At 60.3% G+C, this 127,287-nt stretch overlaps 2 protein-coding genes across 4 annotated transcripts; both read left to right on the forward strand.

Moving 5' to 3' along the window:
• Positions 1–1,994: 1,994 nt before the first annotated feature.
• On the forward strand, positions 1,995–31,193 carry SALL3 (spalt like transcription factor 3). The gene is made up of 4 exons (XM_054164373.1): positions 1,995–2,282; positions 24,103–27,078; positions 27,295–27,635; positions 30,646–31,193. The coding sequence occupies exons 1-4, from the start codon at positions 2,204–2,206 to the stop codon at positions 31,075–31,077; spliced, it is 3,828 nt and encodes a 1,275-aa protein (XP_054020348.1). The 5' UTR covers positions 1,995–2,203; the 3' UTR covers positions 31,078–31,193.
• Positions 31,194–41,847: 10,654 nt separating this feature from the next.
• On the forward strand, positions 41,848–110,567 carry ATP9B (ATPase phospholipid transporting 9B (putative)). Of its 3 annotated transcripts, XM_054164163.1 has the most exons (30): positions 41,848–41,951; positions 44,422–44,595; positions 45,863–46,013; positions 46,746–46,859; positions 49,042–49,150; positions 50,038–50,096; positions 52,055–52,106; positions 61,866–61,960; positions 62,526–62,606; positions 63,423–63,498; positions 65,269–65,345; positions 71,910–72,070; positions 72,802–72,944; positions 75,330–75,442; positions 79,936–80,175; positions 87,403–87,564; positions 88,698–88,790; positions 95,287–95,370; positions 96,309–96,479; positions 97,211–97,309; positions 98,413–98,502; positions 100,102–100,246; positions 101,888–101,952; positions 102,572–102,727; positions 102,911–102,975; positions 104,841–104,949; positions 105,080–105,137; positions 105,701–105,904; positions 108,550–108,582; positions 110,408–110,567. In XM_054164163.1, exons 1-30 carry the CDS (start codon positions 41,857–41,859, stop codon positions 110,542–110,544), a joined length of 3,411 nt encoding a protein of 1,136 aa, XP_054020138.1. In that variant the 5' UTR covers positions 41,848–41,856; the 3' UTR covers positions 110,545–110,567. The 3 variants fall into 3 exon arrangements, with proteins under 3 accessions (XP_054020138.1, XP_054020139.1, XP_054020140.1); XM_054164164.1 differs by lacking the exon at positions 108,550–108,582; XM_054164165.1 differs by lacking the exons at positions 108,550–108,582; positions 110,408–110,567 and having other exon boundaries at positions 102,572–102,683; positions 105,701–105,812.
• The last annotated feature ends 16,720 nt before the right edge of the window (positions 110,568–127,287 follow it).

The following is a 127,287-nucleotide window of genomic DNA, read 5'->3' on the forward strand; positions in this document are numbered from 1 at the left end:
GGCCGAGGTCTTCTCCTCGTGTGCCTGCGCCTTCCAGGAGGGGAGAACAAAAAGTCAGCTGGGAAGGGGAGACGGAGAAAGAGCAGCGGAAAAGGGAGACAGGATGGAGGAAGAGCTGAAGACAAGCGTGTGAAGATCAAGGGGGGTGAAGAGCGGAGCCACACAGGCAGAGCGCAGCGAAGAGAAAAGGGATAAGGGGGGGAAAAAAAGGCGGGGGGGAGGAAAGCATCCACACGAAAAAGTTTCTCTTCCTCCTGGGAAGGAATTACTCACACGCACGGAGAGAGCAGATGCCTCGCTGAGAGAGACTTCTGGGGAGAAAAAGAGACGCCAGGAGTGAAGAGGAGGCAGGGTGATGTGAAGGAAAGAAGATATAAAGAAAAGAAGGGAAGGAGGGGGAAAAAAAAAAGGAGGAAATAAAAGGAAAGGGGAGGAAAAAAAAAAAGAGAGAGAGGAAAAAAAAAATTTAAAAGAAGGAAAAACAAACCGAGGAGAAAAGAAAGGAAAATTAAAAGAAGAAAAGAGAAAGGGAAAGGGAAGGGAAGGGGGAAAAAAACAAAGAAAAAAAAAAAGAAGAAAAAGAGAAGAAATAAAACAGAGGAGGAAAAAAGGAAGAAGAGAAAGAAAAAAGAAGGAAAAGAGGAAGGACAAAATAAAGAAGGACAAAATAAAGAAGGACAAAATAAAGGAAGAATCAAAGGAATAAGAAAAAAGGAAGACAAGAGAGGGTAAATGGATGAAAAATAAAGGAGAAAATAAAAGAAAGGAACAAAACAAAAAATAAAGGAAAGGGAGGGGGGGAGAAAGGAAGGCAGAAGAGCCCCCAGAAGGGCAGAGAAGCCAGGCAAGAGGAGCGGGAGCAAGCGGAGCAAATGCAGCGGAGAGGAGGGGAGGGAGGGGACAGGCAGCCGGACAGCCAGGCGAAGATGGTGACCTCCCCCAACAAGTGACCCTTGCACATATGTTGTGTAAAGTGTGTGCAGAAACAGAGCCCTCCTGCGCTCCGCGGCTCCGTGCCGCCGCCGCCGCCGCTGCTGTTGCTGCTGTCGCCGCCGCCGGTGCCTCCTGCCACCACCGCCGCCGCCGCCACCGCCACCGCCGGTCCCGGGGAGCCGCACGGCGCTTTGCCGGAGCGCAGCGGCTAATTGCGGAGCCCTCGGCCGTCAATTTCCATATGCAGCCCGGAGCCCGTCGGAGCCCCGCTGGAGCCCCGCCAATCCGCGCCGGCCCCCGGCACCATTAATCGCCATGCATTATTCACCGGCGTAATTACCGAGCCCCATGCGCGCAGCCGCCCCAGCGCCGCCGCGCAGTCCCCGCCGCGCCGCGCACACCCCGCCCGGCTGAGCCCCCGCTCGCTCCCGCGCTCCCTCCCCGCTCGCTTGGCTGCTTAGCCTGCCTGCTTTTTTTTTCCCTTCTCCCTCTTTTGCCTTTTTTCCCCTTCCCCCCCCCCCCGGCCTTTTTTTTTCCTTGTTGCCCCTTTTTTGCCTTCTTCCCCCCCCGGTCATTTTTTAGCCTTCTTTTCCCTTTTTCACCTCTTTTTTTTTGCCTTTGCTTTTTCTCCCTTTTCTGCCTTCCCCTCTTTTTTTTTTTCTCCCCTTTTTTTTTCCAGCCCCCCCCCTTTTTTTATTATTTTGCTCTCTCCACTCATTTTCCTTTTGATTTTCTTTTTGCCTTTTTTCCTTCCCCCCTCTCTCTTTATTTTCTTTCATTTTTCCCCCTTTTTTTGCCTCTTCCCTTTTTTTTCCCCCTATTTTTGGGGGGGTCTATTCCTGTCCCCTCCTTTTTTTTTTTTTGCTACCCCCCCTTTTTCTTTCCCCTCCTTTTTTATATTTTTTTTCTGTTCCCCCTTTTTTTCTTTTTCCACTTTTTTCTTCCCCCTATTTTTTTTGCCTTTCCTCCCCTTTTGTGCTTTATTTCCCCCCCGCTCCCATTTTTTTCTTTTTCGTCTCCTTTTTTTTTCATTACCCCCCCCATTACTATTATCTGTTACCTTTCTTCTCCTCCTTTCCTTGCTTTTGCTTTCTGCAACTCGACTTTTATTTGCAAACAGTTATTTCCATCCACACACCCCCACCCCGCTCCTCCACCTCCCCTCCTTCCCTCCCAATTCCCCCCCACTCCTCCCCCCCCCCCATTTCCACCTCCACGTCGCTGATGCCTGGGCAAGCAGCAGGCTCAGGACGGCTCAGTTAGCAGCAGCATGTCTCGGCGGAAGCAAGCCAAGCCCCAGCATCTCAAATCGGACCAGGAGCTGCAAGCCGAGGTAGTTTCCGAGCACGGTAAGAGCCTCCCCGGAGCTTCTCCTCTCTTGCTTCCTCCCTCCTTTTGTCAGCCGGCTTTGGGATGGATGGAGATGTTGGGAGGCTTTTGGTGCTGATGGTGACCGTGGGAGCGGAGTTACCCTGCGCCGGGATAAACTGGAGGAGAATGGGAACTGGAGCAGCTGGGGAAACGCAGAAGTTCGCAGTTTAGCCAAGTTTCTGCAGCCCACCCCCCCTCGCTGAGCTCGGACCATCCCCTCCCAGCAGCTTCCTCCCCAAGAGCTTTTTCTCGCCGGTGGGGCTCGGTCCTTCCCTGCCCGGGAACCCAGCGCTGCCGCCGCCGCCGCCTCCTCCTCTCTTTCCTCTCCGCTCCTCTCCTTCTGCCTGTGTTTTCGGGTGTCCTTTTCCCCGCATCCCTCACCGGCAGCAGCCGGGCCCGGGCTGCCCTGCTCGGTGCTGGGAGCCGCAGGGGCTCCCGCGGGGCTGGAGCGTAGCCCTGCTGCGGTGGCTTCCAGGGATTTCCTCCCCCCGCCCTGCTCCAGCACCCCAGGCTGCCCCACGCAAGCCGTCTCTGGGCAGCTCCCCCTGGGCTTTGGGCTGCTCCAGCCGCTCCCCCTCTCCAGTTTGCCCCCGCTTTGGGGAGGGAAAATAATTCCATCATTTCAATCTTTTTTTACTCGCCTTCCGCCTGCGCGGCTGCGAGGATGATGGTGCGGGGTGGTAGGTGACACCGAGCGTGCCACCGCCACCAGCCCCTGGCGCGACTGGAAGGGGGATTTGCTTCTTGCCCAGCCGCCATTCTCGCCCCCTTCCCCGCGCAACTTTGCCGTTCTGCATCGGGGGCTGCTAGCGAACAAGTGTCTCGCAAGTGGGGAGCTGTGGCTTGGGAGCTTGGCTCCCACTCTGCTGGAATTGCTTTCTTTTTTTCTTTTTTTTTTTTTTTTTTTTTTTTTTGAGAAGCCAGCTGCAGTTTTTTCCCTTTTTTCCCCCTTTTTTTTCCCTTTTTGTTTTTTTTTTCCCCTTTTCCATTTTTTCACAACGTATTTCCCATTTCCTTGGCAGTCCCTGGCATTGCAGGGTGCAAAGCCGCGCCACAAACCCAGACTCAATTTTCTTAGGCTTTTCAAGTTGAGCTCTTCCACTCGAAAGTTGGTTTTTGTTTGGTTGGGGGTTTTTTTGTTCCCCCCCCCTCCCCTTTTCCCCCTTTTCCCGGAGCCCTTCAGCACCGCTCGCTGAAACCTCAGCCGCGCTTGCTGCAAGCTCACCACCACTCGCTCAGTGCCTTGCCTAACCCAAGTGGGAGCCCCAATGTTTTCTGCTTGCCTTGTAGGCCCCTCGTAGGTCCACTCTGTCATCCACCCCCCGCCCTGCTCCTCTCCTTTCAGAGGAGGAAAAAAGCCAGAAAAGTCATTCTCCTGCTCCCCAACTCTAATGACTTTCCAGTTGCGTCTGTGGGGAGAGCAAAGCAGCCAAGCTGAAGCCCGGGGAGGAATTTTTTTTGAGGGGGGTGGGGGGCTATTGTATCTGAACTTTACAGCCCTGAAGCTTAAAGGCAGCGTGAACCCACTTCATCAGGTCAAAACATCTGTCAGGCCGGCGAATCGTTAGAGCCTCCTGCTCCTTCCCGAGGTCTTTCGGTCGGTTTTTACTTTGGGGGGGGAGCTAGGGAGCGAGTCCCAGGCTGTCCAGGGCTGCTGCTGGGGCTGCCGGCCCAGGAAAAGGCCACTTAGGCGTTGGGAGAAAGAGGCAGCCAGGGACAAGCTTCCTTCTGTCACAGCGTAGCAGCGAGGCAGCACAGCCCCAAAACCTTGCTGGTTTCTGTGGCTTTTTTTTGTCCCTTCAGAAGCAGTGTGGAACACAGATGAATCCGGGCAAAGCTGGGGGGGGGAGGTTGGTTGTTTTAATGGCAATTAGCATTTTATGATGTCAAGGAGGTTGGCTGAGCTCAGTCTCTGCTGGGGTGGGGTCCGAGCTGGAAGAATTTCTCCCTAGAATTAACAAACTTTTAGTTCATCTGAAGCCATCTCGGTGCAGAAAGAGGAAGGAGGAAAAACCCCAACCCAAACCTCCTTGAAATCAGCAGATGCAATTGAGTTATTTTCTGGTGCTGGGGGGGTGGGGGTGGTGTCCTTAGGTCTTCAGGACTGAAGCATCGGAAAGTTTGGGAGGCTCTGGAATCCGTTTTAGCACCGGGAGAGAAGTGAATTCCTTCAGGAAGCAGTGGTGGGAAGGGGATGAGGAGAGGCAGGCGGCGGAGAATGGGTGTTGTAATGACAATTAATATTTTAATGAGAATTAGCATTTCGGTGACAGTCAGCGGTTGAGGGAGAATTGGTGCTTTTAGCCAGGTCAGAAATAAACCTCTCCTGAGCCCAGGTTCTGCCGGGGTGGGCTCCTGGGTTCAAGAATTTCGTCGCTGGGAAGGATGAACTTTGAGCTGATTTGGAGCCCGTTCAGCACAGGAGGAGAAGAAATTCCTTCAGAACCAGAACCTTCAGTGTGAAAAATACCTTAGGAGAGGCAAGCAGAGGGGAAGGGAGCATTTGTCTGAGCGGGAATTGAGCACTGAGTGGGAACCGAGCATTTCTTTTAGTGGGAATTCAGGATTTCAGTGGGCGTTAATATCTGTTTTAGTGGGAATTCAGGATCTATTTTGATGGGAATTCAGGATTTTAGTGGGAATTCATTATTCCACTGGGCATTAATATCTATTTTACTGGGAATTCAGGATCTATTTTAGTGGGAATTCAGGATTTAAGCAGGAATTCAGGATTTTAGTGGGCATTAATATCTCTTTTACTGGGAATTCAGGATCTCTTTTACTGGGAATTCAGGATTTTAGTGGGCATTCATATCTATTTTAGTGGGCATTTAGGATCTGTTTTAATGGGAATTCAGGATTTGAGTGGGAGTTCAGTCTTTATTTTAGTGGGAGTTTAGTCTTTATTTTAGTGGGAGTTTAGTCTTTATTTTAGTGGGAGTTTAGTCTTTATTTTTAGTGGGAATTTAGCAATTTTTAACGAGAATTGCTCCACTTTTATGATGCCAACAACATTTCCTGAGCCCAGCTGCTGCCGGGGTGGGGGTCCCCAGCTCGAAGGATTCCTCACCCAGCCCTCATAAACTTCTTCTTTTTTTTTCTTTCCCCCACTCTCTCTTTTTTTTTCCCCCTCCTCATTTGAGGCCATCTCAGTACAAGAATAAAACCCAAATCCCAGCTCCTTCCTCGCACCACTCCTGGCGAGTTCATAAACTGGGGAGAGAAGGGAGGGAGGGAGCGAGGAGGAGGAGGAGGAGGAGGGGGGAGAGGGGGGAAAAAAATTCCTAAATTGTTGAAGTAGGTTTTTTGTTTTGTTGTTTTTGGGGGGTTGGTTTTTTTCCCCCTCCCTGTGAATCTTATCTCCGTAGCCATGTCAGCCGAGATTAGAACAAGAGATATGCTAAAAAGAAACGCTTGCATATGGTGGATAGATTAAGGACAAAGAATCTTTTTGTCATGGAAATGGTTTTGGGGTTGGGGGTTTTGGGGGGGGTGGGGGGGGTTTTTGGGTGTTTTTTTTCGGTTTGAGAGTTTTGTTGGGGTTGGCTTTTTTTTTCCACCCCCCTTATTTTTTTTAGCGGAGGGGGGGGTCGGGGATGGAGGGGAAGGGAAGGGAGGTTTTGTTTTGTTTACTTCGCCACCTAGAATTTCTCACACTTGGTTTGTTTTGTATCGCCCTCAATGACTACACGGATCAAATGAATGGATTTATTCCTCGCCGAACGAGGGGGACAGCCTTGCCGTCAAAAGGACTACATTGCATCCCCGCCAGGGATTTTAAAAGCGTTATTCTTGCGGCCCCCTGAATGGCACAAAATCGCCTTTCACAGCGGCCCCCAAACGCAACAATGTCAATACTTTCCCCCTTTTTTTCCGCCCCCCCTCCTTTCCCCCTCAAGCTTTTAAAGAAGGCTGTTCCCCCCCTCCTCCCCCCCCTCAAAAAACCCCACAACCGCTGTGATTTTAATTTTGGGGTTTAGTATTATTATTATTTACCTTCCCCCCCCCCTTTATTTTTCCCAACCATATTTTAAGGAAGAGAAAGCCAAACCCTGCCTGGTGCTGCTGCTGGGCAGTAACGAGCTGGAGCAAGGTGCTGCGGGCTTTGCACTTGGGGGGGGGGCTAGCAGGCAGGGAGTTAAGGGGTGGGGGGGGCTGTGTCTCCAGAGCACACAAGCCTCATGCACATCCTCTCCACCTTGGATTTGGGTTGCCCTAATTCTCCTCGGCTTGCCCTAGAGCTGTGGCATTTGATTTATTCCCTTTTTTTGTTTCTTTCTTCCCCTCCCTCCCACACCCCCACACCCCACACCCCCCCCGTGCTGAAATGGCTTCAGAGGAACGAAAAGTTTGGAATTGTGGTGAGAAATCCTTCAGCCTAGGATCCCCCCTCACCCCTCCCCCGGCAGAAAGAGGGCTTCTTGGCATCACAACCCCCCAATTCTCATTAAAATGCTCATTCTCCTCTCCTCTCCTCGCCTCCATCAATGCAATTTTTGTTTTCCACTGTTTCTGCAGGAATTTCCTTTTCCCCTCGGCTGCAGCGGCTCCAAATCATTTACAAGTTTATCATTCCAGTGATAATAAATCCCTAAACCCTGGGAGCCCACCCCAGCAGAGACTGGGCTCGGCAAACCTTGTTGACATCACAAAATGCTCCTTCTCATTACAATACTAATTAATTCTCCTCTGCTTGCCTCTATTAAGGTATTCTGTTCTTTTTTTTCCCCACTGGTTTCTGAAGGAATTTCCTTTCTCTCTCTCCAGAGCTGGCTCCAAATCATTTTACAAATCTATCATTCCAGGGATAAATTCTTAAACCTAGGAGCCCACCAGGGCTGGGCTGGAGAAAACCTTATTGGCAGCATGAAATGCTAATTCTCCTCACCACCCCAATTAATGGGTTTTTTTAGTAGTATTATCATCATTATTTTACATTTCAATTTCGATTTCTTGAGCCCAGTTTCTGCTGCAGTGGGCTCCTAGGTCTAAGAATCTCTCTCTGGTTGCCAGCGATTATAAACTTTAAGGTGCTCTGAAATCCACCTCAGCACAGAAAATGAAGAAGAAATCCCTTCAGAAACAGGGTAAAATAATAATAATCACAAAGAAATTAATTAACCTATTAACCGAGGCAAGCAGAGGAGAATTAATATTGCAGCTTTTGAGGTCCAGATCTAAGGAGCTCCTCACCTCTCCTGAATGAAAATCCTCCTCCGCTCAGCCCTGCCCGCGCCTCCGCGCTGGTCCCAGCTGCGGGCAGCACAGGGCCCCAGCTCCTCAGCTCATTTTGCAACCCGCCCCCCCCCAAATCAGTTTGCAGAGTGCAAGAGGATTTGGGCTCTTGTGGAAGGCAAAGTGCCTGGGCAGTGTGGCTTGGGAGGCGTTTGGCTCTGGGGGCTTGCAGGGTGTGGAGCTCTGGGGGCTTGGGAGGTGTTTGGCTCTGGGGGCTGGGGAGTTGTGTGGCTGCGATGTGCTGGGTGCAGCCTTCGGAGTGATTTGGCATCATCCAAGGTGCGAAGCTGTTGTCAGCCCAAGGTGAAGCAAGTGGAGCTCGTAATTTAATTAATGAGGTCGTGTTTAATATCAGGTTTTATGAGACTGAGCATTTAAACAAGGGAAGGGTCCCGTAAATATCATCCTGGGGCGTTCACGGCGGCAAGGGGGGAGGTAGAGTGGAAGGGAGACATCAGGCCGGGCTCGGAGTGAACTGGAGCCAGCAGAACGCCGGTGCTAAGCTTGCCACAGAAGTTTTGGAAGCAGAATTATCAGAATAAATGATTTTTAGAGGCAGTTTGTGCTGCAGAGTGGCAGAGATGCAGCCAAGTGTGCAGGGCAAGCGTGGCGGCGGCGGTGGTGGTGAGAAACTGTTTGGAAAGCAGAAGATGATTAGCAAGGTCATCCGCTCCAGATTTGCACTGGGAATGGTTTGGAGATTATTTGTAGGTGAAAAAAAAGCGGGGTGGGGGGGGGAAGGCATTTTACAGGATAACTCAGGAGTGTGAAGAGGCAGCGATGGGTGCCAGGAATGACTGCAGAGCAAAAGAGTGAACAAAAGGTTCCTCTTCAAAAGAAGAAAATCCAAAGCACCGCTTCGAGGTGGCTAAAGGAGGAGATGTGCTGGGAACTGATTTTCCTGCAGCAGCAGCAGCAGCAGGATGAGTGCCTGCAGCACCAAATCCTCTCAGTTTCTCAGGGCAGTGCTTTTTTAAAGGGCTGGAATTCCATGTCTGAGCCACTCCAGCAGATGAGAAACGGAGCGGAATTCCAGGCACCGGGGCACATGCTCCTGTGAATCCGGATATGAAAACCACCGTGGCTGCGGGGTTTGGTTATCTGCAAAGCCAGGGAATCGTGGAAGAGGGCTCTCAGAGCCTGGCTGCTGCTGAGGGGCTGCTGAGAATTGCTGCTTTTGGACTTTTCTGACGCCGAGCGGGCGGCAAAGATGCATCAGGGTTGAGGCGGAGGTGGGAAGGATACCTTGGAAGTGAGCCCTGCCGCGGTCGTTTCCTCACCTGCCTGGTTCTGCAATCATTTCATTGGGGGGAAATATTAGACCTGGCCCTCCTCCCTCTCCCCACTTCTCAATACCTAAACTTCGTAGAGCTTTCCTTTTCCCCCACCCCCCCATACTGGGAAAAGAGAGTTTTGAGCAGCTGGTGCCTGCAGCAAACAATCCTGGAGCGTGTGGGATGCAGCAGGCAGCTTCCTGTCTTCACCCTACCTGCAGCACTAAAATCACAGCAGCTTTTGGAGGCTAGCTGCAAAAAGAATGAATGCATAGAGACTATTGCCCACGTTGCTTACACCCCCAGCCTGTACAACTTGGCAGCTGGTAGGGAAGATAAAACTGGGGCTGGTTTTGGTGTTTGTTGTTGTTTTTTCCCCCCACCATGTTCAGGGTGAAGAGGACTTCATGAATTTATTTATTTATTTAGTGGAAGGGAAAAGGGCAAATAAATATTGCCAGAAATTGTCCTGTCGGGCCGAAACAGGGGTGGAAACTTTCGTGTCAACAGTGATGCTGACAAGGGGCAGAGACAAAACATTCAAAGCAGCCAAGGCTGTGTTTAAAAACAGTTCGGTGGAGGAGATTGACCTCTGAGGAAGGTCCCTCCCGACCCGACCCAATCCGTTTGGGACTCTGCTAGGGAAGAATGTTTGGGCTAAGGAGGGAGCTCCAACCATCAGCCACTGTGCTGAGGAAAACAGGCAAAACTGGGTCAGACTTCGACCTGCTGGTGCTGATCTCGAAGCCTTTCCCTCTCCTGCAGTAGGGATTGAAGCTCTTTTTGGGTGGTGGGGGTTTATTTGGGGGGTGGGGGGATGGTGCGGAGGAAATGTTGGGTGGTGTTGGTTTAAAGTGTTTGCACCTAAAGCAGCTGAGATGCGTGCAGGTAGCTGTAGAAGATTCCCTCTTGCCAAGGGGAAGAGGAGCAGACAAAAGGCATTGAAAAATAATACTGCTAATGATTAGAAGGAGGTGGCATCACAAATAAACAACTGGAAAAGAGTAAAAGCACTAAATGGCTACAGATTTCCAGTGCCATTTCTGAAAATCAATTGAGTCCTGGGAAGATTTTTCTGGCTGCTTTTCCCCTCCCTTTGATTTGTTGAGTGCTAAGCAGCTCTGATGAGTGTCCCTCAGTCAGGCACTTCTGCTTGGGAGCAAACCAGGTCCGGCCTGGCCTCTGGAGGGTCAGATCCTGACACATTTCCCCCCCCAAAACCACGCAGGAGATAAATCCTTTTGTTAGTGTTTCAGCTGTAAAAGGAGAGGAATTTGCTAGATGGACATCTGATGGGCTTCAAAGAAGCAAATCTACCTTTGCAGCAGTGGAAAAAATAATCATTCAATTGCACATGTTTGGTGTAAAAGGCCAAAATTTCCTCTCCTCTACCCCTTGGCAAATTTCCCACTTGAAATATTCATCGTCATAATTTTTAAAGGGGGATCTGGGGCAAAATCGACAGGTTTCTGATGCTCCTGCTTCACTTGCAGTGCTGCTGGGCACGGAGTGCATTGCGTCTTGCCACGGCAAATTGCCCTTCGGAAGTGGTTGAAAGATGCCAGGAAACCATCACGGAAAACTCTTTGTTTCCTTTTTTTTTAACCTTTGAGGGTTTTGGTTTTTTTTTTTTTCATTGAGTTGAAAAAGGACAAAACAGTGGAGTCAAGAGCAGAGCCTTTATTTCCTTGCTGTAGTTAGGGCAGGGAGTGTTGGAGTGGATGAGCTCCCGAGGCGCCTTCCAACCTAAGCCAGGCTATGATACGCGCAGTGAGGACGCTTAGAACCACGCTGACTGGGGGCTAAGCTAAGTCTTTAGGAACAGCCCTTCTGAAACTCTTCTCTCCAACCTTTATCGCTGGTTTCCTCCCCCAGCCATGCACCTTTCACTGCTTCTCCCCCCACACCCAAATCTGCACCCTGTTGCTGGCTGAAATAGCATCCCAGGATGTTAGGGGTTGGAAGGGACCTCCGGAGATCACCGATTCCAAACCCAATCCCCCGCCCCCGGCCAGAGCAGGACCATAGAACCCAGCGCAGGGCGCACAGGACTGCATCCAGATGGGGCTTGAGAAAGTCTCCAGAGGAGACTCCACAACCTCTCCGAGCAGCTCTCTGTGACCCCCCCACAAACATCCAAGCTTTCGACGGTGCAGAGCGCCAGAGGCACACCAGAATATTTGGAGAGGCTGCTGACCTTCCGGCTGGCCAAGAGGTGGCCACGAAGCATGGGGTGCAGGTGGCTGGAAGCTGCTGCGGGAGCTGAGCTGAGGAGAGGAGGTGGTGGAGTTGCTGAGTTGCGAGCACAGCTTCGGCGGGGCCTGTCCCTGAGGGTGGGTAGTTAGAAGTGCTTTGACAAGGCTTGCTGATTTAACCTTTGCCTGCTTTGCCCTGCCAGGGGTGGCCACTAGATGTCAAGCTCATAATACAATTAGGAGCTGTGTGCGGTTGACCTTGGCAGCAGGGCTTACCCCCACTGGCGTGCGCGGTGTTAACACTGGAGCCGGGTGTTAAACCGGGAGATCCCCTCCCAGTTGGCTCCAGGGCTGCTCCGGGGGCTTATCGAATGCCCATCTCGTTCAGCGCAAGTGTTTACAGTTCTTAAAGGGGGGGGAACCCGTAAAGCAGAAAGGTTTCGCTTTGTGAAGCTCCGCATCTTGAGCTGCTTAATTAACCCTGCGGGTGCCGCGGTAATTTTAGTTTCGTTTAATCAACGCCCGACTTGCTTGTTTGTGTGTTGCAGGAGGTGCCTCCTCCCGGCGCTGTTTGTTTTATCGTTTCGTGGTTGTAGTAACCGTGCCCGGAGCTGGGGAAGGCCGGGAGCTAACGAATTCGTTCAGCTCTCTCCGTGCTTTGCTGCATTCGCGAGGGAAGGGGACGGGGAGCGGAGCAGGGCGAGCGGCGCGGCCGGCACCAAAGCGTCGCTCTGGCACCAAGCACCCTGCCCGTGAGTAGTTTTTCACTCAAAGGAGTAGCCTCATGGAGTGCAGCGGCCACAAGTCCGGCTCTGGAGATTCTTAGGAGGTGCGGGATTGGGGCCTCCCCCTTCGGCTCCTCTTCCTGCGAGCCTCCAAAGGCGAAACGCCAGCGCTGCTGCCGCGGTGGTTCAGAGGGTGGCCGGCTCCGTTCTGCAGGGTGGTGGAGTTTGAGACCCAGTTTAAGGAGGCACTCTGCAAAGCTGGGAGGCTCTGAGGAATTCAGTGTCCTGCTGCTTGCTTCTGCTTTGTTTTGTTAATTATTTTATTTATTGTCGAGTATGGGGGGTTGATTGATTGATTCCCCCCCCTCCTCCCCCGATCTCTTCTTCGTATCAGTCTTGACCTCAGTTGGTTTTAGCATTCCAAAGAAGCCTTGGTGCATTTCAAACCACCTTCTTTTCTGACCAACGCAGAACCACAGAGTGCTAGGGGCTGGAAGGGACCTCGAAGGCTCATCCAGTCCAACCCCCCTCTGCCAGAGCAGGGTCACGCCGAGCAGATCACACGGGAACCCACCCAGGCGGGTTTTCAATCTCTCCCGAGGAGGAGACTCCACACCCGCCCAGGGCACAGCCTGCTCCTTGCTGCACGTCAAATAAACTTCTTCTTTTTTCCCTTTTTTCCCCCTTCCAAACATCAGCACAGATTTTTTATATTTTATTATTTTTTTACGGGACCCCAAACCCAAACAAACGCCGCGGCCAAGCCCTCCTCTGCCTCCCGAGAGCATCACACAGGGCCCTCATTTAACACCGAACAATTCCCAACCGTTCCGCGACCTTTGCATCTGCTCCGCATCTGCCCGCGGGCAGAAAAGGGCCAGTGTCTGAGACCTCGAAGGGGATTTTTCTCCCCCCCGCTCCCCACGGCGCAGATGAGGAACCGCCAACGTTTGGCAGCAGAAGGCGGTGGGTGCCTGCCTGGTGCCACAGGTGGCTGCCGCTTAAACAAATCCTGGAGGCTGGAGGAGGCTCCTGCGCAGCTCCCCAGCCGGGAAGCCAGGGCGAGCGCTGGGGGTTTGCGCATAGCAAGAGTGCCCTCCGCTGTCGGAATCCGCGCAGGCAGCCTCTGCAGGCTCGGGGAGAGGGAGAGGGGAAAAAAAAAGCACAGAACATTTTTTTTTCCCCCCTTTCCTATCGAGTCTGGAATTTCTTCTACATTGTTAAACACAGTAGGGGTCTCTATTTGTCTCCTCCTGTTTCACAGCTTGGGCTCAGTATGCGATAATTCATCTTTCTTTATGGGATTCCGAGCTATCATAAAGAGTTAAAAAGAATTAATTTGCAAGAAAATAGACGTGGCCCTCACAATTTAAGAAGAAGAAGAAGGAGGGAGGGGGGGGAAGGAAAAAAAAAAATCCCCGACACAAAAAAAACAACAAAACAACTTTCTTTAAAAGCTCCATCAGTTGTAAGAGACGATAAAGCCACGGCCAAAGTAATACTGTTCTGCTGCAGGATCAATACCTTGTTACAAGGCAACTGTAGCCGCATGAATATCATTGGGAAAACTAATTGAGGGGAGGGGAGGCTTTAAAAGAGATTTTTCCTCTTTTCTTTTCTTTTCTTTTCTTTTCTTTTCTTTTCTTTTCTTTTCTTTTCTTTTCTTTTCTTTTCTTTTCTTTTATTTTATTTTATTTTCTTTTCTTTTCTTTTCTTTTCTTTTTTCTTTTCTCTTCTCTTCCTTTCTCTTCTCTTCCTTTCTCTTCTCTTCCTTTCTCTTCTCTTCCTTTCTCTTCTCTTCCTTTCTCTTCCTTTCTCTTCCTTCTCTTCCTTCTCCTCTCCTCTCTTCTCCTCTCTTCTCCTCTCTTCTCCTCTCTTCTCCTCTCTTCTCCTCTCTTCTCCTCTCTTCTCCTCTCTTCTCCTCTCTTCTCCTCTCTTCTCCTCTCTTCTCCTCTCTTCTCCTCTCTTCTCCTCTCTTCTCCTCTCTTCTCTTCTTTCTTTTTTTTTTTTGTTGTTGTGTTTTGTTTGTTTTATTCCTTTCCCCCCTCAAGCATAATTTAAATACAAGAAGTTTGTGCGTCCTGATGATCGGGGAGGTGAAGAATTGTCCTTGTGTGGGCGTGCTGCAGAATATTGCTTGTTTAAATACACAGAAAATGCTGCGAGCTGCACTTTGGAATGATTATTGGATTTGCATGTGAGAGCACTTCCCACATCTGCTCCCTACTTAGCAGGCATTTTATCTTCGGCTGATGGTGACAAACACAGGTTGGGGATGGTTAGGATCTGGGGGGGTAGCTTTTGGGTTGGTTGTTGGTTTGGGGGTTGGGTTTGGGTTTTGTTTTTTTACCCTGAAACTTCTTCTCAGTTTATTTTGCTTCTCAGTGAAAGATCAGGAAGGGGAGGGGTGGGGTTGGATTTCTTCCTCAAATTCCTACGTTTAGAAAAGATCCTCTCAGATAGAGAAAATATCATCTCAGATTTGGAGGGAGGAAGGATTCTGTCGGAGGGAGGGAGGAAGGATCCTCTTGGAGGGAGGAAGGATCCTCTTGGAGGGAGGAAGGATCCTCTCAGATGTGGAGGGAGGAAGGATCCTCTCAGATGTGGAGGGAGGAAGGATCCTCTCAGATGTGGAGGGAGGAAAGATCCTCTCAGATGTGGAGGGAGGAAGGATCCTCTCAGATGTGGAGGGAGGAAAGATCCTCTCAGATGTGGTGGGAGGAAGGATCCTCTCAGATGGAGGGAGGATCCTCTCAGATATGTAGGAAAGATCCTCTCAGATGAAGTGAGGAAAGATTCTCTCAGAGGAAGCAAAGAAAAACCCTCTCAGATGGAGGAAGGAAGGAAGGATCCCCTCAGGTGTGGGAAGGAAAGAGCCTCTCAGATGGAGGGAGGAAGGATCCTCTCAGCTGTGGAGGCAGGAAGGATCCTCTCAGATATAGAAAATAGTCTCAATTAGAGAAATTATCACCTCAATTAGAGAAAATATTGCCTCACTTCTCCGTGCCGAGCAGGATAATTACTCGGCATTCCTGCACTTCGGGGTGGTTTAATTTGTATTGTTCCACTTAGCCTATGAAAAAAAGAAGAGCAAACCCCAAAGCCTTCAGAAAACCTTCTTCCCCCGGCGTTTGCCGGCGTGCTGCAGGTGCTGCTGGCGTCTGGGTGCTCAGGAAGGAATCAGCAGCTTGAAATAGGTGGAGGGCTGGGAAGTGTTCATTTTTCTTGCCTGATTTTATCTGCAGAGAGCACAGTTTGGGGATTTTACGGCGGAGAGTAAGAGACAGCAGCGAAATAAAGGATCGTCAGGGAACATTCGATTGCAGAACCCTCGTTTGATAGCAGTGAGAAAGGTGGTTTTGGGGGGCCGTTTTTGTGTGCAGAGTGAGAAGGGGTTGGAGCTGGGGCAAAACCAAAAGGTCCTGGAGCACGGTGGGGGTCATCGGGGGCTTCTTCCGGACCAAGGAAGGGGGGAGTCAGATAAGCATTGAGCGCCTTCAGGCCGGAGCTGGCTAGGATGGGCTGATTCGCTTCAGCCCCCTCACACGGGAGGACGTGGTGGCATTTTGGAAGCCTCCATTCGTTTGTGTGTTCCCTTGCACACCATGCAAAAGGCTTTTCCCATCCCAGTCAGCAGAAAGATTCCTGCTCTGGGAGCAGAATTCAGAGCCGGCAAAGCCAACTTTGCAAGCCCAGCGCTCACGGAGGCAGAGGATGTGCCGGGTTCTTTTTCCCTTTGCTCGGCAGTGCACCTTTCCTATGCTGCCTGAAGGACTCGGGGCACCCTTGCAACCCTCTTCCCTCCCTCTGGAACCAGGGAGGAAGCAGGGCAGCACCATCCCCCTTACAGCTTGGCTCCGGTGGCGATGGTGGCCGAGCAAAGCCTTCCTGTGGCCAGCCCTGGTGCCCCCCGCAGTGAGTCAGCAGAGCCCAGGAGCAGCTTCAGCCATCCCCATCCCCAAGTGACTTTCTCCAAAGAGCTTCATTTGGATTTCCGTGGGCTGCTCTCTGGGGCCAGGGCCCAGGGGGCTAATTCTGGGGCCAGAACTCGGCGGTGCAAAGCGACAGCAGCGCCCCGCAGGAGCCACCGGGGGTCCAGCGAGGTGGAACCTGCCGAGGAGCTCACCCCCGGGTCCCGTTTGGAGAGCTGTTCCCTGCCCTTTCCTCCCCCCCCACCTGTTTTCATAGGGTGAGCTTCCTGTGCTATAATTCATCTTGCATCCCCCCCGCCCCCAGCAGCTTCAGATTAGTTCGTTAGCTGTTAGACTACTAATGAGAAAGAGAAAATAACTGCGAGGTTATTAGTGGCTGAGATCCTGAGCGCTGGACAAAACTCCCTTTCAACACCTTTTGTGCAGCCCAAGAAGTGCAAAACCCACCCACCCCCACCCCCCCCAAACCCCTTCAGCCCATGTCTAGAAGATTAAGCAAGGGCTGGATTAATTCCACCCCTTCCTCAAAGTCCTGCAGGCTTTCAGGTTGGGTTTTTGGTTTGGTGGTGGTTGGGGTTTCTCTTTCTGTTTTTTTGGCTGCACCACATCCTGACTGTAATAATCAAAATGATTTGTTTGTCTGGAGGAAGTAAAACGAAACAAAAATGAAAGGAGCAAATACTTCACCCCCAGAACGCAACAGCCAGGAGAAAGATTAAACTCTTCGGTGCTTAATGGGTTTAATCACTTGGTGATAGATCAGGCAGGGGAGGAGAGCTGTGAAAGAGAGACAAAATGCAGGTTTCCCCCTGCAAAATGAGTGCTGTCCTAAAGCGCAAATCATCATCATCATCATCATCATTGGAGTTCAGCTTAATATTTGAGGGCTGTTCTGGCAACAGCCTGGATGGATGAGCAAACGCTGCTGCCGCTGTCGCCGGCGGAGCTCCAGCGAGCAGCCCCAAACGGGGAAGCATTTGCCGGGGAGCTTTTATGCCCTGCTGAAATCAATACAGCAGCAATAAATGCAGGCCCTTGGTTGGTGGTTGTTTTAGGTGGGTTTTTTCCTCTATTAATAAATAGTTTCCTATCAAGCAGTGCTGCTGGAAAGGGGGTGGTTAAAAGCCTTATTCGCAAGGAAACAGCGCAGGGAGGGGTGGGACGAGCGGGGCAGCGGCCGTCCAGCCAGTGCATGCCCCCCGGGTGTGCACAGGAAGCACTGCACAGACGTGAAACGGGCATTAAGAGAGGGGTTGAAGTGATCAGAATGTCTATCAAAGATGTATTTTAATATAAAATACATACCTCAATACAGGAAATATCTTTTAAATTACCTATTGATGTATATTAATATGTCTGTGTGTCTGTGTGTCTGTGTGTCTGTGTGTATCTAACTGCTATCAATGGTTATTCTCAGCCTTGCAACCTGCTCTGGTGTGAGGTGTCCCTGCCCATGGCAGGGGGGTTGGAACTGGATGATCCTTGAGGTCCCTTCCAACCCTGACAGTTCTGTGAACCTTGAGGCCCTTTCCAGCCCTAACAATTCTATGATCCTATGATCCTCAAGGTCCCTTCCAGCCCTAACAATTCTATGATCCTCGAGGTGCTTTCCAACCCTAACAATTCTTTCAACCCCATCCATTTCAGTGCTGTTTCTAACAGGAGTAGAAGGCTACTCCAGCAAGCAGAAGGTGTTGGATGGGAGCTCTGTGAAGCATCTTGGCAGCCTGAGAGTGTGTGTGTGCCCCGTGCAGGCACCGTGCTGTCGTCCCTGGCCCAGTGGCATTTCGCTTGGGTGCCATCTGTGTCACCTGCTTGCAGAGCAGTGTGGGGAAGGGAAGCTTGGAGAGGGATTTAACTGAATTCCCTAAGAGATGACTGCAAAACCCTGGTTGAGATCTGTATTGTTATTATTTTCCATGGCTACTTTGAAGATGAATTGGGGGGGGACACAACCTCCCCCCACCCCCCAAATTACTTCAGTCCTTGAAGACTCTGAGAGGATGAGGGAGGGGATTCTCCCCCTCTAGTCCACTCTGCTGAGACCACAGCTGCAGCTCTGGGTCCAGTTCTGGAGCCTCTGTGCCAGGAAGGATCTGGAGGGGCTGGAAGGTGTCCAGAGAAGGGCCATGAGGAGGAGCAGAGGGCTGGAGCTGCTCTGCTGTGAGGACAGACTGAGGGAGTTGGGGTTGTGCAGGCTGGAGAGGAGAAGGCTCCCAGGAGACCTCATTGTGGCCTTCCAGGATCTGAAGGGGGCTCCAAGAAAGCTGGGAAGGGACATCTGAGGGTGACAGGGAGGGATAGAAGCAGGGGGGCTGGATCCATGCTGGAGGAGGGGAGGGTTAGATTAGACCTTAGGCAGAAGTTGTTGCCCATGAGGGTGGTGAGAGCCTGGCACAGGCTGCCCAGGGAGGTGGTGGAAGCCTCCTGCCTGGAGGTGTTTGCAGCCAGGCTGGAGGTGGCTGTGAGCAACCTGCTGCGGTGTGAGGTGTCCCTGCCCATGGCAGGGGGTGGGGGGAAGTGGCTGAGCCGTGAGGTCCCTCCCAGCCCTGACAATTCCATGATTCCATGAGAAGGATATTCTCTCCTTGGTCCTTTCAAAAAGTGTCCTGATGGTGGTGAAGGCTCAGGAGCAACACCTCCGCTGCTCGTATCCCCACTTGTGCTTCCTCACGAGGGATCTTCCAGCTGCAAACTGCTGCTGCTGCTGCTTTGGTGTATGAATTAGAGGAGCAGGCTGCTTGCTCTCTGGAAATGCTGAGCAGGTTCATGTTGATACTTCCTGGCAGTGGGCGTCAGCAGGTTGGGTTTCTGCTGGGAGCTTATGCATTATACATCTCGGTTTTGACATCCATGGATCATGAGGCTGTCTCCTCGTGCAGAACATAATACCTGTTTTGATTGTAAACGCTCACATTTGGGCTGGGTGATGGCTGTAGAGTGTCTGAAATCATTAGCTGGCTGCTGGTTCAGCTCCTCTCCATTCCAGAGCAGAGGGCAAACTGCCTTGGGGATGGCTGCGCAGCGCCCGGGGCCCTCGCTGGCTGTTTGGTGCGGGGCTTGCCTGAGAGAAAGCTCTCCTGAAAGGCAAGGGGAAAGTGACAACAGAGGTGAAAAAAAGGGGGGAAAGGAAAGAAAGAAAGAAAGAAAAGAAAAGAAAATACAGGTAAAAAAAAATAAAACAGAGGTTAAAAAAGAAAGATAAAATGTGAGAAAGAGATCAAATAGAGGTTTAAAAAAGAGTAAGGTGGAGGAAGAGAGGTAGGAAAGGTGGAGGAGAGGTAGGAAAGGTGGGAGAGGAGCCACAGCCTGCAGCTGCTTCGGGACTCCTCGTCTGCAGGCTTGTGTCAGTAGTCACAGAGGTAGTAGCCACAGTAAGAAGAAGAAGAGTAGTAAGAAGAGCAAGAATTATAATCAGAAGAGTAAGAATACTAAGAGTGAGGATAATATTAAGGCAACTCCTGGCCAGTTGTCCAAGGTTTGGCAGTAAGGAGTGGAAAACTCTCCCCCGTGAAAGCCCTCGGAGGTAGCGGCGCTGCCTCCGAGCCGGCAGCTTGGGAGCGAGGAGGAGCGGAGGATCCGTCCCCCCCAGCTATCAAAATGCAAAGCTGGACCGTAAACAAAGACCTGTTGGAGTCGTCTGAGATGGGGAAGGCTCTGCAGAGAGCAGCCGTGGGTGTTCTGCTGGCCTGGGCTCTGCGCGGTTTGCCTTTGCGGAGGCTGAGGCAGGACGCTGGGGATGGGTCGGAAGCCGCTGGTTTTAGGGGGCTTTGCGGGGGAGTTTCTGGAGGTGCACTTCAGGATACCTGCACCCAGCAGACTCTCTCTGTTCTCTCCTCCGCTGGGTTTTTTTCCCCTACCACGATGTGATAGTTAAGTTTCTGCAGGAGCGTTTGCAGTAAGGATTAGTCCGGGGCTGTCTCGCAGCAGCTGTCGGTTATCGATCCCAGCCCGAGCAGTGCAGCAGCTTCAGCTCTCTCCGCAGAAACCTTAAATAATATTTGACTCTCTGCAATTGCATTTTGTTGTCTTCCCCCCTCCCAGCAGCACAAAAAGGGGGGACGAAAAGGGAAAAGAACCCTCCAGCAGTACTTGAAGAAGAGTTTTCCTCAGAGCTAGTCAAGAGCAGTGGAATTTTATGCTGATATTCAAAATAGCAACCGAAAATAGTCTAATTCAGTGAGAATTTCTCAACCAGCAATGTCCACTTGTAGTGGGGAAGCAGCTGGGTAGATAAATGCACCCACAAGCAGAGGTTAAAATGTAGGGCAGAATCGGGGAAGGGGCAGGCTGGGGAAGGAGCAGGGCTGGGGAAGGAGCAGGTTGGGGAAGGAGCAGGTTGGGGAAGGAGCAGGTTGGGGAAGGAGCAGGGTTGGGGAAGGAGCAGGTTTGGGGAAGGAGCAGGTTGGGGAAGGAGCAGGGCTGGGGAAGGAGCAGGGTTGGGGAAGGAGCAGGGCTGGGGAAGGAGCAGGTTTGGGGAAGGGACAGGTTGGGGAAGGAGCAGGTTTGGGGAAGGAGCAGGTTTGGGGAAGGAGCAGGGTTGGGGAAGGGACAGCTCGGGGAAGGAGCAGGTTGGAGAAGGAGCAGGGTTGGGGAAGGGACAGGTTGGGGAAGGAGCAGGGTTGGGGAAGGGACAGGCTGAGGAAGGAGCAGGGTTGGGGAAGGGACAGGTTTTGGGAAGGGACAGCTTGGGGAAGGAGCAGGTTGGGGAAGGAGCAGGTTGGGGAAGGAGCAGGTTGGGGAAGGAGCAGGTTGGAGAAGGAGCAGGGTTGGGGAAGGGACAGGCTGAGGAAGGAGCAGGTTTTGGGAAGGGACAGCTTGGGGAAGGAGCAGGTTGGGGAAGGGACAGGTTTTGGAAAGGGACAGCTTTTGGGAGGTTCATATTTGTGGGGGGGAAGGGGCAGGGAAATGATGAGTTTGAGATGCTGTAGAAAGCTGAGAAACAGCATTCAGGGGTGCAGGTTTCTCACCTTGTATCAGGCAAGACTCCCTGCTGAAATCTGGAGGGAGTTTGAGCTGGGCGAAGGCTGGAGGAGCTGACATCTCATTTTGTCCCAAGTGATTTTATAGTTAATGCTCTGTAAAAACCTCTGGGTTGGGAGTGAGCAGAACCACATCAAGCCTACACTTTTATGGTGTACCAGGAAATCATTTTGTCCCTTTTGGTTTTTTAGTGTAACTCTTTCTGCTGTAATGCTGAGTGCTGACTTTCTTGTCAGCCTTTAATGCTCTGTTCTGAATTTCTTGTCAGCCCCTGATGCTAAGGTCTGAGTTTCAACTCAGCCTTCAATGCTAAGGTCTGAGTTTCTTTGCCCATCTCCTGTTTCAGGCATTTATTGCTGGCTCTGTTCATGGCTTTGCTCATCCCCGAAATAGGACAATCCTGCCCCATCCAAGGCAGCAGAAGCTGTGCCATTCCTTTCAGCAGGGAGAGGCTGGGATGCTGTATTTGCTCCCTGTGCCTATCTTCAACACAAATCAGCTCTGTCTTTGCTTCCAGCTACGCTCAACCTCATTACACACACAGGCTGCACTCCCTGCTCTGAGTGGGTATTTAGACTACCAAACATTCTAAGATCAAGGCAGAATTTAGTAGAGCCTCATGAATTGCCACCTGTTTAATTTTCACTGGTAGCTGTGCTTTGGTGGGTTTGATTTGGGGTTTTGTGTTTTGGTTTGGGTTTTTCAATGTGGAATTATAGTGATTAAAAAAAAGAAGAGGAATTATTTTGGGATCCAGGATAAAAACAAGAGGGAAAGGCCTCAAGCTACGACTGGGTAGGTTTGGACTGGAAAATAGGTCCAGTGGTCAAGGATTGGACCAGGGAGGTGGTGGAGTCCCCAAGCCTGGCTGTGTTTGAAGGTGGTTTGGCTGTGGTGCTTGGGGCTGCGGTTTAGGGCTGAGCCTTGCAGAGCAGGGCTCTGGGTTGGCCTTGGGTGATCCTGAGGGTCTGCTCCAGCCTGAGTGTTGATGCTGTGAAATAAGAGTGGAGCTGGAGGGGGTTGCAGAAAAAGGAGGTGGGGGGAAACACCCTTTTTTTGTTGTTTGGTTTTGCTTTGTGCTTGGATTCAGAAAGCACAGCTCTCTTCTGAGAGAGAAACAGGACCTGGCTGCTCGAGGGAAACCTTAGCAGAGGGCCCTGGCCGAGCATTCTTCCCCGGCACAAAAGAGAAACAAACTCCTGGAGCTCTTCAGCAGAAGCTCTCTCGGTACCCAGAACGATAAATTATTGATCTAATGAGAAGCCTGGGAGCTGCTTTTTTCTCACGTCCTCCAATGGATCTTCTACCCCAGGCCTGATTTACAGCTGTCATTCCTCCCCTCCTGCTCATCTGATCCCTTTTCTCTTTGCCGCTCGCTCTCTGGGGCTGACGAAAAGCAGCTCTGGGCCAGGGCGGCCAACGGAAGCTGAGTAATTGCCTACCAAAAAAAACCCCAAACCAACACCACCACCACCACAAACAAACAAAAAAGCCCCTACAGCCCTGACAAATGTTGGGCTGTGTCGATCTGGGTCTTTTTTCCCCTCCCTGAGCAGCCCTCTCTCCCCCTCTCTCCCTCCCTATTTGATCAGGTGCGCATTAGGATTCCGCCGGTTCCAGGCGCTGCTGGTTGGGAGGGAGCGAGCGCGAGGCAGAGGAAGTAGCTGCCTACACCACTAATTAAACATGTGTAACCAATTAGTGGGGCTTTCCACCAGGGCACAAGCATGTAATTTGCTGAGCTTTTCTATCAGGAGAGATGGAAATAGGTACAAAAGGGGAAAGGGGGGGCGGGGGAAAAAGGAAAACCAGGGTGCTTGACTCCCCACGTCCTGGTGTTAAACAGGTCAGAGGAAATGAACTTTAAAGAGCTCATTTCTGGCTGGGTCATAAATCTCTCTTTTTCCTTTTGGGGGGGGGAGAGGTGGGGGAAATCAATTGAGCTCTAGTGGCTGACAGCAGTAGCACAGCAGCTAATGGCAGGGGGGCTGCTATAGATTCGTGGAAGGGTTTGGGTTGGAAGGGGCCTCGGAGATCGTAGCATCAGAGAATGGGTTGGGTTGGAAGGGACCTTGAAAATCATAGAATGGATTTGGAGGGGACCTTCAAGATCACAGAATGGGATGGGTTGGAAGGGACCTTGAAAATCATAGAATGGATTTGGAGGGGACCTTCAAGATCATGGAAACACAGAATGGTTTGGCTTGGAAGCGACCTTCAAGATCACCTAGTTCCAACCCCCTCCTCCCCCCATGGACAGGGACATCTGAGTGAGCAAGTGATACTGTGTGAATAATGTGAATGCCATGGTGAGGATGTAGAGCACCCAGTTTAGGTGCTGCAGGATGCTCCCTTTCAGCAGCACTTCCAAGCACAGTAGAAGAGAGATGTGCTGCTAATTTCTGTGCCTGCCTTTGGGATGGGAAGACTTAGAATCACAGGTTAGGTTGGGTTGGGTTGGGTTGGAAGGGACCTTGAAGCCCATCCAGTTCCAGCCCCCTGCCATGGGCAGGGACCCCTCCCACCAGCCCAGGTTGCTGAAGGTCTCATCCAGCCTGGCCTTGAACACCTCCAGGGAGGAGGCAGCCACAGCCTCCCTGGGCAGCCTGTGCCAGCGTCTCCCCACCCTCACTGCCAAGAATTTCTTCCTCCTCAGGAGTCCAAACCTCCTCCCTCCCAGCTGAGAGCCGCTGTCCCTCATCCTAGCACCACAAGCCCTTGTCACAGGGGTCAAACTGCTGGAAGTGCTTCCCACCTCCCCTTCCCTTTTCCTAAATGAATTCATTCCGCTGGAAATTCTTCAGTTAAACAAATGCTTATTGATTCCAAGGGCTGTCTGGAATTACATTAAAGCTCTGATGTCTCAACACTGTACAAAGACAATAAATCTCGGTGGCCCGGGACCCGTAGTGGAGTCGGAGCAAGCCCAGTTGTGCCCTGTCAGGCGCTGATTTGAGTTTGAAAGGTTACAGATTAGCTTAGCAATGTTAAGTGAACTGGCAAAGGCATCTCTAATTCTGCTGGAGACGAGGAAGCTCGATGGGTGTAAAGGGGAATCCTAATGAGCCCATCGGAAAAGCTTCGCTCCGTGCCCGGCGGCCGAGGTGCCGCCGATGGGTATGAAAGCATCGGGAATCGATGGCTCCTATGGAATTTCATTAGGGAGCGGTGTCCACGATTGATAGCGCCTCATAATTTGATGGATTTGTGCTGAGGAAATGATTAGCCAGGTGAGAAAGAGCCGGGGACCGGCAGCGTGCGTGCGGGACGGGGGGGCGGGGGGCAGGCTCCTCAGCAAGCGGCTGGAGCTGGGGGCGATTTGTACCCAATTAAATACAGACAAAAAGAATTGATTTGTACTGATGTGCCAAATTTTTAACCACGGAGCTGTCTTGCAAGTCCTTGGCTGATAACAATCCTTTGATTTTTTTCCACCCTTCCCCCCGCCCCCCAGCAGTCCCAGGAGAAGGAGCGGATGACGGCGACAGCGGCAACGAGAGCCGGAGCGGGAGCGAGGAGACCAACGTCTGCGAGAAATGCTGCGCCGAGTTCTTCAAGTGGACGGACTTCCTGGAGCACAAGAAGAGCTGCACCAAAAACCCCCTGGTGCTGATCGTCAGCGAGGATGAGGCGGCGCCGCCGCCCGCCGAGGAGTTCCCCGAGCCCTCGCCCGCCAGCTCCCCCAGCGAGCAGGCGGAGAGCGAAGCCGCCGAGGACGGCGCCCAGGCGGAGGCCAACGACGGCTCCGAGGTGAAGGCGGCGGAGAAGGAAGAAGAGCCGATGGAGGTAGAAACGCCCGCGGAGAAGGGTTTCCAGAATCAGGGCACCTCAACTACAGCTACTCCTCTACCTCAGCTCCCCGAGCCACCTCCCGTGACGAGCTACGCCATGCCAAACACCAACGTCACGCTGGAGACCCTGCTGAGCACCAAGGTGGCGGTGGCGCAGTTCTCGCAGACGGCCCGGAGCGCGGTCTCGGCCGGCGTGGGCGGCGGGGTGGCGGCGGTGGCCATCCCCATGATCCTGGAGCAGCTGATGGCCCTGCAGCAGCAGCAGATCCACCAGCTGCAGCTGATCGAGCAGATCCGCAGCCAAGTGGCGATGATGAACCGCCAGCCGCTGCGGGCCACCCTCAGCACGGTGATGGCCGCCCAGAGCGGGGCCGGGCAGGCGGCCAGCCAGCTGCAGGGCTTCGCCGCCAGCGCCGCCGTCCAGCTGACCGCCGTCATCCCCCCGGCCATGGTGGGGCAGGCCGTCAGCGCCCAGGCCGCCGCCTTCGACGGCTCCCAGCACCTCACCAGGTCCACGTCAGGAGCCAGCACCCCCAACGTCTCCGGCGGGGGCTCCTCCGCCCCGCCCGACCCCAGCCTCCCTTCCTCTTCCTCCTCCTCTGGCGCCGTCGTGTCCGTGACGCCCGCGGCCGCCTCCGGCGCCCCCAACGGTGCCGTGCAGCCCCAGAGCACCCCGACCCCGCCTTCGCTGGGGGCCCACGGGAGCCTGGCCTCGGTGTCCAGCCTGCCAAACCCACTTCTACCTCAGACCTCCTCCAACAGCAGCGTGATCTTCCCCAACCCGCTGGTGAGCATCGCCGCCACGGCCAACGCGCTGGACCCGCTCTCCGCCCTGATGAAGCACCGCAAGGGCAAGCCCCCCAACGTGTCGGTGTTCGAGCCCAAGGCCAGCTCCGAGGACCCCTTCTTCAAGCATAAGTGCAGGTTCTGTGCCAAGGTCTTCGGCAGCGACAGCGCCCTGCAGATCCACCTGCGCTCGCACACCGGGGAGCGGCCCTTCAAGTGCAACATCTGCGGGAACCGCTTCTCCACCAAGGGCAACCTGAAAGTCCACTTCCAGAGGCACAAAGAGAAGTACCCCCACATCCAGATGAACCCCTACCCCGTTCCGGAATACCTCGACAACGTGCCCACCTGCTCCGGCATCCCCTACGGGATGTCGCTGCCCCCCGAGAAGCCGGTCACCACCTGGCTGGACAGCAAACCCGTCCTGCCCACCGTCCCCACGTCCATCGGCCTCCAGCTGCCCCCCACCCTCCCCGGCGTGAACAGCTACGGAGACTCCCCCAGCATCACCCCCATGAGCAGGTCACCCCAGAGGCCTTCTCCCGCCTCCAGCGAATGCACTTCTCTCTCCCCCAGCCTCAACGCCTCCGAGCCGGGCGCGCCGGCCTCCGCCGAGTCCCCGCAGCCCGCCCAGGGCGGCTCCTCCTCTCTGCCCAAGGGGGAAGCTGTCACCCTGCCGGCGGCGGGCACGCGGCTGGGGGACCTGGGGCAGGCCTCCGCCGCCGCCTCCGCCTCCTCGGTCCCCGGGGCCGCCGCGGACAGCGGGGCGGCGCCGAGCCTGCCCACCCCTGTGCTTCCGGCGGCCCCCGACCAGTTCAAGGCCAAGTTCCCCTTCGGCGGCCTGCTAGACTCTATGCAAACCTCCGAGACCTCCAAGCTGCAGCAGCTGGTGGAGAACATCGACAAGAAGATGACGGACCCCAACCAGTGCGTCATCTGCCACCGCGTGCTGAGCTGCCAGAGCGCCCTCAAGATGCATTACCGGACGCACACCGGGGAGAGGCCCTTCAAGTGCAAGATCTGCGGCCGGGCCTTCACCACGAAAGGCAACCTCAAGACCCACTTCGGCGTCCACCGCGCCAAGCCGCCGCTGAGGGTCCAGCACTCCTGCCCCATCTGCCAGAAGAAGTTCACCAACGCCGTGGTCCTCCAGCAGCACATCCGGATGCACATGGGGGGCCAGATCCCCAACACGCCGCTGCCGGAGGGCTTCCAGGACGCCATGGACTCGGAGCTCTCCTACGACGAGAAGAACCTCGACGCCCTGAGCAACTTCGATGAGGACCTCGACGAGAACTCGATGGAGGAGGACCCGGAGCTGAAGGACGCGGCCAGCCCCTCCAAGCCCCTCATATCCTACTCCGGGTCCTGCCCTTCCTCGCCGCCGTCCGTGATCTCCAGCATCGCCGCCCTGGAGAACCAGATGAAGATGATCGACTCCGTCATGAACTGCCAGCAGCTGGCCGGCTTGAAAGCCATGGAGAACGGCTCGGGGGAGAGCGACCACCTGAGCAACGACTCCTCGTCGGCCGTGGGCGACCTGGAGAGCCAGAGCGCGGGCAGCCCTGCCATGTCCGAGTCCTCTTCCTCCATGCAAGCTTTGTCTCCCGTCCACAGCAACAGCGAGAGCTTCAGATCCAAGTCCCCGGGGCTCGGCACCCAGGAGGAGCCGCCGGAGATCCAGCTCAAGACGGAGAAGCCGGACAGCCCCCCGCCCGCCAGCGAAAACGGAGGCGCCTTGGACCTGACCTCCGCCACCGCCACCGCCGCCACCCCCATCCTCGGCACCCCCGGCAGGCCGGCGATCAAAGAGGAGGCTCCCTTTAGCCTGCTGTTCCTGAGCAGAGAGCGTGGTAAGTGTCCGAGTCCCGTGTGTAGTGTCTGTGGCAAGCCTTTTGCTTGCAAGAGTGCCTTGGAAATCCACCACCGCAGCCACACCAAGGAGCGGCCGTTTGTCTGCGGGCTCTGCGGCCGGGGCTGCTCCACCCTGGGTAATTTAAAGCAGCACTTACTGACCCACGGATTGCGGGAGCTGCCTTCTCAGTTCTCTGAACCCGACTTTGCTCTAGGTCCCAGCCAAAGCACTCCTAGCCTGGTCACCAGCACCGCACCCACCACCATCAAAGTGGAAGTGAACGGCCACGGCAAGCCCATCTCTTTGGGCGAGGTCGCCTCGCTCCCAGCCGGAATCCAGGTTCCCGCTGCGCCACAGACAGTGATGAGCCCGGGGATCGCCCCCATGCTGGCGCCCCCCCCTCGCCGGACCCCCAAGCAGCACAACTGTCAGTCGTGTGGGAAGACCTTCTCCTCAGCCAGCGCGCTGCAGATACACGAGCGCACCCACACCGGTGAAAAACCCTTTGGTTGCACAATCTGTGGTAGAGCTTTTACCACAAAGGGGAACCTGAAGGTAAGAGGCCACCTGGCACTGCCAAGGCTTGGAAGCTGTGGGGGTGGAGAGAAACAAACAAGCAAGCAAGCAAAAAAGGCTTGAGGCACCTGGAATCGTAGGATCACAGAACCACAGAACTGCCAGGGCTGGAAGGGGCCTCAAGGATCATCCAGCTCCAACCCCCCTGCCATGGGCAGGGACACCTCACACCGGAGCAGGTTGCTCACAGCCACATCCAGCCTGGCCTTAAACACCTCCCTGGGCAGCCTGTGCCAGTCTCTCACCACCCTCATGGGGAAGAGCTTCCTCCTAACATCCAATCTCAATCTACCCATTCCTAGTTTTGCTCCATTAAAAACTGAGGAGAAAAAATGACCATTTAGGCTTGGAAGCGATCTCTAAGGTTGTGGAGTCCAACCATCAGCCCAGCACCACCATGGCCATCAAACCATGGCCACAGGTTTCTTGGACACCTCCTGGGATGGGGACTCCACCACCCCCACCCCCCTGGGCAGCCTGTGCCAGTCCCTGACCGCTCTGGCAGCGCAGAAATTGTTCCTCATCTCCAGCCTAACCCTCCCCTGGCACCACCTCAGGCCACTGCCTCTTGTCCTATCGCCAGAGACTAGAGGGAAGAGACCGACCCCCAGCTGGCTCCAGCCTCCCCTCAGGGAGCTGCAGAGAACAATGAGGTCTCCCTCAGCCTCCTCTTCTCCATGCTGAGCACCCCCAGCTCCCTCAGCTGCTCCTAAGCCCAGCCCTGTTCTCCAGACCCTTCCCCAGCTTGGTTGCCCTTCTCTGGACCTGCTCCAGCTCCTCAGTGTCCTTCTGGGAGTGAGGGCTCCAAAACTGAGCCCGGGACTCAAGGTGTGGCCTCACCAGTGCCTGGTACAGGAGGACAATCCCTGCCCTGGTCCTGCTGGCCCAACCATTCCTGACCTAGGCCAGGATGCTGGTGGCCTCCTGGCCACCTGGGCACACGCTGCTGGCTGATGTTCAGCCCTGCTTGAACTCAGCAGGTTGTAGCTCTGAGCAGTTGTCCCAAAGGAGAAAGGAGCTCCGGGGCGGCGTGTGCTGTGCAGCGGTGGCTGTGCTGCTTCCACCAGGCTGAGCATCATGATGGTTGGACTTGGGGATCTTAGAGCTCTTTCCCAGCTGGAAACAGTTCCCTGATTCCAGGATCCAAGTGGCTGTGCAGTGCTGAGAGCTTCAGAACCGTTTCTGGGCGCAGGCTCTCCCGCCAGGTGTGGTGCCCCCCACACGGCCAGCTGGGGGCAGGTCCTGCCAGGGCTCATGGCCCATCAGTGCCAAACAGCCTCACTCTAAAGCATGAGGGCACAGCTCCTTCAGCCTCTTGGATGCCTCTCCTGCAGCCATTGCAGGGCAGAAAGCTGCTTCCCACTGATTCCCAGCCAGCTGCCACAGGACTGATGCTCCTTGGGCCCCCAGGCCCCAGCTAAGCCACCGGGACACAGCCTGGGGAATGCATTTTCAGATCCCCTTTTTTGGGGGGGGAGATTTCTAGCACAACAAATGCTGAATAAATGATGGAAAATAAAGAACTGATGCCCCTGGCCTCAGAGGAGGTCTTATGGAAGGAGGCAAGAGGCAAAAAGCTGGAAGAGGGCAGATTGAGACTGGGGATTAGGAGGAAATCCCTGGCAGTGAGGGTGGGGAGACACTGGAACAGGTTTGCCTGGGGAGGCTGTGGATGTCCCCTCCCTGGAGGTGTTCAAGGCCACCAAGAAGCCTCATCCCTGGAGGTGTTTAAGGCCAGGCTGGATGTGGCTGTGAGCAACCTGCTGTAGTGTGAGGTGTCCCTGCCCATGGCAGGGGGGTTGGAGCTGGATGATCCTTGAGGCCCCTTCCAGCCCTGACAACTCTGTGACTCTATGATTCTAAGGTGGATGAGGCCTTGAGCAGCCTGGGCTGGTGGGAGGTGTCCCTGCCCCGGCAGGGGGGTTGGGACTGGATGATCCTTGAGGTCCCTTCCAGCCCAACCCATTCTGTGAAACAGTGCAGGAGGGCAGGAAAAAAAAAGCAATCCCCAGCCCTCCCCTCGTGCAAGTAAGGCCCTTGGTCATCTTCAGCATGTGAGAACTTCCATCTTGCCTACGGCATGGTCTGAGCTGAGAGGAGACCTCCCCGAGGTGCTGCATTGATGCTTTCAGTGAGAAGAGAGAAATGCAGCTTGGAGAAGTGCTGTGGAGCTGAGTGTGGCTGGGCCTTGGGAGAGTGCTGGCCACAGAGTGGATCTGTGTTTGGTGTGAACAAAAAGGCAACTTTGCAGATCCCAGGGTGTCAGGGGCTGGAAGGGACCTCTGGAGATCCTCCAGTGCCAGCCCCCAGCCAGAGCAGGAGCACAGAGCCCAGCACAGGGCACACAGAACACATCCAGGCAGGGCTGCAAAGGCTCCAGACAAGGAGACTCCACAACCTCTCTGGGCAGCCTGCTCCAGGCCTCTGGCAGCCTCCCAGGGCAGAAGTTCCTCCTCCTGCTGAGCTGCAACCTCCTGGGCTGCAGTTTCCATCCAGTGCCTCTTGTCCTATCCCAGGGTGCAGCTGAGCAGAGCCTGGCCCTGTCCCTTCCTTCCTGCCCCCCAGCCCTCAGCTATTGATAGACATTGATCAGATCCCTCTCAGCCTTCTCCTCTGCAGACTGAACACCCCCAGGGCTCTCAGCCTCTCCTCCCCAGGCAGTGCTGCAGTCCCTTCAGCATCTTTGTAGCCCTCCCTTGGACTTTCTGCAGCAGATCCCTGTCCCTCCTGAGCTGGGCAGCCCAGAACTGGATGCACTATTCCAGGTGGGCCCCCCCCCTCCCCCCTTCCCCTCCTCTTGCCCCCCACCTCTGAGATATTTCTAAGCATGTATTAACTCCTCCTCTCAGCCTCTTCCTCTCCGGAGCGTTCAAAGCCACTCTGCGTGCCGCGGCGTCTCGGGTCGGCCGCTCCCCCCAGATCCTGCTAACCCAGGGCTGCTTCTTGTGTCTCCCTCCCCTCCCCCCTTCGCTTGTTGCTCCCCCTCCAGGTTCACATGGGGACCCACATGTGGAATAACGCCCCTGCCCGCCGGGGCCGCCGCCTCTCGGTGGAGAACCCGATGGCCCTGCTGGGCGGCGACGCCCTCAAGTTCTCCGAGATGTTCCAGAAGGACCTGGCGGCGCGGGCCATGAACGTGGACCCCAGCTTCTGGAACCAGTACGCCGCGGCCATCACCAACGGCCTGGCCATGAAGAACAACGAGATCTCTGTCATACAGAACGGGGGCATCCCCCAGCTGCCCGGCAGCCTGGCCGGCGGCGCCATCCCCGCCCTGGGCAGCCTGGCCGGCGGCATGGACAAAGCTCGCACCGGCGGCAGCCCTCCCCTCGTCAGCCTGGACAAAGGCAGCCCCGAGACGGGAGCCAGCCGCCCCTTCACCAGGTTCATCGAGGACAACAAGGAGATTGGCATCAATTAAACACCTCCACACCACCCCCCACCCACCCACCACCACCCCACCAGTGACTGTGGGACCTCTCCTCCACATGGCGCTGGTCCTGTTCCGAGTCCAGCTGCCCAAGCTGGTCCTGTTCTGCATCCAGCATCCCAAGCTGGTCCTGATCTGCATCCAGCATCCCAAGCTGGTCCTGATCTGCATCCAGCATCCCAAGCTGGTCCTGTTCCACACCCAGCTGCCCAAGCTGGTCCTGTTCTGCATCCAGCATCTGAAGCTGGTCCTGTTCCGAGTCCAGCTACCCAAGCTGGTCCTGTTCCGCGTCCAGCATCCGAAGCTGGTCCTGTTCCGAGTCCAGCTGCCCAAGCTGGTCCTGTTCCACATCCAGCATCCCAAGCTGGTGCTGTTCCACGTCCAGCTGCCCAAGCTGGTCTTGTTCTGCGTCCAAGCTGGTCCTGTTCCGTGTCCAGCATCCCAAGCTGGTCCTGTTCTGTGTCCAGCATCCCAAGCTGGTGCTGTTCCACATCCAGCTGCCCAAGCTGGTCCTGTTCTGCATCCAGCATCTCAAGCTGGTCCTATTCAGAGTCCAGCTGCCCAAGCTGGTCCTGTTCCACATCCAAGCTGGTACTGTTCCGTGTCCAGCATCCCAAGCTGGTCCTGTTCTGCATCCAGCATCCCAAGCTGGTCCTGTTCTGCATCCAGCATCCCAAGCTGGTCCTGTTCCATGTCCAGCATCCCAAGCTGGTCCTGTTCCGTGTCCAGCATCCCAAGCTGGTCCTGTTCCGTGTCCAGCATCCGAAGCTGGTCCTGTTCCGTGTCCAGCATCCCAAGCTGGTCCTGTTCTGCATCCAGCATCCCAAGCTGGTCCTGTTCCATGTCCAGCATCCCAAGCTGGTCCTGTTCTGCATCCAGCATCCCAAGCTGGTCCTGTTCCGAGTCCAGCATCCCAAGCTGGTCCTGTTCCATGTCCAGCATCCCAAGCTGGTCCTGTTCTGCATCCAGCATCCCAAGCTGGTCCTGTTCCGTGTCCAGCATCCCAAGCTGGTCCTGTTCCGTGTCCAGCATCCCAAGCTGGTCCTGTTCTGCGTCCAGCTGCCCAAGCTGAGCGCTGGGTTTCCTGACCTGACCTGCTTTGGGGTTCCCCCCTTGGAAGCCTCACCCCAGCAGAAATCCATAACTCTCTTCGTGGCTGCTGAGCAACAGTTGTCTTGCAAGGTCTCTGCATGGTACTTCTTCCCCCCACCCCTCCCCCCAGCGAGGCCGACTCTTGCTGAGGACTTTCTGAAACCTTTTCATTTACCAGGGAACAAAACACAACAAAGAAAGGAACAAACGAAGGGACAGGAACAGACTAAGAAGTCTACGTCCACTTTGCTCCTGAGAGAACCTCACCTGAGGGGAAAACAAAAAGAACAGGGCTGGGGGCGGGAGGGGGAAGGGGGCCTCACCCTGGCGTCGTCAGACCACCACCACCACCTCCACCTCCACCTCCACCTCCACCACCACTCCTTTGCCGGTTTTCTTTCGTTTTGTTCCAGTTAGTTAGCAAGCTTGGGACCTGTCGGGTTTTAGGACTCTTTAATCTTAAAGAACTAAAGTGATTTTAGTGCCCCTCCCCCCGCCCCCCTCCCGGCTGTGTATGATGAGAGTATCCTTGTCTGTAGTATTTATAATGTTAAGATTATGCGGGTAACAGACAACACCCCGGCCCCCTCCCCCCCCCCCCGGACAAGCCGCCACAAGCACCCCGCGGAGGAAGCTTTTTGTACTGCAGAAACACGACCCGGAGCGAAGCGAAGCCGAGAGAGAAGCAAACCAGGGCACGCCTGGCGCTGACGGCGTTTTTGTATGGCTGATGAGCCGGGCTGGGGCTCCCAGCCTTGGCCTTTTTGTTCTCCTTCTTCTTTTCCAAGCGAATTTTGGTTTGAATCTCTCCAAGCAGGCAGAAGTGTGAAGTTTTCTTGGGGAAACAGAAATGATAGCATGCTCCTCATGTGCAAGTACCTGTCAGTAACAAACCTCTTGTCTTCTTTTTTCGCTCCCTTTATCTGCTTGGTTCTTACTTTAGTTCCTTTTTTCTGCCTTTTTTCCTCTTTTTCTGCCTTCCCCCCCCCCCTTTTCTTCCTTTTTCCTTTTTTTACTTCCTTTTTTCTTCCTTTTTTTCTTCTTGTTTTTCTTCCTGTTTCTTTTATCTTCCTTTTTCTCTTCCTTTCTCTCTTCCTTTCTTCCTTTCTCTCTTCCTTTCTTCCTTTCTCTCTTCCTTTCTTCCTTTCTCTCTTCCTTTTTCTCTTCCTTTCTTCCTTTCTCTCTTCCTTTTTCTCTTCCTTTCTCTCTTCCTTTCTTCCTTTCTCTCTTCCTTTCTTCCTTTCTCTCTTCCTTTCTCCTTTTCCTTTTTCTCTTCCTTTTTCCCTTCCTTTTTTCTTTCCCCTTTTCTCTTCCTTATTTTCCTTTTCCTCTTCCTTTTTTCTTTTCCTCTTCATTTTTTATTTTCCTTTTGCTCTTCCTCCTTTTTTTCCCCATCTTCCTTTTTCTTTTCTCAATTTTTTCTTTTCCTTTTTATCTTCCTTTTTTATTTTCCTTTTTCTCTTTTCCTTTTATCTTCATTTTTTCTTTTCCTTTTTTCTCTTTTGTACTTATTTTTCTTTTCTTTCTTCCTCCTTTTTTCCCCCCTTATTATTTTTTTGTCTTCTTCTTTTCCTCTTCTTCCTTTTTTCCCCCTTTTTATCTCTTCTTCTTTTTTCTCCTCTTCCTTTTTTCTCCTTTTCCTTTTTTATCGTATTTTTTCTTCCTTTTTTTCTCCTCTTCCTTTTTTTCTCCTCTTCCTTTTTTCTCCTCTTCCTTTTTTATCTTCTTTTTTTCTTCCTTTTTTCTCTTCTTCCTTTTTTCTCTTCTTCCTTTTTTCTCTTCTTCCTTTTTTCTCTTCTTCCTTTTTTCTCTTCTTCCTTTTTTCTCTTCTTTTTCTCTTCTTCCTTTTTTCCTCCTTTTTTTTTCTTCTTCTTTTTTTTTTTCTTCTTCTTCCTTTTTTTCTCTTCTTCCTTTTATTTCCCCCCCCCTTCCTTTTTTTTTCCCCCCCTAATTTTATTTTTTAAAACATAAAAAGTTTTATTTAAATATTTGTAGCTGCTATGTGGACAGTTGTTCTATTAAATATATATTAAAAAAAAAAGGTTAAAAAAAATTAAAATGGAATAAAATTTAAAAAAAAAAATCAATAAAACTAAAGAGAAACCTGCTGTAGTGTTGGACTTTAGCTGAATGGTTGGAAACTGAGTTGCAGGCACAAGCGGTAGGCACCGACCTGGAACTGTTCACAACGCTGTAAAGAAGTTGTGAGGAACTTACTCCATGTTATCAAGAGCTGTACAATAAAGAGGTAATGTTTGTATAAGCTGCTGGCAGGCTCTTCATTTGCATGGCACCACACAGCTGCCAGGGCTGGGAGGGACCTCAAGGCTCAGACAGTGCCAACCCCCTGCCATGGGCAGGGACACCTCACACCACAGCAGGTTGCTCACAGCCACCTCCAGCCTGGCTGCAAACACCTCCAGGCAGGAGGCTTCCAACACCTCCCTGGGCAGCCTGTGCCAGGCTCTCACCACCCTCATGGGCAACAACTTCTTCCTAACAGCCACTCTCAATCTCCCCACTTCTAGTTTTGCTCCATTCCCCCCAGTCCTATCCCTCCCTGACACCCTCCAAAGTCCCTCCCCAGCTTTCTTGGAGCCCCCTGCAGATCCTGGAAGGCCACAGGAAGGTCTCCTGGGAGGCTTCTCCTCTCCAGCCTGCACAACCCCAACTCCCTCAGTCTGTGCTCACAGCAGAGCAGCTCCAGCCCTCTGCTCCTCCTCCTGGCCCTGCTCTGGACACCTTCCAGCCCCTCCAGAGCCTTCCTGGCACAGAGGCTCCAGAACTGGCCCCAGAGCTGCAGCTGTGGTCTCAGCAGAGTGGAGCAGAGGGGCAGAATCCCCTCCCTGGCCCTGCTGGCCACACTTCTCTTGCTGCAGCCCAGGCTCTGCTTGGCTCTCTGGGCTGCAAGTGCTCCCTGCTGGCTCCTGTGGAGCTTCTCCTCCCCCAGCACCCCCAAGGCCTTTTCTCCAGGGCTGCTCTCCAGCCAGTCCCTGCCCAGCCTCTATCAGTGCCTGGCATTGCCCTGAGCCAGCTGCAGGACCTTGCCCTTGGTCTTATTGAACCTCCTGAGGTCGTCCTGGGCTCAGCTCTGCAGCCTGTCCAGGTCCCTCTGGATGGATCCTTCCCTCCAGCCTGTCTTACACCACAGTGCTGGTTGGGTCCTTGGAGTAGGGAGGGTTTGCTTCACATCTGAGCTATTTTTATCAGTAGTGCTTAGAATCATAGAATGGTCCAGGCTGGAAGGGATTTCCAAAGCTCATCCAGTCCAAGCCCTCTGCCCTCAGCAGGGACATCCCCAGCTGAATATCTCCAGGGATGGAGCCTCAAGCCCCTCCCTGGGCAACCTGCTGCAGGCTTCCAGCAGCCTCCTGGTGCAGAACTTGCTCCTCACATCCAATCTCAATCTGCTCTGCTCTACTTTGAAGCCATTGCCTCTTGTCCTGTCCCTGCAGGCCTTTGGGAACAATCCCTCTCCATCCTTCTTGTAGCTCCCCTCAGATCCTGGTAGGCTGCTCTGAGGTCTCCCTGGAGCCTTCTCCTCTCCAGGCTGCACAGCCCCAGCTCCCTCAGCCTGTGCTCACAGCAGAGCTGCTCCAACCCCCTGAGCATTGTCATGGCCTCCTCTGTATCCTCTCCATCAGCTCCAGGTCCTTCCTGTGCTGAGGGCTCCAGAGCTGCACACAGCCCTGCAGGTGAGGTCTCAGCAGAGCCAAGGGTCAGAATCTCCTCCCTGGCTCTCTGGCAGTGCTGCTTTGGATGCAGCCCAGGCTGCCCTTGGCCTCCTGTGCTGCAGTCTCACACTGCCTGCTCCTGGCCACCTCCACCTGCTTTGCCTCCTTCCCAGGTCTCTCTTGCCTTGAGCTGCCCAGAGCTGGACACAAGCCTGGAGGTGTGGGCTGGCCAGAGCTGAGTGCCAGGGGACAATCCCCTCCCTGCTGCTGCTGGCCACAGCATTGCTGAGCCCAGCCAGGAGGCCTTTGGCTCTCTTGGCCCCCTGGGCACACTGCTGGCTCCTCTTCAGCTGCTTGGCCATTGCAGCCCCCAGGTCCCTTGGTGCCAGCAGCTTTGCAGCCACACTGCCCCCAGCCTGGAGCCTTGCTGGGGGTTGTTGTGCCCCAAGGGCAGGACCTGGCACTTGGCCTTGGTGAAGCTCCTCCTGGCCATGGATCCAACCTCTCCAAGTCCCTCTGCAGAGCCTCTCTGCCCTCATTTAAAGACAATGAACCTGCCAGGCTTGAAGGCTGTCACTTAGTGCTGGGCCCAGGTGGGTGCTGTGCCCTCTGCTCTCATTCTCCTCAGGCTCCAGTGCTGGTGGAACCACCAGTGTGAGCCTTTGAGCCTCCACACTTTTATTCCCATCCCTTCCTCACTGTTTTCCTCTTGGAAGTTCAACTGCTGGGACTATCAAATTGGTCTCAAAGGCTGCTGCAAGTTGGCTTTAGGTTGGACACGAGGAAGAACTTCTCTCTGGTGCTGAGGTGCCCAAAACTGGACACAAGCCTCGAGGTGTGGCCTCCCCAGAGCTGAGCACCAGGGCACAATCACCTCCCTGCCCCTGCTGGACCTGGGGCTGGCTCCAAACCTGCAGAGTGAATATCCTTTGTGCAGCACCTCCAGGCGTGGGGGGGATGGACAGCTCTGAGCTGCACCCTCCAGCAGGATGGGGAAGCAGCAGCAGGAGCTGGGTGGAGGATTGGGCAGCCAGGGAGGTCTGATCAGGTGAGGCTGCAGAGGATGGGACAACAGCCAAAGATGTCACTGGGGGAGGAAGGACAACTTCTGCCCTCCTGGGAGGGAGCCAAGAGGCTCAGAGCCTCAGGTAGCTGCTGGCTCCTGCTGGAAACCAGCAGGGAACTCCACAGCTCCACTTGCTGCAGCGAGGAGAGAGCTGGAGGCAAGGCTGGAGGGGGAGACCACAGCTAGGGAGGAAGCTGGGCTGACAGATACCTGTATTGGTATGGGCAGGTAGGGATTGATACATAGATCTAGCCAGAGAGATCAATATCTGTATTGCTAACTAGGTACCCATAGCTAGAGAAGTATCTATATTGATATCAAGATACCTATGGCTAGAGAGGTATCAATATCTATATTGATATAAAGATACCTATGGCTAGAGAGGTATCAATATCTATATTGATATCTAGGTACCTATAGCTAGAGAGGTATCAATATCTATATTGATATCAAGATACCTATGGCTAGAGAGGTATCAATATCTATATTGATATCAAGATACCTATAGCTAGAGAGGTATCAATATCTATATTGATATCAAGATACCTATAGCTAGAGAGGTATCAATATCTATATTGATATCTAGGTACCTATAGCTAGAGAGGTATCAATATCTATATTGATATCAAGATACCTATGGCTAGAGAGGTATCAATATCTATATTGATATCAAGATACCTATAGCTAGAGAGGTATCAATATCTATATTGATATCAAGATACCTATGGCTAGAGAGGTATCAATATCTATATTGATATCAAGATACCTATGGCTAGATAGGTATCAATATCTATATTGATATCTAAGTACCTATAGCTAGAGAGGTATCAATATCTATATTGATATCAAGATACCTATGGCTAGAGAGGTATCAATATCTATATTGATATCTAGGTACCTATGGCTAGAGAGGTATCAATATCTATATTGATCTCTAGATATCTATAGCTAGAGAGGTATCAATATCTATATTGATAACAAGAGATCCATAGCTAGACAACAATCTAGAACTATATTGCCATCTAGATATCAATAGCTAGAGAGATATCCAGAGCTGTATTGATAATGATATCTATAGCTAGAGAGATGTTTAGAGCTGCACTGATATCTAGGTATCAATACCTAGAGAGCTATCTGGAGCTTTATTGATATCTATAGCTAGAGGGCTATCTGGAGCTCTATTGATACCTAGATATCTATAGCTAGAGAGCTATCTGGAGCTCTATTGATATCTATAGCTAGAAAGGTATCCAGAGCTGTATTGATAAGCAGATATCTATAGCTGGAGAGATACCCAGGGCTATATTGATAACAATACCAATAGCTAGAGAGAGATTTAGAGAAGAGTTCTGGCTCTGAAGAGCTTCTTCCCCAGCTCCAGCCCAGCCCAGGGGTTCAAGGGTCCAAGGGCTCAAGGGAGGCTCAAAGGGGATTCAGAGGAGATTCAAGGGGTGAAGGATTCAAGGACTCACTGAATGGGTTGGGCTGGGAGGGACCTCCAAGCTCATCCAGCCCCAGCCCCCTGCCATGGGCAGGGACCCCTCCCACCAGCCCAGGCTGCTCAGGGCCTCATCCAGCCTGGCCTCCAACACCCCCAGGGAGGAGGCAGCCACAGCCTCCTGGGCAGCCTGAGCCAGGAGCTCTCTGCCCAGGAAGTGACAGAATGTCTTTGGAGATTTAATCTCAGAAGCATAATGGCTGAGGCTGGAAGGGACCTTAGGAGATCTTCCACTCCCACCCCCTTGCCTCGGGCAGGGACGCCTCTCAGCTAGACTCAGCTGCCCAAACCCTCACCCAGCCTGGCCTGGAACACCTCTCCCTCTCCTCCTTCCTCTCCCTCTCCTCCTTCCTCTCCCTCTTTCCTTTCTCTCTTCTCCTTCCTCTCCCTCTCTCCTCCTTCCTCTCCCTCTCCTCCTCCCTTTCCCTCTCCTCCTTCCTCTCCCTCTCCTCCTCCCTTTCCCTCTCCTCCTTCCTCTCCCTCTCCTCCTCCCTTTCCCTCTCCTCCTTCCTCTCCCTCTCCTCCTCCCTTTCCCTCTCCTCCTTCCTCTCCCTCTCCTCCTTCCTTTCCCTCTCCTCCTTCCTCTCCCTCTCCTCCTTCCTCTCCCTCTCCTCCTTCCTCTCCCTCTCCTCTTTCCCTCTCCTCCTTCCTCTCCCTCTCCTCCTCCCTTTCCCTCTCCTCCTTCCTCTCCCTCTCCTCCTCCCTTTCCCTCTCCTCCTTCCTCTCCCTCTCCTCCTTCCTTTCCCTCTCCTCCTTCCTTTCCCTCTTCTCCTCCTCTTTCTTCCTCTCCTCCTCCTCCTCTCTCCCTCTCCTCCTGCTTTCTCCCTCTTCTCTCCTCCTCTCCCTCCTCTTTCTCCCTCTCCATCCCTTTTTTACCAGTCCTTCCTCTGACGTGCCAGCCTGGCCCCTGGCTGAGGTCGAAAGGCTTCAGCAGTCGAATCCTCCTCCCCTCCACCTGAATTCTTCCCCCCTCCACCTCTTCCTCTCCCCTGCTCTGCTTTGTGCTTGGTGTTCTTCATCCTGTGCCTCGATGCTCACTGATATCCTTCATCCCTGGGCTGCTCCAGATGAATTCCCAGGCTGGATGAAGATGGCATGGGGGGCAGGGGAGGCAGGGGGGAGGGAGGGGGTTTCTATTCTTTGCAGCAGCAAAAAGACTTCAATTCTTTTGACAGAAATCCAGGAAGCTTCCACCTGCGAGCGAGCGAATGAATGAATGAATGAGGGGAAGAGGACCCTGCCAGGATGCGATCGCTGTTATCAGCCTCCCCCGCCGCAACCCGATGCCGTCCCGAGCACCCTCAGGAATCCACCCGATAGCCCCAGGCCGAGCCGAGGCTCCGCAGCTTTGTGTGGGACGGAACAAAGCTCTGGCTGCTGGAGCCGCTCCGGGCTGCGCTCCGGGGCTGCCGTGCCCCCGGCTCGGCAGCAGCTCCTCTGCTTGCCAGGGGGAAGCGGCACCGCAGATGGCCCCAGATAGGCAGCAATGGTAATGGGGAAATGATCTGCTCCGGGCAGGGGGAGAACTGGGGGGCGGCTGAGTTCCCACGGGCAGGCAGCTGGGAGCGGGGGAAGCAGGGGGGTCCTAGAGATTCCCAGGGGATCAGGGATGTCCTACAGGCTCCTCTGGGATCAGGGGGTCCCACAGGCTCCATGGGGATCAGGGGTGTCCCACAGACTCCTCTGCAGCCTTCCTGCAGGATGCCCTCAGGCCCTGGCAGCAGCTCTGAGGTGCCCCTGGAGCCTTCTCCTCTGCAGGCTGCACAGCCCCAGCTCCCTCAGCCTGTGCTCCCAGCAGAGCTGCTGCAGCCCTGGCAGCAGCCTTGTGGCCTCCCCTGGGCTCTCTGCAGCAGCTCTGTGGCCTCCTCCTGATGCCCTTGAGCAGCTCTCAGAGCACTGCAGCCCGACCCTCACCCCAGCAGACACCTCCAGCCTGCTGTGGTGCCTCAGTACCAACCATTCCCCCTTGATCCTAAGGTGGAGAAAAGAGTTCTAAGGCACAGAGCATCCAAGGTGCAGCAGCATTTCAGTCTGAAAGGTCTGGGTCCTGGACTTGACGGTCCTAGAGGTGTTTCCCAACCTCAAGAAGCAACTTCCATCAGCAGTGGCCAGCAGGCAGAGGTTTCAGCAGGTCCTGTTGGGACAGGAGAAGGCTTTGATGGGTTTGAAGAAGGGGAATCACACAGAGCCCCAAAATGCCAGGGGGGAAGGGACCCCAAGGACCATCTGGCCCAACCTCTGTGGCTAACAGCGGGGTTGCAATGAGCTGGTCCAGCACCCTGGCTGAGTCCCCAGGGCAGGGGACACCACTGCTGCCCTCGGGGCAGGGGGCCAGTGTCTGACTCCTCTCATGGGGGACAGCCTCCTGCAGGAGCTCCATGGCAGCCTCCCCAAGAGCAGAGAGGAGGAGGAAATTGTTTTCTGCTGAGGGTGGTGAGACCCTGGCCCAGGCTGCCCAGGGAGGTGGTTGATGTCCCTCCCCTGGCCCCAGCTCACTTGGGGCTCTGGGCATCTTCCAGCTGCAGGATGCTGAAGGGACTGGAACATCTCTGCTAGGAAGAAAGGCTGAGCCCTGGGGCTGCTTAGTGTGGAAGAGAGAAAGCTGAGAGCAGACCTGAGCAATGTCTGCCAGCAGCTGAGGGGTGGGGGGCAGGAGGAAGCTGCCAGGCTCTGCTTGGTGGTGTCCAGCCAGAGGACAAGGGGCAAGGGACACCAACTGGAACCCAGGAGCTTCCACCTCAGCAGGAGAAACTTCTTTGGGGTGAGGCTGCTGGGGGCCTGGAGCAGGCTGCCCGGAGAGGTTGTGGAGTCTCCTTGTCTGGAGCCTTCCCAGCCCTGCCTGGATGTGTTCTGTGTGCCCTGTGCTGGGCTCTGTGCTGTGCTCCGGCAGGGGGCTGGCACAGGGGGCTGGCGCAGGGGGCTGGCACAGGGGGCTGGCACAGGGGGCTGGCACAGGGGGCTGGCACAGGGGGCTGGCCCTGGAGGCTCCCCGGGGTCGCTCTCAGCCCTGGCCTGGATGTGTTCTGTGTGCCCTGTGCTGGGCTCTGTGCTGTGCTCCGGCAGGGGGCTGGCAGAGGGGGCTGGCAGAGGGGGCTGGCAGAGGGGGCTGCCACTGGGGGCTGCCACTGGGGGCTCTCCGCGGTCGCTCCCCGCGCTGCCGCCACCGCCCCTCCCCCGGCCCCGCCCCCTCGCTCGGGCCGGGCCCCGCCCCCTCGCTCGGGCCGGGCCCCGCCCCCTCGCTCGGGCCGGGCCCCGCCCCCTCGCTCGGGCCGGGCCCCGCCCCCTCGCTCGGGCCGGGCCCCGCCCCCTCCCTCGGGCCGGGCCCCGCCGCCGCCGCCGCCGCCGCCGCTTCCTCCCTCCCGGCGTCAGGCGCCGGCGGCCGTGGCCGTGCGCGGGCGGCGGGCGCGGAGCGCGGGCCCGGCGGCGGGGGCGCCCCCAAGATGGCTGCCGGCATCCCGCTGCGCCCCGTGCCGCGCAGCAGCCAGCGCAGAGCGGCCTACTACAGCGGCGCGGCCGCGCAGCAGCGACACAGCAGGTACGCGCCGGGCCCGGCCTGCCCCCGCCGCCGGCAGCCCGCTCCCCGCGCCGGGCCTGCCCCCCGCCCGCTGCGGGCCGCTGCCGCCCGGGCACCGCCAGCGCCCGGGCACCGCCGCCTCCCGTCCCATCCCGGCCCGCCCGCCCGCTGCAGGCCGGCGCCCGCAGCCCCCTGGCGCTGCCAGGCCTCCGCCCCTCCGCTCCCTGACGCCACCGGATCCCATCCCGTCCTCTCCGCCCCCTCCTGTCCCCCGCCCGCTGCGGGCCGGCGCCGGCCGCTCCCTGGCACCGGCAGCTCCCTGGCTCCGCCGGCTCCCGTCCTGTCCGTCCCCCCCGTTCCGCCCCCCGGCCGGTGCCAGGAGCCCTCGGCACTGCCGGGCCTCCGCCCCTCCGCTCCCTGACACTGCCGGGGCCGGTCCGTCCCTTCCTGTCCCCCGCCCGGGGCAGTGCCGGGCCGGTGCCGGCTGCCGTTGGCGCAGCGGGGCCGGGCCGGTGCCGCAGGACCCCCGGTGCCCGCAGGATGCTCTGGCAGCCGCCCCGGGGCCCTGCCCGCTGCCCGCCCGCGGGGGCGGCCGCGGCGCCGAGCCTCAGCGGCTGCCCGGGGCGGCAGGGGCTGGGCTGCCGGGCAGGGGGCTCGGGGTCGGTGCGGTGGTTGTGGGCAAGGATTGGAGTTCAGGAGGTTCAACAAGACCAAGGGCAAGGCCCTGCAGCTGGCTCAGGGCAATGCCAGGCAGTGATAGAGGCTGGGCAGGGACTGGCTGAGAGCAGCCCTGCAGGAAAGGCCTTGGGGGTGCTGGGGGAGGAGAAGCTCCACAGGAGCCAGCAGTGAGCAGCCCAGAGAGCCCAGCAGAGCCTGGGCTGCAGCAAGAGAAGTGTGGCCAGCAGGGCCAGGGAGGGGATTCTGCCCCTCTGCTCCACTCTGCTGAGACCACAGCTGCAGCTCTGGGGCCAGCTCTGGAGCCTCTGTGCCAGGAAGGCTCTGGAGGGGCTGGAAGGTGTCCAGAGCAGGGCCAGGAGGAGGAGCAGAGGGCTGGAGCTGCTCTGCTGTGAGCACAGACTGAGGGAGCTGGGGTTGTGCAGGTGAAGGGATGGGGGTCTGGGACACCTCTGAGGGGGGCAGGACTCAGGCCTGGGACAGGGAGCCAGCAATGGGCACTGGCAGCCCAGAAGCAGCTGAGCTGCCCTTGGCCTTCTGGGCTGCCAGTGCCCATTGCCAGAGGTGGAGGGAGAGGATCCTGCCCCTCTGCTCTGGGGTGTCAGGGAGGGACAGCACTGGGGGGGCTGGAGCAGCACTAGAAGTGGGGAGATGGAGCTTGGCTGTGAGGAAGAAGTTGTTGCCCATGAGGGTGGTGAGAGCCTGGCACAGGCTGCCCAGGGAGGTGGTGGCAGCCTCCTGCCTGGAGGTGTTTGCAGCCAGGCTGGAGGTGGCTGTGAGCTGTGGGGTGAGGTGTCCCTGGCCGTGGGGCTGGCTGAGCCTTGGGGTCCCTCCCAGCCCTGGCAGCTCTGGGAGCGAAACAGCTGCAGGTTTCCTTCAGAGACACCAAACTGGGAGCCCCTGGAGAGCTCTGCCAGGGCTTGGAGCAGGGGCTGGAGGAGGTTCCTGGGCTCCCCATCGCTCCCACACACTTCGTGGGCATCCTGCTGGTGTTGGTCAGTCCCTGCCTGGGCAGTGCTTGGAGTTCCAGAACCTCATCCAGGGCAGGATTCCCTCTCTGGCTGCTTTCCCTCCCCCTCCTGCCCCCCCTGGCTGCTTTCCTTCCCCCTCCTGCCCCCCCTGGCTGCTTTCCTTCCCCCTCCTGCCCCCCCTGGCTGCTTTCCTTCCCCCTCCTGCCCCCCCTGGCTGCTTTCCTTCCCCCTCCTGCCCCCCCTGGCTGCTTTCCTTCCCCCTCCTGCCCCCCCTGGCTGCTTTCCTTCCCCCTCCTGCCCCCCCTGGCTGCTTTCCTTCCCCCTCCTGCCCCCCCTGGCTGCTTTCCTTCCCCCTCCTGCCCCCCCTGGCTGCTTTCCTTCCCCCTCCTGCCCCCCCTGGCTGCTTTCCTTCCCCCTCCTGCACCCCCTGGCTGCTTTCCTTCCCCCTCCTGCCCCCCCTGGCTGCTTTCCTTCCCCCTCCTGCCCCCCCCGGCTGCTTTCCTTCCCCCTCCTGCCCCCCCCGGCTGCTTTCCTTCCCCCTCCTGCCCCCCCCGGCTGCTTTCCTTCCCCCTCCTGCCCCCCCTGGCTGCTTTCCCTCCCCCTCCTGCCCCCCCTGGCTGCTTTCCCTCCCCCTCCTGCCCCCCTGCAGGCCTTTTCCTGCTCCCCTGCCCGGCTGGGACTGGGTCAGAGGTGCTTGGTGAGTGGGGGCAGGGAGCCCCCGCGGTGTTCAGCTGGCACTGCCCCCTGCTGAGCCTGCTGCTGGCCCAGGCCCCCCTGGGGCTGCAGGAGCTGCCCAGGCTGGTGCTGGGCTGGCTGCAGCTGTGCTGCTCTGCTCTCCCTGCCAGGTACCAGCTGGAGGATGAGGCCTCCCACCTGGATGAGATGCCCCTCATGATGTCAGAGGAGGGCTTTGAGAACGATGAGAGTGACTACCACACCCTGCCCAGGGCCAGGGTTGCCCAGAGGAGGAGAGGCCTGGAGTGGTTCATCTGTGGGGGCTGGAAGTTCCTCTGCACCAGGTGTGTGGCCTCCCAGGGCCCTGGGTGCCTGCAGCAGGTGGAGTGGCGGCTGGGGGAGAGGCTGGGGGGAGAGGCTGGGGGGAGAGGCTGGGGGAGAGGCTGGGGGGAGAGGCTGGGGGGAGAGGCTGGGGGAGGCTGGGGGGGGAGGCTGGGGGAGAGGCTGGGGGGAGAGGCTGGGGGAGGCTGGGGGGAGAGGCTGGGGGAGGCTGGGGGGGGAGGCTGGGGGGAGAGGCTGGGGGAGAGGCTGGGGGAGGTGGAGCCCTCATGTTGAGATGAGCTGGGAATAGGGAGGGAGTGAAGAGCCTCCTGGAGCAGGATGGGTTAGAGGCTGAGCTGTTGGAGAGCAGCTCTGGGGAAAGGGGCCTTGGGGTGCTGGTGGCCAAAAGGGTGCCCAGGGGCCAGCAGTGTGCCCTGGGGGCCAGGAAGGCCAAGGGCAGCCTGGGCTGCATTAGAAGGGCTGTGGTGAGGAGGTCAGAGAGGGTCTCCTGCCCCTCTGCTCTGCCCTGCTGGGGCCACAGCTGGGATCTGGTGTCCAGCTCTGGGCCCCTCAGCTCCAGCAGCACCTCGGGGAGAGCCCAGCCCAGGGGCACAGAGCTGCTGCAGGCAGGGGAACATCTCCTGTGAGGCCAGGCTGAGGCAGCTGGGAGCAGAGCAGCCTGGGGGTGCCCTCAGTGCTGGGCATCAGGATGTGCAGGGCTGGAGCCAGGCTCTGCTCAGGGATGGCCAAGGGCAGCACCAGGGGCGCTGGGTGCCAGCTGCAGCAGAGGAGGTGCCAGGGGAACAGGAGGGGAGGGTGGCAGAGCCTGGAGCAGGCTGCCCGGGGGGGTGTGGAGCCTCCTGCCCTGGCTGTGTCCTGCCCGGGCCGGGGGCCGGGCTGCCTGCCCCGGGCCGTACCCTGTGCCGTGCCGGGCCGTGCCGTGCCGGCTGCCCCGTGCCGGGCCGTGCCCTGTGCCGGGCCGGAGGTGCGGAGCGCCCCCCGGGGCCGTGCCGGGCCGGGCCGGGCCGGAGGTGCGGAGCGCCCCCCGGGGCCGTGCCGGGCCGTGCCGGGCCGGAGGTGCGGAGCGCCCCCCGGGGCCGTGCCGGGCCGTGCCGTGCCGGGCCGGAGGTGCGGAGCGCCCCCCGGGGCCGTGCCGTGCCGGGCCGGAGGTGCGGAGCCCCCCCCGGGGCCGGGCCGTGCCGGGCCGGAGGTGCGGAGCCCCCCCCCGGGGCCGTGCCGTGCCGGGCCGGAGGTGCGGAGCGCCCCCCGGGGCCGTGCCCTGCCTTGCAGCTGTGCCGAGTGGCTGCTGGCCGCCTGCCGGCGGCGGAAGGAGCTGAGGGCTCGCACCGTCTGGCTGGGCTGCCCCGAGAAGTGCGAGGAGAAGTACCCCAGGAACGCCATCAAGAACCAGAAGTACAACATCTTCACCTTCATCCCCGGGGTGAGGCTGCAGCAGCTCTGCCCCTGCCCCTTCCCATCCTGCCCCTGCCCATCCTGCCCCAGCAGCTCTGCCCCTGCCCCTGCCCATCCTGCCCCAGCAGCTCTGCCCCTTCCCCTGCCCATCCTGCCCCAGCAGCTCTGCCCCTGCCCCTTCCCATCCTGCCCCAGCAGCTCTGCCCCTGCCCCTGCCCCTTCCCATCCTGCCCCAGCAGCTCTTCCCCTGCCCCTTCCCCTGCCCATCCTGCCCCAGCAGCTCTGCCCCTGCCCCTTCCCATCCTGCCCCAGCAGCTCTTCCCCTGCCCCTTCCCCTGCCCATCCTGCCCCAGCAGCTCTGCCCCTGCCCCTTCCCATCCTGCCCCAGCAGCTCTTCCCCTGCCCCTGCCCCTGCCCATCCTGCCCCAGCAGCTCTGCCCCTGCCCATCCTGCCCCAGCAGCTCTGCCCCTGCCCTCTCCCATCCCAGCTCAGCAGTGTGGATCTGCTTCCCTGGGGAGGGGGCAGTTGGGGCTGGGGGCTTCTGGAGCTGCCTCAGCTGACCTGCAGGGTGGGAGGGTTGGGGGGGGTTGATCAATCTGGGGTAACCTTTCCATGTGCTCCTCTGGGTCCCTTCCAGGTGCCCTTGGCCTGGTGTCTGCTGCCCAGCAGCGGAGGCCTCTGGGTGTGGTGGTGTGGCTGTGCTGGGCACAGAGCCTCTGTTCTGTCTTTGCCCATCCTCATCCCCCTCCTCCCCCCCAGGTTTTGTATGAGCAGTTCAAGTTCTTCCTGAACCTCTACTTCCTGGTGGTGTCCTGCTCCCAGTTTGTGCCAGCACTGAAGATTGGCTACCTCTACACCTACTGGGCTCCCCTGGTGAGCAGAGGGGTGGCTGGCTGCTGAGGAGGAGCTTCAGCCCAGCTGGGAAGCTGCTCTGGTGGTGCTGGGAGCTTGGCCAAGAAGCCCAAAGGTCTCCTGGGGGCAGCAGGAAGAGTGGGGCCAGAAGGATGAGGAAGGTTCTGCTGCCCCTCTGCTCTGCCCTGCTGAGGCCACAGTGCTGGGCTGCCAGTTCCAGAGGGACAGGGAGCTGCTGGGGGGGCTCCAGGGGAGGCTGTGAGGGTGCTGAGGGGCCTGGGAACAGCTGGGTGAGAGCCCTGGGGGTGGTCAGCCTGGAGGGGAGAAGGCTGAGAGGGATCTGAGCAGTGGCTGCAGAGGCTGAGGGGTGGGGGGCAAGGAGAGGCCAGGCCCTGCTTGGTGCTCCCCAAAGACAGGACAAGGGGCAGTGGGCACAGGCTGGAGCCCAGGGGCCTCCACCTCAGCAGGAGGAGAAACTGCTTGGGTGTGAGGCTGCTGGAGCCTGGGGCAGGCTGCCCAGGGGGTGTGGAGTCTCCTCTGGAGCCTCTCAGGCCTCACCTGGCTGTGCTCTGGGGGCCCTGCCCTGGCAGGGGGCTGGGGCTGGCTGAGCCCTGGAGCCCCCTCCAGCCCCTGCCATCCTGTGTGTGCAGCAGGAGGGAAGTGCCTCTGGCAGCTGGGCTCTCCCTAGAGCTGCCCTTGCTCCCTGCTTGCCTCCCCTCCTCTCCTGGCTTCCTTTGGAGCACTGAGCCCTCAGCAGCACTCCCCTGGGCCTCTCCTCGAGCCCCCTGCTCCTGCCTCAGGTTTCCTGAGGGCTGGTAATTGTCCTCTCCCTTTGTCAGCCTGTGCTGGGGGGTGGGGGGCAGGTTGCCAGCCCTGCTCCCATCATTGGGAATCCTCCTCTTGCTTGTGAGCAGCTCAGGGCCTTCTGCAGCCTTCCTCCCAGCCCAGGCTTAGCAAGCACAGGGAATGAGGCGTTGCTGGGGGGAAGCCCAGGGGGCTCAGACTGCCCCCCAGGGCTGCTGCAGGGCAGGCATGAGGCAGCTGGGGCAGAGGGGCTTGCTGCCAGCTCCAGAGGGGAGATGCTCTGCACTGGCTGCATTGCTCTGCTCTCAGGAGTTGAGCCCTGGGAGGCTGCCCTGGAGCTTCCTCAGCCCTCTGTGCCCACCCAGCCCAGGGCTGCTGCTGCTGCAGCCACACAGATCACTTCCAGCCCAAGCCAGAGGTGCACAGCAGGAAGGCTTTGCCCATCAGCATGTTTGAACCTCTGCTACTTGAGCAGCAAAGCAGATCAGGAGATCTTCCTGACCTCAGTGCTGGGTGCTGAGCAGCTCCCCAGGAGCCAGCAGTGCCTCCTGCAGCCCTCAGGCAGCTGTGTGCTGGCTGCAGCCAGAGCAGGGTGGGCAGAGGGCAGGAGAGGAGATCCTGCCCCTGGGCTCTGCTCAGACCTCACCTCCAACCCTGCCCCTGGGCTCTGCTCTGCTCAGACCTCACCTCCAACCCTGCCCCTGGGCTCTGCTCTGCTCAGACCTCACCTCCAACCCTGCCTCCAGCCCTGCTGTCCCCAGCAGCAGCAGGACACAGAGCTGCTGCAGAGAGCCCAGGGGAGGCCACAAGGCTGCTGCCAGGGCTGCAGCAGCTCTGCTGGGAGCACAGGCTGAGGGAGCTGGGGCTGTGCAGCCTGCAGAGGAGAAGGCTCCAGGGGCACCTCAGAGCTGCTGCCAGCCCCTGAAGGCATCCTGCAGGAAGGCTGCAGAGGGACTTTGGCTGAGGGGGGCTGGAGCCAGGCCCAGGGGCAATGGTTTGGAGCTGAGGCAGAGCAGGCTCAGGCTGCAGCTGAGGAAGAAGCTCTTCAGTGCCAGGCTGCTGAGGCTCTGGCACAGGCTGCCCAGGGAGGCTGTGGCTGCCTCCTGCCTGGGGGTGCTGCAGGCCAGGCTGGATGAGGCCCTGAGCAGCTGAGCCTGGCTGGGAGCTGTCCCTGGGCATGGAGGGAGGTTGGAGCAGAGCTCTGAGCTGCCCCCAGCCTGAGCCCCTCTGTGGTCATTGACTGTGTCGAATGCTCAGGGGAGAGCTCCTTGGTTTAAGGCCTCACAGAGAGTGAAGCAGAGCAAACACCCTCAGGCTGAGCTCTTCCTGCAGTGCTGCTGGGTGTCTGTGGGGCAGCCCTGGGGCAGCCCTCAGCCCCAGCCCCCCTCCTCCCTTGCAGGGCTTCGTCCTGACGGTCACAGTGGTGCGGGAGGCCGTGGATGAGTTCCGGCGCTACAAGAGGGACAAGGAGATGAACTCCCAGCTCTACAGCAAGCTGACAGTGAGAGGTGAGCAGAAGCAGCTGCATCAGGACCCCTCCCCAAGGCTTCATTCCTTCCCTTGCTCCCTTCTCTGCACATTTGCAGCCTCCCAGCTCCGCTCCTCGGGGTGGAAGTGGCCCCGGGCTAAAGCGAAGAGCTGGGCTGGGGGAGGTGCAGTGAGGCCTCAGGATCCATCCAGGCTGGGGGTGAGGAGAGGGAGAGAGGGCAGAGGGGAGCTGGGCAGCAGCCAGCAACGGGCACTGCCAGCCCAGAAGGCCAAGGGCAGCCCAAAGGCCTTCTGGGCTGTCAGTGCCCATTGCCAGAGGTGGAGAGAGAGGATCCTGCCCCTCTGCTCTGCTCTGGGGAGACCTCTCCTGCAGGGCTGTGTCCACAGGCAGGACCTGGAGCTGATGGAGAGGGCCCAGAGGAGGCCACCAAGGTGCTGAGGGGGCTGGAGAGCCTCTGCCATGGGCACAGGCTGAGGGGGCTGGGGCTGTGCAGCCTGCAGGGGAGAAGGCTGCAGGCAGAGCTCAGAGCAGCCTGCCAGGGCCTGCAGGGAGCTGCAAGCAGGCTGCAGGGCCAGGCCCAGGGGCAGAGGTTGGGAATGAGAGCAGAGCAGATGGAGCTTGGCTGTGAGGAACACAGGGTCCCAGCTGGGACTCCCCTGGGGGGCTCAGCCCTGTGGCAGCTTCTTGTGCAGAGACTGAGGCTCAGCCTTCCAGATCCCTTCCCCTGGGAAGGTTCCCTGTGGAAGTTCCATGTGGGTGGCTGGGGAGGTTCTGCTGCCTTCAGTGACCTGTGGAAGCTCCTGTCATGGGCAGGGCTGGGTGTGCAGCTTGTGGCTCACTTGCTGCTGCTGCTCTCTCCTCTGCCTGCCCCTGGTTACCTTCCCTCTCCTCTCTCTCTGCCCCCAGGCAAAGTGCAGGTGAAGAGCTCAGACATCCAGGTTGGAGACCTCATCATCGTGGAAAAGGTTGAGCCCCTGAAAGCTGTTCTGAGCGAGCTTGCAGAGTGGTGGTTGGGTAGGGAGAGATTGGTTTCCTTGCTGGGTCATTGATGATGGCAATCATTGCCCTGTTGAGGTGCTGATGAGCCTGGGAGCCAAAGCAGTGCCCTGCCCCCACCTCTGCCCCTTCCCTCCCCCCTGCTGTTGGTGCTTTCCCCTTCCCTCCCCTTCATTCCTTCCCTGCCTCCTCTCCAGGATGCCTACACCCAGGTCCCCCCTGGGTCACCTCTCTCCCCTCCTTCTCTCTCTATTTTCCTCTACTTTGGACTCTTCTGTCCCTTTCTCCTCCCCCTCCCCTTCCTTCTTGTCTGCTCCCTGTACCTGATACCCTTCAGGCCCTGTCTGAGCACCACCTTCTAGCCCAGGCAAGGTGATGGAGCTGCTCAGGTGGGAAAGACCTCAGAGGTCATCAGGTTGAGGCCCCCCCAGCCCTGGAGATCTTCAGGGGGAGGCTGGAGAAGGCTGTGAGCAACCTGCTGTAGGGGAGGATGTCCCTGCTGGGTGCAGGGGGTTGGGTGGCCCCTGGGGGTCCCTTCCAGCCCAAACCATTCTGTGACCCCCCAAGGTCCCTTCCAGCCCATCCCATGGTTTGTAAACCCCTGACCCCTCCTTCAGCTGGTCAGAGTCACAGAGTGGCTCAGGCTGGCAGGGAGCTCAGAGCTCCAACCTCCCTCCATACCCAGGGACAGCTCCCAGCCAGGCTCAGCTGCTCAGGGCCTCATCCAGCCTGGCCTGCAGCACCCCCAGGCAGGAGGCAGCCACAGCCTCCCTGGGCAGCCTGTGCCAGAGCCTCAGCAGCCTGGCACTGAAGAGCTTCCTCCCCAGCCCTGCTCTGCCTCCAGCACTGGTCCCTTCCCTGCTGGTTTTGGGGTGCTGGCCAAGTGCTGTCACTTGCCTCCAAGTCTGTGGGCACCAAGCCAGGCAGCTGGAAGCTGGGCAGTGGATTTGAGTCAGGGCTGGCAGGCAGGCTGCAGAGCCCTGCAGCTCATCTGTGGCAGGAGTGGGGCTCTGCCTAATTGCTGCTGTCAGGGCAGGAGAGGTTTGTGCAGAGCTGCAGCTGCCTCCCCCTGCCTCTGCTCTCCCTTCAGCAGGTCCCTGCTCCCTGGTGGGGGAGATGGGCTCAGACCTTCCTGCCTCAGCTGTCCTGGAGCTGGGCTCAGGCTGGGGTGGGTGGGTGGCCAGGTGAAGCTGCCAGGCTCTGCCTGCTGGTGCCCAGTGGTAGGACAAGGAACAAGGGACACAACCAGGAGGCTCCACCTCAGCAGGAGGAGAAACTTCCTTGGTGTGAGGCTGCTGGAGCCTGGAGCAGGCTGCCCAGAGAGGCTGTGGAGTCTCCTGCTCTGGAGGGCTCCCAGCCCCCCCTGGCTGTGTTTCTGGGTGCCCTGCTCTGGCAGAGGCTTGGCCTGGATGATCTCCAGAGCTGCCTCCCATGCTCTCCTCCTGCTGCCAGGGTTGTCCTCGGTGCAGTGTTTGCACACAGCCTCCCCAGGTGGGTTCTGCTCTCCTGTTCCCAGCCCGTGGGAGCTGTGTGGTGGTGGCCCAGGTGCTGCTGGTGGCCTCCCCAGGGGCAGCTGCCAGCAGCTGCTGCTCTTTGCTGGCTGCATCAGAGCTGAGTGGGAAGTGCTGGGAGCAGGCCTGCTTGGACCCAGTTGCAGTCCAAGGTGATGGAACTCACTGCACAGCTCAGTGGAAGTCACCTTTAGGACCCTTTGCCCTCACCTTTTTCCTTCCCCCCCCTTCTTTTCACCCTTTGCCACCTCTTTTTCCTCCCCTTTTCCCCTCTATTGCCCCCTTTCCCCTCCCCTCCCCTCTTGTGCTGCCCCCTTTCCCCCCCTCCCCTCTTGTGCTGCCCCCTTTCCCCTCCCCTCTTGTGCTGCCCCCTTTCCCTGCTCCCCAGGCAGTGACTCTCTCCCCCTCTCCCCCAGAACCAGCGCATCCCCTCGGACATGGTGTTCCTGAGGACATCAGAGAAGACAGGTGGGTGCTGGGGCCGGGTCCCTGCGCTGGGGCTGGGTTTGTGTGTGCCAGGGGGTGGCTGTTGGGTGGTGTTAGGGCTCTGCTGGCACCGTTGGCCAGGTCGGGGGGCGTCCCGGGGCCCGGGGCTGAGCCTCCTGGCGCAGGCAGGGCCAGGAGCGGCAGTTCCACACAGCTGCCCCCTGCCTGGCCGGGGTGGGAGGAGAGCAGCTCCCGGCCGGGGGTGGGAGGAGAGCAGCTCCCGGCCGGGGTGGGAGGAGAGCAGCTCCCGGCCGGGGGTGGGAGGAGAGCAGCTCCCGGCCGGGGGTGGGAGGAGAGCAGCTCCCGGCCGGGGGTGGGAGGAGAGCAGCTCCCGGCCGGGGGTGGGAGGAGAGCCGCTCCCGGCCGGGGGTGGGAGGAGAGCCGCTCCCGGCCGGGGGTGGGAGGAGAGCCGCTCCCGGCCGGGGGTGGGAGGAGAGCCGCTCCCGGCCGGGGGTGGGAGGAGAGCCGCTCCCGGCCGGGGGTGGGAGGAGAGCCGCTCCCGGCCGGGGGTGGGAGGAGAGCCGCTCCCGGCCGGGGGTGGGAGGAGAGCCGCTCCCGGCCGGGGGTGGGAGGAGAGCCGCTCCCGGCCGGGGGTGGGAGGAGAGCCGCTCCCGGCCGGGGGTGGGAGGAGAGCCGCTCCCGGCCGGGGGTGGGAGGAGAGCAGCTCCCGGCCGGGGGTGGGAGGAGAGCCGCTCCCGGCCGGGGGTGGGAGGAGAGCCGCTCCCGGCCGGGGGTGGGAGGAGAGCCGCTCCCGGCCGGGGGTGGGAGGAGAGCCGCTCCCGGCCGGGGGTGGGAGGAGAGCCGCTCCCGGCCGGGGGTGGGAGGAGAGCCGCTCCCGGCCGGGGGTGGGAGGAGAGCCGCTCCCGGCCGGGGGTGGGAGGAGAGCCGCTCCCGGCCGGGGGTGGGAGGAGAGCCGCTCCCGGCCGGGGGTTAGGGAGCCGCTCCCGGCCGGGGGTTAGGGAGCCGCTCCCGGCCGGGGGTTAGGGAGCCGCTCCCGGCCGGGGGTTAGGGAGCCGCTCCCGGCCGGGGGTTAGGGAGCCGCTCCCGGCCGGGGGTTAGGGAGCCGCTCCCGGCCGGGGGTTAGGGAGCCGCTCCCGGCCGGGGGTTAGGGAGCCGCTCCCGGCCGGGGGTTAGGGAGCCGCTCCCGGCCGGGGGTTAGGGAGCCGCTCCCGGCCGGGGGTTAGGGAGCCGCTCCCGGCCGGGGGTTAGGGAGCCGCTCCCGGCCGGGGGTTAGGGAGCCGCTCCCGGCCGGGGTGGGCGGCGCTCCCGGCCGGGGTGGGCGGTGCTCTGGCCGGGGTGGGCGGCGCTCCCGGCCGGCGCCGCGGCAGGCGGCTGCGCCGGGGGTACCGCGTTGCCCCTGTGCTGATGCCGGGGCCCCTCCGGGAGCGTCAGGCCCTGCTGGCGTGCAGAGGCTGCCGTGGGATCCGGTGACCGAGGGCTTGAGTTCCAAGTTATCCTTTGCTTCGTCGCCCCCGGGGCCCGGCTCGGGGCGGGGGCTCGGGGCGGGGGCTCGGGGCGGAGCGATGCCTGCCGACCACTGCCCCCGGCCCCCCGCAAGGCCACTCTGCAGTCCGTGCTGGGAGCCCGGGGGCTTGAACGCTGGGGAGGGTTCGGGTGGCAGGGTTGGGGATTGCCTTCCCCCCCGGCAGGGCTGCTCTCTCCTTGCCCCCTCCCCAGGCAGGGCTGCTCTCTCCTTGCCCCCTCCCCAGGCAGGGCTGCTCTCTCCTTGCCCCCTCCCCAGGCAGGGCTGCTCTCTCCTTGCCCCCTCCCCAGGCAGGGCTGCTCTCTCCTTGCCCCCTCCCCAGGCAGGGCTGCTCTCTCCTTGCCCCCTCCCCAGGCAGGGCTGCTCTCTCCTTGCCCCCTCCCCAGGCAGGGCTGCTCTCTCCTTGCCCCCTCCCCAGGCAGGGCTGCTCTCTCCTTGCCCCCTCCCCAGGCAGGGCTGGGCTGCTCTCTCCTTGCCCCCCAGGCAGGGGGGGAGAAGCTGGGCAGGAGCAGGCAGGGTGAGCTTGCAGCACAGGAGGCCAAGGGCAGCCTGGGCTGCATCCAAAGCAGCATTGCCAGAGAGCCAGAGAGGAGATTCTGACCCTTGGCTCTGCTGAGACCTCCCCTGCAGTGCTGTGAGCAGCTCTGGAGCCCTCAGCACAGGAAGGACCTGGAGCTGATGGAGAGGCTCCAGAGAAGGCCATGACAATGCCCAGGGGGTTGGAGCAGCTCTGCTCTGAGGCCAGGCTGAGGGAGCTGGGGGTGTTCAGCCTGGAGAGGAGAAGGCTCCAGGGAGACCTCAGAGCAGCCTGCCAGGACCTGAAGGGGGCTGCAAGAAGGATGGAGAGAGACTGCTCCCAAAGGCCTGCAGGGACAGGACCAGGGACAATGGCTTCAAACCAGAGCAGAGCAGATTGAGATTGGATGTGAGGAACAAGCTCTGCACCAGGAGGCTGCTGGAAGCCTGCAGCAGGTTGCCCAGGGAGGGGCTTGAGGCTCCAGCCCTGGAGCTAACCAAGGGGAGGCTGGAGAGGGCTGTGAGCAGCCTGCTCTAGGGGAGGATGTCCCTGCTGGCTGCAGGGGGCTTGGACTGGATGAGCCTTGGAGGTCCCTTCCAGCCCAGAGCATTGGGCGCCTGGGGGGTGCCTGGGGGTGCCTGTAGGGCACCTGGGGGCACCTGGGTGCTCTCCCAGCAGCCCCAGCAGCCCTGGTCCCCCCTTGCTGGTGCCTGGGTGCAGCAGGGCCGCCGGGCAGCGACACTGACACCGCCTGGTGTTGATGTGATGGCTGTTCAGACCTGCCCTCTCCTGACAGCTGCTGTCAGTGAGGCACACTGGGATCAACTATTCATAAGCAGGCCTGGAAGGGGATCTGGGCAGGCAGCTTGAATAATTCAGCTGTGCTGAGGCTCCAGAGGGGTTTGCTCCGAGCTGCTCCTCTCCACCTGTGAAAAATTCATCGCCTGCAGCTCTGGGAGCAGCTCCAGGAGAGCCTGGCTTATGTAGGCTGGGCTGGGCAGGACACAGGTGTGGGGGAGCCTGGCCTGTGGCTCCCCCTGAAGGACAATGGCCGTGGGCTCCTGACACCTGCACTCACAGGGCATTGGATTCACCACGGGAGCAGAGTGGCTCAGGCTGGCAGGGAGCTCGGAGCTCCTCTCCCCCAGCCTGTCCAGAAGGGGCTTGGCTGTGGCCCCTGCAGCCATGCTGTAGCTGTCAGGGGGTGTGAGGGGTCAGGTCCCAGCTTGGGCTTGATGACCTCTGAGGTCTCTTCCAGCCTGGCTCCCTCATTTGATGTGTTCTGGACAGACCTCACACAGCCCTGGGGCTGCCCCACACCTGCCAAGTGAGCACAGCCTCCCCAAGCCACAGCCCTGGGGCTGCCCCACACCTGCCAAGTGAGCACAGCCTCCCCAAGCCACAGCCCTGGGGCTGCCCCACACCTGCCAAGTGAGCACAGCCTCCCCAAGCCACAGCCCTGGGGCTGCCCCACACCTGCCAAGTGAGCACAGCCTCCCCAAGCCACAGCCCTGGGGCTGCCCCACACCTGCCAAGTGGGATGGCTCTGGGAGGCTCTGTGGCTGCCCTGGGGTACCCCCTGCCCGGGCAGGCTCCAGGGCACCTTCTGCCCCCTGTGCTTCCTTCGGCTCAGGGACTGTTTGTGGTGGGTTCAGAGTTCCTCCCCAGCAGCAGCTGTGGCAGAGCAGCCCAGGGGGGAGCTGCCCTCTGCAGTGGGATGCAGTGTGTGCAAACACATCCAGTGGTTACAGTGGTCACAGGGATTCACAGCTGGGAATAAGCAGCACAAGGACCCTGCTGGTCAGAGACCAGGGGAAGCTAACAGCTTCTCCTTCCCTGCCTCCCCCTAACCCCCTGGACAGAAAGGAGAAGAGAAAGGAGCAAAGAACAGGAGCCAGCAGTGAGCAGCCCAGAGAGCCCAGCAGAGCCTGGGCTGCAGCAAGAGAAGTGTGGCCAGCAGGGCCAGGGAGGGGATTCTGCCCCTCTGCTCCACTCTGCTGAGACCACAGCTGCAGCTCTGGGGCCAGCTCTGGAGCCTCTGTGCCAGGAAGGCTCTGGAGGGGCTGGAAGGTGTCCAGAGCAGGGCCAGGAGGAGGAGCAGAGGGCTGGAGCTGCTCTGCTGTGAGCACAGACTGAGGGAGCTGGGGTTGTGCAGGCTGGAGAGGAGAAGGCTCCCAGGAGACCTTCTTGTGGCCTTCCAGGATCTGCAGGGGGCTGCAAGAAAGCTGGGGAGGGACTTTGGAGGCTGTCAGGGAGGGATAGGACTGGGGGGGATGGAGCAGAACTAGAAGTGGGGATATTGAGATTGGCTGTGAGGAAGAAGTTGTTGCCCATGAGGGTGGTGAGAGCCTGGCACAGGCTGCCCAGGGAGGTGGTGGCAGCCTCCTGCCTGGAGGTGTTTGCAGCCAGGCTGGAGGTGGCTGTGAGCAACCTGCTGTGGTGTGAGGTGTCCCTGCCCATGGCAGGGGCTTGGGGCTGGCTGAGCCTTGAGCTCCCTTCCATCCCTGACAGCTCTGTGCTTCTGTAAGTTAGACTTAGCCAAAGCAATGCAGCCAGGGTCAGGCAGAAGCACAAAGTTGGTATCTCCCAGGGTGAAGAAGTGAGAAGAGAGAGAGATTGCTGTGGGAGCTACCCCCTGTGTGGATCTGTCCCCAGGGGGCTGCTCAGGGGGATCTGCACTTCCCTGTTCACACCAGCAGTGATCTCTTCACCTTTTACTACTTCTCTGCTCGAGGGCTGTGAGCAAGTCCTAAAGCCACAGCCTTCAAAACTCGCTCAGCCCAGCCCCTCCTGCTGCTCCCCAGCAAGGAGCCGCTCAGGCTGCCGGCCCGTCCCGTGCCTCGGGTGGGGATGGTTCCCAGGCTCCCCTGGAGCTCTGTGCCACCAGCACCAGGTGGATGCTGCACTCCTGCTGAGCACTGAAATGTCACAGAGTCAATCAGGTTGGAGAAGCCCTCAGAGATCACCAAGTCCAGGCTGGCACCCAGCACCTCCTGACAACTCAACCATGGCTCCAAGGGCCACATCCAAGCCCCTCTTGAACCCCTCCAGGGATGGGGACTCCACCACCTCCCTGGGCAGCACATCCCCAGGGCCAATCTGTCTGGGAAGAACTTTCTCCTCACCTCCAGCCTGAACCTCCCCTGGCACAGCTTGAGACTGTGTCCTCTTGTTCTGGTGCTGGCTGCCTGGGAGAAGAGCCCAACCCCCACCTGGCAACCCCCTCCCTTCAGGGAGTTGCAGAGAGCAAGAAGGTCTCCCCTGAGCCTCCTCTTCTGCAGGCTAAGCAACCCCAGCTCCCTCAGCCTCTCCTCCCAGGGCTGTGCTCCAGACCCCTCCCCAGCTTTGTTGCCCTTCTCTGGACACCTTCCAGCAGCTCAACCTCTTTCCTGACCTGAGGAGCCCAGAACTGGACACAGGACTCAAGCTGTGGCCTGAGCAGTGCTGAGCACAGGGCAGGATGAGCTCCCTGCTCCTGCTGGCCACACTGCTCCTGATGCAGGCCAGGATGCCCTTGGCCTTCTTGGCCCCCTGGGCACACTGCTGGCTCCTGTTCAGCTGCTGTCCACCAGCACCCCCAGGTCCCTCTCAGCCCCTCTGCCCCCAGCCTGCAGCCCTGCCTGGGGTTGCTGTGGTCAATGTGCAGAGCCTGGCACTTGGATGATGTTGGGGACTGAGCTGCTGCAGAGCAGGGAAGGGGAAGAGCTGCTGGGGGGTGCTGGTGGGTGGGAGGTTGACCCTGAGGCAGCAATGTGCTCTGGGGGCCAGGGAGGCCAAGGGTCCCCCCGGGTCCCTCTCTGCCCTGCCGAGGGAACTCGTCCAACCCAGAGCCAGTTCCTTGAATCCCACTCCAGGTCCTGGGGAGCTTTGGGCTGGCCCTTGGGACCCTCCCTGCCCTTTGGCCGTGTTGCTGTGGTGTGCTGCTGAGTGCCCCTGGGGGCTGGGGGCTGCAGTGTGCTCTGGCTGGAGGCTGTGTGGCTGTTGGGCTGTTTCTGTAGGGTCCCTGGCATGGCTCCTGCCTTTCCCTGCCCCCCAGCAGTCAGTTCTGCTGTGCTGCTTCCACCCCACTCCGGGTTTGGTTTATGCTCCTGGGGTTGAATCACTGCAGCTGCTGAAGTGCACAGCTGCATTCTGCTGTCCCTGGTGCCGCTTCTCTTTCCCTTGGGTGCTGTGGTTCCGTGGCAGCCTCTCTGGTTTCAGTGGGCTTGGCTGGTTTGGGTGATGTTCATCCATCGCAGCACCCTCGAGGTTTAATCCTGATTTGATTTTAGCAATTGTCTTTATTGCTCTCATTTTGTTTCTCTCTAGTCTTTATCTCTCTTTCTGCTTCTCCCCAGTTTTGCTTCTATTTTTTCCTCTCTAACTTTCTCTCTATTTTTTATCTCTAATTTTCTCTCTATTTTTTATCTCCAGTTTTGCTTCTCTCCAGTTTTGCTTCTCTCTATTTTTTACCTCTAATTTTATTTCTCTCTAATTTGGTTTCTCCCTAATTTTGTTTTTAGTTTTGCTTCTCCCTATTTTTTCCTCTTTAATTTTATTTCTCTCTATTTTTTAACTCTAATTTTGCTTCTCCCCAATTTTGCTTCTATTTTTTATCTCTAATTTTATTTCTCTCTAATTTGGTTTCTCCCCAATTTTGTTTCTCTCTATTTTTTTCTCTCCAATTTTATTTCTCTCTATTTTTTATCTCTAATTTTATTTCTCTCTAATTTTGCTTCTCCCTAATTTTGTTTCTGATTTTGCTTCTCTCCAATTTTGCTTCTCTCCAATTTTGCTTCTCTCCAATTTTGCTTCTCTCCAATTTTGCTTCTCTCCAATTTTGCTTCTCTCCAATTTTGCTTCTCTCCAATTTTGCTTCTCTCCAATTTTGCTTCTCTCCAATTTTGCTTCTCTCCAATTTTGCTTCTCTCCAATTTTGCTTCTCTCCAATTTTGCTTCTCTCCAATTTTGCTTCTCTCCAATTTTGCTTCTCTCCAATTTTGCTTCTCTCTATTTTGCTTCTCTCTATTTTGTTTCTCTCTATTTTGTTTCTCTCTATTTTGTTTCTCTCTATTTTGTTTCTCTCTATTTTGTTTCTCTCTATTTTGTTTCTCTCTATTTTGTTTCTCTCTATTTTGTTTCTCTCTATTTTGTTTCTCTCTATTTTGTTTCTCTCTATTTTTTTCCTCTCTATTTTTTTCCTCTCTATTTTTTTCCTCTCTATTTTTTTCCTCTCCAATTTGGTTTCTCTCTATTTTTTTTCTCTCCAATTTGGTTTCTCTCTATTTTTTTTCTCTCCAATTTGGTTTCTCTCTATTTTTTTTCCTCTCCAATTTGGTTTCTCTCTATTTTTTTTCCTCTCCAATTTGGTTTCTCTCTATTTTTTTTCCTCTCCAATTTGGTTTCTCTCTATTTTTTTTCCTCTCCAATTTGGTTTCTCTCTATTTTTTTTCCTCTCCAATTTGGTTTCTCTCTATTTTTTATCTCTAATTTTGTTTCTGATTTGGTTTCTCCCCAGTTTGGTTTCTCTCCCATCTGGTTTGCTTTCCTTCCACTGTATTTAGTTCTATTCATGGAATTCATTGCCTCTCTTTAACTGTCATTCTGATTGAATTTATTCATTTTCATCCTTGCTGTGATTTTATTTAGCTCTCTCTTTGATTTGATCTGATCTGATTGTATTTGGTTTTAATTTAATCCCCTGCATCTCTTGAGCTCCAAAAATCCATTCTGGTTTTGTTTATCTTGCTGCATTTACTTTTTGCTCATTGAATTCCCTGCGTCTCTTGAGCTCCAGAATCTCCTTCTGATTTTAGCAATCATCTTTGTTGCTGTGATTCCATTTCAGTCTCTCTCTAGTTTTGAGTTTATCTGGCTGTATTTAGCTTCATTAACTTAACTCATTCCATTTACTGACCTTCAAAGATTCATTCTGATTTTATTCCTCTCATTGTATTTAGCTTCATTAATTCATAGCATTTATTGACCTCCCCAAACCCATTCTGATCTTGTTTCTCACATTGTATTTAGTTTCATCAATCAGTTTCATTTATCTACCTTCCAAATTTCATTCTGATGTAATTCAATTCATTTCCTTTCTTGCTGCAATCTTAATTCAACCTCCTTCGTTGTATTTGGTGGTTTTTTTTCCCTTTTTTCCTTTTTTCCTTTTTTCCTTTTTTTTTCCTTTTTTTTTCCTTTTTTTTTCCTTTTTTTTTACTTTTTTTTTCCTTTTTTTTTGCTTTTTTTTTCTTTTTTTTTCCTTTTTTTTTCCTTTTTTCCTTTTTTCCTTTTTTCCTTTTTTCCTTTTTTCCTTTTTTCCTTTTTTCCTTTTTTCCTTTTTCCCTTTTTTCCCTTTTTCCCTTTTTCCCTTTTTCCCTTTTTCCCTTTTTCCCTTTTTTCCTTTTTCCCTTTTTCCCTTTTTCCCTTTTTCCCTTTTTCCCTTTTTCCCTTTTTCCCTTTTTCCCTTTTTTCCCTTTTTTCATTTTTCCCTTTTTCCCTTTTTCCCTTTTTCACTTTTTCCCTTTTTTCCTTTTTTCATTTTTCCATTTTTCCAATTTTCCATTTTTCCCTTTTTCCCTTTTTTCCTTTTTCCCTTTTTCCCTTTTTCCCTTTTTCCCTTTTTTTTCCCCTTTTCCCCTTTTCCCCTTTTCCCCTTTTCCCCTTTTCCCCTTTTCCCCTTTTCCCCTTTTCCCCTTTTCCCCTTTTCCCCTTTTCCCCTTTTCCCCCTTTCCCCTTTTCCCCCTTTCCCCTTTTCCCCCTTTCCCCTTTTCCCCCTTTTCCTTTTTTCCCTTTTTCCCTTTTTTTTCCCTTTTTTTCCCTTTTTTTTCCCTTTTTTTTCCCTTTTTTTTCCCTTTTTTTTCCCTTTTTTTTGCTTTTTTTTACCTTTTTTTTTCCTTTTTTTTTCCCTTTTTTTTCCCTTTTTTTTCCCTTTTTTTTCCCTTTTTTTTCCTTTTTTTGTCCCTTTTTTTCCCCTTTTTCCCTTTTTTTTCCCTTTTTTTTCCCTTTTTTTTCCCTTTTTTTTCCCTTTTTTTTCCCTTTTTTTTCCCTTTTTTTTCCCTTTTTTTTCCCTTTTTTTTCCCTTTTTTTTCTTTTATGTCATTTATTTATTTGGGGGTTTCTGTGTTTATGGTTTTGCCTGCAATTGATTTTCTTTACTTCCTCCTCCTGCTGCCATTCCTTTCCAGCCCCCTCTCCATTTCCCAGCCTGCACCTTCAGCCTCCCCTCTTTGCCTCAGCTGCAGGTGACCCCAAGCCCCTTCCTTGCAGTGCAGTCCCTGCCCCCAGCTGGCTCTCCAGGGTTCCCCCTAAGGCTTTCTTCACTTTGTTGTTAGTTTGTGAGGTGCTGGCAGCAGGGGGACCCCAAGCAGAGGCAGCAGCTCCTTGCTCTGCGGGGTTGTAAGTGCCCAAGGGAACATCTGGAGCAGAACAAAGTAAGGAGAGGCTGGAGGGGCTGGAAGGTGTCCAGAGCAGGGCCACGAGGAGGAGCAGAGGGCTGGAGCTGCTCTGCTGTGAGCACAGACTGAGGGAGTTGGGGTTGTGCAGGCTGGAGAGGAGAAGGCTCCCAGGAGACCTCATTGTGGCCTTCCCAGCTCCCCCTCCTGGTTGCCTCCTTCCCAGCATTGCCCCCTCCTCACTTGGTGCCCTCCTGGTTGCCCCCTCCTCACTTGGTGCCTCCTGGTTGCCCCCTCCTCACTTGGTGCCCTCCTGGTTGCCCCCTCCTCACTTGGTGCCTCCTGGTTGCCTCTCTCCTGACCCCCAGGCTCCTGTTTCATCCGGACCGACCAGCTGGATGGAGAAACAGACTGGAAACTGAAGGTTGCTGTCAGCTGCACACAAAGGCTGCCAGCCCTGGGGGTAAGCATCTGAGCTCCAGCTCCACCTCAGCTCCCTTAACCCGTTCAAGACATCTTCCATGAGCAGCAGCCACACTCCTTGGGGCACATCTGCTGCTGCAGCCTGGCTGTCTGCAGGACACAGGAGGTGTTCCCCTGGCTGCTGGAGGGGAACTTGGTTGTGCCAAAGCTCTTGGGGCTCCCTTGGGAAGAACCTGAGGCAGAGCTGGAGTGGTTGCCATGGTGGTCCCCTCTGAGGGCCATGCAGGGAATGGGTTGGGGTGGGAGGGAGCTGGGAGGTCACAGAGCCAGGGAAGGGGCTGGGGTGGGAGGGACCTTGAAGACCATCCAGTTCCAACCATTCTGCCCTGGTCAGGGTCACCTCCCCCTGGAGCCATCAGCCCCTGTCCAGCCTTGGGCCTTGCTCTGGCTGCCTCAGCCCAGGTTGTGCTGGAAGCCTTCCTCAGTTGTGTGCCTGGGGTAGGGCTGGGGGAAGGCCTTCAACTGCAAGCTTGAGCAGCCAAGCCCTGTGCAGGGAGCATGGCTGCAGGGCTTGGCTCCCACTCTGTGGCCTCCTCTGTCTGCAGGACCTCTTCTCCATCAATGCTTATGTCTATGCTCAGAAGCCACAGCTGGACATCCACTCTTTTGAAGGGACCTTCACCAGGGTAAGTGCTGGGCCTGGGCAGGCTCCTGCTGCTCTGCATTGCTCAGTGGGAGTGAGACCCTCTCAGCTCTTCACCTGGGATTGGATCTTACTGAGAGCTTATTTCCCCAGCTGTAAGCAAGGTCACCCCCAAAGAGGGCAGCAGGATGCTCTAACTGGGGACCCTCTCCTGTTGTTTCCAAGAGGTGGCCTCCTAAAGCCACCAAAGCTTTGGAGCCTGAGAGCCTCCTCAGGCACAGGCTGCAGTCAGACTGAGAGAGTGTGGGAGGGGAGGGAGCTGGGAGGGCACAGAGCCAGGGAAGGGGCTGGGGTGGGAGGGAGCTGGGAGGGCACAGAGCCAGGGAAGGGGCTGGGGTGGGAGGGAGCTGGGAGGGCACAGAGCCAGGGAAGGGGCTGGGGTGGGAGGGAGCTGGGAGGGCACAGAGCCAGGGAAGGGGCTGGGGTGGGAGGGAGCTGGGAGGCCACAGGGCCAGGGAAGGGGCTGGGGTGGGAGGGAGCTGGGAGGGCACAGAGCCAGGGAAGGGGCTGGGGTGGGAGGGAGCTGGGAGGCCACAGGGCCAGGGAAGGGGCTGGGGTGGGAGGGAGCTGGGAGGCCATGGCATAGGCTGGGTTGGGAGGGTTGGGGGGGGTCGGGGAGGGGTTTGGGGGGAGGGTGCTCACAGTCCCTCCCAGCACACCTGGGCAGGCCTGGGGCCATCACTCTGGTGCTGGCTGGAGCTCCTTGCCTGTGCCTGGGCAGGGGGGCAGGGCAGGAGGCAGTGCTGGGTGCTGTGGGCTGTGTGCTGCCTCCCTGCTGAGCTGCTGCTGGTGCCCACAGGAGGACAGTGACCCAGCAGTGCATGAGAGCCTGAGCATAGAGAACACCCTCTGGGCCAGCACTGTGGTGGCTTCAGGTAGGTGTTGGCTGAAGCCAGCTGCAGACCTCCCTGCAAGGGGCTCCTTGGTCCTCACCTCTGCTCCTGCCCCCCCAGCTGCCCCCCCAGCTGCCCTCCCTCTGCCCTGGGGTTTGCTCCTCACAGGTTCTGCACCTTTTGAACCCTCCTCAGCAGCTGAGGGCTTTGGAGCTGGAGCTGTGGGGTTGTGGCTTTTGGGGGCTTGGGTTTGGTTTTCTCCAGCAGGGCTGGCCCCAGGAGCTCACTGAAGTCACTCACTGCAGGAGTGCAGCCAACATCTGCAGCTGGGGGAGGCCTGGCTCAGGAGGTTCCCAGGGCAGGTCCTGACAGAGACCAACAACAAACTCCAGGGCAGGGCAAGGCAGAAGGAGAGCTCAGCTGTGGCTGGAGGCTGGGCTGGGCTTGGGGTTTGGTGCTGCCTGTGCTGGGTTCTGCTCTCTGGGGCAGCCAAGGCCTGCCAGGGCCCAGCAGCTCCAGGCTGAGCTCCCCCACAGCCCCTCTGCTGCCACCAAGCAGATGGCCAAGGGAGGCTCTGCCCTGCTGAGGCCACAGCTGCAGTGCTGTGCCCAGTGCTGGGCTGCCCAGCCCCAGAGGGGCAGGGAGCTGCTGGGCAGGGGCCACCAAGCTGCTGAGCAGCCTGCAGCTGGCAGCAGCAGAGGCTGAGAGCCTGGGGCTGGGAGCCTGCAGCAGAGCAGCCCCAGAGGGCAGCTGAGCAAAGCTCAGCAAGAGCTGAAGGAGCTCTGGGGGGCAAGAGGCTGGGGCCAGGCTCTGCTCAGTGGTGCCAAGGGGCAAGGGGCACAGCCTGGCACCCAGGAGGCTCCATCTGAGCAGGAGGAGAAAGAGGTTTGGAGTGAGGCTGCTGGAGCCTGGAGCAGGCTGCCCAGAGGGGTTGTGGAGTCTGCTCTGGAGAGCTTCAGCCCCCCCTGGGCATGAGCCTGGCTCAGCCTGCCCTGGGGGCCCTGCTGGAGCAGGGGCTTGGGCTGGGTGGTCTCAGAGGTCCCTTCCAGCCCTAGCACCCTGCTGATCTTTGTGCTCCCTCTGAAGGGCAGGGGCTGGCCTGGGCTGGGGGGGCAGAGGGCAGCCCCAGCTGACCCAGGGTGGCTCAGTCTGTGCACTACAGACAGTCACAGAGTGGGCTGGGAGGGACCCCCAGAGGCCCCCAGCCCAAGCCCTGCACCCAGCAGGGACATCCTCCCCTACAGCAGGTTGCTCACAGCCTTCTCCAGCCTCCCCTTGAACGCCTCCAGGCTTGGGGGGGCCTCAAGCCCCTCCCTGGGCAACCTGCTGCAGGCTTCCAGCAGCCTCCTGGGGCAGAGCTTCTTCCTCACAGCCAAGCTCCATCTGCTCTGCTCTCATTCAGCCTCTGCAGGGAGGGAGGCAAAAGGCAAGGGGGGAGGGGAGGAGGCAGGAAGGGAGGCCAGGGAGAGGGCAGGGAGGAGGTGGAACTGCAGGAAGTATCAGAGCAGAATTGGATGGAGAGGGAGCAAGGAGGGGGGCAGAGAGGAGCAGAGGCCTGGTGCTGGCAGGGCCAGAGGGAGAGGCAGAGGCTGGGGGTCAGCAGCAGCTTCCTGAGGCTCTCTCCCATGGGATGTGCCTGGGGGGCACTGAGTCCCTGCAGGGTTCCCCAGAAGCAGCTGCCCAGCAGTGCAGGCAGCCCCCAGTGCAGGCAGCCCCCGGTGCTGCAGCCCCCCTGGCAGCCCCTGGCAGCCCCTGGCAGCCCCTGGCAGCCCTGCCCTTCCTCCTGTGCTCTCTCTCTGCTTTCCCTTGCAGGCTCTGTGCTGGGGGTTGTCATTTACACAGGCAAGGAGACCAGGAGTGTGCTCAACACCTCCCACCCCAAGAACAAGGTCAGTCCCTGGGGCCCTGCTGCTGCTCTGGGCCTGGCCATGGCCCTGCTGAGGGACACCAAACCCGGCTGGGCAGGGCTGGGCTGGGCTGGGCTGGGCAGGGCTGGGCTGGGCTGGGCAGGGCTGGGCTGGGCTGGGCTGAGCTCTGCTGCCAGAGGTGAGCTCTGTGAGCACAGGCTGAGGGAGCTGGGGCTGTGCAGCCTGCAGAGGAGAAGGCTCCAGGGGCACCTCAGAGCTGCTGCCAGCCCCTGAAGGGCTCCAGGAGAGCTGGGGAGGGACTGTGGGCAAGGGCTGGGGGTGCCAGGGTGAGGGACAATGGCTTGGAGCTGGGAGAGGAGAGACTGAGAGTGGAGAGGAGGAAGGAACTGTTGGCAGTGAGGCTGGGGAGAGCCTGGCACAGGCTGAGGCTGGGGAGAGCCTGGCACAGGCTGCCCTGGGGGGCTGAGGCTGCCCCCTCCCTGGAGGTGCTCAGGCCCAGGCTGGATGAGGCCCTGAGCAGCCAGGGCTGGGGGAGGGGTCCCTGCCCTGCAGGGCTTGGGGCAGATGCTCTCTGGGGTCCCTGGCACCCCAGGCCCTCCCCTGGCCCCGTGGGCTGCCTGTGTGAGCAGGGGCAGAGCTCTGCAGGCCCTGCCTGAGGCCTCCTCTCCTTGCCTGTGCCCCCAGCTGCCAGCACTGCCTCTGCAGGCTGAGGCCTTGCCAGGGTGCTGCAGGACACACACTGCCCCCAGCTGCCCCCTCTGGCCCTTGGCTGCCAGCTGCTGCCAGCTCCAAGTGCCTCTGGCAGCTGCTGCTGATTGCTGCCAGCTGCCCCTGGCAGGCACTTGGCTGGCAGCAGCTGGCAGCACCCAGCAGCCCTCTGCTGGCACTGACTGCATGGCTGTGGCTGCCCAGCAGTGAGGGCAGCACCCAGCAGCCCTCTGCTGGCACTGACTGCATGGCTGTGGCTGCCCAGCAGTGAGGGCAGCACCCAGCAGCCCTCTGCTGGCACTGACTGCATGGCTGTGGCTGCCCAGCAGTGAGGGCAGCACCCAGCAGCCCTCTGCTGGCACTGACTGCATGGCTGTGGCTGCCCAGCAGTGAGGGCAGCACCCAGCAGCCCTCTGCTGGCACTGACTGCATGGCTGTGGCTGCCCAGCAGCAGCTGGCAGCACCCAGCAGCCCTCTGCTGGCACTGACTGCATGGCTGTGGCTGCCCAGCAGTGAGGGCAGCACCCAGCAGCCCTCTGCTGGCACTGACTGCATGGCTGTGGCTGCCCAGCAGTGAGGGCAGCACCCAGCAGCCCTCTGCTGGCACTGACTGCATGGCTGTGGCTGCCCAGCAGTGAGGGCAGCACCCAGCAGCCCTCTGCTGGCACTGACTGCATGGCTGTGGCTGCCCAGCAGTGAGGGCAGCACTTGGGCTGCTCTGGGGAGGGCTTCTGGGGGCTCAGCCTGCCCCAGAGACAGCCCCCAGGGCTGCTGCACTCACCTCAGTCACTGCAGAGCATCAGAGGGGGCCCCTGGGGGGCCCGTGGGGGGCCCTTGGGGGGCTCAGCCTGCCCCAGAGACAGCCCCCAGGGCTGCTGCACTCACCTCAGTCACTGCAGAGCATCGGAGGGGGCCCCTGGGGGGCCCTTGGGGGGCTCAGCCTGCCCCAGAGACAGCCCCCAGGGCTGCTGCACTCACCTCAGTCACTGCAGAGCATCAGAGAGGGCCCCTGGGGGGCCCTTGGGGGGCTCAGCCTGCCCCAGAGACAGCCCCCAGGGCTGCTGCACTCACCTCAGTCACTGCAGAGCATCGGAGGGGGCCCCTGGGGGGCCCTTGGGGGGCTCAGCCTGCCCCCTGTGCCATGCTGAGGGCTCCCAGGTGTGGGCAGCTGTCTCCCTGCACCCTGGGGCTTCCTGGCATGCATCATTAGACCTCCTCCAGCCACTTCCTTGGCTGCTTTGCCCTCTGCCCTGCCCCCCTGCTGCTTGCCTTGGCACAGAGCCCTGCAGGGCCTGAGCCCCTGGCACGTGGAGCCAGCCCCTGCCCCTCCAGGGGAGGTGCTGTGCCCCTGCTGCAGGGGGGCAGCCTCTGCCTGCCAGCTGGCACTGCAGCACTGGCACCACTGCTGAGCCACCCTGAGCCTGCCTGGAGCTGGGGTCAGTGCCAGAGCCCCTGGGCAGCTCCACCGCCCTCCCCCAGCCCCTGGGGCTGGCCCTGGCACAGCCTCTGCTGTCAGACAGCGCTGGCAGGGGCTGGCAGGGGCTGGCAGCACTGGGCAGGGGCTGGCAGCACTGGGCAGGGGCGGGCAGGGGCTGGCAGCACTGGGCAGGGGCGGGCAGGGGCTGGCAGGGGCTGGTAGCACTGGGCAGGGGCTGGCAGGGGCGGGCAGCACTGGGCAGGGGCTGGCAGGGGCGGGCAGGGGCTGGCAGGGGCTGGTAGCACTGGGCAGGGGCTGGCAGGGGCTGGCAGCACTGGGCAGGGGCTGGCAGGGGCGGGCAGGGGCTGGCAGCACTGGGCAGGGGCGGGCAGGGGCTGGCAGGGGCTGGCAGCACTGGGCAGGGGCTGGCAGGGGCGGGCAGCACTGGGCAGGGGCTGGCAGGGGCGGGCAGGGGCTGGCAGCACTGGGCAGGGGCGGGCAGGGGCTGGCAGGGGCTGGCAGCACTGGGCAGGGGCTGGCAGGGGCGGGCAGCACTGGGCAGGGGCTGGCAGGGGCGGGCAGCACTGGGCAGGGGCTGGCAGCACTGGGCCGGGCAGGGCCGGGCAGGGCAGGGCAGTGCCGGGCAGGGCGGGGCAGGGCGGGGCAGGGCAGGGCCGGGCAGGGCAGTGCCGGGCCGGGCAGGGCAGTGCCGGGGCAGGGCAGGGCAGTGCCGGGCAGGGCAGGGCAGTGCCGGGGCAGGGCAGGGCAGTGCCGGGCAGGGCGGGGCAGGGCGGGGCAGGGCAGGGCCGGGCGGGGCAGGGCCGGGCTGGGCAGGGCAGGGCAGGGCAGGGCAGTGCCGGGCAGGGCAGGGCGGGGCAGGGCAGGGCAGTGCCGGGCGGGGCAGGGCAGGGCCGGGCAGGGCAGGGCGGGGCAGGGCCGGGCTGGGCAGGGCAGGGCAGTGCCGGGCAGGGCAGGGCGGGGCAGGGCAGGGCAGTGCCGGGCGGGGCAGGGCAGGGCGGGGCAGGGCAGGGCCGGGCCGGGCGGGGCAGGGCGGGGCAGGGCCGGGCGGGGCGGGGCAGGGGCAGGGGCGGGGCAGGGCAGGGCAGGCTCAGATGCAATCATTCCTTTCACTTTCCAATGGGACTTGCATCAGTGGAGCCTGGGTCTGTGCACTTTGCATCCCTTGACAGCAGCTGGAGGCAGCTCGGGCGTGGGGGGTGGGGGCTCCCCCGTCCCAGCCCCTGACTGAGTGAGTGCTGAGCCTGATCCCAGCCTCAGCCAGGCCTGAAACCTCAGCTGCCTTTGGCAGCTCGGGGGCTGCAGGCCCTCTCAGACCTGGCTCTGCCTCCCTGGCTCTCATTTCTCTTCATCTGACTCCTGCCCCCCGAAGGGCCCAGCCCAGCCCCTGCTCCTCCCGGGGGCTCGGGCAGGGAGGGGCTGGGGGCAGGGCAGGTGGCCAGAGAGAGGAGCTGGAGGGGCTGGGAGGGGGCCAGAGCAGGGCCAGGAGGGGGAGCAGGGGGCTGGGGCAGCCTGAGGGGGCTGGGGCTGTGCAGGCTGCAGAGGACAAGGCTCCAGGGAGACCTTCTGGTGGCCTCCCAGCTGCCCCTCCTGGCTGCCTGCTCCTGGCCTGGTGCCTCCTGCAGCACAGCTGGCAGGGGATCTGCTGGGGAGCAGCCCCTGGCAGTGCTGGGGGGCAGCAGGGTCTGCAGGGCACAGCAAGGAGCCCTGGGAGCCAAGGGGGTCCTGGGGGCATCCAGAGGAGTGTGGGCAGCAGAGCCAGGGAGGTTCTCCTCCCCCTCTGCTCTGCCCTGCTGAGACCTCCCCTGGAATATTGCATCCAGCTCTGGGCTGCCCAGCTCAGGAGGGACAGGGATCTGCTGCAGAGAGGCCAAGGGAGGCTCCAAGGATGAGGAAGGGACTGGAGACTGCCTGGGGAGGAGAGGCTGAGAGCCCTGGGGGTGTTCAGTCTGCAGAGGAGAAGGCTGAGAGGGATCTGATCAATGTCTATCAATAGCTGAGGGCTGGGGGGCAGGAAGGAAGGGACAGGGACAGGCTCTGCTCAGCTGCACCCTGGGATAGGACAAGAGGCACTGGATGGAAACTGCAGCCCAGGAGGTTGCAGCTCAGCAGGAGGAGGAACTTCTGCCCTGGGAGGCTGCCAGAGGCCTGGAGCAGGCTGCCCAGAGAGGTTGTGGAGTCTCCTTGTCTGGAGCCTTCCCAGCCCTGCCTGGATGTGTTCTGTGTGTCCTGTGCTGGGCTCTGTGGTGTGCTCTGGCAGGGGGCTGGCACTGGAGGCTCTCCAGGGGTCCCTTCCAGCCCCTGTGATCCATCCTGTGTCCAGGCTGCTGAGCCTCTGGCACAGGCTGCCCAGGGAGGCTGTGGCTGCCTCAGGGCCAGGCTGGATGAGGCCCTGAGCAGCTGAGCCTGGCTGAGAGCTGTCCCTGGGCATGGAGGGGAGCTCTGAGCTCCCTGCCAAGCTATGACCCTGTGCCATGCAGAGGTGCCCAGGCTGCCATGGGAGCTGCAGGGGGGTGGTGAGGGGCAGCAGGAGGGGGATGGTGAGGGGCAGCAGGAGGAGCTGGTGAGGGGCAGCAGGAGGGGATGGTGAGGGGCAGCAGGAGGGGGGTGGTGAGGGGCAGCAGGAGGGGATGGTGAGGGGCAGCAGGAGGAGCTGGTGAGGGGCAGCAGGAGGGGATGGTGAGGGGCAGCAGGAGGGGGGTGGTGAGGGGCAGCAGGAGGGGATGGTGAGGGGCAGCAGGAGGAGCTGGTGAGGGGCAGCAGGAGGGGGTGGTGAGGGGCAGCAGGAGGGGGGTGGTGAGGGGCAGCAGGCGGGGGGTGGTGAGGGGCAGCAGGAGGGGGGTGGTGAGGGGCAGCAGGAGGAGCTGGTGAGGGGCAGCAGGAGGAGCTGGTGAGGGGCAGCAGGAGGGGGTGGTGAGGGGCAGCAGGAGGGGGTGGTGAGGGGCAGCAGGAGGGGGTGGTGAGGGGCAGCAGGAGCAGCTGGTGAGGGGCAGCAGGAGGGGGTGGTGAGGGGCAGCAGGAGGGGGTGGTGAGGGGCAGCAGGAGGGGGTGGTGAGGGGCAGCAGGAGGAGCTGGTGAGGGGCAGCAGGAGGGGGTGGTGAGGGGCAGCAGGAGGAGCTGGTGAGGGGCAGCAGGAGGGGGTGGTGAGGGGCAGCAGGAGGAGCTGGTGAGGGGCAGCAGGAGGGGGTGGTGAGGGGCAGCAGGAGGGGGTGGTGAGGGGCAGCAGGAGGGGATGGTGAGGGGCAGCAGGAGGGGGGTGGTGAGGGGCAGCAGGAGGGGGGTGGTGAGGGGCAGCAGGAGGGGATGGTGAGGGGCAGCAGGAGGGGGTGGTGAGGGGCAGCAGGAGGGGGTGGTGAGGGGCAGCAGGAGGGGGGTGGTGAGGGGCAGCAGGAGGGGATGGTGAGGGGCAGCAGGAGGGGGTGGTGAGGGGCAGCAGGAGGGGGTGGTGAGGGGCAGCAGGAGGGGGGTGGTGAGGGGCAGCAGGAGGGGGGTGGTGAGGGGCAGCAGGAGGGGGTGGTGAGGGGCAGCAGGAGCAGCTGGTGAGGGGCAGCAGGAGGGGGGTGGTGAGGGGCAGCAGGAGGGGGTGGTGAGGGGCAGCAGGAGGGGGTGGTGAGGGGCAGCAGGAGGGGGGTGGTGAGGGGCAGCAGGAGGGGGGTGGTGAGGGGCAGCAGGAGGGGATGGTGAGGGGCAGCAGGAGGGGATGGTGAGGGGCAGCAGGAGGGGATGGTGAGGGGCAGCAGGAGGGGGGTGGTGAGGGGCAGCAGGAGCAGCTGGTGAGGGGCAGCAGGAGGGGATGGTGAGGGGCAGCAGGAGGGGGGTGGTGAGGGGCAGCAGGAGGGGGTGGTGAGGGGCAGCAGGAGGGGATGGTGAGGGGCAGCAGGAGCAGCTGGTGAGGGGCAGCAGGAGGGGATGGTGAGGGGCAGCAGGAGGGGGGTGGTGAGGGGCAGCAGGAGGGGGTGGTGAGGGGCAGCAGGAGGGGGTGGTGAGGGGCAGCAGGAGGGGGTGGTGAGGGGCAGCAGGAGCAGCTGGTGAGGGGCAGCAGGAGGGGGGTGGTGAGGGGCAGCAGGAAGGGGTGGTGAGGGGCAGCAGGAGCAGCTGGTGAGGGGCAGCAGGAGCAGCTGGTGAGGGGCAGCAGGAGGGGGTGGTGAGGGGCAGGGGCTGCCATGGGCTCACAGCCTGGGGTGGCTCGAAAGGGACCCTGAGGATCACCCAGTGCCAGCCCCCTGCCCAGGTTGCTGGGGGCATCATCCAGGCTGGCCTGGAAGCTCTCCAGGGTGGGGGCAGCCCCAGGCTCCCCCTGCTGCACCAATGCTCTGCTGCCAGGGCACAGCAGCAGGGGCTGGGGGCTGGGGGCACAGCAGTGCCAGGGGAGGAGGAGCCCCAGCCCCGAGTGCCCTCCCTGGTGCCCCCCAGCGCTGAGTGCCCTCCCTGCTGCCCCCCAGGTGGGCCTGCTGGACCTGGAGCTGAACCAGCTGACCAAGGCCCTGTTCCTGGCCCTGGTGGCCCTCTCGGTGGTGATGGTCACCCTGCAGGGCTTCGTGGGGCCCTGGTACCGCAACCTCTTCCGCTTCCTCCTGCTCTTCTCCTACATCATCCCCATCAGGTGGGTGCCAGGGCGGGGGGCAGGGGGGGCCTGAGCGTGCAGCAGGGGAGGGCTCAGCCTGGAGGCAGCCCAGGGGCCAGGGGAGGGCTCAGGGGCTAGGGGGGCTCAGCCTGGAGGCAGCCCAGGGGCCAGGGGAGGGCTCAGGGGCCAGGAGGGCTCAGGGGCCAGGGGGGCTCAGCCTGGAGGCAGCCCAGGGGCCAGGGGAGGGCTCAGGGGCCAGGGGGGCTCAGCCTGCAGGCAGCTCAGAGCTCCTCTCCTCCAAGCTCCCCACCCAGAGGTCCAGGGGGCTGGGGGTGCTCCCTGGGGGCTGGGGGTGCCCCTGGCAGTGAGTGTGGTGCCCCCTGGGGCTGAGGGTGCCCTGGCAGTGGGTGGTGTCCCTGGGGCTCAGGGTGCCTCTGGGGCTGGGGTGCCCTGGCAGCAGGTGGTGCCCCTGGGGTGCCCTGGCAGCAGGTGGTGCCCCCGGGGGTGCCCTGGCAGTGTGTGGTGCCCCGGGGGTGCCCTGGCAGTGGGAGTGCCCCCGGGGGTGCCCTGGCAGCAGGTGGTGCCCCTGGGGTGCCCTGGCAGTGGGAGTGCCCCCAGGTGCCCGGGCAGTGTGTGGTGCCCCTGGGGTGCCCTGGCAGTGTGTGGTGCCCCTGGGGTGCCCTGGCAGTGGGAGTGCCCCCGGGGGTGCCCTGGCAGCAGGTGGTGCCCCGGGCTGCCCGGGCACCCCGTCAGCGAGCGCTGCCCCGCAGCCTGCGCGTGAACCTGGACATGGGCAAGGCAGCCTACGGCTGGATGCTGATGCGGGACCAGAGCATCCCTGGCAGCGTGGTGAGGACCAGCACCATCCCCGAGGAGCTGGGCAGGCTGCTCTACCTGCTCACCGACAAGACAGGTACCCTGCTGCCAGCCCTGCTGCCCTGCCCTGCCAGCCCTGCCAGCCCTGCCCTGCCAGCCCTGCTGCCCTGCCCTGCCCTGCCAGCCCTGCTGCCCTGCCCTGCCCTGCCAGCCCTGCTGCCCTGCCCTGCTGCCCTGCCCTGCTGCCCTGCCCTGCTGCCCTGCCCTGCTGCCAGCCCTGCTGCCTGCTGCCCTGCCCTGCTGCCCTGCCCTGCTGCCCTGCCCTGCTGCCCTGCCCTGCCCTGCCAGCCCTGCCAGCCTGCCCTGGGGTCTGTGCTGGCAGCCCTCAGGGAGGAGCAGCCTGGAGATGCCCTCCCTGGAGGTGCTGAGGGCCAGGCTGGGTGAGGCCTGCAGCAGCCTGGGCCGCTGGGAGGGTCCCTGCCCATGGCAGGGGTTGGCACTGGGGGTGCTGGGAGGTCCCTCCCAAGCCTCTCTGTGATCTTTGGGGTCCCTTCCAACCCATCCAGGGGGTCCTGAGAGTCCCTTCCAAGCCACAGCTGCTCTGAGCTCTGCCTGCAGCCTTCTCCCCTGCAGGCTGCACAGCCCCAGGCCCCTCAGCCTGTGCCCATGGCAGAGGCTCTCCAGCCCCCTCAGCACCTTGGTGGCCTCCTCTGGGCCCTCTCCATCAGCTCCAGGTCCTGCCTGTGGACACAGCCCTGCAGGAGAGGTCTCCCCAGAGCAGAGCAGAGCAGAGCAGAGGGGCAGGATCCTCTCCCTCCACCTCTGGCAATGGGCACTGCCAGCCCAGAAGGCCTTTGGGCTGCCCTTGGCCTTCTGGGCTGGCAGTGCCCATTGCTGGCTGCTGCCCAGCTCCTCTCCTTTCCCCTCCCTCCCTCCTCTGCCTGCTCCTGGGGGGGTTTGGTGTTCCCTGCTCAGGGCTGGGGCTATTTTGGATGCTGGGGGTGGGGGTTTAACCCCAGCAGCAACTGCAGAGCTGGTGGGAAGTGGATCTGACAGCTGCCTGCTGGCTGAGGCTTTGAGCAGGCTTTCATCCCCCAGCCCCATGGGGAGGCTTGGTTTCCATTCAGAGGCTTGGCAGAGCCCTGGAGGGCAGTGAGGAGAGGTTGGCATTGGCTGGGGGGGTCAGGAGGGGTGGGGGAGGGCTTGCTGGGGGAGCTCCTGCAGGAACCAGTGCTGGGCAGAGGGGGTTGGGGGTTGGGTTTGGAACTGGGGGTTGGAGTCCCCTGTGTTTGCCAGGGGAAAAGAGAAGGGGACCCTGCCCCTGGGCTCTGCTCTGCTCAGACCTCACCTCCAACCCTGCCCCTGGGCTCTGCTCTGCTCAGACCTCACCTCCAACCCTGCCCCTGGGCTCTGCTCTGCTCAGACCTCACCTCCAGCCCTGCCCCTGGGCTCTGCTCAGCTCAGACCTCACCTCCAGCCCTGCCCCTGGGCTCTGCTCTGCTCAGACCTCACCTCCAACCCTGCCCCTGGGCTCTGCTCTGCTCAGACCTCACCTCCAACCCTGCCCCTGGGCTCTGCTCTGCTCAGACCTCACCTCCAACCCTGCCTCCAGCCCTGCTGTCCCCAGCAGCAGCAGGACACAGAGCTGCTGCAGAGAGCCCAGGGGAGGCCACAGGCTGCTGCCAGGGCTGCAGCAGCTCTGCTGGGAGCACAGGCTGAGGGAGCTGGGGCTGTGCAGCCTGCAGAGGAGAAGGCTCCAGGGGCACCTCAGAGCTGCTGCCAGCCCCTGAAGGCATCCTGCAGGAAGGCTGCAGAGGGACTTTGGCTGAGGGGGGCTGGAGCCAGGCCCAGGGGCAATGGTTTGGAGCTGAGGCAGAGCAGGCTCAGGCTGCAGCTGAGGAAGAAGCTCTTCAGTGCCAGGCTGCTGAGGCTCTGGCCCAGGCTGCCCAGGGAGGCTGTGGCTGCCTCCTGCCTGGGGGTGCTGCAGGCCAGGCTGGATGAGGCCCTGAGCAGCTCCAGGGAGGAGGCAGCCACAGCCTCCCTGGGCAGCCTGTGCCAGCTGTGCCAGCAGGTGGGAGTGGGTGTAAACCACAGCTGCCATGGGCCCCATCCAAACCCCCTGGGACTGCAGAGGGCACAGAACTTGGTCAGTGAGTCTCTGACCCATGGGTTGGGCTGGAAGGGAGCTTGGAGGTCATCCAGCTCCAAGCCCCTGCCCTGGGCAGGGACCCCTCCCCCCAGGCCAGGCTGCTCCAGGCCTCATCCAGCCTGGCCTGGAACACCTCCAGGGATGGAGGTCCACAGCCCCCTGGCAGCCTGTGCCAGGCTCCCAACCCTGACCTTTCTGGGCAAGCACTGCCCCGGGCTGACCCTGCCTCCTGCCCCCTTCCCTGCTGCCCAGGGCAGGATGTCTGGGGGGCTGGGGGGTTGAGTGCCCCCTGCCCAGCCCTGGCTGCTCTGATGCCTCCCTCCCTGCTGGCAGGAACCCTGACCCAGAACGAGATGGTCTTCAAGCGCCTGCACCTGGGCACGGTGTCCTACGGCCCAGACACCATGGACGAGATCCAGAGCCACATCAGCAGCTCCTACTCACAGGTAGCTCTGCAGTCGGTGCCCTGCCCCAGCCAGTGCCCTGCTGGCAGCTCTGAAGGGCTGCAGCTGAGGCCTGGGAGCTGGACGCAGTGAGTGCCCCCGGGGATCGGTGCTGGCTCAGGGCCTGGTCAACATTGTCACCAATGGCACTGATGAGGGACAGACAGACAGGCAGACAGACAGGCTGCTCAGCAGGGTGCTGATGACAGCAGGCTGGGAGGCTTGGCTGAGACCCCTGGAGGCTGTGAGGCCATTCAGAGACCTGGACAGGCTGAGGGCTGGGCAGAGAGGAACCTAAGGAGGCTCAGCAAGGGTCAGTGCAGAGCCCTGCAGCTGGGCAGGAAGAGTCAACTGCAGCAGCACAGCTGGGAGGGGATCTGCTGGGGAGCAGCCCCAGGGAGAAGGAGCTGGGAGTGCTGGGGGGCAGCAAGGGCTGCATGGGGCAGCAATGTGCCCTGGGGGCCAAGAAGGCCAAGGGGGTCCTGGGGGGCATCCAGAGGAGTGTGGGCAGCAGAGCCAGGGAGGTTCTCCTCCCCCTCTGCTCTGCCCTGCTGAGACCTCCCCTGGAATATTGCATCCAGCTCTGGGCTGCCCAGCTCAGGAGGGACAGGGATCTGCTGGGGAGAGGCCAAGGGAGGCTCCAAGGATGAGGAAGGGACTGGAGACTGCCTGGGGAGGAGAGGCTGAGAGCCCTGGGGGTGTTCAGTCTGGAGAGGAGAAGGCTGAGAGGGATCTGATCAATGTCTATCAAGAGCTGAGGGCTGGGGGGCAGGAGGGAAGGGACAGGGACAGGCTCTGCTCAGCTGCACCCTGGGATAGGACAAGAGGCAATGGATGGAAAGTGCAGCCCAGGAGGTTGCAGCTCAGCAGGAGGAGGAACTTCTGCCCTGGGAGGCTGCCAGAGGCCTGGAGCAGGCTGCCCAGAGAGGTTGTGGAGTCTCCTTGTCTGGAGCCTTCCCAGCCCTGCCTGGATGTGTTCTGTGTGCCCTGTGCTGGGCTCTGTGGTGTGCTCTGGCAGGGGGCTGGCACTGGAGGCTCTCCAGGGGTCCCTTCCAGCCCCTAACCTCCTGGAGCCCTCTGAAACTGGAGCAGCTTTTCCCATGACCTCTCTGGCTGCTAAATAGATCCTGGACTGGTTTCAGCTGGAGCAGTCCCCTGGCACCCAGTCCATGGCCCTTTAGTCTCCTGACTCCAGAGCAATGCTTCAGTTGCCACAGGGCTGCAGCATGGGAAGGGCTGGAAAGGGCCTCCAGGGCTCATCCAGCCCCAGCCCCCTGCCAGGGCAGGGCCCCCAGAGCACAGCCAGGTGAGGCCTGAGAGGCTCCAGAGGAGACTCCACACCCCCTGGGCAGCCTGCCCCAGGCTCCAGCAGCCTCACACCCAAGCAGTTTCTCCTCCTGCTGAGGTGGAGGCCCCTGGGCTCCAGCCTGTGCCCACTGCCCCTTGTCCTGTCTTTGGGGAGCACCAAGCAGAGCCTCTCCTTGCCCCCCACCCCTCAGCCTCTGCAGCCACTGCTCAGATCCCTCTCAGCCTTCTCCCCTCCAGGCTGACCACCCCCAGGGCTCTCAGCCTCTCCTCCTCACCCAGCTGTTCCCAGGCCCCTCAGCACCCTCACAGCCTCCCCTGGACCCTCCCCAGCAGCTCCCTGTCCCTCTGGAACTGGGCAGCCCCAGACTGGACACAGGATTGCAGCTGTGGGCTCAGCAGGGCAGAGCAGAGGGGCAGCAGGACTTCCCCAGCCCTGCTGGCCACACTGGACCCCATTGTCTCTCGTGGCCCCCAGGGCACATTGCTGTCCCCTGCTGCCCCCTAGCACTCCAAGGTCTCTCTCCATGGAGCTGCTCCCTTGCAGGACCCCCCCTGGGGCTGTGCTGGTGCCTGGGGGCTGCTCCTCCCCAGCTGCAGGGCTCTGCACTTTGCCCCTGTGGTTTGGTGGCAGCTCTTGGAACCAGGAGGGGCAAAGGAAAGGACTCTGGGCAGCAGGAGGCAGGAGGCTGAGCAGGCCCTGGTGAGGTCTGCCCTTAATCTGTGCTGCTGGAGGCTGTGCCAGTTGTGTGCCATTGATTTTTGTGCCTTGTTTGTGTTGTGCTTTGTTATTACAGTGGACCCTGGCAGCCTATTGTCATCTTAATGCCAGCCTCAGATCTATTACACCCTGCCTGTTCTTCCCCACTGGAAGCATTCTGGGAGGGAGGCCTCAGGCTGTGCTGGAGCCTGGCTGGGAATTAAATTATACAAGCATCAATAAACATAACATAATTCAGGAGGGGCAAAGCAGCTCTGATTTATGTGGGGCTGTGATGGCAGCAGGCACAGGCTGCATGCAAATGCAGGGGGCTGGGAGCAGGGAGAGCAGAGGAGCAGCAGGAGAAGCCCTGGCTCAGCCAGCCCTGCAGCCTCAGGGCTCAGCAGCTTGCACTCTAGAGGGGAGGGAAGAAACCCTCAAGGTGGATTCTGAGGAGGCTTTAGCTGAGCTTTGCCCCAGGCTGAGCAGAGGAGGCTGTGGGGGAGCTGCTGGTGTGGGTGGTGGCTTGGGAAGGTGACAGCAAGCCCCCAGACAGCCTCCCAAAGACTAAAGGAAGCAACAAGTAAAGGAATGAAATCACAGCAGGAGGCAGCAGACACAAAAGAACCCAAACCCCAGCAAAAGAGGAACAAACACAGCAACCCCCAAACCAACCAACCACAACCCCCCAGCAAAATGGCAATGAACCACCAAAAACCCAACCCCAGGCAGCAAAACAATCCCCAGGAGACCAAAGCCCCATCCCCAAGAACCAAAATTGCCCAGCAAACCCAAACCAGACCAAGGAACAAAGCAAAAAGCCCCAAGAGGCCAAAACCCAACCCAACAATCCTCAAGAGACCAAAAACCAACCCAAACCCAACCCAACAATCCTCAAGAGACCAAAACCCAACCCAACAATCCCCAAGAGACCAAAACCCAACCCAAACCCAACCCAACAATCCCCAAGAGACCAAAACCCAACCCAAACCCAACCCAACAATCCTCAAGAGACCAAAACCCAACCCAAACCCAACCCAACAATCCCCAAGAGACCAAAACCCAACCCAAACCCAACCCAACAATCCCCAAGAGACCAAAAACCAACCCAAACCCAACCCAACAATCCCCAAGAGACCAAAAACCAACCCAAACCCAACCCAACAATCCCCAAGAGACCAAAAGCAAGCCACCCCAAGAAGCCAAAGAAGAGGTCAAAAACCCTCCCCCAAAACCCAACCAAACCAACCAGAAAATCCCCAAGAACAGCACAACCAGCCCAAAAGCTCCAAGAAGCCAAAAACCCTAACAGGATCCTAGAGTGGGTTGGGTTGGGAAGGCCCTTGGAGATGATTGGGAATGGGCTGGGTTGGAAGGGACCTTGGAGATCATAGACTCATGGAAGGGGTTAGGTTGGAAGGGAGCTTCAAGGTCATGGAGCCATGGAAGGGGTTGGGTTGGAAGGCACCTGGAGGATGGCAGAATCATGGAAGGGGTTGGAAGGGAGCTTCAAGGTCATCCAGTTGCAGCCCCCTGCCCTTGGCCCATTTGCCATGGAGCTGAGCCCGTGGTTAGGTCTCAGTTGCACAGAGCAGGGTTTTGTGCAGCACAAAGTGGAGGAGCTGACAGGAGGCTGCCCAGAGGCAGGCAGTGGCTGCTGTCCTCATCCCTTACCAGCCTTTGCCATGGCAGCAGTGGGAGTTTGTCCTCAGCCTGCAGAGGAGAAGGCTCCAGGGGCACCTCAGAGCTGCTGCCAGCCCCTGAAGGCATCCTGCAGGAAGGCTGCAGAGGGACTTTGGCTGAGGGGGGCTGGAGCCAGGCCCAGGGGCAATGGTTTGGAGCTGAGGCAGAGCAGGCTCAGGCTGCAGCTGAGGAAGAAGCTCTTCAGTGCCAGGCTGCTGAGGCTCTGGCCCAGGCTGCCCAGGGAGGCTGTGGCTGCCTCCTGCCTGGGGGTGCTGCAGGCCAGGCTGGATGAGGCCCTGAGCAGCTGAGCCTGGCTGAGAGCTGTCCCTGGGCCTGGAGGGAGGTTGGAGCAGAGGAGCTCTGAGCAGCTGAGCCTGGCTGAGAGCTGTCCCTGGCCATGGAGGGAGGTTGGAGCAGAGGAGCTCTGAGCAGCTGAGCCTGGCTGGGAGCTGTCCCTGGGCATGGGGGGAGGTTGGAGCAGAGGAGCTCTGAGCAGCTGAGCCTGGCTGAGAGCTGTCCCTGGGCCTGGAGGGAGGTTGGAGCAGAGGAGCTCTGAGCAGCTGAGCCTGGCTGGGAGCTGTCCCTGGGCATGGGGGGAGGATGGAGCAGAGGAGCTCTGAGCTGTCCCCAGCCTGAGCCGTTCTGGGACTCTGATCTCTGATCTCTCTTCCACCTTGAGCCATTCTCTGATCTCCCTTCCCCCCAGAGGCATTCTGTGACGCTCTGAGCTCCCTTCCCACCCCGGTCCATTCCCTGCACGCTCAAACTGCCGTTTCGTTCCCCCTTGGGCCGTGCCCGGCCGCCGCAGGTGCCTGCCCCGGGCAGCAGCAGCTCCACGCCGTCGCGCAAGCCGCAGCCGGCGGCGCCCAAGGTTCGGCGCAGCGTCAGCAGCCGCATCCAGGAGGCGGTGAAGGCCATCGCCCTCTGCCACAACGTCACCCCCGTCTACGAGGGCCGCGCCGGGGGCTCCGCCGAGCCCGAGGACGCCGAGGTGGACCAGGACTTCAGCGACGAGAGCCGAACCTACCAAGCCTCCAGCCCCGACGAGGTCAGCCGCGGCCGGCGGGGAGCGGGGCGGGGCCCGGCCGGGGGGCGGGGCCTGGCCGCGGGGGGCGGGGCCTGGCCGCGGGGGGCGGGGCCCGGCTGGGGGGCGGAACCCGCCGGGAACAGGAGAGAGCTGGGAGCAGGGTGGGAAGGGAAAGGGGAGAGAAAATGAGCCAGGGGGAAGTGGCTGTGTGCTGGCAGGCAGAGGGGGCCCCTTGACAGTGAGACAGTTGGTTACTGCTTGGTATCATCTTTGACAGGGAGGTGGAAATGGAACCTTTCAGAGCAGGCAGCTTCCAATTCCCCTTCCCATTTCTCCAAGCTGCTGCTTGGAAGCTCTCCTAAAGCTGATCCCTTGGCCCCAGGATCCTTTCAGGTCACCAGGAACTGATGCTGAGTGGAGTCTTGGGAGGGGGAAGAAAGAGAGAGCTCCAGAAGTCCATTTGGGAAGCATCCAAAGTGCAGCCTGGGAGCAAAACCAAACCCAACCAAACCCAAAGAACCCCAAAGCAGCCTCCCCCCAGCAGGGCTCTGCCAGGGTTTGCTGCTGCTGCTCTCCAGAGCTGTACTGATGCAGTGTCTGCAGATCCCTGGAGCCTCAGGAAGATCCTGGGAAGGGTTTCATGGTTCAGCTGATTGAGCCTTGCTGCAGCCAGGCTGGTGGATGGTGCCAGGCTTCCCACTGCTGCTGAATCCAGGAGCTGGGAATGTTTGCAGCCTGGAGCTCTCTGGAGGGAGAGGGTCCCCAGGGGGGTTGCTGTGCAGAGCTCAGCACTGAGCTGGCACAGCCCATTGGGAGGAAGCTTCAGCCCCTGGGGGGCTTTGAGGCTTGCTCAGCCTTCAGCTGCTGCTCTCCTGGGGCTGTGCTGGTGGAGCTGGATGCATTGTGCAGCCCTCTGGAGGAGGATGTTGCTTGCACAGATGTCTGTGGCAGGGGATCATAGAGTCTTGGACTGGCTTAGGTTGGAGGGGGCTCAGGGGTGATAGAATCATGGAATGGGTTGGGCTGGAAGGGACCTCTGAGATCACAGAGCCATAAAATGAGATCAGAGAGCCCCAGAGTGGGCTGGCTGGAAGGGAGCTCAGAGCTCCTCTCTTCCAACCTCCCTCCATGCCCAGGGACAGCTCTCAGCCAGGCTCAGCTGCTCAGAGCTCCTCTGCTCCAACCTCCCTCCATGCCCAGGGACAGCTCTCAGCCAGGCTCAGCTGCTCAGGGCCTCATCCAGCCTGGCCTGCAGCACCCCCAGGCAGGAGGCAGCCACAGCCTCCCTGGGCAGCCTGTGCCAGAGCCTCAGCAGCCTGGCACTGAAGAGCTTCTTCCTCAGCTGCAGCCTGAGCCTGCTCTGCCTCAGCTCCAAACCATTGCCCCTGGGCCTGGCTCCAGCCCCCCTCAGCCAAAGTCCCTCTGCAGCCTTCCTGCAGGATGCCTTCAGGGGCTGGCAGCAGCTCTGAGGTGCCCCTGGAGCCTTCTCCTCTGCAGGCTGCACAGCCCCAGCTCCCTCAGCCTGTGCTCCCAGCAGAGCTGCTGCAGCCCTGGCAGCAGCCTTGTGGCCTCCTCTGGGCTCTCTGCAGCAGCTCTGTGTGCTGCTGCTGCTGGGGACAGCAGGGCTGGAGGCAGGGTTGGAGGTGAGGTCTGAGCAGAGCAGAGCCCAGGGGCAGGGTTGGAGGTGAGGCCTGAGCAGAGCCCAGGGGCAGGATCCCCTCTCCTGCCCTCTGCCCAACCTGCTCTGGCTGCAGCCCAGGACAGGGTCTCAGCAGAGCAGAGGACACTGTGCAGGTCCCAACCCTCCCTGCTGTGCAGGAAGCTGTTGAGCAGCAGCTGTGCCCTGCCCTGGCTTCACCTGAGGGCTTCATTTGGCATTGCTGCCACCTGCATGTGTGCAGCTGCAGCTGCAGGGGCAGCAGGGCCCTGGCTGCAGCTCAGCAGCAGGTGCATCCATCATAAAATATGTATTGATCTCCTGCTGGAGCAACCCGAGATAAGGCCCTGATTTGGTATGCACCATGTGAGCCCTGCTTATGCCAGGCTCTTTGTTTCTTATGATCAGTGATCAATATTTCATTTTCTCCGGGAGGAGTGGAAAGTTTCATTTGCTGTCACTTGTCCTCTACAGCTGCAGCATAGCAAACGAGCAGCACCCACGGAGGGCAGGGGGAGAGGGAGCAGCGGCAGCCCAGCGCCGACCCGCCGGGGCTCCTCCCGGCCGAGCTCAGCTCCTCCGCCCCGCGGCGGCGCCGGCGGCAGCGGGGGGCAGATGCGGCGCGGGAGGGGCAGCCCCGGGGGGCAGGGGCCGCAGACCCCAGCGCTCCGGGGCCGTGCCGGCAGCCTCTGGAGAGCTTCTGCTCCCCCGGGGCCGGGGCAGATCGATCCGTGGTGATCTGTGCCGCCTGCTGCCCTGCAGCGGCTCCCCAGGGCTCCTGCTGCTCCCTCCGGCGTCCCCAGGCCAGCAGCTGCGCTCCTGCCCCGCAGGCTCCCAGCCCAACCCTCCTGTCCCGGGCCGAGGGGGGAGTTTGCTGCCGGCTGCGGCTGGGGAGCAGGCAGGGAGCAGGCAGGGAGCTGCCCTGCCCCGGCAGCCCTGCGGGCGGCGTTTGCCGCAGCCCATTGTCTGTGCTCCTCGCAGCAGCGCTAATTCTCTTCTTGAGGCGGTGCAGGGGGGGCTGGGGGCGAAGCAAATCGCTCAGCAGCAGCAAAGCAGCGCTGCCCTGACCTGCCAGGCCCCCCAGGAGCCAGCTCCCCCCAGCCTGGGTCTGCAGGCTTGAAGGACAGCTCGGGCTGGGTTTGGGTTTGTGCCACGGCGTCAGGTTGTGCTTTGGGAAGCTGCTCATCTGAGCTGAACTGTGAAGTTTCTGCCTCAGAAGGGCTGCTGGAGAGCAAACCTCTGCTCAGAGAGACAGCACAGCAGTGCTGCTGGCAACAGGGGGCAGCTGTGGGTGGGCAAGCCAAGGGCACAGGGGGGCAGGGGGCAAGGCAAAGCTCAACTGCTGCAGCACAGAAGGTGACCGTGGCCTGGGCTGCAGCCAGGGGAGTGTGGGCAGGGGGCAGGAGAGGGGATTCTGCCCCTGGGCTCTGCTCAGACCTCACCTCCAGCCCTGCCTCCAGCTCTGCTGTCCCCAGCAGCAGCAGGACACAGAGCTGCTGCAGAGAGCCCAGAGGAGTGATGCCCCTCAGCCAGGCTCAGCTGCTCAGGGCCTCATCCAGCCTGGCCTGCAGCACCCCCAGGCAGGAGGCAGCCACAGCCTCCCTGGGCAGCCTGGGCCAGAGCCTCAGCAGCCTGGCACTGAAGAGCTTCTTCCTCAGCTGCAGCCTGAGCCTGCTCTGCCTCAGCTCCAAACCATTGCCCCTGGGCCTGGCTCCAGCCCCCCTCAGCCAAAGTCCCTCTGCAGCCTTCCTGCAGGATGCCTTCAGGGGCTGGCAGCAGCTCTGAGGTGCCCCTGGAGCCTTCTCCTCTGCAGGCTGCACAGCCCCAGCTCCCTCAGCCTGTGCTCCCAGCAGAGCTGCTGCAGCCCTGGCAGCAGCCTTGTGGCCTCCCCTGGGCTCTCTGCAGCAGCTCTGTGTCCTGCTGCTGCTGGGGACAGCAGGGCTGGAGGCAGGGTTGGAGGTGAGGTCTGAGCAGAGCAGAGCCCAGGGGCAGGGTTGGAGGTGAGGTCTGAGCAGAGCCCAGGGGCAGGGCTGGAGGTGAGGTCTGAGCAGAGCAGAGCCCAGGGGCAGGGCTGGAGGTGAGGTCTGAGCAGAGCAGAGCCCAGGGGCAGGGTTGGAGGTTAGGTCTGAGCAGAGCAGAGCCCAGGGGCAGGGTTGGAGGTGAGGTCTGAGCAGAGCAGAGCCCAGGGGCAGGGTTGGAGGTGAGGTCTGAGCAGAGCAGAGCCCAGGGGCAGGGTTGGAGGTGAGGTCTGAGCAGAGCAGAGCCCAGGGGCAGGGTTGGAGGTGAGGTCTGAGCAGAGCAGAGCCCAGGGGCAGGGTTGGAGGTGAGGTCTGAGCAGAGCAGAGCCCAGGGGCAGGATCTCCTCTCTGCCCTCTGCCCACCCTGCTCTGGCTGCAGCCAGCACACAGCAGCCTGAGGCACTGCTGGCTCCTGGGGAGCTGCTCCTCACTCAGGGAACTGAACTCTCCTCCTCAGGGCTGGCAGTTCATGTAGTTGTGGTGCTGCTCTGCATGGTCTCTGTGGACAGGGCTTCACCTTCCCTCTCAGCTCTGATTTGGACTTGGGAGCTGTTGAGGCCCAGCTGCTCCAATTCTCTCTGCAGGGCCAGGGTCCAGCTTCACACCCAAGCCTGCTCAGTTGCTTTGGAGGTACCTGTTGGACTCTGGGGGCTTGATTCTGTCAGGGGAGGCTTAGGTTGGAGATGAGGAACCATGTACTGGCTGCAGGAGTGGTCAGGGACTGGCAGAGGCTGCCCAGGGAGGTGGTGCTGGAGCCCCCATGCCTGGGGGTGTTGAAGAAACCTGTGGCCATGGCTCTCTGGGCCATGGTTTGGTGGCCATGGTGGGGTTGGGTTGAAGGCTGGATGACCTTGGAGGTCATGGCCTTGGCTCTCTGGGCCATGGTTTGGTGGCCATGGTGGGGTTGGGTTGAAGGCTGGATGACCTTGGAGGTCATGGCCTTGGCTCTTTGGGCCAAGGTTTGGTGGCCATGGTGGGGTTGGGTTGAAGGCTGGATGACCTTGGAGGTCATGGTCTTGGCTCTTTGGGCCAAGGTTTGGTGGCCATGGTGGGGTTGGGTTGAAGGTCAGACTGGATGGTCTCAGAGGTCGTGGCAGCTGGGGCCATGGTGGGGTTGGGTTGGTGTTGGACTGGATGGGCTCAGAGGTCCCTTCCAAGCACAGTCAGTGAGTGACCCTGGAGCCTTGCTGGCAGTTTCTGCCCTGGCTTTTGCTGTGCTAAGTGTGGCAGACATCAAACCTCTCTGGAGCTGCGTGGGGGCCAGGTAGAAGGCTCCAAAGTGCCTGTGCTGGGCAGGGCTAATGCCGAGGGGGAGGTGAAGCCAAGCGTGAAGGAAACAATCAGCAGCTGTTGAGGGCCCAAATATAGAAGGCTTTGAGTGGCCAAGAGCAGAGGGGCAGCCAGGAGATGATAGGATGGGAGCAGGAAGATGGCAATTTGCAGGTCAGGAGCTAATAGCAACCTGTCAGTGTGAGCAGGGGAAGTGAACCTCGGGGGGGTTGGATCAGTTGCAGCTCCCAGGGACTGGAGAAGGAAAATCTCCAAAGCCAAGAAACAAACAGCAACAAAAACCTCTACCAAAAAACCTCCCTGGGAGTTTGGAGGCTTCTGAGTGCTGCTTCTCCCTGGGGCTCTGTTCTCCTTGCTGTGTCTGCTCTGGGGGGTGCCCTCCCAGCTGGCACTGCTGTGGTTTCCCTTAGGCATCCCCTCAAAGGTGACTGAGTTCCAGGGCTACATTTGCACAGCTCAGAGGGTGCCTGGGGGTGCAGCTCTTGGTGAGCCTCCCCCATGGTGCTGAGCCTGCTGATGGACTCTCAGAGTGGGCTGGCTTGGAAGGGACCTTCATGGGCATCCCCTTCCAACCTCCCTCCATGCCCAGGGACAGCTCTCAGCCAGGCTCAGCTGCTCAGGGCCTCATCCAGCCTGGCCTGCAGCACCCCCAGGCAGGAGGCAGCCACAGCCTCCCTGGGCAGCCTGTGCCAGAGCCTCAGCAGCCTGGCACTGAAGAGCTTCTTCCTCAGCTGCAGCCTGAGCCTGCTCTGCCTCAGCTCCAAACCATTGCCCCTGGGCCTGGCTCCAGCCCCCCTCAGCCAAAGTCCCTCTGCAGCCTTCCTGCAGGATGCCTTCAGGGGCTGGCAGCAGCTCTGAGGTGCCCCTGGAGCCTTCTCCTCTGCAGGCTGCACAGCCCCAGCTCCCTCAGCCTGTGCTCCCAGCAGAGCTGCTGCAGCCCTGGCAGCAGCCTTGTGGCCTCCTCTGGGCTCTCTGCAGCAGCTCTGTGTCCTGCTGCTGCTGGGGACAGCAGGGCTGGAGGCAGGGCTGGAGGTGAGGTCTGAGCAGAGCAGAGCCCAGGGGCAGGGCTGGAGGTGAGGTCTGAGCAGAGCAGAGCCCAGGGGCAGGGTTGGAGGTGAGGTCTGAGCAGAGCCCAGGGGCAGGGCTGGAGGTGAGGTCTGAGCAGAGCAGAGCCCAGGGGCAGGGCTGGAGGTGAGGTCTGAGCAGAGCCCAGGGGCAGGGCTGGAGGTGAGGTCTGAGCAGAGCAGAGCCCAGGGGCAGGGTTGGAGGTGAGGTCTGAGCAGAGCCCAGGGGCAGGGCTGGAGGTGAGGTCTGAGCAGAGCAGAGCCCAGGGGCAGGGTTGGAGGTGAGGTCTGAGCAGAGCAGAGCCCAGGGGCAGGGTTGGAGGTGAGGTCTGAGCAGAGCCCAGGGGCAGGATGCCCTCTCCTGCCCTCTGCCCACCCTGCTCTGGCTGCAGCCAGCACACAGCTGCCTGAGGGCTGCAGGAGGCACTGCTGGCTCCTGGGGAGCTGCTCAGCACCCAGCACCCCCAAGGCTCTTTCTGCAGGGCTGTTCTCAACCCACTCAGCACCCAGCCTGGATTGGTGCCTGGGGCTGGCCTGCCCTTGGCCTGGTTGCTCCTGCTGCAGCTGGCACTGGCACACTTCTGCAGCCTGCCCAGACCCTTCTGGATGGCATCAGAGGAAGAGTCTGAGTCTTAAAAGCACGAATCCTGTTCTCATCAGGAGTGTTCTTGAGCAGCAGAATGTGCTGAAGGATAACCATGCTGGGAAGGATATTCTGGTCAATCAGACTCCTGATGCTGTCAGTGTTTGACTGACACCACTCAATAATCAGGCTTTCTCCCCTGTGCCCCCAGCAGGGCCTCCCTCTGCATCGAGCTGCAGAGCTGAGCAGCTGCTCCTCACAGAGCTGCTCTGGCAGTGCCCTGCTCAGTGCTGCTGCAGCTTCTGATCTGTGCCTGGCTGTGCCTCATTTCCACTGGATTCCCCCCAGCTCCTGCCTCAGGCTGGGGGGGTTGGTTATCAGAGCTGTCCTTCTGACCAGTCTATTCCCCAGCAGCTGGTTTCAGTTCTTCCTCAGGCCTCTGCTGAGCACTCAGGGGGAGCTCCCCTCTGCTGGGGGCAGCTTTCATCCTCAGCCTGCTGCTCCTCACTTTTGGTGGTGTGTTTAACCCCACAGTGCTGGCAGGGCTCAGCCTCCCCCCAGCAGGGCTTGGTTGCTGGCAGGGCACAATGAGCCCTTCACACTTCAGCTCTCTCTGCCCTTCTCTCCCCTCTCTAGGTGGCTCTGGTGCAGTGGACAGAGAGCGTGGGCCTGACTCTGGTGACCAGGGACTTGACCTCCATGCAGCTGAAGACCCCTGGGGGGCACATCCTGACCTACTACATCCTGCAGATCTTCCCCTTCACCTCTGAGAGCAAGAGGATGGGCATCATTGTCAGGGTAACCCTGGGGCCTGGCTCTCAGCTGCCCAGAGCTGCAGCTTTGGAGGCACTGTGTCTGAGCCTCTGGTTTGGTAGCACTGGCCTCAGGAGGCTGAGCCAGTGGGGGTGAGGAGTTCTTACTGCAAGCATGGTGAGAGCCTGGCACAGGCTGCCCAGGGGGGCTGTGGATGCCCTGGAGGTGTTCAGGGCCAGGCTGGGTGAGGCCTGCAGCAGCCTGGGCTGGTGGGAGGTGTCCCTGCCCATGGCAGGGGGCTGGAACTGGATGGTCTTAAAGATCCCTTCCAGCCCAAGCCACTCCATGACTCCCTGGCTCTCCTGTGCTCCTGGAGCTGCTGCTTCTGCAGTCCCAGTGCTGCTGTGTGGCTGCCCACAGGGGCTGAGGTGTGCCAGGCAGGTGCTCAGTTGTCTCCTAGCTGCTCAGTTAGGGCCTCAGCCCTGCTCACTGAAGCCTCAGGTGCCAGCTGAGGCCACCCCACCTTGGGTGAGGGAGGTGGAAGCTCTGTGAGCATTCAGCCTTCTCCCCACCTCACCTCTGCAGCAGCAGAGCTGCAGGCAAGGCTGCCTGGTGGCCAGCTCAGTGCCAAGCCTCAGTTCAGAAGCTGTCAGACTCATCCCACTTGTCCCTTGTCCCTTGTCCCCCCTGGCATGCCAGCAGCCCAGGAGACCTCAGGCAGAGTCAGGGCACGGAGGGGCCTGTGCTGCCCTGGCTGAGGCTGGCACCAAGAGCCCTGTTGGCAGTGCCACTCTCAGAGGTGCCCAGAAGCTTGCAGACCAGACTGAGCCATGCCTCCAGCTCCTGTGAATGGTCAGGGCTGGGAGGGAGCTCAAGGCTCAGCCAGCTCCAACCCCCTGCCATGGGCAGGGACACCTCACACCACAGCAGGTTGCTCACAGCCACCTCCAGCCTGGCTGCAAACACCTCCAGGCAGGAGGCTTTCCCACCTCCCTGGGCAGCCTGTGCCAGGCTCAGTCCCGTGGCCATGCCGTGGTTGTTGCATCCTCAGGCCCTCTGTGGGCATGAACGCCTCAGGGTGTCCAAGGCCCAGGCCGGGCAGGGGGGGTGGGGAGCCCTGCCGGCTGCGTGCCCAGGGCTGGGCTTGATCTGCCCTCCCTCTCTCCGGGCAACTGCAGGAGGAGTCCTCAGGAGAGATCACCTTCTACATGAAGGGAGCAGACGTGGCCATGGCCGGCATCGTGCAGTACAACGACTGGCTGGAGGAGGAGGTGAGCACGCCGCGGCACCGCGCTGACACTGCTGCGGCTCTGCTGCGGCACCGCCGCGGCACCACACTGACACCGCTGCGGCACCACACTGACACCGCTGCGGCACCACACTGACACTGCTGCGGCACCACTGCGGCACCACACCGACACCGCTGCGGCACTGCTGCGGCACCACACCGACACCGCTGCAGCACTGCTGCGGCACCACACTGACACCGCTGCGGCACCACACTGACACCGCTGCGGCACCACACTGACACTGCTGCGGCACCACTGCGGCACCACACTGACACCGCTGCGGCACCACACTGACACCGCTGCGGCACCGCCGCGGCACCACACCGACACCGCTGCAGCACTGCTGCGGCACCACACTGACACCGCTGCGGCACCACACTGACACCGCTGCGGCATCGCCGCGGCACCACACCGACACCACTGCAGCACTGCTGCGGCACCACACTGACACCGCTGCGGCACCACACTGACACCGCTGCGGCACCGCCGCGGCACCACACCGACACCGCTGCAGCACTGCTGCGGCACCACACCGACACCGCTGCGGCACTGCTGCGGCACCACACTGACACCGCTGCAGCACTGCTGCGGCACCACACTGACACCGCTGCGGCACCGCCGCGGCACCACACCGACACCGCTGCAGCACTGCTGCGGCACCACACTGACACCGCTGCGGCACCGCCGCGGCACCACACCGACACCGCTGCAGCACTGCTGCGGCACCACACTGACACCGCTGCGGCACCACACTGACACCGCTGCGGCACCGCCGCGGCACCACACCGACATCGCTGCAGCACTGCTGCGGCACCACACTGACACCGCTGCGGCACTGCTGCGGCACCACACTGACACCGCTGCAGCACTGCTGCGGCACCACACTGACACCGCTGCGGCACCGCCGCGGCACCACACCGACATCGCCGCAGCACTGCTGCGGCACCACACTGACACCGCTGCGGCACCGCCGCGGCACCACACCGACACCGCTGCGGCACTGCTGCGGCACCACACCGACACCGCTGCGGCACCGCCGCGGCACCACACCGACACCGCTGCGGCACCACACTGACACCGCTGCGGCACCACACTGACACCGCTGCGGCACCGCCGCGGCACCACACCGACATCGCCGCAGCACTGCTGCGGCACCACACTGACACCGCTGCGGCACCGCCGCGGCACCACACCGACACCGCTGCGGCACTGCTGCGGCACCACACCGACACCGCTGCGGCACCGCCGCGGCACCACACCGACATCGCTGCGGCACCACACTGACACCGCTGCAGCACCGCGCTGACACCGCTGCGACACCACACTGACACTGCTGCAACACCACAGCAGCACCACTGTGGCACTGCTGTGGCACCACTGTAGCACCACAGCAGCACCACTGCAGTACCACAGCAGCACCGCTGCGGCACCACTGTGGCACTGCTGCGGCACCACTGCAGCACCACAGCAGCAGCACTGCAGTACCACAGCAGCACCGCTGCGGCACCACTGTGGCACTGCTGTGGCACCACTGCAGCAGCACTGCGGCACCACTGTGGCACCACTGTGGCACTGCTGTGGCACCACTGCAGCACCACAGCAGCAGCACTGCGGCACCACAGCAGCACCGCTGCGGCACCACTGTGGCACTGCTGTGGCACCACTGCAGCACCACAGCAGCAGCACTGCGGCACCACTGTGGCACCACTGTGGCACTGCTGTGGCACCACTGCAGCACCACAGCAGCAGCACTGCGGCACCGCAGCAGCACCGCTGCGGCACCACTGTGGCACTGCTGTGGCACCACTGTAGCACCACAGCAGCACCACTGCAGTACCACAGCAGCACCGCTGCGGCACCACTGTGGCACTGCTGTGGCACCACTGTAGCACCACAGCAGCAGCACTGCAGTACCACAGCAGCACCGCTGCGGCACCACTGCAGCACCACAGCAGCGCCACTGCAGCCTGGCCCCGGGGGGCACAGACAGCTGCAGGTGCCACAGCAAACTCGAACCCAAAGGCATGCCAGAGCAAAGCCAAAACCAAAGCATCTCCAATCCAAGTCAACCCCCCCCGAAATCCAAATCAAAACCAAACAAATGCCAAATCAAAGTGAAGAGCAAAACAATTCAAAGCAAACCAAAACCCCAAAATTTCAGATCAAAGTCAAAACCCAAAAAATCCCAAACCCAAATCCAAGCCAAGCCCCCAGGTGTCAAAGCCGAAAGTTCAAAGCCATGAAGCCTAAACCCTGCCAATTTCCAACCCAGCTAAACCCTAAAGAGTTAAAAAAGTCCAAGGGAGAACTGAGAGTTTTCAATCAAAATCTGAAAGTTCTGAAGCAAAGGAAAAGTTAAATGGGGGGGGAGGAACCCAAAGAGAGGCTGAAAATGGCCAAATCCAAGTGGAACCTAAGGAGTTTGCCAAAACCAATCACAGTAAAAGCTGAGAGTTCAGAGCCGCAGTGAAATCTGAGCCTCCCACAGCAAAAACCTCCACAGCTGACAACAACCAGAGTGAAAACCCTGAACCTCCCAAATCCACCCCAAATGCAGAGCTGCCGCAGCCATGGAGGAGCCAAACAGCAGGAAACATCAAAATAGGCCTGAAAATGGACCCTAAATGCTGAAAATCAAACCCAAAACGTTCCAGCTGGGATCTGGTGTCCAGCTCTGGGCCCCTCAGCTCCAGCAGCACCTCGGGGAGAGCCCAGCCCAGGGGCACAGAGCTGCTGCAGGCAGGGGAACATCTCCTGTGAGGCCAGGCTGAGGCAGCTGGGAGCAGAGCAGCCTGAGGGCTGCCCTCAGTGCTGGGCATCAGGATGTGCAGGGCTGGAGCCAGGCTCTGCTCAGGGATGGCCAAGCACAGCACCAGGGGCACTGGGTGCCAGCTGCAGCAGAGGAGGTGCCAGGGGAACAGGAGGGGAGGGTGGCAGAGCCTGGAGCAGGCTGCCCAGGGGGGTTGTGGAGTCTCCTGCTCTGGAGCCTTTCCAACCCCCCTGGATGTGTTCTGGGTGCCCTGCCCTGGGTGCCCTGCCCTGGCAGGGTGGGTTGGGCTGGATGCCCTCTGGAGCTCCCTCCCAACCCCTCTGTGGGCTTCCAGGGAGATGTTTGGAATCCCAAGGTCTCCTCAGGCTTCCAAGCAGATGGAGATTGTTTGGGGCTTTCTTTCACCACAGACTGCAGAAAGGGGCTCAGAGCCTCCAGGCTGCTGAGGGTGGCTCAGCCTCTGCCTCCAGCGCCCAGCACCACCTCCTGCTGGCCCTGCCGTGCAGGCAGAGCAGCCCAGGCTGCCGCTGCCCCGGGGGCGCTCGTCGTGGTATTGGCAAAGAGGAATCAATAGCTGCTGCAGGGCACTGGGGAGGGATGCAGGGCCAGGAAATAAATTAAAACTCCCTCAAGACACTCAGCAGAGTGTCATAAAAATTATCTCCTGCTGCTAATGATGCACAATTAATTGTGAAACAATTGTGCTGTGCTGGGCTTGACGAGGTCAGGTCAATGGAGGGGGCTGGGGGCAGCCTGCCTTGTGGGGGAGGCTGCCCGTGCCAGGGCTGCTTTCCAGGGCCACATCTTGTGTTGGTTTCACTGCTCAGTGGAATAGGAACCTGAGGGTGAAGTGCCCCAGAGGCAGTTTGGTTTGGGAGCTTTGACCCAAAAGAAGTTTTGTTCCAGGCAGGAGGAGGAAATCTTCTCCCTGCCCACAGCAACCCAGGGGTCCTGGGGCAGAATCTGTTGGATTCTGTTCTGAGGCTTCTCCAAACAAACAGAGAGTCACTGGGGCTGGGGGAGAGCTCTCAGACCTTCAGCTCCAAGCCCTGCCCAGCACCTCCATGGCCACCAGCCCAGAGAGTCACTGGGGCTGGGGGAGAGCTCTCAGACCTTCAGCTCCAAGCCCTGCCCAGCACCTCCATGGCCACCAGCCCAGAGAGTCACTGGGGCTGGGGGAGAGCTCTCAGACCTTCAGCTCCAAGCCCTGCCCAGCACCTCCATGGCCACCAGCCCAGAGAGTCACTGGGGCTGGGGGAGAGCTCTCAGACCTTCAGCTCCAAGCCCTGCCCAGCACCTCCATGGCCACCAGCCCAGAGAGTCACTGGGGCTGGGGGAGAGCTCTCAGACCTTCAGCTCCAAGCCCTGCCCAGCACCTCCATGGCCACCAGCCCAGAGAGTCACTGGGGCTGGGGGAGAGCTCTCAGACCTTCAGCTCCAAGCCCTGCCCAGCACCTCCATGGCCACCAGCCCAGAGAGTCACTGGGGCTGGGGGAGAGCTCTCAGACCTTCAGCTCCAAGCCCTGCCCAGCACCTCCATGGCCACCAGCCCAGAGAGTCACTGGGGCTGGGGGAGAGCTCTCAGACCTTCAGCTCCAAGCCCTGCCCAGCACCTCCATGGCCACCAGCCCAGAGAGTCACTGGGGCTGGGGGAGAGCTCTCAGACCTTCAGCTCCAAGCCCTGCCCAGCACCTCCATGGCCACCAGCCCAGAGAGTCACTGGGGCTGGGGGAGAGCTCTCAGACCTTCAGCTCCAAGCCCTGCCCAGCACCTCCATGGCCACCAGCCCAGAGAGTCACTGGGGCTGGGAGAGAGCTCTCAGACCTTCAGCTCCAAGCCCTGCCCAGCCCATGGTGCCCATGGCCACCAGCCCAAGGGACCTCTGGAGGTGATTGAGGGCAGGGCCTGGAAGGGACCTCTGGAGGTGAAGCCCAGCCCCAGCTCTGCTGCCGCTTGGGGTCCTCTGTCCCGTGCCCAGGTTGCTCTCCTCAGCCTTCAGTGAAAGGGAATGAGATGAAATTACTTGGTGACATTTGGTTCAGTTTGGTTCAATTTGATGTAATTTGGTCCAATTTGATGAAATGTGGTGAAATGTGGTGAAATTCAGTGAGCTTTGGTGAAATGTGGTGAAGTTCAGTGAGCTTTGGTGAAATGTGGTGAAGGTCAGTGAGCTTTGGTGAAATGTGGTGAAGTTCAGTGAGGTTTGGTGAAATGTGGTGAAATTCAGTGAGGTTTGGTGAAATGTGGTGAAGTTCAGTGAGCTTTGGTGAAATGTGGTGAAATTCAGTGAGGTTTGGTGAGTGAGTGCCAGTGAGTGCCGGTGCAGGGGATGTGATGCAATTGGAGCCCCGGGGGTCAGGCAGGGGCCAGCAGGGCAGGGGGCTCACTGGCAGCACCCACACTGCTTCCATGGGGTCAGGGGCAGTCTGCAGCTGCTCCTGCAGCATCTTTGCAGGGGTCATTACGGAGTGGTGCTGGGAAGATTAATTAATGATCAATTATGGAATGAATTAATGAATCCCCAGAAAGGCTTCCAGAACCCAGGGGGGCTGAAAGGATTGGTGGAGTGAGGAGCTGTGGCAAGAATGGGGACACTGCAGTTTGGGGACCATCTTTGCAATGGTCAAATGACCTGATTGTCATGGAAAGGTTAATTAATTGATAATTAGTTTAATTATTAATGATGGAATCATTTAGTTGTGATGGGAAAATCCTAGCAGCCAGGGGAGCTGAGGCGTCGGGATGAGAAAGCTGAACAGGAGTGGGGACAGCCTGCACTTGCTGCTGCCTCTTGTGGACCACCTTGGCCATGGTCAAATGATTGGATTCTGATGGAAATATTAATTGCTCATTATGGAGTTATTTAATTATCATGGAAAGAGTTAGTTGATGGTGGTGGAAAGGTCCTGGAGCCCAGGGGAGCTGAAGAGCTGGGACGAGAAACTGTGCCAAGAGCGGGGACAGCCTGCAGCTTTTGGACCATCTTTGCAATGGTCAAACCATTTAATGGTCATGGAAAGGTTAATTATTCATTAGATTAATTAATTATTCATTACAGAAGTGTTTAATTATGATGGGAGAATCCTAGAACCCAGGGGAGCTGAAGAGCTGGGAGGAGAAACTGCACCAGGAGTGGGGACGGTGCAGTTTTGGGACCATCTCTGCAATGGTCAAACCATTTAATTGTTATGGAAAGCTTAATTAATAATTAGATCAATTAATAATTAGATTGATTATGAAACACTGAATTGCTTAATTCTGATGGAAAACATCCCAGAGCCCAGGGGAGCTGAAGGGTTGGGAGGAGAAACTGCACCAGGAGTGGGGACAGCCTGCAGCTTTTGGGCCACCTCCGCAGTGGTCAAACGATTTAACTGTTATGGAAAGGTGAATTAATTATTAGGTTACTTAATGACTCATTACAGAAGTGTTTAATTGTGGTGGGAGCGTCCCAGAGCCCAGGGGAGCTGGAGAGCTGGGACGAGAAAGTGCACCAGGAGTGGGGGCAGCCTGCAGCCGGGGGCCGTGCCTGCAGCGGCCAGAGGGGGAGGAGTTGCTGCTGCTGAACCCTTGACGGTGGAAGCCTTGGCCTGGGGGGGCAGGGGGGGAGCCCCACATCTCTGTGCCCGAAGAGCCCCCCAGGAGCCTGCCCTGCCGGCAGGGGGCTGCGGGCCGCCCCTGACCGCCGCCCTGTGCTGCTCCCCGCAGTGCGGCAACATGGCCCGGGAGGGGCTGCGCACCCTGGTGGTGGCCAAGAAGTCCCTGACCGAGGAGCAGTACCAGGACTTCGAGGTATGGGGCACAGGGCTGGGGCAGTGCTGCCAGGGCTGGGGCAGGAGGGAGGGCTTGGGCTCCGGGCAGGGCGCATGGCGTGTCGGGGCCTGGGCGCTGCTGGAGTCTGGGGGTTCAGGATGGCCTCAAGCATCTGCTGCTTCCCAAGGAGCTCTCCAGCCAGACAGCTACCTACCCCTCCCTCCCATCCATTCCTCCTTCCATCTGTCTGTCCCTCTACCCATCCCTCTATCCATCCCTTCATCCCTCTTTCCTTCCATCCCTTCATCCATCCCTCCATACCTCCTTCCCTCTTTCCATCCATCCATCCATCCATCCATCCACCTACCATCCCTCCATCTGCCATCCATCCATCCATCCATCCCTCTTTCCCTCCATCCTTCCCTTCATCCCTTCTTCCATCTATCTGTTCCTCCACCCATCCCTCTATCCATCCCTTCATCCATCCCTCCATACCTCCTTTCCTCTTTCCATCCATCCATCCATCCATCCATCCATCCACCTACCATCCCTCCATCTGCCATCCATCCATCCATCCCTCTTTCCCTCCATCCTTCCCTTCATCCCTTCTTCCATCTATCTGTCCCTCTACCCATCCCTCTATCCATCCCTTCATCCCTCTTTCCTTCCATCCCTCTGTCCATCCCTTCATCCATCCCTCCATACCTCCTTCCCTCCTTCCCTCTATCCATCCACCCACCCACCTACCATCCCTCCATCTGCCATCCCTCTACCCCTCCCTCCCTGCATCCCTCCCTCTCTCCCTCCCTTCATCCATCTACTATCCCTCCACACCCCCTCGCTCCCTCGCTGGGTGCCCGGCGCGCTGGCCGGGGTGGGTGCCGGGCGCCCCCCAGCCGCGGGCGCCCCCCAGCCGCGGGCGCCCCCCAGCCGCGGGCGCCCCCCAGCCGCGGGCGCTGCCGTCTCTGTGCCCGCAGAGCCGCTACAACCAGGCCAAGCTGAGCCTCCACGACAGGAGCCTGAAGGTGGCGGCGGTGGTGGAGAGCCTGGAGCGGGAGATGGAGCTGCTGTGCCTGACGGGGGTGGAGGACCAGCTGCAGGCAGATGTGAGGCCCACGCTGGAGATGCTGCGGAACGCTGGCATCAAGGTGCGGAGCCCTGGCGCCGCAGCTGCTCGCCGAGGCTGGGCCCTCTGAGCTCATCCAGCCACCAACCCAACCCCACCATGGCCCAGGTGCCATGGCCATGACCTCTGAGCTCATCCAGCCACCAACCCAACCCCACCATGGCCCAGGTGCCATGGCCATGACCTCTGAGCTCATCCAACCACCAACCCAACCCCACCATGGCCCAGGTGCCATGGCCATGACCTCTGAGCTCATCCAGCCACCAACCCAACCCCACCATGGCCCAGGTGCCATGGCCATGACCTCTGAGCTCATCCAACCACCAACCCAACCCCACCATGGCCCAGGTGCCATGGCCATGACCTCTGAGGTCATGCAGTCCAGCATCAGCCCAACCCCACCACAGCCACCAGACTCTGTCCCCAGGTGCCATGGCCCCAGGTCTCCTCCAGCCTGGTGCATTCTGTGGTGCTCTGTCCCACTGCTGCTGCTGCTCTCTGCTGGCTTCTCAGCAGGGTCCCAGGCTGCTGCTGGCCAATGTCCTCTCCCTTGGAGCTGTCTCCATTCCCACCCTTGAGCAAGGTGCTGTCAGGAGCAGAGGGAAAGGCTTTTGTGCTTCCCCTGCTGCTGGGTTTGCCAGAAGCTTCACCTGGACTTCCTGGAGGTGGAGACTTTGGCCCTTGGGAGCAGGGATGGAGCTGCCTGGACAGCAGCCAGCTGGGTGCTGGGATCACTGTGCCCTTCTTCTGCAGATCTGGATGCTGACAGGAGACAAGCTGGAGACAGCAACTTGCATTGCAAAGAGTTCTCACCTGGTGTCCAGGACTCAAGATATTCACATCTTCAGACCTGTGAGTGTGGCTCCAGCTCCTCCCAGGACAGCTGGGTTGTGGTCCTGAGGGCCACAGGAGGAGAAGGGTTTGGTGGTGGGGGTCCAAGGGAGGCTGAAGCACAAAGCACTTCCAGGGAGCTGTTGGTAGCTGTGCTTGGCTGACCCAGGTCCGAGGTGCATTTGGCTCTCCTGCACACAGCAGCTCTGAGAAAGGATGCAGAGGGCTCAGGTGCTGAGCCAGGAGGGCAGTGCCAGGCACTGAAGATGCCTGAAGGTGGTTCTGGCTTCTAAGCCTTTCCAACAGCAGAGCTCTTCAGGCTCAGGCAGAGCTCATCCTGAACTCAGCTGTGATGCCAACAGAGCCACAGAGTGGGTTGGGCTGGAAGGGACCCCCAGAGGCCCCCAGCCCAAGCCCTGCACCCAGCAGGGACATCCTCCCCTACAGCAGGTTGCTCACAGCCTTCTCCAGCCTCCCCTTGAACACCTCCAGGCTTGGGGGGGCCTCAAGCCCCTCCCTGGGCAACCTGCTGCAGGCTTCCAGCAGCCTCCTGGGGCAGAGCTTCTTCCTCACAGCCAAGCTCCATCTGCTCTGCTCTCATTCCCAACCTCTGCCCCTGGGCCTGGCCCTGCAGCCCTTTGGCAGCAGTCCCTCTGCAGCCTGCTTGCAGCTCCCTGCAGGCCCTGGCAGGCTGCTCTGAGCTCTGCCTGCAGCCTTCTCCCCTGCAGGCTGCACAGCCCCAGCCCCCTCAGCCTGTGCCCATGGCAGAGGCTCTCCAGCCCCCTCAGCACCTTGGTGGCCTCCTCTGGGCCCTCTCCATCAGCTCCAGGTCCTGCCTGTGGACACAGCCCTGCAGGAGAAGTCTCCCCAGAGCAGAGCAGAGGGGCAGGATCCTCTCCCTCCACCTCTGGCAATGGGCACTGCCAGCCCAGAAGGCCAAGGGCAGCCCCTGGGCCCCTTCTGGGCTGTCAGTGCCCATTGCTGGCTCTTGTCCACCCCCAAGTCCTTCTCTCCAGGGCTGCCCTCCCTGAGCAACCTGTTCCAGTGCCTCCCCAGCCCCCCCTGGGAAGGGTTTCTCCTGGAGGAGCTCAGCAAAGCCTCTCTGTGGCTGTTTGCCCTGGCAGGTGACCACTCGAGGGGAGGCTCACTTGGAGCTCAATGCCTTCAGGAGGAAGCATGACTGTGCCTTGGTGATATCTGGGGACTCACTTGAGGTAAGGACCTGGTTTGTCTCCTCCTCCTCCTCCTCACAGAGGTGCTGCAGGCCCCTCAGCATCTTTGTGGCCTCTGTTGGGCTCTCTCCAGCACTTCCCTGCCCCTCCTGAGGTGGAGAGCCCAAAGCTGGGCACAGTACTCCAGGTGTGGCCTCACTGGGGCTGAGCAGAGGGGCAGGAGACCCTCCTTTGGCTCTTGTAATGCACCCCAGGAGACCATTGGCCTTCTGACCCTGCTTGGAAGTCAGCTAAGGAGCATTTGCTGCTGCTCTGGCTGGCCCTGGCTTCTCCCTGCTGGGATGTGATGGCTTGGGCCATGCTGGGCCCCATCCTCCTGAGCCACTGAGGTGAAAGCCACCTGGCCCAGCCTGCTGCCAGGGAGCCCCTGGCTGCTTCTAGACTGGTGGGGCCCAGCCTCACTAGCAGGGTGGGAAGGTTGGAGTTAGGAGGAGTTTAGTTAGGAAGGGTTTAGCTTTAATTGCCAAGGTTCTAGTTCTCAAGGTTTTATCTCCCAAGGTCTTCATTCTGAAGGCTTTAGGTCCAAGGATCTGGCTCTCAGGGTTCCAGCTCTCAGGGTTCCAGCTCTCAGGGTTCTAGCTCTCGGGGTTCCAGCTCTCGGGGTTCCAGCTCTCAGGGTTCCAGCTCTCAGGGTTCTAGCTCTCGGGGTTCCAGCTCTCAGGGTTCTAGCTCTCAGGGTTCCAGCTCTCAGGGTTCTAGCTCTCAGGGTTCTAGCTCTCGGGGTTCCAGCTCTCAGGGTTCTAGCTCTCAGGGTTCCAGCTCTCAGGGTTCCAGCTCTCAGGGTTCTAGCTCTCGGGGTTCCAGCTCTCAGGGTTCTAGCTCTCAGGGTTCTAGCTCTCAGGGTTCCAGCTCTCAGGGTTCTAGCTCTCGGGGTTCCAGCTCTCAGGGTTCTAGCTCTCAGGGTTCTAGCTCTCAGGGTTCCAGCTCTCAGGGTTCTAGCTCTCAGGGTTCCAGCTCTCAGGGTTCCAGCTCTCAAGTTCTGAAGTTCTCAAGGTTTTAGTGACCAAGGTTCAAGTTCTGAAGAGTTTAGTTTTCAAGGTTCTGGCTCCCAAGGGCCATTGCCACACAGCCCCAAACCTCCTCAGTGGCAGCAGGCAGGGCCCAGGGTGCAGCAGGCAGGGCTGGGGTGCAGCAGCAGGCCCAGCAGGGGCAGGTGCTGCAGGGCTGGGGTGCAGCAGCAGGCCCAGCAGGGGCAGGTGCTGCGGGGCTGGGGTGCAGCAGCAGGGCTGGGGTGCAGCAGCAGGCCCAGCAGGGGCGGGTGCAGCAGGGCTGGGGTGCAGCAGCAGGCCCAGCAGGGGCGGGTGCTGCAGGGCTGGGGTGCAGCAGGGCTGGGGTGCTGCAGGGCTGGGGTGCAGCAGGGCTGGGGTGCAGCAGCAGGGCCGGGGTGCAGCAGCAGGCCCAGCAGGGGCGGGTGCTGCAGGGCTGGGGTGCTGCAGGGCTGGGGTGCAGCAGGGCTGGGGTGCAGCAGGGCTGGGGTGCAGCAGCAGGCCCGGGGTGCAGCAGCAGGCCCAGCAGGGGCGGGTGCTGCAGGGCTGGCTGCAGGCAGGGCCCCAGGCAGCTGCTGCCGTGTTGCATCCCCAGGTGTGCCTCAGGTACTACGAGCACGAGTTGGTGGAGCTGGCCTGCCAGTGCCCTGCCGTGGTGTGCTGCAGGTGCTCCCCCACGCAGAAGGCTCACATCGTCAAGCTGCTGCAGCACCACACCGGGAGGCGCACCTGTGCCATAGGTAACCTGCGCGCTGCCCTGCCCTGCGCTGCCCTGCCCAGCCCTGCCCTGCCCTGCCCTGCCCTGCCCTGCCCTGCCCTGCCTGGCACTGCCCTGCCCAGCCCTGCCCAGCCCTGCCCAGCCCTGCCCTGCCCTGCCCTGCCCTGCCCTGCCCTGCCCTGCCCTGCCTGGCACTGCCCTGCCCAGCCCTGCCCAGCCCTGCCCAGCCCTGCCCAGCCCTGCCCTGCCCAGCCCTGCCCTGCCCTGCCCTGCCCTGCCCTGCCCGGCACTGCCCTGCCCCGGCACTGCCCTGCCCTGCCCTGCCCTGCCCGGCACTGCCCTGCCCTGCCCTGCCCGGCACTGCCCTGCCCTGCCCTGCCCTGCCTGGCACTGCCCTGCCCTGCCCTGCCCTGCCCTGCCCTGCCCTGCCCTGCCCTGCCCGGCACTGCCCTGCCTGGCACTGCCCTGTCCTGCCCAGCCCTGCCCTGCCCTGCCCTGCCCAGCCCTGCCCTGCCCAGCCCTGCCCTGCTCTGCCCTGCCCTGCCCTGCCCTGCCCTGCCCTGCCCTGCCCTGCCCAGCCCTGCCCTGCCCTGCCCTGCCCTGCCCAGCCCTGCCCTGCCCAGCCCTGCCCTGCTCTGCCCTGCCCTGCCCTGCCCTGCCCTGCCCAGCCCTGCCCTGCCCTGCCCTGCCCTGCCCAGCCCTGCCCAGCCCTGCCCAGCCCTGCCCTGCCCTGCCCTGCCCAGCCCTGCCCTGCCCAGCCCTGCCCTGCTCTGCCCTGCCCTGCCCTGCCCTGCCCAGCCCTGCCCTGCCCTGCCCTGCCCTGCCCTGCCCTGCCCAGCCCTGCCCTGCCCAGCCCTGCCCTGCTCTGCCCTGCCCTGCCCTGCCCTGCCCAGCCCTGCCCTGCCCTGCCCTGCCCTGCCCAGCCCTGCCCTGCCCAGCCCTGCCCTGCTCTGCCCTGCCCTGCCCTGCCCTGCCCAGCCCTGCCCTGCCTGCCTGCCTGCTGCCTGCCCGGGCAGAGGCTTCCTGGCCCGCAGGCAGCTCCAGGGAGCCATGGAAGTGCTTGGGGTGGGAGAGGCCTCTGGGGTCGCCAGCCCTCGGCCCAGCAGCACCCTGGTGCTCAAACCCTGGCCCCAGCTGCCATGGCCACAGCTTCCCTGGACGCCTCCAGGCATGGGCACTCCACCCCCTCCCTGGGCAGCCTGTGCCAGTCCCTGAGCACTCCTGCAGCAACTCTCCATCCCAACCCTCCCCTGGGGCAACTGCAGGCCAGTGCCTCCCCTCCTACCACACAGCACTGCCAGGGCTGGAAGGGACCCCAAGGCTCAGCCAGCCCCAGCCCCCTGCCACGGGCAGGGACACCTCACCCCACAGCAGGCTGCTCACAGCCACCTCCAGCCTGGCTGCAAACACCTCCAGGGGTGAGGCTGCCACCCCCTCCCTGGGCAGCCTGTGCCCCCTGATGCTGGAGGGAGTGAGCAGAAGGCTTTGCCCTCCCTGAGCTGCCTGCTCCCCAGGCAAAGCAGGCCCTGGCTGCTGGGGTGCCCAGCCATAGCCCTCGGGTGGGCTGTGAGAGGCCTGAAGGTAGCTGAGAGAGTTGTGGAATGTCCTGGGGGCAGGGGGAGGAAGTCCCTGGGGGGCTGAAGGCTGCAGTGGCATCTTGCAGGTGATGGAGGCAACGATGTCAGCATGATCCAGGCAGCAGACTGTGGGATTGGCATTGAAGGCAAGGTAAGGGTGGCCCTTGGCCAGCTCTGCTCCCCGTGGGAGCAAGGGGGCCTGAGGGGCTGCCAGGCAGCTCTCAGCTGGTCACTCCCAGTGCTGCTGCAAGAGGGTGAAAATGCAGCCTGTGGTCTGGTGCTCTCTTTGCTTGTGTCCTCTGCCCCCCCAATAAACGGTCAAGAGCAGGAGCAGACCCTGCAGATCCTCCTGCCCTGGCACTTGCCTGGCAGAATCAGAGCTGCTTGGCCTGGTGAAGCCCTCTAAGGTCCCCAGCACCACCATGGCCATGAGCCATGACCCAGAGTGCCACGGCAGAGGAGCAGCACAGGCAGCGAGGCTGCCCCCTCCATACCTTGGAGCCCATGGCAGAGGCTCTCCAGCCCCCTCAGCACCTTGGTGGCCTCCTCTGGGCCCTCTCCATCAGCTCCAGGTCCTGCCTGTGGACACAGCCCTGCAGGGGAGGTCTCCCCAGGGCAGGGCAGGGCAGGGGGCAGGATCCCCTCGTGCCCTGGCGCCCTGCCGCGGGGCCGATCCCCGCAGCGGGAGCCCAGCTGCCTGTGGCAGTGCAGGGGGGGCAGAGGGCTGCCCCTGGGGGGTCTCTGCCATGACTGCTCTCTGGCTGTTGCAGGAGGGCAAGCAGGCTTCCCTAGCAGCTGACTTCTCCATCACCCAGTTCAAGCACATCGGCAGGCTGCTGATGGTGCACGGTCGCAACAGCTACAAGAGATCAGCAGCACTTGGTCAGTTTGTCATGCACAGAGGCCTTATTATTTCAACTATGCAGGTACTGGACCTTTGCTTCCTGACCCACCTCAGAAACTCACCTCCTGAGCACTTCTCAGCAGTCTCTCTGGCTCTGAAGTGTCCCAAAACCACCTCCAGCCGCTGCTGGCCTTTGTGTTCCCCTTTGTGGCAGAGCCTCCTGGGGGGCCTCTGCTTCATGGGGCAAATCCTCTGCTCTCTGCAGGCTGTGTTCTCATCAGTCTTCTACTTTGCATCTGTTCCCTTGTACCAAGGATTCCTAATGGTAGGGTAAGTCAGTCCCAGTGCCCAGGTTGAAGTCAATCCCAGTCCTGAATCAATCCCAGTCCCCAGTCAATCCCAGTCCCCAGTCAATCCCAGTGCCCAGGTTGAAGTCAATCCCAGTCCTGAATCAATCCCAGTCCCCAGTCAATCCCAGTGCCAAATCAATCCCAGTGCCCAGGTTGAAGTCAATCCCAGTCTCAAATCAATCCCAGTCCCCAGTCAATCCCAGTCCCCAGTCAATCCCAGTGCCCAGGTTGAAGTCAATCCCAGTCCTGAATCAATCCCAGTCCCCAGTCAATCCCAGTCCCCAGGTTGAAGTCAATCCCAGTCCTGAATCAATCCCAGTCCCCAGTCAATCCCAGTCCCCAGGTAATCCCAGTCCCCAGTCAATCCCAGTCCCCAGTCAATCCCAGTCCCCAGGTTGAAGTCAATCCCAGTCCTGAATCAATCCCAGTCCCCAGTCAATCCGAGTCCCCAGGCTGAAGTCAGTCCCAGTGCCCAGTTTATTGTTCCCAGTTCCAGTAGCTGCTGCTCCAAGCAGCCTGGGGAGTTGCTCACATCTGAGCTGCTGGCAGCCTGCAGCTGGTGTCAGCCACAGGTCTCACTGCTGGGTTAGCACAGCCTGGCCTCAGCCTCCAGAGGAAGGTCCCAAGCAGGCTGGATGTCCACTGCATGAGAGGGGAAGGTTCCAGCAGCAGCCCTCTGCAAAGAGACCTCCTCAGCTTCTTCACAGAGAGGGACAGGGGCATGGAATGGGTTGGGCTGGAAGAGACCCTAAAGGTCTCCTACTTCCAACCCCCTGCCATGGGCAGGGACACCTCCCACCAGCACAGGTTGCTCCAGGCCTCATCCAGCCTGGCCCTGAGCACCTATGAATCTCCCTGTCCAGATTGTGACCCAGGCCCTGGAGGCAGTGGAGGACATCTCCCAGCCCAGCCTGAGCTGTGACCCAGGCCCTGGAGGCAGTGGAGGACATCTCCCAGCCCAGCCTGAGCTGTGACCCAGGCCCTGGAGGCAGTGGAGGACATCTCCCAGCCCAGCCTGAGCTGTGACCCAGGCCCTGGAGGCAGTGGAGGACATCTCCCAGCCCAGCCTGAGCTGTGACCCAGGCCCTGGAGGCAGTGGAGGACATCTCCCAGCCCAGCCTGAGCTGTGACCCAGGCCCTGGAGGCAGTGGAGGACATCTCCCAGCCCAGCCTGAGCTGTGACCCAGGTCCTGGAGGCAGTGGAGGACATCTCCCAGCCCAGCCTGAGCTGTGACCCAGGCCCTGGAGGCAGTGGAGGACATCTCCCAGCCCAGCCTGAGCTGTGACCCAGGTCCTGGAGGCAGTGGAGGACATCTCCCAGCCCAGCCTGAGCTGTGACCCAGGCCCTGGAGGCAGTGGAGGACATCTCCCAGCCCAGCCTGAGCTGTGACCCAGGCCCTGGAGGCAGTGGAGGACATCTCCCAGCCCAGCCTGAGCTGTGACCCAGGCCCTGGAGGCAGTGGAGGACATCTCCCAGCCCAGCCTGAGGCTGCTGGCCAGGTCTCAGTGGGAACCATGGATTTCTCCTGATCAAAACTGCAGCTGCAGCTACTGCCTAGGAAGGTTCCCCAGGTCCACCAGGGAGGTGTCTGCCCAGGTCAGGGTGTGCAGCTGGGGGAGCCACCCTCAGCTGCTGCAGGGAGGAGGAGCATGCAGACATTTGTGTGTTCCTGCCCTCTCCTGCCCCAGGAGCTTCCCATCAGCAGCAGCCACATCCCTCAGCAGTGCCTTCAGTGGTGGGCAGGGCAGGGCTGGGTTCCACTCCCTGCAGGAGAAGACTTGAGCTCAGCAGAGCAGGTTCAAAGCAGCCTCAGGAGTCCCTCCCTGTGCTGTCCTTCCCCCTAGGTATGCAACCATCTACACCATGTTCCCTGTCTTCTCCCTCGTGCTGGACCAGGATGTGAAGCCAGAGATGGCCCTGCTGTACCCAGAGCTTTACAAGGACCTCACCAAGGTAGGAGCTGCTCAGGGCTCTGCTGGGGGTTCTGCTGGGAGCTCTGCTGGGAGCTTCTGATGTCTTGGAGCAGCCTTTGATGTCTTGAAGCAGGGCAGCCTTTAACTGTCCTCTCTCCTCTCCACCTTAGGGAAGATCTTTGTCCTTTAAGACCTTCCTCATCTGGGTTCTAATCAGCATTTACCAAGGTAAGAGAGACTCCTCCTGACCTTCCTGAGCTGAGAATGGTTTTGCCTGCTCTGAGCAGTGGGAGAACTCCCAAAGCTCCCTGGAGCCTTCTCTCCAGGCTGCACAGCCCCAGCCCCCTCAGCCTGTGCCCATGGCAGAGGCTCTCCAGCCCCCTCAGCACCTTGGTGGCCTCCTCTGGGCCCTCTCCATCAGCTCCAGGTCCTGCCTGTGGACACAGCCCTGCAGGAGAGGTCTCCCCAGAGCAGAGCAGAGGGGCAGGATCCTCTCCCTCCACCTCTGGCAATGGGCACTGACAGCCCAGAAGGCCAAGGGCAGCCCCTGGGCCCCTTCTGGGCTGGCAGTGCCCATTGCTGGCTGCTGCCCAGCTCCTCTCCTTTCCCCTCCCTTCCTCCTCTGCTTGCTTCTGGGGCTGGGGGTTGGTGTTCCCTGCTCAGGGCTGGGGAAGAGGCTGCAGCCCTCTTCCTCCCTTCTGTTGCAGTCTGATGTTCAATGTCCAGCTGTGCAAAGCCTGAAATTGGTCTTTCTCCTTCCCTTGCTCCCTGTTCTTGGTGCCCTCCCCCAGGTGGGATCCTGATGTACGGAGCCCTGCTGCTGTTTGAGTCAGAGTTTGTCCATGTGGTGGCCATTTCCTTCACTGCCCTCATACTGACTGAGCTCTTGATGGTTGCCCTGACCATAAGGACGTGGCACTGGTTGATGGTGGTGGCTGAATTCCTCAGTCTTGGCTGCTATGTGGCCTCCCTTGCATTCCTCAATGAATACTTTGGTGAGTAGAGAGCAGAAAGAGCAACCCAGGGCTGAGCAAAGAGCAACCCAGGGGTGATCAACCCAGGGGTGAGCAAAGAGCAACCCAGGGGTGAGCAACCCAGGGGTGAGCAAAGAGCAACCCAGGGGTGAGCAAAGAGCAACCCAGGGGTGAGCAATCCAGGGGTGAGCAACCCAGGGGTGAGCAAAGAGCAACCCAGGGGTGAGCAACCCAGGGGTGAGCAAAGAGCAACCCAGGGGTGAGCAACCCAGGGGTGAGCAAAGAGCAACCCAGGGGTGAGCAACCCAGGGGTGAGCAAAGAGCAACCCAGGGGTGAGCAAAGAGCAACCCAGGGGTGAGCAACCCAGGGGTGAGCAAAGAGCAACCCAGGGGTGAGCAAAGAGCAACCCAGGGGTGAGCAACCCAGGGGTGAGCAAAGAGCAACCCAGGGGTGAGCAAAGAGCAACCCAGGGGTGAGCAACCCAGGGGTGATCAACCCAGGGCTGAGCAAAGACCTTTTCAGGAGGCTTGGCTCCTGCTGGCTTCTCCTTCTCAGCAGCCTTCTTGGCTGTGTTGCACCTAAGTGCTGAACCTTCCTCCTGCCTTTCCCCAGCCTTGCTGTGGCCTTGCCCAGCTCCCAGGCTCCTCTGCCCTGGAGCTTTGCAGCAGGTTCAGCCCAAGCAGCTTCCCAGAGCTGGAGGGCAGCAGGAGAGAGCTTTGCTGTCCAAAGCCTTGCTTTGTGCTGCTGACTTCTTCTCCCTCTTTGGAAATGGTTTGAACTAAATCTGTGGGGTTTTAACTTTTTTTAACACCAGATCTCTGTTTTCTCCCTCTTTTCACACAAAATATCTCATTTTTTCCCCTGCTGAAACCCCAGACCTCTGGTTTTTGTTTGTTTTAACACTAAATCCATTTTTTCCCCCTGTCTTAAGACAAAAATCTCTGTTTTTCCCTGTTTTGAGGTAAAATCTCTGTTTGCTCCCCATTTTAACACCAAAGCTATGTTTTTTCCCTGTTTTCACACAAAAACCTCTATTCTTAAATGTTTTCACACCAACTCTCCCCATTTCCCCTCTTTTCACACCAACTCTCCCCATTTCCCCTCTTTTCACACCAACTCTCCCCATTTCCCCTCTTTCCACACCAACTCTCTCCATTTCCCCTCTTTCCACACCAACTCTCCCCATTTCCCCTCTTTTCACACCAAATCTCTCCATTTCCCCTCTTTTCACACCAAATCTCCCCATTTCCCCCTCTTTTCACACCAACTCTCCCCATTTCCCCTCTTTCCACACCAACTCTCCCCATTTCCCCTCTTTTCACACCAACTCTCCCCATTTCCCCTCTTTTCACACCAACTCTCCCCATTTCCCCTCTTTTCACACCAACTCTCCCCATTTCCCCTCTTTCCACACCAACTCTCTCCATTTCCCCTCTTTCCACACCAACTCTCCCCATTTCCCCTCTTTTCACACCAAATCTCTCCATTTCCCCTCTTTTCACACCAAATCTCCCCATTTCCCCCTCTTTTCACACCAACTCTCCCCATTTCCCCTCTTTCCACACCAACTCTCCCCATTTCCCCTCTTTTCACACCAACTCTCCCCATTTCCCCTCTTTTCACACCAACTCTCCCCATTTCCCCTCTTTTCACACCAACTCTCCCCATTTCCCCTCTTTTCACACCAAATCTCCCCATTTCTCCTCTTTTCACACCAAATCTCCCCATTTCCCCTCTTTTCACACCAAATCTCCCCATTTTCCCCTCTTTTCACACCAACTCTCCCCATTTCCCCTCTTTTCACACCAACTCTCCCCATTTCCTCTCTTTTCACACCAACTCTCCCCATTTCCAATCTTTTCACACCAAATCTCCCCATTTCCTCTCTTTTCACACCAACTCTCCCCATTTCCAATCTTTTCACACCAAATCTCCCCATTTCCTCTCTTTTCACACCAACTCTCCCCATTTCCCCTCTTTTCACACCAACTCTCCCCATTTCCCCTCTTTTCACACCAAATCTCCCCATTTCCCCTCTTTTCACACCAACTCTCCCCATTTCCCCTCTTTTCACACCAACTCTCCCCATTTCCCCTCTTTTCACACCAACTCTCCCCATTTCCCCTCTTTTCACACCAACTCTCCCCATTTCCCCTCTTTTCACACCAACTCTCCCCATTTCCCCTCTTTTCACACCAACTCTCCCCATTTCCCCTCTTTTCACACCAACTCTCCCCATTTCCCCTCTTTTCACCCAAACTCTCTGTTTTTTCCCTGTTTCCACACAAAACCTATTTTTCCCATTTTTGAACACCAAACCTCTCTAACTTCCATGGTTTAGCCCCAATCAAACCTTCCCCTCTTTCAACCCCAGCTCTCTCCTTTCCTCCCTGCCCTCCACACCAAGTCTCCATCTTCCCCCTGTTTTCACCCAAGCTCTGTTTCCCCCCCAGCCCTAAGCTCTCTGCTCCCCCAGTGCTGTGCTGGGCTTGCAGTCCAGGCTCCTGTCCCTGGGGCCTGCAGGTTCCTGAGGCCCAGCCTGGGCTGCCCCCAGCCCTTCCCCAGCCCCTTTCTGAGGAGCAAAGCTGCTTTGGGGCCACTTTGGCTGCCCCGAGCCGCCGGTGTCTCTCGACCTCCTTTCATTGCCCTTCTCCCTCTCTGGCAGGTATAGGCAGAGTGTCCTTTGGAGCTTTCTTAGGTAGGTGCACTTCACTCTTGCCTGCATCCTGCCAGCTGATCTCATGGCACTCCTCCATCCTTTCCCCTGCAGGGCTGGAGATAACTGGGGGAGAGCTAAAGAATGGGGGAACAAAGCCCCAAAGCTGCCAGTGCTGTGCCCGGCCTGGGGGCCAGGATCACTGCAGCACAGCTACAGGATCCTTGCCCTGAGAATGAATTCTTTCCATGACAACCTAGTTGCCATTTCCACTGTGATTACATGGCTTGTCTGTCACAATTAAGCAATCCCCTAGCTAATAATTAATTACCAATCAATCAATCAATCCTTCCATGCCAGCTCAGTCGTTTGCCCATTGCAGAGGTGGCTAAGGGATGGCAGCAGCAAGTGCCCAGTGGTGCTCAAGCTTCTCACCCCAGTTCTCCAGCTCCCCTGGGCTCCAGGATTTCCCCATCACAATTAAATCCTTCCATCATTAATTCATCTAATTAATAATTAACCTTTCCATGACAATCAAATAATTTGACCATTGCAAAGATGGCCAAGCACTTGGGGCAGCAGCTGCAGGGTGTCCCCATTCGGTTCCCGTTTCTCACCCCAGTTCCTGAGGCTCCCCTGGGTGCCAGGACCTTGCCATCATCACCAATTAATTAATGCTTCCCATGATCATTAAACCAATCCACAATGAATAACTGATCAGTTGGTTTTAGCATAACACTGAACTCATCTGACCATGGCAAAGGAGCTGTGAAGGACACCCCTGGAGGTGTTCAAGAAGCTTGCAGCAGTGCTGCTTCAGGACAGGGTTTAGTGGTCATGGAAGCTGGGTTGGGGTTGGACTCCATGAGCTGAGAGCTCTCTCCCAGCCTGAGTGATTCTGTGCTCCATTGCCATGGAGGGGCTGGGCAGGAGCCTGCAGCTGATGGCCCCAGAGCTCCTCTCCAGCCTGAGTGATTCTGTGCTCCATTGCCATGGAGGGGCTGGGCAGGAGCCTGCAGCTGATGGCCCCAGAGCTCCTCTCCAGCCTGAGTGATTCTGTGCTCCATTGCCATGGAGGGGCTGGGCAGGAGCCTGGAGCTGATGGCCCCAGAGCTCCTCTCCAGCCTGAGTAATTCTGTGCTCCATTGCCATGGAGGGGCTGGGCAGGAGCCTGCAGCTGATGGCCCCAGAGCTCCTCTCCAGCCTGAGTGATTCTGTGCTCCATTGCCATGGAGGGGCTGGGCAGGAGCCTGCAGCTGATGGCCCCAGAGCTCCTCTCCAGCCTGAGTGATTCTGTGCTCCATTGCCATGGAGGGGCTGGGCAGGAGCCTGCAGCTGATGGCCCCAGAGCTCTCTCCCAGCCTGAGTGATTCTGTGCTCCATTGCCATGGAGGGGCTGGGCAGGAGCCTGCAGCTGATGGCCCCAGAGCTCTCTCCCAGCCTGAGTGATTCTGTGCTCCATTGCCATGGAGGGGCTGGGCAGGAGCCTGCAGCTGATGGCCCCAGAGCTCCTCTCCAGCCTGAGTGATTCTGTGCTCCATTGCCATGGAGGGGCTGGGCAGGAGCCTGCAGCTGATGGCCCCAGAGCTCTCTCCCAGCCTGAGTGATTCTGTGCTCCATTGCCATGGAGGGGCTGGGCAGGAGCCTGCAGCTGATGGCCCCAGAGCTCCTCTCCAGCCTTTGCCAGGCCGGCCCAGAGCACTGAGGCCGAGCTGCTGCTGCTGCTGCTGCTGCTGTGCGGGCGGGGGGCTGGCTGCAGCTCGCCTGCTCCCCCTGCCGAGTCCTCCCCCTGCCGAGTCCTCCCCCTGCCGAGTCCTCCCCGTGCCGAGTCCTCCCCGTGCCGATTCCTCCCCCTGCCGCCCTGCAGATGTTGCCTTCATCACGACTGTGACCTTCCTGTGGAAAGTGTCGGCAATCACCCTGGTCAGCTGCCTGCCGCTCTACATCCTCAAGTACTTGAAGCGCAAGTTCTCTCCTCCCAGCTACTCCAAGCTCAGCTCCTAGAGGGCTCTCAGCTCCTGCTGGGGGGGTGGGGGCCTGGGGCTCGGGCAGCTGGGGGCTGCAGGTTGCACACTGCCTGTGCTGCAGTGGCTGTGCAGTGGAGCTGGGACTCCAGGAGCTGAACAGAGCACAACAGAAATGAAGAGGAGGAAAGGCCTGCCCGGGGCCAGCAGGCAGGAGGACACTCCCGGGGCTCCCGCAGCTCAGATCCACTCTCTCCTGCTTCACTTCCCTTTCCCTTTCTGATCTGAGTTGGACCTTTGCTTTTTTTTTACTTTCAGTTGGGATGGTTCTGAAATAAAGTTCAAAGACCTTTGGTTTGGCAGCACTCCTGGAGGGGTCCCCAGCAGCAGCACACAGAGCTGCTGCAGAGAGCCCAGGGGAGGCCACAAGGCTGCTGCCAGGGCTGCAGCAGCTCTGCTGGGAGCACAGGCTGAGGGAGCTGGGGCTGTGCAGCCTGCAGAGGAGAAGGCTCCAGGGGCACCTCAGAGCTGCTGCCAGCCCCTGAAGGCATCCTGCAGGAAGGCTGCAGAGGGACTTTGGCTGAGGGGGGCTGGAGCCATGCCCAGGGGCAATGGTTTGGAGCTGAGGCAGAGCAGGCTCAGGCTGCAGCTGAGGAAGAAGCTCTTCAGTGCCAGGCTGCTGAGGCTCTGGCACAGGCTGCCCAGGGAGGCTGTGGCTGCCTCCTGCCTGGGGGTGCTGCAGGCCAGGCTGGATGAGGCCCTGAGCAGCTGAGCCTGGCTGGGAGCTGTCCCTGGGCCTGGAGGGAGGTTGGAGCAGAGGAGCTCTGAGCTCCCTTCCAGCCTGGGCCATTCTGTGACTCTGGGCTTTGCTCCTACAAATCCTCCAGTCCCAGGTTCCATCATTTATTCCCTGGGCAACCTCCTGAGTCAAGTCCTTCCCTGTGGGTGTCTGGAAAGGTTCCCTCCTGCCAAACCCCAGCAGCTGTAGATGCCACCCCCCCAGCTAGCAGCCTGTCCCTCAGGCAGTGAGCTCCATGCCCTGTCTGCCTCCGGCACAGCTGCACAGCACAGAGCTCCTGGAGCTGCTGCTGTCCCCCCCTGACCTCTCCATCCCTGGCCCCAGGCCCTGCTGTGACCTTGCCCTGCACCTTTCCAGCCAGGCTGCACCAAAAGGAAGCTGTTTGGAAACTGCTGAGCTCTGTCCACAGCTGCCCTGCACCTCCTGAGCTCCACTGGCAGCCCAGACACAGCTGCTGAGGGAAGTCTGCCCCCAGCTCCTGAGCCCAGCTTGTGCTGGCAGAGCTGCAGCTCCTGCCCAAGGGCACTGCTGGCTCTGAGGAGCCCACCTGGTGGCAGCTGCTCTGCTCTCCTTGCTTGTGGGCTCCTCACTCAGGTACAAAGGGACAAACAGCTGGGCACAGTGGTGCCACTTTGCTCTGCTGAGACCTCCCCTGCAGTGCTGTGTGCAGCTCTGGAGCCCTCAGCACAGGAAGGACCTGGAGCTGATGGAGAGGCTCCAGAGGAGGCCATGGGAATGCTCAGGGGGTTGGAGCAGCTCTGCCATGGGCACAGGCTGAGGGAGCTGGGGCTGTGCAGCCTGCAGGGGAGAAGGCTGCAGGCAGAGCTCAGAGCAGCCTGCCAGGGCCTGCAGGGAGCTGCAAGCAGGCTGCAGAGGGACTGCTGCCAAAGGGCTGCAGGGCCAGGCCCAGGGGCAGAGGTTGGGAATGAGAGCAGAGCAGATGGAGCTTGGCTGTGAGGAAGAAGCTCTGCCCCAGGAGGCTGCTGGAAGCCTGCAGCAGGTTGCCCAGGGAGGGGCTTGAGGCCCCCCCAAGCCTGGAGGTGTTCAAGGGGAGGCTGGGCAGGGCTCTGGGCAACCTGCTCTGGTCGGGGATGTCCCTGCTGGGTGCAGGGAGGGTGCACTGCAGGAGCCATGGAGACCTCTTCCAGCCTGGACCATCCTGTGAGAGCTCAGCACCTGGCAGCTGCTCGGTGTCCTGGGGCTGGTGGAACTCAGGTTGGCTGTAGAAGGGTTTGAGGAAAACCCAAACCAGCCACAGTGGAGCTGTTTAGGGCTCCACTGCAGAGCTGCTTGGGGCTCCACTGCGGAGCTGCTTGGGGCTCCACTGCAGAGCTGCTTGGGGCTCCACTCAACCACTGCAGAGCTGCTTGGGGCTCCACTGCAGAGCTGCTTTGGGGCTCCACTGCAGAGCTGCTTTGGGGCTCCACTCAACCACTGCAGAGCTGCTTGGGGCTCCACTGCAGAGCTGCTTTGGGGCTCCACTGCAGAGCTGCTTTGGGGCTTCACTCAACCACTGCAGAGCTGCTTGGGGCTCCACTGCAGAGCTGCTTTGGGGCTCCACTGTAGAGCTGCTTTGGGGCTTCACTCAACCACTGCAGAGCTGCTTTGAGGCTCCACTGCAGAGCTGCTTTGGGGCTCCACTGTAGAGCTGCTTTGGGGCTTCACTCAACCACTGCAGAGCTGCTTTGAGGCTCCACTGCAGAGCTGCTTTGGGGCTCCACTCAACCACTGCAGAGCTGCTTTGGGGCTCCACATCACTTTTTTGATTGTTTGGGGTTTAATTATTATTTATTAACAAACTGACTGTTGATTCCCGGTCGCAAAAGCAGCAAAGCCTCCTTGCTGCCCGGGGCAGCAGCGTCCGAAGTGCCTCCAGCCGCGGCGCGGCTCAGCGCCGCAGGCTCGGTGGAGCTGCTTGGCGCCGAGGCGCCACAAGGTGTCGCTGTGGCCGCACCGCGGCGGCAGCTTCGCTTCCGCGCAGCAGCTCTGCGCCCAGAGCCTCTCGGGGCACAGTTGGAGCTTGGTTCCCTCCTGGGGTTTTTGGCGCTGGTTTGCTTTGGGTTTTCTATTTCTCCCCTCCCTCCCCGCCCTGAGCGCTGACTGCTTCCAGGCAGGTTAAGAAAGAGGTAAAGAATCAGCTGAAGAATTGATCAATCAGGCCAGGAATCAGTTCAAGAAGAATCAGTTTAAGAAGCAGTTAAGCACCACTTAAGAATCAGTTTAAGAACGACTTAAGAATCACTTAGTCAGTTTAAGAGCCAGTTAATTTAAGACGCAGTTTTAGAAGCAGTTAAGAATTAGTTTAAGAAGCAGTTAAGAACCAGTTTAAGAATCAGGTTAAGCAGCACTCCAGAACCGGTTAAGAAGCAGTTAAGCACCAGTTTAAGAAGCAGTTAAGCACCAGTTTAAGAAGCAGTTAAGCACCAGTTTAAGAAGCAGTTAAGCACCAGTTTAAGAAGCAGTTAAGCACCAGTTTAAGAAGCAGCTTCAGAAGCAGTTAGGAATCAGGTTAAGCAAAGCCAGCAGTGTGCAGCTGCTCTGGGATGTCCCTGGAAGGATGGAACTGTCGGGCTGGGACAGCCCTCCAAGTCCATCCAACTGCAGCCTAAGGCCACCATGGCCACTGCCCCTGTCCCCAAGTGCCATCTCCAGGCACTTCTGGAACCCCTCTGGGACCATCCAGCTCCAGCCCCCTGCCCTGGGCAGGGACACCTCCCACCAGCCCAGGTTGCTCCAGGCCTCACCCAGCCTGGCCTGGAAGAGCTGCAGGGATGGAGCAGGGGAGATGCTTTCTGTCAGGGTGGTGCTTGAGGAGCATCCAAGGTCCTCTCTTGTCCTGGCAGGGAGCTCTGCTCATGCCCTCCTCTCCTGGCACAAGCAGTAAGAACACAAAGCTTTGCTTGCAGTGCTCATGAGGGGCAGAGGACATCAACTGCAGCCCAGGAGGTTCCATTCAGCAGGAGGTGTGAGGCTGCTGGGGGCCTGGAGCAGGCTGCCCAGGGGGGGTGTGGAGTCTCTGGGGACATTCAGGCCCCACCTGGCTGTGTTCTGTGTGCCCTGCCCTGGGTGCCCTGCTCTGGCAATGGGGCTGGGCTGGGCAACCTCCCGAGGTCCCTTCCCACCCCTCCACTCTGTGCCTGTGACCTCAGCTCCTGTGGCTGTCGTCCCACTGCAGGAGTGGCTGTCCCACGAGCCTGGAGAGCAGCACCCCCACGAAGGAGCCTCCCAGCTGGGGTCCAGCTGTGCCCACAGCTGTGGGTGGTGCCCAGCCAGGGCAGCCCTGCAGCTGCTGAAGCCCTCAGCTGGTGAGGAGCCTGCCTGGGGAGGCTGGCAGGGAGCAGGGCAGGGCCAGCCCAGCTCCCTCTGCTCTCCCTGCTGCAGCTCTCTGCTTTCCCTGCAGCATCTTTCTGCTGGGGCAGGAGGCCAATCTGCAGGCCCCAGAGCAGCAGCAGCAGGAGGCCAGGAGCTGCTCATCCATCCCGAAGCAATTACCTGGAGGTGGCAGGGGGGGAGCAGGAGCAGGGAGGTTCAGCTCAGCCTCTCATCTCCTGCTCTCCACGCTGGGAGTCTCTCTTCTTGACGTGCAGCTTCCTCACCCTGCCAGCGCCCTGAGCGATGCTGCTGCCTGCTGGGGACAGGGAGAAGCTGCTCCCAGCAAAGCCTGCCCTGGAGGAGCATGGTGCCCAAGCAGAGGTGCCCCAGGCTGCAGAGCCTGGTGCCAGCCACAGGGAAAGCTCCCAGGGGCATAGGGCTGGGGGAGAAGAGCAGAGCAAGGGGTGGGGAGGGGGAAGTTCCTTCAGCCCTAACAGAAACCTCTCCTCTGCCCTCAGCTGCCCCAAACCCTGCCCTGCAGTGCCCAGGCTGGAGGGACAGGCAGGCTGTGCCAGGCTGGGGGCTCAGGGCAGATCCCAAACCCTGCCCTGCAGTGCCCAGGCTGGAGGGACAGGCAGGCTGTGCCAGGCTGGGGGCTCAGGGCAGATCCCAAACCCTGCCCTGCAGTGCCCAGGCTGGAGGGACAGGCAGGCTGTGCCAGGCTGGGGGCTCAGGGCAGATCCCAAACCCTGCCCTGCAGTGCCCAGGCTGGAGGGACAGGCAGGCTGTGCCAGGCTGGGGGCTCAGGGCAGATCCCAAACCCTGCCCTGCAGTGCCCAGGCTGGAGGGACAGGCAGGCTGTGCCAGGCTGTGCCAGGCTGGGGGCTCAGGGCAGCTCCCCACAGCTCCCAGCAGCATGGCAGGACAAGGGGGCACTGTTGGAAGGGGGTGGGATCCCTGCTGCTGCTCTTCTCCTCTGGACCCACCGAGCAGAGGGAGCCTCTGACTCCTGCCCCAGCAGGGATGGAGGCTTGCAGGAGCACCTTGAAGGAGCTCCAGGCCAGGTCTGTGGAGCTCTGTGTGCCGTGGGCCTGTGCTCAGCATGGAGACACAGCCCCCAGGCTGCTGCCTGGTGCAGGTGGGACCCAGAGCCTGCACTCAGAGCCACCCTGGGGGACGTCAGAATCTGTCCCTCATGAGCTGCTCCTTCAGCAAAGCAACTTGCTGGGAGGGGGCTGGGGAGCAGCAGCTGAGGGAGCTGGGGGTGCTCAGTGTGGGGAAGAGGAGGCTGAGGGAGACCTCCTTGCTCTCTGCAGCTCCCTGAGAGGAGGCTGGAGCCGGGGGGGGTTGGGCTCTGCTCCCCAGGAACGAGAGACAGCACAGGACAAATGGCCTCAAGCTGCACCAGAGGAGGTTCAGCTTGGCCACAAGGAGCAATTGCTGCCCCTGGCCCAGGCTGCCCAGGGCAGTGGTGGAGTCCCCATCCCTGGAGGGGTTTCAAAGCCCTGGAGGTGTGGTGCTGAGGGCCATGGCTCAGCACCAGCCTTGGCAGAGTTGGGGCACTGTTGGACTCCACCATCCTGAAGGTCTTCTGCAGCCCACCCCAGCCTGTGGTCCACCTTGCTGACCCTTTTCTTGCCTCAGCCATTCCCCAGCACCTTCCTGCCACCCCCTCCCCTCCCTGGGTGCCCTCCTGGGTGCCAGCCCCGGCTGGCAGGGCAGCTGCTGACTCAGGCAGCATCCCCCCGTGCCTGGGGCAGGGCTGGAGGCTGCAGTCAGGGCCTCGTGGCTGCCCTGTGCTCATCCCTGCAGATGGGACACAGATTCCATGAGAGAGCCTCAGCTGGGGGCCACGTGGAGAGGGTGAGCAAGCAGCAGCTGCTGCCTGGGGCTCTGCTGGGCCAAGCTGAACCCAGCAGGGAGGGAACCTCTTGGAGCTGAGTGACCCTTCAGGACACTCAGACAGCACACAGAGAGCCCCCAGCAGCTCAGGGAGGGACAAAGGTCCCCCAGGTGTGCCTGCTTGAGCCCCAGACACCTCCCAGCTCCCCCTGCCTTGCATCCCCTTCTGGTTTGATGCCTTCCCACCTGGGAGCTGAGTCTTCAGGAGAAGCTCCACAGGAGCCAGCAGGGAGCACTTGCAGCCCAGAGAGCCCAGCAGAGCCTGGGCTGCAGCAAGAGAAGTGTGGCCAGCAGGGCAGGGAGGGGATTCTGCCCCTCTGCTCCACTCTGCTGAGACCACAGCTGCAGCTCTGGGGCCAGCTCTGGAGCCTCTGTGCCAGGAAGGCTCTGGAGGGGCTGGAAGGTGTCCAGAGCAGGGCCAGGAGGAGGAGCAGAGGGCTGGAGCTGCTCTGCTGTGAGCACAGACTGAGGGAGTTGGGGTTGTGCAGGCTGGAGAGGAGAAGGCTCCCAGGAGACCTTCTTGTAGCCTTCCAGGATCTGCAGGGGGCTGCAAGAAAGCTGGGGAGGGACTTTGGAGGGTGTCAGGGAGGGATAGGACTCGGGGGGATGGAGCAGAACTAGAAGTGGGGAGATTGAGATTGGCTGTGAGGAAGAAGTTGTTGCCCATGAGGGTGGTGAGAGCCTGGCACAGGCTGCCCAGGGAGGTGGTGGAAGCCTCCTGCCTGGAGGTGTTTGCAGCCAGGCTGGAGGTGGCTGTGAGCAACCTGCTGTGGTGTGAGGTGTCCCTGCCCATGGCAGGGGGCTGGGGCTGGCTGAGCCTTGGGGTCCCTTCCAGCCCTGGCAGTGCTGTGGCTCTTCAGCAACGAGAGGAGAGCCAAGCCAGGAGGTGCTTGGTGCCACCCAGCCCCTGGCAGGCAGCTTCCCACAAGGACATCCAAAGCAGGGGCAGGAACCAAGAGCTGATGTGAGGCAGAGGAAGGGGAAGAGTGAAACGTCCATGGCTTGGTGCCTGCCACGAGCTCTGCTGCCAGCTGGAGGAGGTCTGCACCAGCAGGGGTTGGTGGCTTGCAGTGCTGCTGGGGCTGAAAGGTCTCCTTGGTCAGGAGGAGCTCAGTCCCAGCCCCCTGCATGAAAGTGCTGAGCAGCCACTGGGCAAAGGCTGCAGCCTGCTGCCAGCTTGAGCTCTTGGTGACTTGGAGGCTTGTTGGTGCCATCTGCACCCAGCTCTGCTCCTGGCATTGCCCTGGGAGTTGTTCCCCTGGCAGCCAGGGGCTGCTGCTTGGCTCTTGGCCTTGTCCTGCAGGGTGCTGGCCAGGAGGGGACTCAGATGGTGCCTGCTGAGATACAGCACCAAGAACCAGGGCTCTGCTTCTGAGGGCACCTCAGGATGGCTGTTGTGGGCAGCTCAGGAGGGTTGCTGTGGGCAGCTCAGGACAGCTGCTGTGGGCACCTCTGGAGGGTTGCTGTGGGCACCTCTGGAGGGTTGCTGTGGGCAGCTCAGGACAGCTGCTGTGGGCAGCTCAGGAGGGTTGCTGTGGGCACCTCTGGAGGGTTGCTGTGGGCAGCTCAGGACAGCTGCTGTGGGCAGCTCAGGAGGGTTGCTGTGGGCACCTCAGGAGGGTTGCTGTGGGCAGCTCAGGAGGGTTGCTGTGGGCACCTCTGGAGGGTTGCTGTGGGCAGCTCAGGACAGCTGCTGTGGGCAGCTCAGGAGGGTTGCTGTGGGCAGCTCAGGACAGCTGCTGTGGGCAGCTCTGGAGGGTTGCTGTGGGCACCTCTGGAGGGTTGCTGTGGGCAGCTCAGGTGGCCGCTGGGCTGCCCAGAGCGCCAGAAGAGGGCAGTGGAAGCCAACAGATGAGGGACACCTCCCAGCCATGGGCACAGGAGCCAAGCCCAAAGCCCTCCTGTGCCCAGCTGCCCCTTCCCTGGGTGGTGTTCCAGCGGCATGGGCAAGAGAAGCTTCCTGAAGGGCTTAGGCTGAGACCTTCCAGGTGCCACAGAAACCTTTCTGCCATGAGAAGGACTTCTGAGCACCACCAGCCCAGGCTCTGCTGCTGGGGGTACAGCCTGCCAGCTGGCAGCCAGTGTGCCAGCACAGGGGCTGGGAGGTGCCCACCCAGATGGCTGCTGGCAGCCTTCACCATCTGAAGGGCCTTGGTGGTTCTCACTCCTGAGTGAGTGGAGGGAGGAGCAGAAGCAGCTCCAGCTGCCAGGAGACAGCTGGGCAAGGGCTCAGCCCATGCCAGGGCCCACAGGAACCACCTCTCACCAAGTGGCTGCCCAGCAGTGCCACCAGCAGTGCCCACCAGCAGCATGGTCCTGAGCTCCTGGCAGGGCAGGAGCCTCCACCTCACCAAGGGCCTTCCTTCCTCACACCCTTCCAAGTCACTGCTGCCCAGGGCACAGCTGTGCCAGGCCCAGCAGCATGAACCAAGGTCCTGGCAGCCCTGCCCTGAGTCAGCAGGAGGTGGATATGGAGGAGGTGGTTGGGGAGGAGATAGTTGGGGAGGAGGTGGTTCAGGAGATGGTTAAGGAGGAGATGCTTAAGGAGGAGATGGTTGAAGAGGTGGTTCAGGAGATGGGTCTGGAGGAGGTGGGCCAGGAGGAGATGGTTCAGGGTATTGGTGCCCTCAGTCAAACCAGCCCCTAGGAAGTAAACCCCCAGTGGGCATGAGGAGTGGGGTGGCAGCACCTCCTGCACAGCTCCTGACCTCCCGCAGCACCTCCCAGCTCCTGACCTCCCCCAGCAGGCAGCTTCCTGCCACTTGGTGCTGGGAAGCTCCAGGACCCATCCCCGTGGGAGCCTTTGGCAGCCTGAGCAGCAGCTGGAGCTGTGACGAAGAGCAGAGGAGGGCAGATTGCTCCTCAGCAGCAGCAGCTGGGCAGATGTGCAGGTGCTGCCCAGCCTGCTGACTGCCACCAGGCATGGAGAGGACCTTGGCAGCCCCTTGCCTCTGCCCCAGCTCCTGGGGTGTCCTCTCCTGCTGAGGGGAGCAGGGCAGCAGGGACTGGAGGTCTGCCAGCATCTGGTATGACTTGAAAGCAGCTTCCTCCAGGGGCTGACTAGCTGCTTCTGCTACTCAACTAGCTGCTTCTGCTACTCAACTAACTAGCTGCTTCTGCTACTCAACTAACTAGCTGCTTCTGCTACTCAACTAGCTGCTTCTGCTACTCAACTAACTAGCTGCTTCTGCTACTCAACTAACTAGCTGCTTCTGCTACTCAACGAGCTTCCTCCAGGGGCCAACCAGCCTCTCCTACTAGTCAGCTAGCTTCTTCTAGGAGTCAACTAGCTTCTAGTCATCTAATTTGCCCTGGGAGTCAGCTAGCTTCCTCTACTAGCCAACTAGCTTCTTCTAGTAGCCAGCTAGCTTGCACTAGCTTCACGAACCCCAGCATCAGGAGCACCCCAGCAGTGGCTGCCCCCAGCCCTGGGCTCTGCTGCAGCTCTGCCCAGAACCCAGCCCCAGCTGAGGCCTCACAGAGTGGTTTGGGCTGGAGAAGCTCTCTGAGATCATCCAACCACCAACCCAGCCCCACCATGGCCACCAAACCCTGGCCCCAGGTACCGTGGCCACAGGTTTCTTGACCACCTCCAGGGATAGGGACTCCAGCACCTCCCTGGGCAGCCTGTGCCAGTCCCTGACCACTCTCACTTGGCTGTGCCCAGAGCCCAGCCACACACTGCCCCTTTGGTGGCCATCAGGTGGGTCTGGGTCTCCTCTGGCTGTTGGGGGGGAGATGCACTCAGGGGCCCTCAGCAGAGGGGTCCAGGTGATGTGGACCTTAGGGGCTGGACTTGGCCTCAGGTTGCACCAGGGGAGGCTCAGGATGGGTGCTAGGGAAAATCTCCTCACCAAAGGTCGTCAGGCCCTGGCAGAGGCTGCCCAGGGAGGCTGCCCGGGGAGGTGCTGCAGGTGGGCAAGGAACCTGTGGCCATGGCACCTGGGGCCATGGAGGGGTTGGGTTGGGGCTGGGCTGGGTGAGCTCAGAGGGCATTTCCCACCCAAACCACTCTGTGACTCAGGTCCCTGCTGATGCAGCACCAGAAATTGCTCCAAACACTCCAAGACTTCTCCTTTTATTTTCCTCCTTCTCCTGCCCCCCTTTTTTTTTCAATTCTCCTTCTCCTTTTCTTTTCCTTTATTTTCCCTCTTTTTCCTTGGTGGGTTTTTTGGGTGCTTTCCTTTTCCCCCCTATTCTTTCCCCCCTCCTCCTTCCCTCTCCTTTCCCCCTCTTTTTATTCTTTCCCCTCTCCCCTTTTCCCTCTCCCCTTTTCCCTCTCCCCTTTTCCCTCTCCCCTTTTCCCTCTCCCCTTTTCCCTCTCCCCTTTTCCCTCTCCCCTTTTCCCTCTCCCCTTTTCCCTCTCCCCTTTTCCCTCTCCCCTTTTCCCTCTCCCCTTTTCCCTCTCCCCTTTTCCCTCTCCCCTTTTCCCTCTCCCCTTTTCCCTCTCCCCTTTTCCCTCTCCCCTTTTCCCTCTCCCCTTTTCCCTCTCCCCTTTTCCCTCTCCCCTTTTCCCTCTCCCCTTTTCCCTCTCTTTTTTCTACTTTAGCCTCTTTTTTCCTCCTCCTTTTCATTTTTTCTCACTTTTTTTTTTCTTTTCGCCTCTTTTTTCTTTATTTTCTCCTCCTTTTTTCCCCCTCCCCTCTCCTTTCTCTCTCTTTTTTCCCCCTCCTTCTTTCTCCTACGGGAAGTGCTCTAAGTTTGTGTGTCAGGAAGCCCCGAAAGACTCCAGGAGGGGTTGGCCAGCAGCCGCGGGGTGGGTGAAGGAGGCCCCCCAGGGACCGGGCAGAGGCGCGGGAGAAGGGCGCTGGCAGCGGGGCCGCCTCTCCCGGGCCGGGGCCGGGGCCGGGGCCGCCGCCACCCCCCGGACAACAGCGGCCGTCTAAAAATAAGGTTGTTTTCCGCGCCGCTTTTAACGGCGTTAGTCATCGCCCGCGCCCAAAATAGGCCCCGTGCCGCCGTCTCCCCGGGCAGCGGCTGTCAACAAACCGGGGGAGGCGCCGCCGAACGGGAAGCGGAGCAGCGGCCGGGGCGGCGGCACCGGCACCGGGAGCGAGGAGCGGCGGGGCCGGGACAAGGGGAGGCAAACGTCGGGAGAGGGGGAAAGGCCTCGGGCCCCGCGCTGCGCCGGCGGCTTGCGAGGCCCTGGAACGGAGCCACGGTGGTCCGGGCAACGGCATTAAACAGGAGGAAACAGACGGGGGGGATTCCGTCATGTCGGCGGGGAGCGGGCGGCGGAGGAGAGTCCCGCCGAGGGGAGCGCGGCTGCCGCTCGCCCCCGCCACGGCCGCCAGGGGAAGGCGCCGGGATCTCCCCCCCTGCCCCCCGGGCAGGCTCCGGGATCTCCCCCCCTGCTCCCCGGGCAGGCTCCGGGATCTCCCCTCTGTCCCTCGGGAGGGCTCCGGGACCTCCCCCCTGTCCCTCGGGAGGGCTCCGGGACCTCCCCCCTGTCCCTCGGGCAGGCTCCGGGACCTCCTCTCCGCCCCCGCACTGGCAGGAAGCGGCCCCCGCACACCACCGCGGCCGCGCCGCCCGGGGTGGGGCGCTATAGAGCACGACTCCCCCACGCACACACCCGTAGAGCGAGCGCCCCCTGGCGGTGCCCCGCCGCGCCGGGGACCTCGCTCCGCACCCTCCAGGCGGGGGTCGCGGGGCACTGGGCTCCGTGCTCGCCACGTCCAGGAGCCCCGCACCGGGTGCCTGAGGGGAGGCCTCAAGGCTGTGTTTCCCTCTTTTGACCCATTTCCCCTTTTCCCCTGTTTCCCCCTTTTTTACCTATTTTCCTCCTTCTACCCATTTCCCCCTGGTTTTAACCAGTTTTAGCCATCGGCAGAAGAGCGTCGCCCTTTGGGGTCCGGGCTTGTGTTTTGCCCACCCGCGGGGGCCGGGCGGTGGGGCGCGGGTGGGGGCCGTTGATGGGGTGCCCTGGTGGAGCGCCCCCCGAGGGACCCGCGGCGGCCTCCCGCTCCCCGGGAGCGCGCAGGGTTCCGTTCCTCCCCGGGTTCGTTTCCAGCCGCGCACGGGCGGCTGTCAGCCTCTAGATTTATGATTTTATTCCTTTTTTCTCTTTTTCCCCTGTGTTTCTTTTCACCCTGCACCAGATCTGCTCAAACGCACCCCGACCCTCCCATCCCAACCGGAAAGTACGGGCCGGTCCTGCCAGCGGCCAGGGCAGGGGGAGGACGCACGGGGGAGCGGCGAGACGGAGGGGACGAGGGGAGCGGAGGGAGCGGGGGGTAAAGAAGGACGAGGGGGGAACGGGGCTGGAAGCGGCGTCGGGGGCCCCTCTCGGCAGCCCCCGCCCGGGGACCGAGGTGTCGGGGAGCCGTCGGGGGCCAGGTCGGGGCATGCGGCGGGTGGGAGGGGGTGAAGGAGGAGTCCCTGCGGGCTGGGAACGTCTCCTATCCGCTCCCCGCCACCAAGTGATAAAGTGCAAGCGTGTTGCTATTTACGGCACACTAATAAATAAAGTTAATAAGGGCCGGGGATAATGAACGCGGGGCGGCGGAGCCCGAGCGCCAGGGGTCTGGTAGCAATTTAGCAGGATGGGATTTTCCTTTCCCTCGCCTGCCAGTGGCTGCTGCTCTTTTCCAAATTTCCAGCGCGGGGGAAGCCTGCGAGTCCCACATAATGATTCCAGCATGCGAGCAGAGCTGCCTCCGAGCGAGGGGCTTTTTTTTCCCCTCCCCGCTTGCCTCCTTCTCTCCCCCCGTCTCCCCACCTCCCCTTCGCCAGGGGAGCGGCGGTGGGGGCGGCGGGCACAGTGCCCCACGTGGAGGAGCGGGCGGCAGGGACCCGTCGGTGCCCACTGGTGCCCCGCCGGGTGCCCGCCTCCCGCTGGCCGCGGGGCCCGGCTGACATCACGGGGCCGGGGCGGGGAGAGGGCCCGGGAGGGGAAGGGAGGGAGGGGAAGGGAGGGAGGTGGTGGCGGGGGGGGTGTTTTCCAGCTTTAAAAAGGCGGCGCCGGGCGCGCAGCCCTGCGTCAGAGCCAGGCTGCCCCGCTCCGCACACCCACCCGCCCCCGTGTCCCGCCGCCGGCTGCCGGGCAGCGCCCGCCGGCCCGGCCTGGGCAGTGCCTCCCGCAGTCCCCACGCACACCCTCCCTCCTCTCCATGCCCCGGCCCCGAGGGGGCGGCGGCGGCGAGCTCCGGTACCTCCGCGGCCAGCGCGGTTACCACGCCGGGGGCGGCGCGGCCCCAGCCCCCGGGGCGTGAAGGCAGGCGGAGAAGGAGGGGGAGCCTGGGGGTGGGGGGGGGGACACCGAGGGGGCCGGCAGCGGCCTGGGTAGCGGCGGCACCGCCGGGCACCCTCCCGTCGCACCGCCGGGTGGGTGGATGCCAAGCGCTGCCCCGCCGGCCGCCGCGCCGCCGCCGTCGTCGTCGCGGGACGCAGCCAGCAGGAGAGAGGGACCGGCGGCGGCCGCCCCGCAGCTCGGAGCCCGCCCGCTCGGCAGCACCATGAAGTCGGCGGAGGAAGGTAACGGACGGCGCGGCGGGAGGGAGGGCGAGCGGGCGGGCCGGTGTCCCCCCGGTGTTTCCCCGCCGGCGGCGGCGGCCCGGAGCTCTGCCGGCGGCCGCTTGCCAATAGGTGTCTCCTGCGCCTCTCGCTTCGGTGCTGCTGCCGGTGACCGCTGCCGCTGCCAGCGCCAAAGGGTCCGGGCAGGGCGGAAGGCAGCGAGGCGGCTCGGGGGTCCCCTGCTCAGCCCTGGCTTGGGTTTAAGGGGGGAGGGAGATCAGAACGCACCCTGCAGGCCTTGGGAAAAAGGGGAGCCCCCGAACTCCGGCTGCGCCCCGGCGGAGGCTGTGGGCTCCCCGCCCGGCTTCGGGGGGCAGCGCTCGCCCCGCGGCCCCGGCGCTCTGTCGCGACTCGTTTCGGTGTCCCGCGGTAACCTCTGTCACGGAAAGCACACAGCGGCGAAGTTTTTTGGCGAGAGGCGGCGGGCACAGGGCTCGGGAAGCGCTCCGCGGGCAGCTGCCCGGCTCGCCGCTGCCAGGGGCAGCCTGGGGCTTGAGGCTGGCACCGGCTGCGCCCCCTCCTCGTGCCAGTCGCGACATTTTTGTCCCGCCGGAGCATCGTTCCCCGGCACCGCTCTGCCCACCGGCCGAGCTTTGTCCAGCCTCGCCGTTCCCTGACGGAGCCTTTGGCACCGCCGTGCCCGGCGGGGAGACCCTCGCAGCCCCCCCGGGCTGGCAGCGCCGTGCCCGGGCGCTCGGGACTCGAAGGTATTTCTTTTTTAATGTATTTTTAACAGATGTTTCCCCCCCCGCCCGGGGGTCCGGCGCAGCTGACAGGATCCTGCCAAGGCGAAAGCCGTGACGGCGGCTCCGCCGCTCTGGAGGCACGCAAGCACCTTTTTGGGTGAAAGTTAATTAGGTTTTTGGATGGGAGTTAATTAGGTTTTTATTTAAGGGAGCTGGCCCGGGCGCCGCTGACACGCACGGAGCTGCGAGGGCTGCGGGCTCGGCGTTTCCCCGGGCCTCGGGGGCACCGAGTCGTGAAAATGAAGGGCCAGGGGCAGCTGGCACCCCCGGAGCCCCTCTGGTTTGACCCCGCAACGGTCACTTTGTGTAAAGCCAAACCTCCCTCCCCGTGGCGGTCCTGGGGCCGCCGGTAAGACGTCTCCAAGCCCTCACCCAAGGCTCTCCTCCCTCCCTGTTGATGTCTTTTGTAAGGGACTGGGAAAATGAGGCCAGCCAGAAAGCGTGACCCAATCCAGGAAACACGTCGGGGAGCCCTGTGAGTCAGGACTTGAGGTGCCCCTTAAGTGCCAACCTACAACAATCAAAGCAAATCCTGTCCCTTGCCTGGCCTGGGAAGGAGCCCAGGCCGAGTGCCCCGGTGGCAGGGCCCTTGCTTCTCTGCTGAGGGTGGCAGCAGGGTGCAGAGTTTGGTGCCTTGGAGGTGGGTGGCACAGCCCATCTGCTGGACACCTTGTTGGGCCAGGGGAGCTGGCACAGCTCAGGTTAACTCCAGGAGAGGCTCCCCCAGCAGTGTGGCTGGGCTGGTGGGTGGGTGGGTGCCCGGTGGCAGGGGGATGGCCTGGCTGGTGCCTTGCTCCCTGCTGCCCAGTTTCACAGCACTGGTTTGAACTGGGCTGCTGACTGGCTGCTCTTCCGTCCTCACACGTGGCATTGCTTGGGTTTTACCTCCTGGCACACACATCTCTGCTCCCTCTCCAAGAGAGGAAGGTGCCAACCGTTGGCACTGCCAATATGGCAGCGTCAGACCCAGCCAGCCCCAAACAGCTTGGGACAATTCACCCTTCTCGCAGGTGCCAGGCACGGCAGAGGCTGAGGAGGGAGAGCCAGGGGATGCTTGGAGGGGGAAGGGGCTTCTGCCCCACGGAGGAGATGGGGAGCAGGCAGCAGCAGCCTGGTACAGAGGGGTGGCAGGGGGCTGAGCATGGTGACAGCAGGATGCTGTAGGCCCAGGGTGCCAGGCTCTGCTCTCAGGGCACAGGCAGTGGCACATGTGAGGGCACAGCAGGTCCTGTGAGGGCACAGAGGGTGCCACGAGGGTGCAGTGCAATGTGTGAGGGTGCAGTGGCTCCTGCGAAGGTACAGCAGGACATGCGAGGGTCCAGTGGGTCCCTGGTCCCTTTGTCCCCTCTTCCAGGCTGAGCCAGGCCGCTCCTGGCCTGCTCTGGCACCCCGGGGCGAGCACAGCCCCGGCCAGCCCCATCCGAAGAGGTTCTGCTGCTGCCAAGGCCTTTTGCACACTGGGGTGACTCAGCCTCGGCGCTTCGGGGAAGCTGCTGCGAGCAGGGGGCCGAGGGCAGCCCCCTCAACCTCTGCCCCAAAGCCGATCTCCTGTGCGTCCCCCCCGCCCCCTCGGGGCCACAGCCCAGCCCGGGGTGCCCGTTCGGGGCTGCCGCTGCCCGCCGGCTCCTGCCAGAGCCGAGAGCGCAGCGCGGCTGGTCCCGGCGAGGGGAGGAAAAAGCATCCCGGGCTCTGATGGAAACAAAAACCCAACCCCGGTGTTTTCCTGGCACGGCGCAGCGGAGAGCTGAGCCGGCAGCCTGGAAAATTGGTATTCCCTGAGTTCCGTGAAAGGCAGCGCAGCGTTTCCATCCCCGCCGAAACCCCCGCGCCCGCGGAAGCCCGGCCCGGGGCAGCTGCGGGGCGAGCGGCAGCACAGCCGCTGGGGCGGGAGCTGCCCTGCCTGCCCCGCGGTGCCAACGGGACGGAAGGGCAGGAGGAGCGATGCTTGGAATCATCTCCCAGGGGAAGCAGAGGATTCTCCTGCGTCGGGCAGGTTTCAGTCAGCTTTGCCAGGGTGCGGGGCCAGCTCATTTCGGCCACGTTGTTGCCTGGAAGGGTGGAAGCCTCATCCCTGGAGGTGTTTGCAGCCAGGCTGGAGGTGGCTGTGAGCAACCTGCTGTGGTGTGAGGTGTCCCTGCCCGTGGCAGGGGGTTGGGACTGGCTGAGCCTTGAGGTCCTTTCCAGCCCTGGCAGTTCTGCGATTCTAAGGGTCGGCGCCGGTGGCGCTTGGGGTCCCTTCCAAGCCGGCAGTCCGGGCTTCACTTCGAAGGGTCTCGTGTTGGCTGCGGGTTGATTTTTAACCCCTACCAGGCAGGAAAGGTGGCAGGCTGGGGGCACACCGTGCCCACCGCCCAGCACCCCGGGTACCTTTCCGTGCCCTGCACCCCGAGGCAGAGCCGGCGTCCCGAGGTGGGCTTCAGGGAGCTCCGCGTGGCGCCTGGCACTAGTGGGTGCTGCCTGGAAGGCCAATCAATAAGAAATAAGGCGAAGCCGACGTGGCGCGGTGCGG

Source organism: Dryobates pubescens, chromosome 9 (assembly GCF_014839835.1).
Source record: "Dryobates pubescens isolate bDryPub1 chromosome 9, bDryPub1.pri, whole genome shotgun sequence".
NCBI lineage: Eukaryota > Metazoa > Chordata > Aves > Piciformes > Picidae > Dryobates > Dryobates pubescens.

Bases quoted from the DNA above. Each gene is read 5' to 3' on its own strand.
- ATP9B (XM_054164163.1), top strand. From the start codon at position 41,857: ATGGCTGCCGGCATCCCGCTGCGCCCCGTGCCGCGCAGCAGCCAGCGC. The intron at 88,791-95,286 runs GTGAGCACGCCG...TGCTCCCCGCAG, and splicing joins ACGACTGGCTGGAGGAGGAG to TGCGGCAACATGGCCCGGGA. The intron at 105,905-108,549 runs GTGAGTAGAGAG...CCTCTCTGGCAG, and splicing joins ATTCCTCAATGAATACTTTG to GTATAGGCAGAGTGTCCTTT.
- SALL3 (XM_054164373.1), top strand. From the start codon at position 2,204: ATGTCTCGGCGGAAGCAAGCCAAGCCCCAGCATCTCAAATCGGACCAG. The intron at 2,283-24,102 runs GTAAGAGCCTCC...CCCGCCCCCCAG, and splicing joins CGAGGTAGTTTCCGAGCACG to CAGTCCCAGGAGAAGGAGCG. The intron at 27,636-30,645 runs GTAAGAGGCCAC...CTCCCCCTCCAG, and splicing joins CCACAAAGGGGAACCTGAAG to GTTCACATGGGGACCCACAT.